Raw genomic sequence first — 143452 nt, forward strand, 5'->3', positions numbered from 1 at the left:
TATCCTAGTCAATACAAGGCAAACATGACTGCCAAGTAGACTCAGCAAAGGACAGACCAGCGAATTCATCTGACTCAAGAAATACCTATAGTTACTCTGTCATTGCTTTGCTCAACCCTCTTAACTTACCCCAAAACTTCTTAATTACCAATTCTGGGGTGGCAGGAAAAGTGCACAGTTGATATGGGCAGATATGGTGTGGTTTCTCTACAATGAGGGAGGAGAGAGAACGGTGCTCCCGTCAAGATCACATAAGGAAGGCGATACGTCTTCTAGAAGGATTGCGCTGCTTCAGCTTTCCTGAAGATGCTCGTGCTCTGTGCTATATCCTATTAGCACTTGATGGATTCAGTCACAGTAGCAAAGCATCTTGAACCAAATGGTGTTGGACTCATGACCAACGCAGGAGTTTTCAGGTCTGATTGGATTGTCTAAATTGACCCAGAACGGCTGCATACTTCCCATTTTTTCACCTGGCAATACAGGGGCAACTTTCTATGCCAAAATGACCTTGACAAAAAATGAAATAAAATTAAATAACATGCTCAGAGATACAGCTTGTTCTGCGCAAACTATTGCCAAACATGAGGCGGATGGGCCTCTCCCTGTAATATTAAACCTCTCAGCACTCACGTTATCCCACCTTAGAAAAGTTATGATACCATATGAAAAACATCATTCATATGAAGAAAAATTTTCAGTCTTTTACTTCAGTATTTTTAAGACTGTCGACATGAAATGCAACTTTAACACAACGGGATGAGAACAGGTCATAAATAGCCTATAAATCATAAGCCACACATTATTAAAGTCGCACTTCCTCATCTCCCTAGCTGTAGCTTCAAGCGAGGCCTGCCTAGGCTAAGCAAGGCCCAAGCGACCAGCCGGACATCACCACAGAGCCGCAGGCCGGGCGCTGCCCCCCCTCTCCTCAGGAGAGCAGCTGACTCGGGAGGCGCCCTGTCGGCTGCCAACGGCCGCCGCGCCGGCCCGCGCCCACCACCCCGCCCCGCCCCGCCCCGCCCCGCCCCGCCCCGGCCCCGGGCCCGGCCGCGGCCTCGCTGCCCACCGGGCTCCGCTCGCGTCGCCGCTCCCTTCCGACTGTAACGGCCGGCGCCGCCCGCGCGCCGCCTCGCGGCGGCAGCGCTCCCGGCCCCCGCGCGGCAGCGCGCCCCGCGGCGCCCGCAGGAAGCGCGGCCCGAGCGGAGGGCAACCGGCCGTATCTCTGAGCGCATGCGCACGCGGGGCCGGCACCGGCGTCGCCCCGCCCCGCGGCGCATGCGCGGCGGGAGCAGCCCGAGGAAGCGCGCGGGTGGCCGCGGCAGGGGCGGTCGGTGGTCGCGGCGCGGTCCGCTCCCTCCCTAACGGCCGCCGCCATGGTGCTGGAGAGCCTGGCCCGCATCGTCAAGGTCCAGCTGCCCGCGTACCTCAAGCGCCTGCCGCTGCCCGAGAGCCTCGGCGGCTTCATCCGCCTCACAGGTGGGTGGGGGGAGCGGGGGGGCCCGGCGGCCGTGACTCCCTTGCCCCCTTGCCGCCCCGCCGCTCCTCCGGCGCCCGCGGGTGGCGTGAGGGGCGCGGCGGGTCCGGGTCGGGCGGCGCGCTTCTGCCTGGATACTGGCGCCCGCCTGGGCTCCGGCACATCCCCCGGGCCTGTCCCATGTCGGGCTGCGACTTCCACTTCTCGCTCCAGGCATCGCTCGCTTTCTCCCGCCCGTGCTAAACAAGTTATCTGTTACAGAAAGGGGGGACCCCAAACCTTAAATCGACGTTAAACTGTTTCAGCAGGAAAATTATCCGACAGTTAAAGAAGTTTAAGATGCCCTGTGAGGTAGATGATAACAGGCAGGTAAAATGTAGCGGTAGAGTAAAACGTATCAGGCTCCTCGGCCCCAGCTTGCTTGCACTTACTTAAAATTCCTCTCTGTGCAAGTACCAGCAAGTCAGAGGCCGTGCATGTACAGAAAATGGGATTTTAGCTGAAAGCCTAAAACACTGCTTCTTCATTTGCTTAAAAGGTTAAAGAGAGTGTCTGTGCTAATTAAAAAAAGAATAGGTCTGTTTCTGGGAGCCTGCTACATACACAAAGTTAGGGGGTTTTATTTAATCATTTTTCTAAGTATTTTCTGGGTGAGGGAGTGAAAATACCTATACATCAATCATAGCCCTATCACAGAGCAAACAAGAAGGAAAACTAAATACTAGCAAATTCTTTAGGTGTTCAGTGCATTTCAGTGCTTTGCAAACTGGAACTATCTGAGCCCAGGCTCAGCTGTGATAATACAGGCAGAATCTCAAGAAGTGTCAAATGACAAGACTAGTTCGGCGATAATAAATAAGAGGAATGCTCTAACAGAAACTCTCTGGAAATAGAAAAAGTCTTCAAAGTGTAGAATCAACCTTCTATGTTTATCTTGCAGCACTAAGCTATATGCCTTTAATAGTGCTGGAAAATGATTTAATTTAGAACAGGCGCAATTTATTTAAAACCAGGTTTGAGTACTTTTTTTCCAGCATGTTTATGCTGCTTGTAAACTTAAAGTCCCATTATCTGTCCCACGACAAGAAAACCTGTTTTAAATGAACTGTTCTTCTTGCCCCGCAATTACTGTCTCATCTGAAAATTCTGTTAATTATATTTACCAAATAGAGAAATTCAGCTGCTACAAAGTTGGGAGGAAGGGGATACAATAAGCTACAGAACAGTGCAGCTTTTCATATTCCTAGCATTTGGCAGTTTCCTACTTAAGTAATTTCCCTTTTAACCACAAGTTGTACTTAAAATTTGTTAAGCTTACTAATGCTTGAGTTTAATCTCTTCTTGCTTTGCTTGTCCAAACATACATTTCTGTAACAGGATTATTTGTGCAGTCTCTGTATTTATTCACACTACATAGTAATAATATAATTTATTCTGAAAACCTCTGGTCAGAACTTCTTTTTTTAATAGAATGATCAATGGGGGAGAACTGGTTTTCTGTCATGTTATTTACCCCATTGACAGGTACTTCCTTGAATTTGGAGGGAGGGCAAGAAGCAAACAACTAAAACCTTAAGAGGACACCAAACATGTGAAATGTCAGTCCCAAAAATATTAAACAAAGGTAAAAGAAGGAACCAAGTCAGAAATTGCTTTGAGACCTGGTAGGGTTTAATGAGCGTACCTGAAAAAATCCACTGCCTCTAGTCTTAGTGATTTCTTTGACTGGTCTTGTACTAAACACTCTAAAAAGGGGAAACAGAAGTACAATTAAAAATACATAGCTAGAGAGACAACTACACTTTTTTCATTTTTTTCAACAGTCAGCTAGACTAGACTAATATCTGCTGTCATACTTATATATCTTCCTCTTAAGGTGGATATGAACGAAAATGGAGGAGAAACCAGCAAAACTGTACAAGGTGCTTAACGTTATGGCATAGGGTAAATGCAACATCGTGAGGCTCTTCAAAAGGAAATCATAGGATGTCACATCCCAGACCCTAAATTAAAAAATGATCCTCTCTTAGTGCTTAAAAGTTACTGAAAGTCATTGAAACCTCATTGCTCATTAAAGACTTTTTTACCTACCTGTGCTTAGAGCTGCTGTCAGTCTAAAGTTTCATCTGAGAAAACCGTATTGCTTCAGCAAGTACCGCCTCTTCTATATTGTTGTTGTGGTCTTAGTCTGTCCTGTCCTAAAGTCATAAGCCCCTAAGAGCAGGGGATTCCCAATTCTGGGAGTTATTTTGCAGCAGCAATTTACAAGATCATATCTCTTGAATTACCGTTAGTGAAAGACTATTAGACAATAGAGAAGATTAGATTAATATTCTCTTTTGTGTTTACTACTACTACAAATTAGAGAGGAGCATATTCTTTAGCAAATGACATATCAAACATGTCAAGCATTTTTCTTTGCTTCTTTTTGGAAGATGAGAAATAATATTGATCTTAAAACATTTCAAGTGCATTAGTATTTGTCCTTTGGTGGCATCTACTGAACTTAGTCAGGGACCAGCACTATAAACACTCGCTAGCATAGACCTTGTTCGCAAAGGCAGGCCAGAATGCAGATCTGGAACAGTGCAGTACTTTGCTTGTTAGCTCTTTTATTGCTTCTGTAACCTTCATTAGCTTCTAGGCAGATGCAACTTCAGTTCCAGTAGTGCATCAGTTGTAGAAACAACAGTCCAAAAGCATAGGGAGGATCCTTTTGTATAGAATATTGTATAGTGCGCTGATTAAAACTCTTGAGACGTCTGTTATCTGTCATGACCTCACCAAATCCCAACGGAAAACTGCTTGCTTGGAGAGAGGAAGACTGTTAACATCCAGTGCAAAACTCCTGAAGGTAAAAGCAATGAGGCAGGAAGGAAAGAATGTTTGACCTTGGGTTTGAAAGTGGATATCTAAATTGTCGTCCTGCTGCTGCTGCTCAGAAGCCTCTTTCAGTTTCTTGTCATAGCTGCTTTACCCTTCCCTTCTCAAGTTCGCTGAAATGAACAGTGTTGTCTCATGCTGACGTTGCTTTTTAGCCTGGTACGTGTCATTAAAACAGCATAGGTGTTCACCTCAAAATAGCATGTGGCCAGAATTTCAAGGTTTATGTAAGAATCTAGGTGCTATTCTTCTTTCCATAAACATGACACAGTGCTGTGTGGGCTGTCTTACACTTGGCCTACATGTTAAGAGGGACTTCAATGTAACAAGCTGCCAGGCAGGAAGAGGACAGTTTTGTGGATCATCTTTTACGGTACTGAGGGAAAGAAGGGTGATACCATGATAACAGAGTCTTCAGACCCCATTTGAACAATGAATTTGTCATTTGTAGAGTGGCTTGCTAACCTAACCCATAGCTTTGGTTTTTAATTTATTTAAAGTGTGCTATGTCACTAAAAGGACTGTCACCTCTCTACTTTCGTATCTGCTGAATAAGCTAATAGGCATATTAAAGTGGTGCATGGAGTCTTTTGTGTTTAGTTTGTGTAGCAATTGGAACACCCTTAAGAGACCCAAGCAAACAACAGAAAACAGTTAGGATAGACCTGCTTATTAGTTCTGAAGAGAATGTAATACTTACTTACTGAGTAAGTAATTTGAATTTGCATGAAGAATTTCATCAGTTTAGAGAATATACAATCACAGTTCCAATCTTCATTTTGACTGGTAGCTAATACTTGTAAAATTTTGGCTTGCAGTTGAGCTGTTACTGTAAGAAGCTGCTTTTGGGTCTGCATAGGGTCATTTCCACAGAAATTAGCTAAAACATAAATCAAAGTGAAAGATACTTTCAAGGAGTAGTTGGTGAAAGACAAGCAGGGACCACTTGCTTTGATTGGACTGTCAGTGGCTGGCCAGTCCCTTTCTGTTCGCAGTGTATGTGTTTCTTATTTTTTTGGACTTGTTACTGTTGGACTAAAAATTAAGACAGCCTCTCCTCGAAAATGTGACTGTGGCCTATGGTCTGTGGCCTCAGCTTCTTGGAATTCTCTGGGCATTCGTGTTTCAGTGATGTTCCTGATACTTTCTAGGGCTTATCTTTGGGATTGGTCTCTGTCTAACACAAGTCAAGTTTGAAGACTAACATCCTCGATACTCTACTCTCCATTCTGGCTCCAAAGACTGCCTCTTCCCATGCTGCAGAATTGATAAAGAATCTCCAGAATCAATGTAATTACTGAATTCTGAGTTATCAGCTGTGAAAATAGAGAGTCTTGTGAATTGCCTTACGTCTGCTTCAGAAAGGTATGAATGGCTTCAAAAACACAGAGCAGCTTACAGTTGAAGGAAGATATCATTGTATTAGTTTGGGTGAAGCTTTCTCCCATCCCCGCCCACCCAGTCCAAAGATCTGTGACTTTTTTTACTTTGTGACAGTGTCTTGTCTCTCATGCCCTAGAAGCATGGTCATGTTGATTTTTCAATCTAAAAGTATGACCTTCTGGCAGTCTTTTGGCAATAAGAAGTCACTTTATGATTAGTGTACACATTGGTGTAATTGGGGGCTTCCCAGAGACTCCCGTATTAGAAATATGTAAAGAAATTATTGGCTAGTGAGGACAAAGCTCTTTATCAGCAGTTAGCATGATACAAATATTAAATAACCATGATAAATAATATCCTTGTACTTCCTATTCCTGTTTGTTTCTAATTTCCTTTCTCAGAGATTATAACTATCATGTTCCTGTTTCATTTGGATGAACCCAACTGATCATGAGTCTCCCACAGACATGAATACTGTTCTGAATTTTTTTTTTTTTTGGTCACATCAGGGAGTTTCAAGCTGTATTGAGATGCCACTTGCTGTTTAGTTGCTGGTCTCTTTTAACAATGTTTAATTCTGATGCAAGACATTTCCTTTTTGTGTGTCAATCTTAGCCCAGTTGTATTCATCATACACTTGATAGGTGACTTGCTTCTGGTTATGGTGCACTTTTTGGAATGTCTGTTCTGTCTTGGAGTTCAGAGTAGCTTTGTAGAGATCCACCTCTTTGCCAACAGTCAGGTTAGATACTCAATTGGAAATTTTTTTTCAGTGACCAAATATTTCTCCTCTCTTCTAAAGTAGGTTCCAAGTCAGTCCTTCATGTAAGGTCAGAAAAGTGCATTTGGGTTCCTATTGATGGGGTGTTCTGGAACAGTAATGATGGAAGAGACAAACAGGCACTGCTGTCCAGAAAACTCAGTATTTTGTGTACCTGAAAACGTTTGAGTATCTCAGTGTTAATTGTTACTATTTAGGGCTTACAGCTTGTTGGGGGAACTGAGAAAAGAGCAACAAAGATTAGTCTATTGCAGTGACTCTTAGCAAACTTTGTCAATTGTGTGTAGGGACTGCTGCAAGTGCAGTGTGGAAAGACTACTGAAAGTTCTTGTAGTGCCTTTAGCATTATACAGTTGTGGTGCATTCCCAGATAAATGCAGTAAGTGTGGTTTTCACTTCAAAGGCTATAGAAAGCTCAAAGAACATAAAACTAGTCCCACAAAGTATTTTCATTACGTGGTGTACTTCCAGAAAATTCAAATTATTAAGAAAAAGCCACTGGAAAAGTGGCTTTTCTAACTGGAAAAGTATTAGCATGAACATATGTGCTCTATTATTACAAATAAAATCAAGCTATACAGCATAATGTAATTTCTGAGAGCTACAACCTACGTAGCATCCTTAGCCTGCTCTGTTGCATTTTCTTTCTTGTACATCTTAATCTCAAGAAACAAACTGTAGAATAAAGTTTTGCTGTGTTCTGATCCTAAATCGTTTAAAAGAGGAACTTGATTACAGTGTCTTGTCTGACAAAGTGCTTGTGCAGCTATTTGTGCTCCAGCTCATTACACTTTCTCATTTTAAAATATTTTTAAACTGTCTTCCATTTCTATATGAGTGTTTAGACTTAATGTATTCTCCAGAAATTTAGAAAAATGCTCTCTCCTTTATTGCACCATGGTACTTAAATTACACTGGAGTATTGTCACAGCATGTTTTGCTGGAAAAGTGGATCCACCTTTAATATATATAGATCTTATGCGAAGTGCTGATGAATTTCTTAAAAAGTCCAGTAAGTCTTTCTCTCACCAGTATGTCTAGATGATTTATAATGATGTAGCAAGGCAGCTAAGTCTGCAGAGGATACTTGAATCTCTTACCTATACTTAAAAGAAGCTCCTCAGCTTGGTATAAAGCAGTTTTCTGTTGCTTGACTTACCTGATCTCAGGAGTGTTTCTTTATCTGTGTATTGTAGAAACTGGTTGCAGATCCCTGAGGAAACAGAGCTCTGAAAAATAAACCAAAAAGATTGGTGAAGGTTTTCCTAGTGCTTATCTAATAATCTGTATAATTTCTACCAAAAGTTTCTAGAAAAACTTGGAACAAATAGAATGAGGAAAACTGCAAGAAGCTAAAAATCTGAAATAAGCAATTAAAAATTGAATTATAAAACATACTGAATAGTTCTTCATATACAGAATGTTAAGATACCGACACTGAATATACTTACTGCATGTAATCATGCCCAGTTTGCTAGTACACAGTGCTGATTTACCTCAGGTGAGCAGAACCCCTGTAATTTTAGAGTTCCTCATTTCAGTATGTCTTTTATTTGTTTTGTATTTACTCTCTTCCATTGAGTCATCTTCTAGAGTGTTAAAATTAAACTTCAGATGAAATTCTAGGAGTCAAATTTTTACCTTGGCTACAGTAAAACCCAGGTTTTAATCTGGGTCTTCTTTCTTCGTAAGACTTACCCCCAGAGTCTTGTTTGCCCTCAGAGCCTTGCTGACTGAGCAACCCCATTCCCTACCCTAAGCCTAAGTCATTTGAGAGTAGCTGCTGGTGCACCACACTGAAGTGGTGTCAAGAGCCAATCTAAATTCCACCTGTCTTTAGTTTCAGAATGGCTGCGGTTATTGCCTTTCCTGGGTGTGCTGGCCTTGCTCGGTTACCTCGCTGTTCGTCCGTTCCTCCCCAAGAAGAAACAGCAAAAGGATAGCTTGATTAACCTCAAAATCCAGAAGGAAAATCCAAAAGTAGTGAATGAAATAAACATTGAAGATCTGTGCCTCACTAAAGCTTACTGCAGGTGTTGGCGTTCTAAGACGGTAAGACACTTTGTGCTACCGTTCTAAGACGGTAGGATTAGAGATTGAAACTTGCATATTTGTATCAGTGCTTCGGTGGTGAATTGCTACATACCTGTTGCTTTTCTCTGGAGGTAGAATGTGTTCCTGGTTTTTGAGAATGGCACAGTTCTTATTTTTCTCCACTGTAAACCTATCTACACGCAGAAAGAAACAGTAGAAACTTGTAAGAAACACAGTAGGGTTTTTCTAGAAACACTTACAGAGCGACCACCTGTGAGTAGATTAAAACCAAGTAAGCCTTGTTTAATATTTGGACATTGCAACTAATTAGAAGATAACTGCTCTATTTTGCAAAAACAATGCTTAGAAAGTTGTTCATATTAGAATGAAAGTAAGGCTGGACCTGTGTTGGTGAGGGAGAGCATATCCCCATCTGGTCCAGAGCAGCCAGTACATGACTGGTTTGGATAGTCCGTATCCCCCAAATCAACTAGATGTACGCGGGTATTTTTCACCTACCCTCGATTTCTTTTGAGTCCTGACTGCACTCTGGTTTTGTCCTCTCTGGACTGAATGCTTTTCTGTTCCAACAAAAAAATCTGCCCTGGACCTAAGAAACCCTCTCAACTATTCTCCCTTCAGAATAATCACTTCAGCAAAATACTTCGGTTTTCCTTAAAACAGTACTTTCTGGTTGCAAATGATTAAATCTATTAAGAGCACTTCTACTAGTTCTACAATAAACCTTAAACCATTTGTGGCTGCGATGGCTGCTTTGCTTGCTGCTCTTTCATGGAAAAGGCTTTGTCCCTAACTTTGTATCTAAGAACAGCAATGTTAGAACCTCACAAACCTAGTTACCCATTAGCAGTGGTTTTTTTCCTTAATAAAATGTGTCCTGTGTCTGATAGGAGACAGGGAGTTTGATGTTGAAACGGGACATAGTAGGAGGAACTAGCAACATCATCAAAGTGCTCTTTGCATAGGAAGAAGTATAAAAATCACCATGGAGTTGCTGTATAGAATTATACTAATCCTTCATGTGTTTTCTTCCAGTTCCCTGTCTGTGATGGCTCCCACAACAAGCACAATGAATTAACAGGAGATAACGTAGGTCCATTAATACTCAAGAAGAAAGAAGTATAGCAGATGCTTATCCACTAGATCATGACTGATAAAAAGTCTTTTTATACTGTTGTAGTTGCAAGGGACAGGACAGCATTTTATTATGTGATTGGTATGATTTAGTCTAATGATTGCTGTAGATTTCTTTTTGGAATAAACTGCATTTAGACAGTGCTAAATCTGTCACTGTTTTGATACTTTATTCTGAGAAGAGTTATGTCTGCTTTGTAAAACTGTAAAGTAACTATCTCTGTAAATAAGTCTTTTATTTCAACAATAAAATGACTTCCTACAATTAAGCCTTTTTTGTATGAACATGCAATTATAAAACTGTCACTGTTTCCAAGTGACAGAAGTACATCTTTCTGTTGATTTTGTTCTGCTGAGGAGCCATGTTTTGTTCTGCTTTTCAGGAACAAATTTAAGGGCAGTTAAGTGGGGGAAAAAAGATAATAAATTCGTCCTTTGTGAATATATCTAAGCATACCACTGAGGGCAGGCAGCATAACGATGTTCAGTTACGCTAGGTGAAGGTCTGGCCTGTGCGGTGCCTAAGTGGGCAGTTTGTTAGTCTCATGCAAAGCAGCCTGGCTCAGACAAACCCCACACAGCTGGACAGTCTCATGCTGCGTCCTAGGTGGAGTGCTGCAATTCCAGACCATATAAACTAAACTATTGAGCAGGTCAGCCACTAATGTTACCCCTTTATTTTGGGCCCCTGTGTTGATCGTGCATGAGCTCTCGTAAGGAAACACAAATTTGCTCCTTGCAAGTTCACTTGCACTGTAGCTGCTACTTCTTGTAGCAGGGACTTTCATGGACGGAATTGGTTAAATGACAGAACCAAGAAGGAAGAGCTGAGCTGTATTCTTAGCTTGTTACCCATTCAGAATTATTATTTGGTCAAGTCAGAACTTTGCTGTGGTACAGCTTAATTTCAGATGCAGGTAAATAATTGCTACTTACCTAACTAACTGTAAGACTTCTAATTAATTCTGCTAAGTACTTTATTCTTCAATGAAAAACTGTATCCATCAGTTTAAAAATAAAAATTTCATCCATGCTGCAATTTTGGACAATTGTACTAAGGCAGATTCCAACTGTTCATTAACGGCATTTCATTTGACCCATTGTTAGGCAGGTGGGAAGCCCCAGAGAGGTGTGCCATTGCCAAAGCTGATCACCACAGTGCTGAAACAGAAAGCAAGTCAGGAAGCAGCTCTCACAGCAGCAGTAGAACTAAGGTAGATCATTCCTCCTGCATTTGTAACAGTTGTAGTTCTAGGTACCTAAACCTCTTGCCTTTCAGCAAAAGATGGCAGATTAGGATGTGATTGTATGTTAAATGCCTGCTTTTACAAAGCATGCAATAGAACCACGGTACAGTCTTTAACTGTTTCATGGTGGTCTGACCTTGATGAATGAGCAAACCATAAACGTTACATTAGGGTGTAATATTCATAATAGAGGAAAATCCATAATGCTATTAAGTGTCTTATACTCAGTCTTCACTTATAGATGCGGTATATTGAACACCAAGCCCCAATTCTTGGATTTGCTGAAGAAATCACTATGTGAAATGTAAAAGCCTGTCTTTAGTTGTTTGGGTTTTTTTTTTCCCCAAGCTTCAAAATCCACAGCCTATTGTAGCAGGCTGTTATTATATACAAGTCTGCATGCGCTTCCAGCTTTTTCAGGATACTTTTGCATTCAAATAGTTTGATTTCCTCCTAAGTCTGAGAAGTAAACTACATACATCAAAACCTGTTAGAGTAAGTAATGCAGCAAAATTGGTTTTGTTTCTCTCCCAAAGCTCCTCTAGAAGTAGAACAACAGTGTAAGTCAACGTCTTGACTCCATCTCTAGCACAGCTTGATTATGTAATTAATTTTTTCTCCCTGCTTGCTGTTAGATGAGATTTGCTGCTAAACTATCAACAAATGTGGCTATGGAACAAATGGGAGTTTTTTGTTTATTTTTGCTTATGTCTTTAGGGGAATGGAACACATTTGTAGTATGGGCCTACAATAGCAGCACTCAGTCACAGTTCCTTTGTAGAAAGGACAGTGTAGTAATTTCCACAAGATAATAAAATGAAAATCAAGCAAGATAAATGACCATTTCCTTGCATTTCAAAATCTGTCAAGGTAATACTGTCTCTTACAGCCACAGAATTTTCTACAGAAAATATCAAAGAATTTACTAATTGGTTCAAATTATCTACCTGAAGTCTATGGGGATAGATAGCTGTAATGGTTTAATCCCAGCTGGCAACTGAGCACCACACAGCCGCTTGCTCACTGCCCTCACAGTGGGATGGGGGAGAGAATTGGAAGGGTAGAAGTGAGAGAAGTCGTGGGTTGAGATAGATAAAGTTTAATAGGTAAAGCAAAAGCCGCGCGCATAAGCGAAGCAAAACAAGGAATTCATTCTCTACTTCCCATCGGCAGGCAGGTGTTCAGCCATCTCCAGGAAAGCAGGGCTCCATCACGCGTAACCGTTACTTGGGAAGACAAACATCATCACTCCCAATGTCCCCCCTTCCTTCTCCCCCCAGCTTTATATGCTGAGCATGATGCCATATGGTATGGAATATCCCTTTGGTCAGTTGGGGTCCTGGCTGTGTCCCCTCCCAATTTCTTGTGCACCCCCAGCCTGCTCGCTGGTGGGGTGGGGTGAGAAGCAGAAAAGGCCTCGACTCTGTGTAAGCACTGCCCAGCAGTAACGAAAACGTCCCTGTGTTATCAACACCGTTTCCAGCACAAATCCAAAACACAGCCCCCTACTAGCTACTGTGAAAAAAATTAACTCTACCCCAGCCAAAACCAGCACAATAGCTGAGAACTGAAGTGTCTGCAGAACGCTGTATTTCACCAGCGATTGAGAGAGTTGAACCAATTACCTGCTAGGATGTGCTTGGTCATGTCTTGCCACTGGGTGATGTTTCTGACCTAATTTGGAAGCTCCACACAAAGGGATAAATTTGCCCCTAATGCTAATAAAGACCAGGACTGAGACAGTAGACCAGGTTTTCACAGTCTTGATGCAAAATCAGGGGAAACTGAACTTGGCATGTCATGACATGCCTTTTCACTCTACGAGAACAGTAATGTTTACCTTTCTTTTGATTATGAATTTGAACAATTGTTATAATAGACTACAAATAAACTTGTAAAACAAATACATTTAGAGAAAGGTGTCTGACTTGCAGCAACTACTAGACAAAATAAATGTAAGTGCAGCTGGCACAAAATTTGATCCCTTGCGCTCTGTTTATTTAAAAAGCAAAATGCAAAAACTCTATCATTCATTGTTTTGCAGCTGTATTACACGATGAGTGTTTCAGTTAATTTTAGACTTCAGTCTGAATTCCCTAAAATGCTCAGTTTGGCTGAAAAAGAGAGAGAAAGCAGTGATTATAATTACATTATCACTGCACACCCTGGCCTGTGCGACTCCCTGCTTCCAGATGGCCAATTTCTGTCTTTCCCCATGTGCTGCCTGCTGTAACTCTGCCCGCTGCTTGCCGCCAGGAACGCGCTGTGCCGTTAGACCCTTTGCTGCAGAGGTTCTTGTGAACCTTCTGGAACTGCACGCACATACTGTGCCCAGTATTCTCCCACATTATGTCTGTGATTATGTCTGCGTGACAGCAGGGCTCCTCTGGTTATAGTTTACTGCACATTGTGCTCTAATTTTATTTCCTGCAAATAAGAGACTGGCATGGCATAAAGATTTTATTGGCTTGAATTTATGCATTATTCATGAATGATTTCATGGCATTTTGTTAAAAGGGAGGTGGTCTTAAATGTCATGACTTCACCCACACAAACTCTGATAAAAAGTGAAATCGCTTCTCTCAAAGTTAACTGCTATTTAAAATCAGCTGAAATTGTCACGATACTTATTAAAAAAAAAAAAGCCTCATAGGTTCTTAGCCCCAATATAACATTTCTTTTCATGACAAGATGCAAGTGTTTTGTTCCTTTCTGGAAGGCAAGGAGAGGAGCATTATAAAGCATTAATGCTTTTCATTTTACATCTGCAGGTCTATGTAATAGCTTCAACCTGATTCTTTTTGAAGATTTAATAAAAGCTGGGAGAAAGGAGTCTTGTGAGAAACATCCATATATGGTGGCGAGGAAAGGAAAATTGATTCAATTTCATTTAGATTAGAGAACACGATGACACTTTTCATTGGTATAGCTATTCAAGCACTCAGAATGGTGGGAGTGATCTAATGAATAAATTGAGAGTGCACTGAGGTTAAGGGAACACGATAAATCCAATTTATGAGATGCTGTTATGATGGTGAGCAAGTATTAGAGGCTATCATGAATAAGGACTGTTTGTCAGAGGTTTACTTGTATACTTAAGGTTGTGTTAAAATTTACAGGGCTATAATCCTTACACATCACACTTCTGTTATTGAACAGACTCCAAATTTGGCATAGTGATCCCTCCCTGCAGGAAGAGTCTACTTTTTATAAAACTTTATGAAAAAGAATGAACCATATAAAGCTTCTACTCCTGTAAGTTTTACTCAAGTAGGATTATTTTATAGACCATCACTGATGAACTGAACACCATATTCCCTCATCTTAACAATTAGGTTTACAGACATTACAATTTCCAAACACAGTAAGCTCCTATTAAAACTGCCCCTATTTAAGTAACAGAGTGCTTCTGTTAGCCATGCAAAGAAGGCAGAACAGGCACAGAAGTCAATGGCCGACACAACAACCACCAAGCACAGCACCCGAACCATTCATCAGTGTGCAGTTTGAAAGCATCTTCCTTTCTGGTCAGGGGACATGCATGAACTGAACTAAAGATTGTGCATTCCCCAAGGAAGCAGAGAGAACAGCAGTATGTATAGTAAGAAAAATGGCAATGTACTTGACAACTGTAAGGGGAAAACTTACTAAAGAATTCCCTGGTATTTTTATCACTCTGCTGGAATTGCAGGCTATGAACCTTAAATATTTATCAGGAAGCTTTCTTTGTGGCTTGGAGAGGAAGGTGTATACAAAGGCACACATACAGAGCTGTAATTAATCTGTATACAGAGACGTGTGGACACTCTGCAAATAATACAGTTTCAGATAGTTTTCTTTTAAAAGTATTTTTGTACATTTTTGTGTTGCATTTTAAAAATGTAAAAGCTAAAATAGAATTGATTCAGTCTTACTTACTAATGCCAAAAACATCTAGGCACATCAACTATAGAGTATCCTGTAAAACGAGTGAACTGTAGTGTAGAAATCTGCAAGGAGGCATTGTCCACCTTGATTATAGGCACGATCTAACATCCTTACTAAAAAAGTAACAAAATAAAAAACTTCCAGTTTCTGAGGGATGCTGTACCGACTCCATGTCTCAGAATGGAGCTGGGAATGACCTACTTGGAGCTAGTTACTTGTATAAAACGTAGCAGAGTAAGAAAGATTTGCTGGTATCTGTAACAGGTCAATACTAAACTCTAACTCATACCAAAGCTAAAGGCAAGAGCAGGATTTTGACCAACAGAGGAGGTTTACTCCTGGCTTTAGAACAGTCAAGGAGAAGAGAAAGGGAAGTCTTCTGGGAATGGGAAAATCAAATGTGAACTATATTGCAACTAACTGTGCAGGAGGCATCTATATTAAATAAAATGAAGAAAACCACATATGAGCTTTTTGCTCCACCTGGTGAAATGTTTTGGCAAGATACTCGACACGAGCATTGCCAGTCATTACCATGATCCACAGCCACACACAACCTGTGTTTTTGGAAAGACCCACAGGACCTGTGAGTACATGCTGAGGGTGCTAGCGCTGTGTCCTGACACTATTTCCTTGTGACACCTGCCTTCACACAGCAGCCCTTCTGAAGGTAGGTGAGGTGAGGCTCCTTTCGCTTTGTACCATCCCTCTCAGCACTGCATTTTCAAGGCTGTTCATTTAAAGTCATCAGTTTTCTGTATCAATCAGAGGTAAAAAAATGCCCTGGCAAATCTGAGACGGCTCCATTCTCCACAGTCAATCCAGCCAGCTGCCTCTTGGAAAAATGAGCACTAACTGGCTGTATTTTTAGCAAATACCTGGTTTTCTTTGCTGCATTTATCCAAATGCAGATGTGAGAGGTCCTGATCATGGCATTTTCTCAGCCAGATGAGTATTAACTTAGGACAAAGCAAAGGAGATCCTGGCTGACCCATGAATCTTGATTTGAGAAGAGATCTGCTGCTATTGCTGAGTTCCCCAAAAGGAGTTGAGGAAGAAAGGGACAACTCATTGCCACCTTGGCCTTGCCCTGTCAACAAACCCCACCCAAGAGGAGCTCTCCCCTCTGCCCTACCGTGGCCAGCACCAGAACATAGCCATTCTCAGTGGCTGAAGAGCTGGCTTTCCCTCCCTTGACATCATGTTGTGCGAAGGCAGAGGTATACAGGTGAAGAAAAAGCCGTCCCAACCCCATACAACCCTTCCCCAGTCTCCTCATAGCCTCCCCACAACCCTTGTCCCATTTTCAAGCTCAGTCCTTTTTTCTACCAGCACCAGCAACACCTGTATTGCCACAGTCCCTGGGGGACCCAACTGTCTCTTTCAGCACCTGAGTACCACTTGCTGTTTCTTGCTACGACCAAAGCTGACAGTCCCTTGAAGGCACAAAGGAGTGCATGAGCTGTGACAAAGAACAGCAATAGGAAAAGGCAAATTTTGGAACCCAAATGAGGAAGGAGGGGGAATCACCAACCCGTGGTAGGACTTGTTCATTGTGTGTCAGCAGTCTCTAATTCAGAAGTTGCATTCTTTGAACTGTTGAACTTAGAATCATAGAATCATAGAATCATAGAATCATACAGGTTGGAAAAGACCTCTAAGATCATCGTGTCCAACCGTCAACCCAACACCACCATGCCCACTACACCATGTCCCTAAGGGCCTCATCTACACGTCTTTTAAATACCTCCAGGGATGGTGACTCCACCACTTCCCTGGGCAGCCTGTTCCAAGGCCTGACCACTCTTTCAGTAAAGAAATTTTTCCTAATGTTCAATCTAAACCTCCCTTGGCACAACTTGAGGCCATTTCCTCTTGTCCTATCGCTAGTTACTTGGGAGAAGAGACCAACACCCACCTCGCTACAACCTCCTTTCAGGTAGTTGTAGAGCGCGATGAGGTCTCCCCTCAGCCTCCTCTTCTCCAGGCTAAACAACCCCAGTTCCCTCAGCCGCTCCTCATAAGACTTGTGCTCCAGGCCCTTCACCAGCTTCGTTGCCCTCCTCTGGACGCGCTCCAGCACCTCCATGTCCTTCTTGTAGTGAGGGGCCCAAAACTGAACACAGTATTCGAGGTGCGGCCTCACCAGTGCCGAGTACAGGGGCACGATCACCTCCCTATTCCTGCTGGCCACACTATTTCTGATACAGGCCAGGATGCCGTTGGCCTTCTTGGCCACCTGAGCACACTGCCGGCTCATGTTCAGCCGGCTGTCAACCAGTACCCCCAGGTCCTTTTCCTCTGGGCAGCTTTCCAGCCACTCTTCCCCAAGCCTGTAGCGTTGCCTGGGGTTGTTGTGGCCGAAGTGCAGGACCCGGCACTTGGCTTTGTTGAATCTCATACAGTTGGCCTCGGCCCATCGATCCAGCCTGTCCAGGTCCCTCTGCAGAGCCTTCCTACCCTCCAGCAGATCAACACTCCCGCCCAACTTGGTGTCGTCTGCAAACTTACTGAGGGAGCACTCGATCCCCTCGTCCAGATCATTGATGAAGATATTGAACAGGACCGGCCCCAAAACTGAGCCCTGGGGAACACCGCTCGTGACCGGCCGCCAACTGGATTTAACTCCGTTCACCACAACTCTCTGGGCTCGGCCGTCCAGCCAGTTTTTTACCCAGCGAAGAGTGTACCTGTCTAGGCCGTGAGCCGCCAGCTTCTCTAGGAGAATGCTGTGGGAGACAGTGTCAAAGGCCTTACTGAAGTCCAAGTAGACCACATCCACTGCCTTTCCCTCATCCACTAGGCGGGTCACCTGGTCATAGAAGGAGATCAGGTTGGTCAAGCAGGACCTGCCTTCCATGAACCCGTGCTGGCTGGGCCTGATCCCCTGGTTGTCCCGGACATGGCTCGTGAGCACCCTCAAAACCAACCGCTCCATGATCTTCCCCGGCACCGAGGTCAGGCTGACCGGCCTGTAGTTCCCCGGATCCTCCTTCCGGCCCTTCTTGTAGATGGGAGTCACATTGGCGAGCCTCCAGTCGTCCGGGACTTCCCCAGTTAACCAGGACTGCTGGTAAATGATGGAGAGCGGCTCGGCAAGCTCCTCCGCCAGCTCCCTCAGAACCCTCGGGTGGATCCCATCCGGCCCCATAGACTTGTGAACATCCAGGTGGCATAGCAGGTCATGAACTTCATCCTCTTGAATTATGGGGGGTTTATTCTGCTTGTCGTCCCTGTCTTCCAGCTCAGGGGGCTGAGTACCCTGAGGATAACCATTCTGACTACTAAAGACTGAGGCAAAGAAGGCGTTGAGTACCTCAGCCTTTTCCTCATCCTTGGTGGCAACGTTCCCCCCCGCATCCAATAGAGGATGGAGATTCTCCTTGGCTCTCCTTTTGTCATTAACATACTTATAAAAGCATTTTTTGTTGTCTCTCACGACAGTGGCCAGGTGGAGTTCTAGCTGGGCTTTTGCCTTTCTAATTTCCTCTCTGCACGACCTAACGCGATCCCTGTACTCTTCCTGAGTTGCCTGACCCTTCCTCCACAAGTGATAAACTCTCCTTTTTTCCCTGAGTCCCAGCCAGAGCTCCCCGTTCAGCCAGGCCGGTCGCCTTCCCCGCCCGCACTTCTTGCGGCACATGGGGACAGCCCGCTCCTGCGCCTTTAAGACTTCCTTCTTGAAGAACGTCCAGCCTTCCTGGACCCCTTTGCCCTTCAGGACCGTCTCCCAAGGGATCCTCTCGACCAGTGTCCTGAGCAGGCCAAAGTCCGCCCGCCGGAAGTCCATGGTAGCGGTTTTGCTGGCCCCCCTCTTTACTTCACCAAGTATCGAGAATTCTACCATTTCATGGTCGCTAAGCCCAAGCCGACCTCCGACCACCACATCTCCCACCAGCCCTTCTCTGTTCGTGAACAGCAGGTCAAGCGAGGCATCTCCCCTGGTGGGCTCGCTTACCAGCTGCGTCAGGAAGTTATCCTCCACACACTCCAGGAACCTCCTCGACTGTTTCCTCTCTGCCGTGTGGTATTTCCAGCAGACATCCGGAAAGTTGAAGTCCCCCACAAGAACAAGGGCTAGCGACTGGGAGACTTCTGCCAGCCTCTGGTAGAATATTTCGTCTGCCTCCTCTTCCTGGCCAGGTGGTCTATAACAGACCCCCAGCAGGATATCTGCCTTGTTGGCCTTCCCCCTCATCCTTACCCACAAGCACTCGACCTCGTCATCACTATCATCGAGCTCTAGACAGTCGAAGCATTCCCTAACATACAGGGCTACTCCACCGCCTCTCCTTCCTCGCCTGTCCCTTCTGAAAAGCTTATAGCCGTCCATTGCAGCACTCCAATCGTGCGACTCATCCCACCACGTTTCCGTGATGGCGACTAAGTCATAGCTACCCCGCTGCACAATGGCTTCCAGCTCCTCCTGTTTGCCGCCCATGCTGCGTGCATTGGTATAGATGCACTTGAGCTGGGCTGCCGATTTCTCCCCCGACAATGGCGTGCGGACCCTAGGCTCTTCTCTAGAGAGCCTGGTTTTATCCCCGTCCCCCTTCAAATCTAGTTTAAAGCCCTCTCGATGAGCCCGGCCAACTCACACGCGAGAATCCTTTTCCCCCTGCGAGACAGCTGAACTCCGTCCGTCGCCAGCAGGCCCGGTGCCATGTAAACCTCCCCGTGGTCAAAGAAGCCAAAATTCTGTTGATGGCACCAGCCCCTGAGCCACGTGTTGATCCGATGAGTTTTCCTGTTCCTTTTGGTGTTCCGCCCCGCCACTAAAGGGATCGAGGAAAAAACTACCTGTGCTCCCGATCCTCCTACCAGTCGCCCCAGCGCCCTGAAGTCCCTTTTGATCCCTTCGGGACTTCTCCCTGCAACCTCCTCACTGCCAGCCTGTATAACCAGTAGCGGGTAGTAATCGGAGGCCTGCACGAGACTAGGGAGTTTCCTAGTAATGTCCTTCACCCGGGCCCCAGGGAGGCAGCAGACTTCCCTGTGGGATGGGTCCGGCCGACAAATTGGGCCCTCGGTCCCCCTCAGAAGGGAATCACCAATGACAATTACCCTCCTTTTTTTCTTAGCGGAGGCAGTCGTAATTTGTGGGGCTGGCTGCCTCTCCTCGGGCAACCCCCTGGATGGGCCTTCATCTTCGTCCTCGTTCGTCTGGCCCTCAAGTTCCAGAGCCCCGTATCTGTTGTGTAGGGGCAGCTGGGAAGGTTGAGGCGAGGAAGGCCGGCCGGGGGTTCGCCTGGCGCCCCGAGCAGGGACCTGTGTCCATTCCCCTCCGTCGCCTGGGTCTCCTCCTTCTGCCTGGTGGCAAGAGGGCAGGGGTTCCTCCGCTTCTTGCGGAGCCTCCGTGTGCTGCCCTCGCCTCAGGGATGGCAGGGTGCGGCTCCACCAATCTATCTCCCTCTCGCACTCCCTGATGCTCCTTAGCCTCTCCACTTCCTCCTTCAGCTCTGCCACCAGGCTGAGCAGATCATCCACCTGGTCGCAACGCACGCAGGCGTCGTCTCTGCTGCCCTCCTGTACCAGGGACAGCCTCAGGCACTCCCTGCAGCCGGAGGCCTGGACAGATGTGTGTTTGCGTAGGGGCTCCGTCTGGGTCGCCACGTTTCTCCTGGCGATGGCTTTCGGCCGAGTGGATACCATGGCCAGGTCCTCTTCTGGGAGGGCAACGACCACGAGCTGAGCTGGCCTCTGGAGCCTGGAGGGGGGCTGCGCCCTGCTCGCACGCCCTGCCGGCGCGAACTGCCGCGCAAACTGCCGCGCCACGCCCTTCTGACGCGCCACGCCCTGTTTGCCCGCCCTGTTCGCCGCGCTCCGGGTCGCTCGCGCTCCCTGGGGGCTGCTCTTGTACCTGAGGGGGTTCGGCTGCCGTCCCTCCTGGCCCCGCCCACGCTGAGTCAGAGCTGCCGCTCGTCAGGAGCTCGCTCCGCCGGCTCGGGGGAGGGGGGCTGGGGCACCCTCTCGCTCCCCTGCGCTGTTGCCTTCGCGGTTTTCGCCGCGGCTTCGCCGCTTCAGGAAGGGTCCCCCGGCGCGATCCTCCGCTCCGGAGCCCTTCGCCTCGGTGGCTTCGAATGAAACGAAATGGCGGGTGCCCTGGGTTTTAAACTGCCGCCGTCCCTCCTGGCCCCGCCCACGCTGAGTCAGAGCTGCCGCTCGTCAGGAGCTCGCTCCGCCGGCTCGGGGGAGGGGGGCTGGGGCACCCTCTCGCTCCCCTGCGCTGTTGCCTTCGCGGTTTTCGCCGCGGCTTCGCCGCTTCAGGAAGGGTCCCCCGGCGCGATCCTCCGCTCCGGAGCCCTTCGCCTCGGTGGCTTCGAATGAAACGAAATGGCGGGTGCCCTGGGTTTTAAACTGCCGCCGTCCCTCCTGGCCCCGCCCACGCTGAGTCAGAGCTGCCGCTCGTCAGGAGCTCGCTCCGCCGGCTCGGGGGAGGGGGGCTGGGGCACCCTCTCGCTCCCCTGCGCTGTTGCCTTCGCGGTTTTCGCCGCGGCTTCGCCGCTTCAGGAAGGGTCCCCCGGCGCGATCCTCCGCTCCGGAGCCCTTCGCCTCGGTGGCTTCGAAAACTTGTCACCTCACAGCCCAGTTTCAATTATCAGTAAGTTATTCACATTAGTCTCCATTTTCTTCTGTTTATATTCCACCTCATGACTCCAATCCATGCCTGAACAATTCTGATCCTCTCCCTGGCCTCACACCCACACATTTCAAGTAACCATTGACTGCTGACTTCTCAGTGACTCACTGCCTGGCCAGCCTATTCACCGTATGCTTAGCTATTTCATCTCTTAAGGCACCATCAACACGTAGAAATATTTTACAAAACTCCACCAGGGCTGCTTTTAAAATGGCAGACATAACTGATACTTGTTTTGGTTTCCTTCAGAAAGATTACAGACACACTGTGTTTACTCAACAGAAGCGTAAAAGCTGAAGGACCATATTCCTGTAGTTGTCTGTCTTATGAAGGTTCACGGGCCTCTGCCTCTTCTCCAACCTCAGCACCTTCCTCATCCTCCTTGCTATTTGTCTGAGCCTTCTGCAAAAGTCTGGGCCCTGCCAAGCCAATAACCAGGGCTCCAATTGGAGCTGTGATCAAGATAGCCAAGAAAGCTACTGTCAGTACATCCATTCCATACTTTTCCAGTTGCTCATCCTGATGACTTCTCGCTGTATCCAGGGCAAGGGAACCTATTGCAGCCTGCAGGAAAGAATACATTGCTGAGATGGATCAAGTAACCTTTAGCACTGAAAGAGGGGGAAAAAGGGACGAATCATCAGTCATCATTTAACATAAATTTGACATTTTTAGTACATTCAACCCATTCGTTTCTAGGCAGTACATAGAAAAGCAAATGTTATATTACACCTATGAGAACAATTTTCACTTGGCTAGAGTGAAATTTCCTAAGCTCATGAGTTTATCTGGGTGGTTCCCTCCTGTGAAGAACATTGCTTAGCTGCCATTTTATCCGCATTTTTGGAGAATGTGTGATTAATGAAATGGGCCAGTATATTGCAGCTGTTAAATTGCCACACCTTGAGAACGCATCCTGAAAGCAGTCAACTAGTAGCAGCTTCTGAAAATTTAGTTCACAAATCTTGCAATAATCCTTGCCTGTTGTGATTATTAACTTTTGTTTGCAAGTAATCATGCTATTGAGGCAAAGTCTAAATGACTTAACGATCACTGAAATAAAGGAGCAGGAATGCAGCCAGCCTGAGGCTTCTCCAGCAATATGGCTGTCAGAGTACCCCTTACTAAAATGACCACAAACTGAAAACCCATTCTGAGCCTCTGGTGTGACTGTCCCTGCAGACACTTCATGTAGTGTAAGAGGGAAACACTTTTACCTTTGTTTTGAGAGTTCTCAGAATCTGTATGTAAAGGCACAATAACCTGCAATAGCTGAGAAAGTGTTAAACTTCCTAGGATATATGTACAATTCTCTGTTATTATTAAGAGTACCACCCAGGATGCAAGCAATACATCTTCACATAGAAAGCTCTCCATGTACTTTTCAAGCAGACTTAGGGCAGTTTAGAACATGAACTGTCCATATACTACCCTCTGCTGTTATTGAGCCTGATCCTCCCCCTTTACTGCTGTGCTAGTTACGAGGAGCTTTGCTAAGGACAATAGATTTAGCCTGGAATGAGAGTGATGTTGGACTGTTTACCTGGACAGTGGCTTTCGGAATCCATGCCAATGAGACAAATACTTTCTCCTTGAAATTCAACCCAGCAAAACACACCACCAGGAACGTTGCTATGATTCGCACAACTAGGGCAATGCCTAATGTAGCAACACAGAGCCCTGCAACAAAGACAAACACTTCTCAGTACTTTTGTGCACAGGTGCCTGAGGGGAATAAGCCTCCTAAAACCGTAGCTTTACAGTGGGGTTGGTTTTTGTTGTTGTTTTCTTTTTGTTTGTTTGTTTGGGTGGGGGTTTTTTGGGTGTGTGTGTGTTTGTTTTGGGGGGAGGGGGTCAGCCATAGTCTGCTTTGCTTTAGATTTCTTCATAGAGATTCTTTGGAAGCTAGTAATGAAAGCTGGATAATTAGTGAATGATCTTACCAACAGTTTCAGGCCTAAGAGATGTAACAGATACTTCTGCTCCAATTAAACCAAAAAGAAAAGGTTCAAAGATAGTCCATGCAACTGCAACAATTTTTTCTACTTCCCTCTGCAATCAAAACAAAAGTAATCTGTAAATTCACAAAAATATGGCCAAGTAGATACAATATTTAATTAATCAAAGGACAAAATGAAAATGTCATAAAGATTGTTCAGAATTGCTCTTCCTTCTTTGACCTAATACTAAAAGATTCAAAATCAGTTGGCACCTTTTGAAGGTCAGAGTGTGTCTAGCTCTTCTAGTAAATAAATGCTTGCTATCTCAATAAAAGGAATAAAAATCACTGATGTTTGAACAGTAACAGAGCAGTTTTCAGACAAGAGGAGGAAAATAAAGCATAGTTGATTTTCAGTATTTAGGAAGACGTAATTTGAACAGTTTTGCCATGAAGTTTCTGAGCCTCTGGGAACTGCATGATTAAACGCGTTCTTCCATTTGTATCTGAGCAGAGTCAGACCCTCAAAAGTTTCAGTTGTGACCCAACTCCACTCACACTGCACTCAGAGGCCCATCTCCACGTGAGCAGAAGCAAAGTCAGACTGAACAAGTCTGAAATCCCATACCAGCAAAGAATGTTGAACTTTCCAGTCTGAGGTACTGTATAAGGGCAAAACCATCCTTTCTCCTTGTGTTTACACCTAACAATTTTCCTAAAAAACTGCTGCCAGGATAAACAGGAATCTTCCACTGACATGAAGAGGTACACGTAGCATATCTAATAGCTACTTCTTTCTTAATTAAGTGAGTTCTACGATAGCAAATGAACCTTCAGGCTGGTGTGTGTGGAAAATAAGTGCAGTGCTCTGTCACTTAATAATCAATCCAGGGCCTAGACATGTCCTGTCCTTGATGTTCTCTCTAGGACTGATCCTGCAACATCTCTTGCTCTTTAGTCAATGGAATGGTAGATGACTGCAATATAAAAACTTCCATAATCTTAAAGAGAATGAGCTGAAAATATACAGACCTCTAACCATTTTTCTTTATTTGCCTCATTTCTCCCGTTATCTCACTCTTTTCTTTTTTGGCAAAAAAAAAAAATCCTCTTTACAGATGTTAGCATTATTTCAATCTGTTTACTGTCCATTTAACTGTTCCAGCAATAGGTGCAATGTTCCTTGTTCTCTGTGGACAGTATTTGCCAAGTGACTTCCACCAGGGACAGTAGGAGGCAGTGGCCTTTGAGAAGCTCAGCAGGAGAACCTTGGTAATATACTGAGTATAAAGTATGCAGACATCTCTGACTGTATCTGATAAAAGAGAACTAAGGCATTTGAAATCAACATCCTTAAGGCCAAGAAGCTCCATTTACTGATCAAAAGAATTTAAACTAAGCATTTATAGACTGCATATACTCTTTTAAGGTCCTTCCCTTCTGAAATGGTCTAAAAGCTTTTCAACAGAGAGCGTTATCAGTTGTAATGTTCTTAAGTAGTTAAGTCCCAAGATGAGTTTTTCTTCTTTTAAAATTGGACAACAATGTAATACTTTAAATAGAAACCATGGTTTCTTTTTCATTGTTTTAACAAACCTTGAGATCTTACTGAAGTCAGGGTCTAGATGGGGATAATACTGTGGACTCTGCTATATCTGATCCCCTTCCCTTTCTCTTCTTCTCCCGTTCTCCTATTGCCTGTCACAAGGCTACAGCTGTGGAGAGAAAGATGCCCTCAAAACATTAAGTGTAGATGATATCAAGCAAAAGAGGCAGTAAGACATGCCAAGGTACAGAAATGCAGTGGGGCAGCAACAGTAAGAGGAAGCAGGCTTAGCAGTTAAGAGAAAGTAACTAAAAAGCAGTCTTTTGTATGGTTTTTGTATGGCCTTATATCACTATTTATTGTGGGCACCCTGCTTTCTAATTTATCCAAAATACACTGGCCGGGATTTGGGAAAGATGAGAGAGAATGGTTAATTACTCTTTTCCATTTCACCCCCAAAAACCACAGGGAACAAAACCTCAGGGTATTCAGGCCATGTGCACAACTGTATTTTGGACATCTCTCTGTAAATCTTACCATAAAGTGACTGCGTAAGGTTACAGACACCCACAGAGCTGGGACATAAAGCTTTGGATTCTTAGTCAAGTGCCTTGAGAACTAAATCTTCTTTTCATGGCTTAAGATGTTTAAGAGAAGCTTGTGAGCATTTCTCTGTCAGTATGTCAGGCTCTTTATCGATATATATTCACATACATGGTAACTTTCTGTCATGCTAAATGTTAAAGACTCCCAGAATAAATGTAGAATTTTTTTTTAATCTGTACACCCCCTAAAACTTCATAAATGCACCATTACCACTCCTGACAGAAATTCAAACTTCTGTCAAGCTGTACATTCAGAGGAGTTTTGGTATTGAAACATTCACCTTTTCATCAGACCATCCCACACCTGCAACAAAAGCTAAGACTAATGTGCAGAGCCCTCCTGATCCAGGGAAGCCAAAGTAGATGCTGCCAAAAACAGCAAATATGGACAGCCCAAGTACAAAATATGTCCTCTTCCATGCCAGAGATGCCTGCAGCCAAGGAAACAAACAAACAAAAAAGTAAATTTCTTTTAGAAATGGAAGAAAAAGGTTACTTCTGTTAATTTTGAGAAAAGCAATTTGAAAACAACAGTTATCATTAAACATTGTGAAAGAATCAAAGCTTTCAAGTGAGACTTGAACTATTCAGTTGAGTTGAAGGGTTTTTTTGACATTAATTCCAAAGAAATGAAAATTTTGGAAATTTAGTATTTTCTTTCCTCTGCCCATCCAAAATCTTATTGTCAAAAGGCTTTTTGTATCCCAAGGAACATGATGCTCTATTCTAACAGCCCTGCTTCAACTCTGTGATAACAGGATTTTCTACCTGTACAGTCAAGTACTGGAACAGTTTATCCAAGGAGAGGTGAAATCCTTGTCACTAGATGTTTTTAAGGACAAGTCATACAAACGTTTGACAGGGACAGTCTAGTTTTATTTGATCTCACAGCAGACCGTTATATCTCTGCCATTGTTCCCCATTTCTATTTCTCTCTTTGGCTCTTGTACCACACTTATGATGTTATTTAATAAGAGGAAAATTTCATCCCACTGAGGGCAATAAGTGCTTTGCAAATTGACTTCAGTGGTCCAGAACATACCTACTTTCCTCCACAATTTTCTGTTCACTTAATTGCCCCTTGATAGTGAATTCATCTACCACTTTATGTAAGTTTAATTTTTATTGAAAGTAACACATTCTAATTAGCTTTAATGCCCTATCACTTAAAGCCCACGATCTGTCCGCTTTACTCGTTCTTAATCTTGGGCCTACTAGAGACATAGAAGTAAATGTGTCACACGTTAATCTAATTGATGATTATTTTACTGCCTGAAATAGGTATCAGACCCTTTCTCCTTTACATGTGGACATTTCCACCACCTTCAATGAGGTCAGGATGGGGAGCTGGATTCCAAATTCTGCATCAGGAAGGGCTATGAGATCATACATTGTTTTTGTTGCAGTAAACAAGTAATCATCTATAAAACACATCCTCACTTGATAGGCTTTGCAACCTGGAAGCTGTTAGCACTGTACACAGCTTTCCCCAATAGCAGCTTCACAATGAAAAACTTCAGAATATCATCCCTTAGCAAAGAATCTCTATGTTATAAAAAGGGTTTTTTTACTGGTTTTTACCTGATCATGGCTTGGGAAATATCGAACAAACATTCCCAGAATCCCTCCAGCTGCTATGCCAACAGCAACCTCCAGCACTCCACGGAGCACATTGTACAGAGTAGAACCTATTTGGCAAAAGAAAAAAAGGTTCAGTAAGCCATACACAGACCCCTCATGCATAAACCATACTGTAGACCTATAAGGGTAATTCCAGGACAGTGTCTGCTTTAAATTACTTGGGGGTAAAGGGGTTCAGGAGGGAACCTATGACCCTGAAACAACTGGATAGTGCAAGCTCATGCCAAGAAAGTGTGCCTGAGAAGCCAGAGAAACAGCCACTGCGAGAACATTGCCAAACCTATGGAAATTTGAAAGCATTTATGTTGGGCATGCAGGGACCAGACTTGGCAGCTGAGGGAGCAGACAGGGAAAAACGTTCTCCGAAAGCTGATGTGACCCACAACTCGGAGCAGACAATGTTACACCAAGACTTTTGGTCATGGGTAATTTCCCTCCCAATATTCAAGTTCATACATGAACTTTATAAGGAGATGTCATTAAGTTACAAACCAGTCAGTCATAACAGAGCACGCATTCCTCAAAATATCACTGTTTGTTCTGGATTTCACCACGTACAGATTAACCAGCATACCGGAAGAGAAAGCCATCCCAAGGCAAGTGTTGAAGCCTGTAATAGCCAGAATGTCATCAATGCTGCCAGCTGCCATTAGCAAAGTTGGGACACCTTTCTCCACGCCATATCCCCCGGCTTGTAAAATCAGCATTGAGGGAACCACCACAGCAGGGGAAACTGCACCTAGAACAAAACTGAAAACAGACAGGTTCAGCCTCTCTTAAAAAGAAAACACTGAACTAAAAAACTTCAAAACGTTCTGACCCCAATTCTTTTAAAGTATAAATAAACAGACCTTTACATAAGGTATTTTCCTTACCTTTCCCTGGTAAGTACAAGCAGGGATATTTCTATGCAGATCTGCAATCAGCTTTTCTTCCTGCCCAACTCAATAGTATTAAAAGTAAAGGGCTCTACAGACTAAGGCTTGAGTCTACACTGCAGGCCAGTTATGCTCCCTGATATATGCCTTAATTGTCCAATTTAGGAACCTGGTCTAGACATGCTTGTGACTCAGTAGCGCAGTTCCTTCTCATAAAAATCAGTGTGTGGCAGAGGAGGAGTTCATCCATCTTGCTCCAGTATGTGGGTCCAGACCAAGTCCCCCAGTTTAGATAGAACTAGATGGAAAAGGTTTCCTCTTCAAGGATACTACTCCAGAATATAACATGCCATATCCTTATTCTTGACTTGTGACAGGAAGACTGTCATATGTGCCTCTCTCTACAGGGAAATTCTGAATTCCAGCATGGAGATTCTCCAAATTGTGGTATCATTTTCGTTCCTAAAAGCCCCCTGTGTTGTGGTTAAAGACTCGGGGATTGCACCATCCTTGTTTCTTCTTCAAGTGCCCAGATCACAAACACAGAAGAGCAATGATGCAAGTACAGCCTGGAAATGTGACCTTTAAATTAGCCACAGAGCCAGACATGAATGGTAAGCAAACAACCACAGGGGCTAAGCACAGCTTCTTAACTGGCATTAAACTGAGGTCTCGCTTGGCGCAGAGAACTAACTGCACTTGGATCATTTAACTGTAGCATGAAAACAGGCACCTTTGTCATACAGAAGAAAAGAGAGTATGTTACCCTAATATAAATCCCCATTGCCATGGCAAATGCATTAACAAGTAGGCAAAAACAGCAGCTGTGCATGTTTCCGAGATGCACGGTCCGAAAGAAAGCCGTAAACAGACTGCTTTGAGTTTCTTAAGAGCCTGCAATATAAAAGCACATTCAGACATTAGTATCGGTACCCTTGGCTTCATAGAGAGGAAATACATTTACAATCTGATATGGTTTATTAAAAGAATCCCCTCTGAGCTGCAGCACAGGATATGACAGCTTTACATTGCTTAAGCCAGAGAGAGACTCAAGCACAACTGGATTTGGATATAAAATTCCAAGTGTGGCAGTGAAACCCACTGAATCTAGGTTCAACAAGGTTCCTGCATGTCACAGGAAGGAGTGGCAGATTTGGCTTCTTGTGCAGAGCCAACTAAACGTGAGAGGCTGGACTAGCTGGGATCCATTTGAAAAGTGCACCCTCAACACAGTTGACTTACCCACAGTTACTTAGGGTCATTTGCTCCATCCACAAAAGATTTTGCTATAATCCCACAAGTTGCATGAGCACCCCCAAAAAATTATCCCAAAATCCATGAAAAAAATCATGAACAGTTGTAGAACTACATAAACTTGGTGCAAGGAGCCAAGCATCTCCTTCAGCTGTCTCTCACTTGATATCCAGAGCAGATTAAATTGCATTTGGCTCAGCAACTTCTATTAAAAAATTTCTCTAAAACAGAGTATTTACTTGTAACAGCTGCCTTTAATAGTTAAGTCATAAACATGACTCTGCTAGGACAGGTCCCTAATTTTGACATAGGAAGAAAAAAAAAAAAAAAAAAATCAATGATTTGCACTTTGTACCAGCGCAGTTTATCTCAGCATAATTAGGGCTGAGAATCACCAGAGCAACTGACATCTTTGTCTTCACAGCTTCAATTACATGAGGAATAATTCTAACTGCATCAAAGCATTGCTACATACAGAGTCCAAATGACAGTTTTGATTGCCACAGGGGAGAAAAAGGAGTGAAAAATGAAGTTCCTTTGGCAAAAAAAGTTGTCACGGAATAGAAAGAAAAGCAATCTCACAGAACTGGGCATTCAAGCTGTGTGTAACAACACACAGTCTGTATTCATACAAGGTTCAATGTCTTGGAAAAATGGATGATAGTAATCTAGGAAACCAGGCACTTTTCAAGAATGACAAAACCCTATCCTCCTAAATATCTGAAGCATTGGCAACTCCCTAGTTTTCATTTTGGTTAAGAAAAATCAGTTGAGTTGTTCTGAACTAGCTATACTTGACCTAAGCTTTATATCAACTTTAAGCAGCCCCTTAAACTTAAATAGATAAGGGCAAATGTGGTACAGCTTTATTTCAGCCAGCTGCTTTTGATCAAGCAAAACGTTGCCTTCATTAATTTATGGAACATCACATTTCATTGTGTGCGGAGGAAGACTATTTCTTTGTTCACAGGAGCATTATGGGCTTTATTGTAATACGAGGCATTGTTTCTGTAGTGCAGCAGGACTCATCTTTGCAATTAATATATTTGCATTAAAATGGCAATGAGTCAAAAAAAAAGAAAAGAAAGTAAAAAAGACACACAGGTTTGGATTTTTTTGGTTGGTTGGGTTTTTTCTGATTGGTGTCAATACAAGCAACATTCTCTCTCAAGGATTGGGGACCTCTTCCATTACTTGTTTTAGTTTGTCAGTGTAAACTGACAGGGAGTTTGTCAGGAAGCGTAAACTCTTCCTGACAGACCACAATGGAGCACGTGTCCTCAAGATGTTCTGCTCACAAAATTCAGGAAATTTCTTTAAGGCGAGGAGAAAAATAGTCATAAAAACAGTTTTCTTCAGGTATTTTTTGGATTGCTTGCCTACTTTACAAATCCAACTGCCAACATTAACATATGACCATACAATAGAAACTATATTTTCTGTAATGCTCTAATTTGCAGATCCTCTAAGACTGAGCAGTTCAATATTTTTAACAGAACCAATTATTCAATGTTTTTTGAGGGTTGTTGTATAATTTGCCTCATACAAATGGCTGGTGCCATACCTTTGGATCCAGGCCGAGTCCTGCTCGAGTCAAGATAATTGAAAGAGCAATATTCCTCAGTGACGCAGACCAGTGTAGGTTTATCTGGACGATGTCACTAATGAATGGGGTATTTCGGATTAGGAAACCAGCAAGTAGCATCCCTTAAATGAAAGCAAATAAGCTCCTGTCAAATGATTTGCTTTTATTGCACTAAAAGCTTGCATAGATTTCTTAAAAATAGACCCCATATTATGTACTTATGAGCGACAAAGAAACAATTCACGTTCTGAATTATTAGCCATGTTTTAACGATGGGGACTGAGGCATGGAAAGAGAGAGACATGTTTAAAGCAATGGAAATGGCCTAAGAACACACCAGGTCACCAATGAATAAATCTGCAGGATGCTGAGACACAACTTTAGTACAAGTCAACAGAATTCAGCTTTGTTCCCCAGGTGCAAGTCAGATTTACCATAAGCATCCTTAAAGATATTTTGCTTGTGTATTTACCTCAGAAGTTGGAAATTGTTAAAAATCCTCTTAGGTGTAAGAAATGCAGGTATCACAGGAACCATAATGCTGAGTTCACTGGGAAATATAATCTAAAACAGCTAATCATGGACTAATTTAGACATTTTAAAATGCTCTGGCAATACGACTCTTATGCAAAGAGGGGAAAAAACAGGGGGAATCAGGAACTTGCTCTTATCTTCTATTTGAGCTACTTGCAAGAACCAACCTTTTGCAAATATTAGCAAAACTGTCTAATCAGATACTTCCTGCAAAGCTATTGGAACAGTAGTTCTGGAAAGATACAGAAAAGTACAGGAAAGGGTGACTTTAAATATAGATCTGCAGACATTCATTGTAGGTCCTGATGATTCAAAGATACATTTTTGTGGCATAATTTTATATTAGCCACGTTAAGAAACAGGAAACCAAAAAAGACAAAAAGTAAACAAACACTGTGCTTAGGTTGGTCCCTTGGTGTAAGCCTTGCCCGTGGACTCGATTTGTCCTGGAACATGCTAAACTTTTGGTCATTGTTCTTCCCACCACCTCCCGGAAAAAAAACAGTGGCATAATTAATCTGCGGTACCTCATGACAATTATATCAGGCTAGCATAATGATCACATGCTCTTTGCAATGTTTCCTTGAGGTCCAAGTCACTAGAGCTACCCCGATCTAGAAATCTACTTAGAGCAAAAAAGTCCACCTCAAAAGGTATCTTCACTTTCTGCTCCATGTTGTCTGCTGCAGAAACCTCTCTGCAATGTATACCTAAAATAATACTATGTGACTGTTTCAGTAGCAATTTCACTCCTTTTTTCCTCAGACAGAGGCTCACTATAAGATGCTTATGTGCTCAGCCAGCCACATTGCACTCAACTGCACCTAGCACAAGTGGATTAAAGGCATGTAAGAGTACAAGATTTGTATTTTTAGTATAAAAAAGAATATTCAAAGACATTATCTCTCTCTTCTGACTCACAGATTTCTCCAATTTTCCTCAAAGACTGGGGATCTGAACAATGAACTCTGTCCTAAGCAACTCTACAGACATGTGCTGTCATGCTTAAGTTTCTGTTGTTCAGTATTACCTGTCTCACAACTAGTTTCATGCTCAACTCATAACTTTTTAAAAAAAAAAAAGCAGAATCCAAATAGTCAGAAACTTTTTCTTTTAAGGGGGGTGTTTACTTATAAAGGGCAGACTTCCTGTGTGTTACATTCTGTGTTCGTATTATTGCAGGCATGCATGCTATATGCAAAACTTCCCTTCCTCTCATTTGAATTTTTTCTCGCTCATGAAACTAAGCGGTGCAAGAACGCGCATGCTGCCTGGACAGAGCTGTACGTGAAGCCCTTCTGCAAGCAGTGCTACTGTGTGAGGCACAACACCAGCTATGCAGGTTACAAAATCACATCCGTGCACTACGGGCAGATATTTGTAGCCCACTCTGCCATGAAGTTTTACTGTCTGTCAACCGCTTTACTCAGTTACGCACTAAGCATAGTAAGGGGGCAGTACACGGCTGGTGAGAAGAACCTGGAGCTTCCTCTTTCAGCTTTGTTGACATCACAATATTGTACTGATCTAACCAAAACCAAAAGAAGTCTGAAAAGGTTCTGATGATGTCAAAATTAACGTCATTTTCATCTCCCAATTTCTATTTTGCATTTTTATGTAAAATAAAATAAGATGTTGATGTGAAAAACAATGTTATGATTGATTCAAAATAAGTCTATTCAGAAGAATTATTCCTTGTGGTGAATTTATTTTCTCAGGTTTCAGTTATCTTGAGATAAACGAAGGAGAAGAAAGAAATTGCTTTGGATTACCAGTAGTAGGGAATTCCTGTAGTGTTTTCTTTGGAAAACATTTTCATTGTGCGAGATACATGTGAAACAGCTCAGCAATAATTTCCTTGTGAATTAATTATTCTGCTGTAACAGGAGGTCCAGATTAAGACTCCTGTTTAGTGATATTAAACCCAAATTTTAAGTAACTGTGACAGAGGGGACTGAAGGACAGTAACCTTTGAATCTGTAGGTATACAGTTCTCTGGCCCCCAAAGAATTAAGAGGAGAGCCTCAGTAACATACAGGCTATTTCACTTAAGCCTTCTTGGAGGGGACCAGATAAAAGTCACTTGGAAAAGCTACAGATTTTGAGCGTGACACAGTTTCTTTGTTCCCAGTCCGAACATATCTAGCATGCAGATATTACTTGACAGTTTAAACACCACAAATATGCAGGAAGAAAAGAAGGAAGGATATCTTACCCAGAAGAGCAGGGAGAGGTGGTAATGATCGTATTTTAATTAATCCAAAGATTTTACCTCCAATGACAGCAAAAAAATAAAGAAACAGAACTCCAAACAGGTTTCCACCTGGGAGACACTCAGTCCCAGTGATGGACCAAACCACAGCCCAAACCAGGACCACGATTGCAACTGGAACAAAACAAGAAATATTCACATTTAATCATCTCTCGGGGACAACTTTGTTTGCTATTAGATCACATTTGGTTTTCTACTAAGGAAAAAGGTACCATGACTTTCAGAAATAAAATCACTTACCTTAAAAATTAGCTTAATCATAACAATGTGTTTAATCTTTGATGCTCCTTAAACTGATGTTCTGATTTTATAGATGCTGAGATACTTTAAAAAAAAATGGTAACAGAAAACTCATTAGGGACCAAAAAGTACTGAGTGAGCCTTGGGCCACTGTGGAAAGCACTTAACAGGCCCCAAACTTAAAGCAAAGACTTTCACTACCTTATCTTGCATTTGCTTATCTTCCCTCAGCTACTTCAGAACTGCAGTAAGAACCTGCTGCTGTACAGCATGGCATATCTTTGAGCTAATGACTGCAGCTCCAGTCTAATTTTTTGAAAAAACTTAAGCATCATTTTTTGGCTGGATGTGCTTGTGCAAAACATTGCTATCCCTGGGGGAAAAAAAAAAAAAAGTCTGAAGGTCACGTCTCTGGACAGCCTGAAGTAGTACAGATACTTCCCTTTATACAGCAATCAAAGAGGGATAACACAGAGGAAAAAAAATTCCTGAAAAATATTATGAGAACATTAAGTGAAAATATTATAAAATATGTGAAAATATTGTGTTCCTTCCAGGTTCCCAAATCTGTCCCTACAGTTATCTAACAAGAACAGGCGTGCATAGATATAAAAGCAGAAGACTGAAGTAGAGGAAAAAACGTGTTGAATAAATCCCGCTTCTCATAATCATAAGAAAGTGTATTGCATTTTCAGATTGGATTTTTCTTTTCACCTATTTGAGGGTGACGGGTGGCAAAGGGAAGACCAATAGCTTTCCAAACACAAAAGCCTAAGAATCCCAAGTGAGAGAGAGTGGAGGAAGCAGTCAAAGCCACAAGAAGTGTCTTTTGTTAGGAAAAGTCTGAAATAACTGGTTAGCCAGGCATTCTCTTCTGTGAGCCTTCAGTGCAGGGCAAATCTTAAACAGAACGGGTCAGTTTGCCTTGTAGTTAGGATTCTTAGCTTTGCAAGCCTGGGGTATTAAGAAACAAAAGAAGGTATCACTGCAAAGTCTCATATTTGTTGCCTTAATTCAACAAAAGACCATCCAGTCTGTCAAAAATGCCAATTAATAATCTTAATGTTCTCACAGCAAAATGAACTATCAAGACGAGAATTAGGAGGTCTTCCTTCTGATAAAAACAATTTGCAATTCAAAAACATACCTACCATGTTAAACACAGAGAGAGGATGGAGGAACAAAAACTATACATTCAAATCTTTGTTTCACCTTTTTTTTTTCCCTGCTAAAACATTGAAACAAAAGTGTGATGTGTAAAACATAGCTATTTCCCTTCATTATTTTCAAGGACAATGGACAAATATCATCACATCCAGTGAAACAAGTACTTCATTTGCCATTTCTCAGTTTAATTAAACTCTGTCTTTCTTACATACCATTTGTCACTGTTCGGGCCAGTAAACCCTGAGGAGGGCAAGTAAATGTTTGCCTCCATGTTCTTGCAGGTGTTGAAGAACCTGCTGTCGGCTCCGGAGGTTGCTGAGCACAATGATTCAAGAGAGCAGTTTCTTCTGTTTGTATATTCCCATCGGTACCTTTGGCATCTGCTGTTGGTCCCTCCTGAATGAAAACAATGAGACTCTCTCAGAAGTGGCACTGTAAACATTTGAAGTAGTGTACAAGACTTGAAATCAGCTGTGATGCACTAGGTCCACACTGTCTACAAATGACTACATTAGCTACACAACCACTGTAGGAATGGTCCAGCTTCGTAGTATATTTGGCATTTTTGGTCATGTGTGTGTTTTTGCATGGCACAAAGAACTGCATATGAGAGACTGCAGGACATTTGCCTTTTTATCTGCAACTGACAGGACTCCTGTCCCAATACAAACAGCACCTGTTCAGCAACAATATCAGCGTATTTGACGAAGAAACAATATTAACAGGCCAGGTTCAGCTTGCCTTGTATACGAGCTAAATATTTATCAATATTTTCTACAGTTTGATAGGGTTCTGCTTCCAGACTTCTGATTCCATAGTACAGTTAACAATTAGCATCATTCCAGTGAGACGGTGTCTTTAATATAACTCCTAAATAACTTCTGCTGCAAACCCTTGAACCAAAATAACAAAACCTACTTGTGATTAGACAAAGACGAAAGAAACAAAAAAGCTGGCCAGTGCAAGCATTACTCACATGATCCATTGCTGGAAGGCTCAAGCTGGTAAGTCAAGGTAGGGATGGAGATATACTACCCTGGGAGTTCTCTCCTTGAAGAATGGTTCCTTGAAGCTGTTCTCTTATACTGATCCATCTACTTATACATATTCATAGCCAAAGCACTTTTTGACCATTTTTGGATACGTGTCTCATTTCATTCATAGGGTCCTTATTTTTGACAAGTTAATCATCTACCTTCCCTTATGATTATTCACCTTCATGTCAGCTCATTATCATAGCATGGAGATGGAATTCTTGCCTATACTGTGGTTTGGCCCTCCTCCAGTAATAGTTCCACATTTCCCATTATTTTTCTGTCTCATCTCTCTCTCTAGATATATATATCTCCTTTACTCAGAGTCACAGTTGGAACACAAATCTTGTGAGCTTTCAGCATGGAGTTACTTGGTTATCTACCCTGTGATTCTGTGATCACCAGTTACCCATGTGTATAAAGATATGCCATACAGTACTTAGCTTTACAGTCAATATTATATGTTTACTCTAAAGTGCCTTTTATATTAAGAATTTTATTCTTACTTGCATTTACTGCAAGTCTTTTTTAAAGCCATAGAAATCAACACTAGAAATACGCACATGGAAGTTTAAAGCTATGGGGTTTTTTTTTTTGTTAAATAAAAAAAAAGGAAGAGATGCATGAACAACTTTCAGCAAGTGGACGGACAGGCGCAATTTGAAAGCAAAGAAGCAATCTTAAGTCCATTTAATTCTCTTCCACAGCTGATTGTAAAACTTAAGCTGATGCATTTTCCACCTCAAGCTGAAATTGCAGCCACTGACTTCCAGCAATCCAACATACCACAGACTTAAAAATTCTTAATTGTAAGAAATTCCCACAGAGGAGATTTCTCTTTGTATTCAGATGCAGGGATTTTAACAGATGTAGGAAGAAAAAAGAAGAGGAGAAGGAGGGTTCCTCTGACTAAAAGTGTACTTTGAGATCCTAATTAAGTACCTCGCTTCTCTCAAGCATGGGAATGACATTTCTCTCACATACTGATGGCTCAGAATCTTCATTGTCATTTACAATATCCTCCTTTACCATTGCTGCAAACCTAAAGAAAGCAATAAGGGTAGAAAAGTTAGAGAGAAACAAATAATATTATTTTCCTGATGCAAGACTTCTCAGTGACATTGTTTCCTTCCCAATAGGTCAGGTGAAAAAACTCTCACAGCCCAATTTGGAAGTAAATGGTTTTTGCATGCCTGTGTATGCTGTACAAAAGACAGAAACTAACAGAAGAACAGTATTAAGTGTAAAGTCAAGCACTAAAAAATTAAATTTAAAAAAAATCTAAGTTTTAGAATCACGATGATCTGTGCTAACCTGTTACTTCCTCCTTAAAAGTATGACTGTAATATATATATATTTGTACCTCGTATCAGCACAAGATAAAGGTTATTTGCTGTCAACACCACTTATCAGGACCACTAGTTCTGAAAGTGTCACAGGGCCTGTGTGCACAGCAGTGCAAGCAACCATTTCATAAAGCTAAGAACAACAACTATAGTTTCTAAAGCATACATATGAGGGGACACTTTTTCCCTAACTTAAACCTGACCGGATACAGCTTGATTTTCAGGGGAATTTTCAAGAACACAGTTCTGTTAGATGTTATCATTCACAAACACATTGACTGAATATCTAAAAAACAGAAGATACCTGTTTGAATAAAGATCAGGACTATGTACAACTTGCACTCTGTATTCAGGTGAGGCTGATAAAACATGGCTCTTTTTTACTGCTTATATCCCATGGAGATACTTCCCAGAGTGGGAAATAAGGTCCAAGTTGCTCGTGGGTAATTGTCATTGTATTTACTCAGTCTAATTGGTCCACTTCTTGTCCCATCGATGCTAGCAAGAGATATGGCAGTGTACTCTTCTGTATGTCAGAATTTTTTTGTGCGAGTATTTACTGTAGTTTCACTCATCTGAGCCAGCAAGAGTCTCATGCACATATCTGAAGACAAAGCTTGCTAGCATTCTTCTCTGTTACAGCAAAGGTGTGCATATATTCTCCACCAACTACGCTTCAGTGCTAACAGTATTTTCTTGAAGTCTTTTACATTGCTCCAGCCGTATAAAACACCACTCAAGCTGAGCCAGAACTTTTGAGCCAAGAAATTCCTTCCTTGCTAAATTGCTGGCAGCAAGTCGGAGAGCTGATTCTCACAATTATCAAGCCTTCAGTTTATAATGATATGTTTGATATTTGGGAACAATTGATGCCATGAACAAAGACAGGGGCTATTTTAACACCTGGGTGGTTTTGTTTGATCTGTTCTGATATGAAACTGGCTTGAAGCATGGCCAAGGCATAGAGGAAGAATACAGAACCATAGGCAAACATTTTCAATGTGTTCTAAGGTAATAGTTTTGCTTTCTTTCCTTTTTAAATGTAAAGTGTTAATTTACTGAAATTCCAGTACTCTTCTATATCTTTAATTACTACTTGTGGAACCAAATAGTTGTGGCCTCAAAGTTTTTTTTAATGAAATAAGTGATACTTTTGGGTTTTTTTCATAGGATTTTTCATCCTTTCATTGGGGCTGGGAATCCACAAATGCCAGTGTACTTCTACTAACCGGAATAGAAAGTATCAGCAACTTTCCAGTACCTCCCCCTCCTTTCCTTCACCGACCACTTCGCCAGCGTATATGTACTTAATTTTGTAATTCTGAAAGGGGTGCGTGTCGGTAAGGGACAGAAGGATATTGCTGTCCATCCAGCTTTGCATGGGCAACATCCCAGTTCTTGGGGTCATGTAGCTGTCGACACGAAATATGTTAATACTTCTGAGAAACCCAAATCCACCTCACAACAGCTTCAGCTCCTGAGTGCATTCACAGCAGCGTATAGGAAAGAAAAGATTGACTAAGCAAGGGTATTGGATGTTCTGCTTGGCAGGAATGGTTTCAAGATGTGAACGAGGAGTCTGTTAGTGGATGCGCTGTCCTTATCTGTTTTGTGACAGGTCTTCACGCTGTCAGGTTCTTGATACTGCTACTTTGAAGCAACGGCTGGTTGATTACTGAGACCACAGTGAGTACTTAGTTTACTGGCACCAGGGTGGCATTTTTTTGGGTTCGTGGTTTTTGTTTGGTGTAGGGGGGGTTTTTTGGCTTTTTTTTTTGTGGGTTTGTTTTGTTTTTTAAACTTCACCCCCTATACAAACAAAATCAGCGATTGAGAAATCATGGAGCAGAATTCATACCACAGGGTTAAGGCCTGTACCATGGAAACCAGCCAGTTACAGACTTATTTCAGTCCCTCCCTACAAAATATACTTCCTTTATTTTGAAACAAGAAAGGTTTTTATTAGATCCTCTCATTTTACTTGATTTTAATTGGTAGGGAGGAGGAAAGAGAGGGAGAGCCGAACTGAAGAGATGACTGACAGGGCCAGCATGTGCCGGCCTGTATTATTAGCTCTATTGCCCTGGTGACTGCCAACATTCTGCTCTACGCACACACGGTACCGAAAGGAACACAAATAAAATACCACAACCACCGCCACAGCGACTAACATTGGAAATAAATAAATAAAAAAACCAAAAAACCAACCCAAACCACGCATCATCATCCAGAAAACGACGGAAGGAAAACCTGATGCAACCTCCTTCCCCGCAGCTTCCCGCCAGCAGCCCCCGTGCCACCTCTCCCGCCGCCGGGGATGGAGATGCAACGAGACAGAGGGGCAGAAAACTCACCTGGGGAATGGCAGGGATCCGAGAGAAGGAACGGCACCCCGTGCAGCCTCTCCCGCAGGGCCGGTCCCGCAGGGCAGAGATGCGGAGGCGGCAACCCGCTCCCTGCGAGCGGCCGCAGCCCCGAGCCAGCCCCGGCTCCTCCCCCCTGCTGTGGCGGCTGCTGCCGTAGCCCCTCCTCCAAAGCCACAGCTTCCCTAGGCCGCCGCGAAGACCTCAGTCTGGAGCTTGGGAAGACCGAAAGGGCGCTAAGGAAAGGCAAGAAATCATTGAAAATTAAAGACAGTGAACGGGATAGAAGTAGGCGTGGAAAGACAACAAAACGCGACGAGCCCTGCTGCCTCTTGGCACTGTGGGCGGGTCGCTGCCGGGCAGGCGGCAGGACGATGGCGGGGTGAGGGGTGGCTGTATCTGAGCTGTCAAATAGGTGTCAGGTTGGTTTGAGCGATGGACCAGCCCTGAGCCCACGGCAGCGGGGAGGACGCGAGGTGAGAAGGAAGTGGGTTTGTGTGTCTCAGCCAGCCCGCCCGCCACTTCCCATCTCGTTTCGTTGCAACCTGCGCACGTTAAAAAGGTTGCTTGCTACGCTGCCTTTCCCGTGGCCGCGGGAAGGGACATGGGGAAGCTACACACAATCCTCTTACTCAGGCTGCAGCACTGCAGGTGCAAAGAAAGGGTAAGGATCTCTAGGTAATTCTGCTCCGGATGCATGCAGAAGAATTGCATTGGGGCAGGCAGGAGAATAAAAAAAAAAAAAATTTGCATATTTATGGTGTTCTCACCAAGACCTTTCTACTTAAAGAATAAAGCGTGTCCACCTCATCTGTAAGTGCACATAAAGGAATGAGACAGACCTCCTCTCTCAACCTCATTTTGCAAGCTACACTGGGTGCATGTGAAAGCAGATTCAAATGCAACATCTTGCTTCTAGTAGCAGAATTAAGCTGACCACTGGAAAAGTGCACTGTTTTTTGATCAGATAAAACTTTCCAGAAGGACTCTGAATCAGGGAAGTCTCTTTCCCCCTCCCCCACGAAAGAAAAGTTTGACCTAGAATCTGACAAGTCAGAAAGCTCCTCTTTATAGAGGAAGGAAAAGAAACAGAATTACCCAGTTCCATAAAAACAGACCAGGGAATTAAGAGGTCACAAGAGCATTAAGAAGCATTCTCCTTCAATAATTCCAGCAAGTCTGCTGGAAAACCCCTAGACATTATAATACATTCCAGAGTTGTAACTGTTAACACATCCATGAAAAGCATTGCTAATAAGGCAAGAGACAGGAATCTCTGCTGGCTTTGTTTTTTTTTAGTTTGGGTATTTTTGGTCCACCAGCTTCTTGGACTACCACTGAAAAATCTGTATCCCGGCACTTTTAGTGCAATGTAAAAAGCAGATGGTATCTCCTTTTCTTGCAGGAGTGCTTTGACAAAAAACCATTTGAGTACTATCCGTATATTACAATCAGTGAGCTTAGAAATGTTAACTAATAAAGTTCAATATGCCATATCTATAATAAATTTTCTCTCAGATTCTTAATTATATTTTCAGAATACACAGTGCAACCTTCTTGCGTTACTGCAGTGGGGGGATTCTCTTTTCAAGGTAAGCCTTCTACACCTACTACAGAGGAAGGACTTTGGCCTTCTTATTAAACTCTGAAAGCATTGAAACAGTATCCTGCCAGCCTGAACTTTTAACATTTGAATTTACGTCAGTGAACATTGGTGGAGCCGTTTTGGATAACTTTGGATTTCTGCCTCAACTTGATCCTGCTTGGCTGCCAGGGTTACTTTATTGAAATACTAGATACGCAAAACCCCATAAACAAACTACACAAGATCAGAATGCTCCAACCATGATTAAAGGTAAAAATTAAACCCATAGTGAGCCTGAGGAAGCCAACATCCACGATACTTTCTCATTTTAAAATTGTAAATAAATGTAACTTTTACAAATAAGCAGCCTGATTTTAACTAGACATGTTCCATTATCTTTGAAATCCAATAATTTCTATTAATGCTTTAGCTAACATTGAAAAGCATAAGCAATAATTTTAAAATATGGCAGTTGTTACAGAAACACAAACAAAATATTGTACATTTTTCCCTGTGCTTTCTGGTTACTTGATCAACCATACTTAGTAGCACTTATTCTATAATTCCTCCCCCACATATATATGTATTTAATACATGTGAATATATATTAAATTGCATACAGCTTAATTCACAAACTATATAAATGGAGCTGTGTGCAATTTTTTAAGGTAACCATATTTATAGGTAGTCAGCCCATGTCATTCATGTCAAATTTAACAGTATGTTAGCAAAACAAATAGTTTTGGAATTCAGGTTATTCATTGCCTTAGATCTCTGGTCAGGATCTATGTTTTTTCCCCAGAGTATGAGACTTTACGATAATAGGTTTCTGATTCATAAATCAAAGCTACCATGTGCTATCACAAGAAAAACATCAACACAAACTCTTGCAGAAACAGTCCTTTTCAGAAAAACTTAGCCTTGTGTTTTAGCATGAACTGTACTTGGTATTTGAGAATCAAGCAACAGAATACCAAAGCCTAGCACCTAGCATACAGATTTGACAATATTGTTCAGTATTAGTACATCCTTTTGAAGAAGAATATATTGGCTCTATCTAGAGTGGCAAAATCCACTCCTTTTGCTTGTGTGCCAGAAGTCAAGCGTATTCATGAAGATCCACCTGTATATTTAAGAATACTTCTTCCACATATACCCTCATCCATGCCTACCAGAGTGATGTCCTTGCATGATACGTTCTATATGCAGAAGGGGAAAAAAAACCCAACAAAACCCACAAAACAACAAACAACGATATAGTAATGATACTTCCAAGACCATTTTAGGAGTGATCTATACCATTAATGGAACAGTTCTGGCCTCTATTTCTTACACTAGGATGTCTTTTGTACTAGTTAATGTACTCATTTTCTAACTGATTGTAAAAGTACACGTGATTCTCTATGCTTTCTAACATGCTATAAGCTTTAGTCTTAATGACCATTAGAACAGACTCCTCTCCATCATTTCTGCTTCATGAAGACAGTGTCTATAATTGTTAAAAAAACCTCTCAAACTCCACAAAGTGGCCAATTTTATTGCTTCCAATGGTAATTTGTTGCCCTGCCTGTTGTGCTATGATCTACTGTTTATCCAGATTCTAACAGCCTAACTCGCCCAGGATCTGGAAAATGGACATTGCAGTTGCACAAACCAACTGTGCGTGTACACTGACTACTATATGCGCAGGAAATTTCATGTGCCCATACACCATGTATCTACAGTGTGTTTGACTGTCTTGCACTGCCCACTTTGGATCTGTAAGTGTTGTTAGGCTTGGGACATATTTTTTTCAACAATTCAGACTGTTTTTCTACAGCTATTACAGTTCTAAAACATCTTGCTAATGATAGTACAGAGCAGAAAAAAACTTACTTTGTAATTTGCAAAGCAGAATGTGCTTTCAAGTACAGTTTGCAACTAGTATGTTCTCTAATATAGAAACATCCACTACCAGTAACAAAATGATTCAAACGTTCAAATCTTAAAATTTGCTATTATTTCTGCTTTCTTCTGTTTAAACCACACTTAGTTCAGGATCAGTTTGGCTGATTTAATAGTAGTTGTTTCATTTTCTCTAGATAGTCTGTCAATGCTAGCAGGAAGTCTAATGGTGCATGTTTAACTTCCAAATACTTTGCAGGATGAGAATAAAGGTAGTATTTAATTCCGTTCACTAGAATTGCTTAGAACACAACTCAGATTTTGTACCTTAAATAACACTTTGCCCTCTGAAATCTTAAATGTTAAATTGCTATTCTTTCATGTTTTTGGAGTTACCACAAAATGAAGCCACATGAAGTATGTTTTACTCCAGTGTTTCACTATTTAGGGAAAAGTGAATCAGTAAGATCAATCTATAAAGAGATCATATAGCAGTTGAAATGCACCAAATTTGTTTTGAAAGACATCATGTGAGCGATCTAAATCTTTGCAAGCTATCTTAACTGAGAAACATGATCCTCACTTTTTGCCTTTCATAGTATGAATTTCCATTTGCAGGTAGGGTCAATCACAAGCTCCATCCTCCATCGATGATTAGTTCATTACCAGTCACATAGGCAGACTGAAATTACATAAAAATTAACAATAATTTAACTAATTTTTCATGGCTATTAAGTACAGGGAAACACTTTTTCTTTAAATTCAAAAAACTGCTTTCTTTTTATACAAACACTTTTTTTGTTTTACAAAAATACCTGAATAAATAGAATATAGCCTTTTAGCTAACTCAGGGGAGTGTAGCAAAAGTATTATTAGAGGCATTAAGATCAGAATGCATCCTGAGTGTACAAGTTCACATAAGCTAGACTTCAGATATCTCACCTGCAGGAATAATACCTCACACTATGATATTATTAGCTCTGTTCAGCTGAGCAGAATCTGACCAGGTCAGCTAATAATTATAAGGGGACCTAACTGAAAATTTAGATGGTGCAGAAAAGTGAGGTAAGCAACTGAGCTGTTAATGTTCTTCTCTGTATGCCAGTACTGAAGCATACTGGAATATGTTGGAAAACTGGAATTCTGTCTATACAAAAAATCAGTAGCTTTACAGAAACACTAAAACTAAGATGAAAATGAGAAACAGATTACTGATAGATAGCGACATTAAGACTGAATTAATTCCATTGAAGTATTCTGTTATGGTCAGTAGGACTGCTGGACAAGTCCAGAGGAATCCAGTTCAATTTTAGATTCGGGCATCTGAAATATTGATTGTACGCTTATTAGTGTTGGTGGTATTTGCAGCGGTCATTAAGAGTTTGGTCTATAACAACCTCAGGGGGTCTATTGTTTTGCTTATGCCGAAAGGGTAGATTTACTCTGAGCATTAGCCCTTTTAGCTAAAATCTCCAGCAGTTCTACATAAATATTTGCTCTTGAATAGTGAAGGTAGGTAATTCTCCTTAAAACATAATCTAGCCATGGTGCAAACCTGGAAGATCAGACAAGCCCATTTCTCCTATCACTCAGGATAAACTAGGGTCAGTCAATTTGCTCAGATGACACGAAACCACCAGGCTATGTTACCAAATACATAATGACTTAACAATCACTGTCAACATTGAGTACTTGTTGGTACGTTCGTAGGTTGAACTCAGTAAAAGATCGTCAGTTTTTTAATTTTGTAATAATCCATCTCAAAGACAACATAAATCCTCCTAAAACAAATGCCCTCTATTGTGATGGAGCAAAGTAGCATGGGATTCTGTGACAGGAAATTTTATCGTTCTGTACTTACTTCATCAGAGGCCAAGTACACAAAGAGATGGGCCACTTCAGCAGCAGCAGCCATCCTACCAGTCTTCTGTCTGGCTAGAAAGTCTTTCAATGCCTAGATATATAAGAGCATTTGGTATATTAAAAAAACCAAAACAATTATTTTAATCCAATTAGTCTGACATGTACAAAGCAATACTGGAAACAGGCCATAAGTCATAACTTCCTTTAGTACACTGGGTAGGGAATTTATGCTAGAAAAAGAAATTGGAAGATTAACAGTGGTATGAATTTCAGGTTGAAAAGTAGTAGGAGACTGGACCTTAATCTCTGGTTGCAGAACAAAGCCAACATAAGTCCTCCTTCCTTTGGTGGTAGATATTCCCAGGCCCTTCAAACAAGGGCTCACAGTTATCTAGTCAGTACAGTTAAGGATCCCAAATAATTTTGAAATGCATAGGCCAGAATGCCCTTTCTATCATGGTTTTGCACTACTTTGTGGCTACCACATGCCACAGTAGAAAATGTCTTCTGTAACCAATGGTTGCAAATACTTCCATAGATGACAGACCCTCCGTGTTCACTAAGCAATAGTATCCTCCTGAGGCATTTTAAGACTTCTGTCTTGAGTACAAACTGATGAAATCAAATCAGACACTATCAAATAAGACACTACTGTTATGTTATCATTGGCACTCTGAAATATCATCGGTACTCTCAAATACTCATTCTTGAATCGAGGCAGAAATGCCTTTATTTTTTTTTTTTTTTAAGTGAGTTAAGTATATGTATGCACATGATCAAACTAATAAATTGCTTTCTCACCTGTTCTGGGTTAGGCTGGGCTTGGATTCTTTCCTGTAAAGATGGTGTATCAACAGTTCCTAAGAAAAATTTTAAATTCAATGTTAAAAATCAACTGCATCAACAATGACGACAAAAAATGCAGTTCATAAGTGTTAAGACATACAAACAGAACTAATGTGTAACTTCATCATATGATTCAGCAGCATGCTGGTTTTGGCTGGGATAGAGTTAATTTTCTTCACAGTAGCTAGTATGGGGCTATGTTTTGGATTTGTGCTGGATAATGTTGGTAATTCAGGGATGTTTTAGCTATTGCTGAGCAGTGCTTACACAGAGTCAAGGCCTTTTCTGCTTCTCACCCCACCCCACCAGCGAGCAGGCTGGGGGTGCACAAGAAATTGGGAGGGGACACAGCTGGGACAGCTGACCCCAACTGACCAAAGGGGTATTCCATGCCATATGACGTCATGCTCAGTATATAAAGCTGGGGGAAGAAGAAGGAAGGGGGGGACGTTCGGAGTTATGGCATTTTGTCTTCCCAAGTCACCGTTACGCGTGATGGAGCCCTGCTTTCCTGGAGATGGCTGAACACCTGCCTGCCGATGGGAAGTAGTGAATGAATTCCTTGTTCTGCTTTGCTTGTGTGCGCGGCTTTTGCTTTACCTATTAAACTGTCTTGATCTCAACCCACGAGTTTTCTCACTTTCACTCTCCTGATTCTCTCCCCCATCCCACTGTAAGGGGAGTGAGTGAGCCGCTGTGTGGGGCTTAGTTGCCAGCTGGGGTTAAACCATAACAAGGAGAAAGACTGCAAAACTATCAACAGAGCTAGGACTCTAAATTTCAATAAAAGGCAAAACTTTTGAGAATCATAAACAATAAGCCCTGTCTGCTTCTAACTTCCAGACTATGTCTTTGAAAATAAACATCCAAACAGTGTGTAATGCATATATAATGTGCATGTGCTGGGTTAACAGACTAAACATGCAGCTTTACTATAAAAGTAACAACTTTTCTATTTTAAATCTCAGAAGTGTTTCAAGCACGTCCTGTTCTTTTTGATTGCCAGTAGCTTTAGTTGCCACTTGCAATTCTATTCTTTGTTAATAATATCAAACTAATCAGGCCTACTAGCACCTGCTCCCAGTTTACAAAATGATGTAAGAATACTTACCAGGACATACGCAGTTGCATCTGATGCCTTGTTCAATGAAATCAGCAGCCACAGACTTTGTTAGACCAATAACTGCTGCCTTTGAAGTACTATATACACACCTGTTCACAACTCCTAACAGGAGGTCAGTGTGAAGGCAGCGTAGAAACATATTTAAAAAAGAAAAGAAAAAAAAGAGACCCAAGTTTGTTCAATATACACCTGCTTCTGGACCCCAGCATTTCCTGTACCGCCTGTAGTCTCTCCATAAGGGCAGGCTAACTAGAATGCTGACTGCCAGAATTCTACTCAGGCATACGCCAGAGCAAAGCACACGATCTTTCAATAGTATAAGTTTGGGGAGTAGGCTAGAAAAGTTAACAAAGCAAACAAAGATTTAGGAAGAGCAGAGACCCATCTGTTAGTCACCATCAGGTTTCCTTACAACGCTTATGTAATTGTCATTTCTTCATTGTTTCTCTGAAGAACATAGGTAGTAAGATATCACTTGAAGTAATTCCTTTTTAGTTAATACAAACTGGGTAAAAAGGATGCTACAAAACATTCAGGACACAGATTGAAAAGCTCAAAGGCAAAGATCTTAGTGTTTCTGCAATTTCCCATCTGTGTCCCTGCATGTATGTACAAGTTGATGAGTTTTTTTTAATTACATCTCTCCACAGGATTGGTAGTGTCCTCTAAATTCAAAGTTGTGCAATATTTATTTTGCCTTCCCATCATTTTAAAGATCCATAAGGAATTCTCTAGCAAGCTACTGACCTTTAATGCTGGATGCCACAGAAGACATATTTATAATATTTCCAGATTTCTGTTTAAGCATCTGCAAAAGAATACTTACATCATTCAAATTCAAACTATTTTGTCATCTGCAGGTCCAGCAAAATGGCCCATAACAACCCGCAGAACAGCCCTACATGCAATTGACACACAGGGTAACAAAGCTTAATTGGCATGAATAGGTGCTTACCTCTTTTTGATCTAAGCAGAATCTAAAATTTTCACTAGGTTCTCCTATGTCAACAAATTTTAGGTTCTCCTAAGTCATCTCAGGGGTAAAGACTATGACAGGAAAGGATTTTTTTTCTTAGATAGCCAACCTCTGAATCATTGTCCTCTTGTCACCACAGTAAGTTACCCTACATAGACATCTGCTCATGCCATCTACCAATGCACTAATTCACTTCTCCATTGCTTTGGACAAGACTAAAATAGAACTCTCTAGCATCTTTGAATTGTAGCTGAATTTCTTTAAGTTATAACCTTTTTAGGCATCTGCCCTTGTTTCGACTGGGATAGAATTAATTTTCTTCCTAGCAACTGGTATAGTGCTGTGTTTTGGATTTAGTATGAGAATAATATTGATAGTACACTGATGTTTTAATTGTTGCTAAGTGGTTGTAGTGCTTACACTACGTCAAGGACTTTTCAGCTTCCCAAGCTCTGCCGGGTGCACAAGAAGCTGGGAGGAGACACAGCCACGACAGTTGATCCAAACTGGCCAAAGGGATATTCCATACCATATGATGTCATGCTCAGTATATAAACTGGCGGGGAGTTGGCCAGGAAGCAGTGACCGCTGCTCGGGGACTGGCTGGGCATCGGTCAGTGGGTGGTGAGCAATTGTATAGTGTATCACTTATTTTGTATATTCTATTATCATTATTATTATTATTATTTTTCCTTCCTTTTTGTTCTATTAAACTGTCTTTATCTCAATCCATGAATTTTACTTTTTTTTTTTTTCCAATTCTCTCCCCCATCCCCCTTGGGGGCAGGCAGTGAGCAAGCAGCTGTGTGGTCTTTAGCTACCAGCTGGGGCTAAACCACGACAGCATCTCAAAACCTAAGATGCCTGAAGTTGTTATAAAGAACCTTTGAAAATGAAGATCAGCTAAGAAAAAACAAACAAGCAAAAACCAACCAAACAACACTGAAGAGAGTAGTCATCATCCACTCATGGTCACAGCTTCCACTTCTAGCCTTTGCATTTACAGGAATACAAACACCTTATTCAGTCCACAAATTTTTGTAGTCACGAACCTACTTACTACGTCAAACATAAGAAGTGTCCTCAAGCTGCTAGACTGTCTAATTGGATTGTTGTTCTGATATAACCAGTGTGTTGGCATCAGTGGCACTGAATTGCTTCACAAGATAGTTTCCAGATTTGGATAAAATTCATATGAATAGAAATATTTTATGAATATTTTGTAGCAGTGGTATTGTGCAGCTGTGTGCTATAGTATAATATGGTAGCACTGTATTGCAATGGCTCCCTCACTGCTCCGCGTTTGAAGGATTTTTGGTTACAAATTGCACAGGGCAAAACCCCTGAATTAATCTTCTCTACCATATCCTTTAGACAGATTGTCTACTTGAAGGATTACACAATGCAGAGATGGTTTTAGAGTAGGATTGCTATAATCTAAGGGCCTCCCCTATATAAAGCGGCATACTTGCCTTTTTATCTCAAACCCCATGCTGTCACAGTGGCAACAACTTAGACCTCTCACACTTTAAACACAATGCAGCAGAGACTAAAATCATGGGCAACAAAGCCTTACCTTAGGAAGGAATGTCTTGATCATTAGATACATGCTGCGAACATTGAGGTTCATAGTGAAGTTCCAGTCTGGCTCCTCACATTCCAGAATGGTCCCATGATGAACAAATCTAGAATAAGTGCATGAAGTGGATTACTGTCTGTGGTTTACATTTCTATGACTTTTTACGCATATTTTTCCATTGCTATTTTGTAATAGCTAACCTTCCAACCTTGAAAAGGAGGGACAAAACCTCTTTTGAAGAAAGCAAGCAACAGTGTATTTCCTCTGATGAGTATCAGGGACACAAGATGGATCTGACATGTGCAACGAAACGTTTGGTAATAGGGAAATTAAAAAAGATAGTGCACTGGCAGACCATCAACATTGCTCACTGTTGTGCCAGGAATGCCAGCGTCATCAATACAGGGCACCCATAGAGCGGGGAAAACATAACAAATTCCAGAGCCATTCTACCTTGGCCTGGGTAATACAGCTACGCACAAAAAGTTCAGTGTTGATGAAAACACACGAAAATTGATATTAAAGATATAAAATGCATTGAAACAAAAGAAAGAAAATGCATTTAAGTAAAAGAAGCTACTTCTGGAGGACAGGGAAAACTGGAAAAAGAAGTAGGATCAAATAGAAGCTGGTTACCCTGCAATGTTACAGAGGACATCAATCCTTTCAATCTCCTTGGCCAGATTTTCTATCTGCTCCTTTTTGGTGACATCCAGAACCCGTATTTGAATGCCTAGAAAAACATGGTTTCAGTGTATTTGGCTAAGGATCAGCAGTTTATTTTTCTGAAGTGCTGAGGACTGCATCTACAATTCAAGTCAGTGGCTTGCCAGGAACAGTCCCCTCTCAGTGGTTCACCACCATATGGGGACTCACTGAGCGAGAGCTACTCTTAATGATTAAATTAGTGCAATAGTTCTGTCAGGACAGCAATGGACAGCATGGCATGCTATTTAGAATTTCAGAAGGGAATTAAAAAAAAGATCAACTGATTTGATTATCATACAGCATCACACAAGCAGATGAGCTAATGTCATTTACCATAAAAACATTTCCAATAAATTTAAATTCTACTGTGCTCTCAAACTGAAAAATTACAGAGCCTGTATAATCATAACAAGCTTTCATGCCCACTATTATAGAATCATAATTACTTGAAACTAGTTACATGTGTTACATATACTCACAATCACATTACATGCCATCTATCCATGTGTAGTTGAGGATATGATGAATCAGCTTTATATCATTTAATTAATGAGAAAAAGTGGTTTTGCATAAGCCAATAACTTGCATAACCTGGAATGATGTCATAGCCATGATAATAGAAATGAAGGGGAAGTGTAACAAATTGATGGCTTCTATCACAAAGGCTAGTTTAAAAATATGATGCTTATGTTTTTGCAACTATTTGTTTATAATAAAAAAAAGAGGGCTGGAAATGTGTTGCTTTTCACTATAAGCTTCTGTGTATTTCAGCCGCTGACAGCTATCACTGTCAGCGCTTATAGCACTGGCTATGCCTGTGCCATACCTTCAAGAAAACCACTGATAACAACAACAACCCCCTCCCCCCAACCCCCAAAAAACCCAAACCACACCTTCTATTTTGTTCAGAGAAGTTATCTCTGAAAGGTTGAGAAAAATAATTACGGCAAAGCAGGGTCAGGCTCAATTCTTCCCAACACTTTTCAATAAAATCAGCCCCTGTAACAGAACTGCTTAGGGCTAACCACAGCCGTGCCATCCCCTGGCCAGCAGTGAAAAGAGCAAAGTAAAAGAACTACTCTTCCAGATGAGCTGTGATAGGATACCATATAATCTACATGTTATTTTATCTCATTTTACTTAGGTAGCTTCCAGTAATCTAACATAACTAGCTTCTCTCACTCATGTCAAGGCTGAATCCTAACTATGGAATAGGCATACTTTATGATACACTCTGCCTGCACCTCACTCCATGCTGCGTGTAAAGATTGAGCTGTGATCCCTTCTCAAATACATGAACTCTTCATCCAAAGGAAACCTGGATGAGTGGAAAAGAAGGAGTCCCGGTGTACTCCAGTAGTTCCCTTAGTGGGTACAATTGGGGCATTAAGACTTGCTGCTGATCACTCTTTTGCCACAGCCTGGTCACGGCATATCCTGCATCTAGGACGAAGGAACATCTAGGGCAGAATGCACCTGTGCCCCAAAACCTAGTTTTTTTACAATTGAGTCATGTGCAACTAATGATACACAGTCTCATAAGTGTCTACAACTACCTATTGAGAGACCGTAGAGAAGATGGAGCCAGACTTCTCAGAGGCCCACAGTGGAAGGATGAAAGGCAACAGAAAAGTTGGAACATGGGAAAGTCTGACTGAATATAAGGGGTGTTTGTTTTTTGGTGGGGGTTTTTGTTGTTTGTTTGGGTTTGTTTGTTTGTTTTTTAAATATCATTATTATTTTAAAACCATGAGGGCAGAATATCATTATTATTTTAAAACCATGAGGGCAGACACACTGCAACAAGGGCCTACAGAGGATGTTGAGGAAATTCCAGCCTTGGAGATGTTCAGAACTTGACTCAACACAGCCCTGAGCAACGTGCTTTAACCAGAGCCACTCTGAGCAGTAGGCAGGACTAAATGGCCTCCAGAGGCCTCATCCACGTACATGATTCTATGAAATACCGTAAAGCTGTCTGTAAAGCATCTGAGTGATGTCTAAATTGTGGGAGAACTTTATCTGAAATGGATAAAAATCTGTTTCTTTCGAAGCCAAACTGACAAGTCCATGAATAGGATTTATATGCCTTAGATTATATAGACACTTTTGAAGAGATTTGTGTATAATGATGCAATTAGACTACAGGCTGGTGATTAACATCAGCACTGGAATTACCTCTCCTGGATAAAATTCAAAGACCACAATGTGCCAAGCCTTGATGAATTATAGCTTAACTAATCATATGTCAAAAGGATGGAAATGGCTCTAAGTATATGGAAAATTACCTCTTTCCTTGTGAGCACACTAGCAGAGGGGGAAAAAAATGCACAGTTCAAAATGTAACACTTTCCTAAACACCCTCAGAATGAACCTGGAAAATCCTAAAGTTCCTAAAGAATTATGAAGGGATTGCTTGCGGTGAACTCCAGTCAGTAGAGAACGATGTTCACTCTAAAAGCTGTGCCACAGAAAAGTGTTTTTGCGTATTTGACTGTCACCCTGTAATAGGAACTCATTAAATCCACTTCCTTCCGTCAAATTAAGTTGGAAGCATTTTCAGTTGTGAAATATATCCAAGTCTTATTTTTTATTTCAAGATTGAAAAAATAATTTTTTAATATAGTGTCCCACACTTGTGTCACTTATGATTAAGAAACACAGATATGCAAAACCTGCTCCTTGAAGTATGTCCCTCAAGAAACTCAAAGTTATTCCACATGCCTGGAATCATAGTCTGTCTGATATGCTGATGTTGCAGTATTTTACGTGCTAAATCTTTGCCATTCCACAGCACAGAATAAAGCAATGCTAACACCTAAAGAATTAGTCTGGATATTTTCCATTTTTTCTGGCCTTTTGAAGTTTGCCCTATCCTCAAATTATATTTCAGTCAGTCTACAACAAAACTTGCGAGAGCTGAACTAATACCTACTGTAGGTCATTTACCTGGATATGTCTCCAGTTCTTGCAGCTTAGACTCATTGATGTCTGTAGCAATGACTTGGGCTCCTTCTTTAGCAAAAGCCTGAAGAATACAAGTAAGAGAAGCAGTTTATATTTAGGTATTCGAGATCTTACCAGAAATAAAACCTGTTTTCTTCTCATTTCCTTTTTGGCTTGAAATAAGAGTTGGCTGAAGGCAGCTGATCTCTCACTTTTCATTCTGGGTATTAGGAGGTAATGGACATCAATTGCCACACGTCCTGGGGACAACTAAGTAACTATACACAATATAAGACAGATTTAAGATCTTTTCCTTAAAGTAAAGATTACATAAATAAAGTATGAGAACAGTAACCACGCTAAGACAACTGGTATTATTATTGCCCTTATTAGCTGCATGTGCACTAGCAAGCACGTTACAAACACGTAGGGTTAGAATTGTCTGTATTGTTGGATTTAAATGAAGTTAGGGGATTTGACAGGTAAAGGCACAAGTCAAAAAAGGAATGGTGGTACATAAACTTTATAAAAATCCTTTGCATCCAAATCATTGGAATAGAGCAATATTAAGAGAAGCACAACTTCTCTTTGATACTTAACCAGAGATATTCCTTCATTCTTGATGCTCCCCTCAAAACCTGCTTTCTCTGCATTGATTACTGAGAAATCAACAGTTATGCTAACAAAGTAACCTCTGTGTCGAAAGTATTCTGACATCTCAGACTAATCTTCAAAGTGCAGCTTGAGACACAGAATGGTGGCACAGGATAGCGGCATTAAACATGCCAGCCTTCTGTGGCTTGTTGGGTATTTACAAAATGAAATCATCAGGAAAATTACTTACTCCTTTGACTGAGTGTTTTAATGTAAGTGCCAAGATCAGCAATTTTCTGCATTCTTAACTGCATGCATGAGAAACTAACTAGTCTGGCAAAAAAACTACTTACAGGAGCTTTTCCTGGCTTGTTGATTACATTACGGACATACTAAGATAAGTCTACTAGTTTCTCTATCTGCTATGAAAGAAGGAAGTAGTGGGGGAAGAACAGGTCAAAAGGAATTAAAAGTTAACCAGAAGTTAATACATATGTTGAATTCTGTTTAACAGTAATTAAATAAAATTTGTAAAGGATTTCGCACAGTTGCACATTGTGAACAATGTTGTAGCTGTGCTGTTAGTATCACATAGACTTGGTTACATCAATTATTAGTGTAGATAAAGCATCTTGGCTTTATTGTACAGGTACTTTACTTTGCAGTATCCGGCCTTAAAACAGGAAATATTAGAAAAGCAGTTGCAGCTGTTCTCAAATCTTGCCCTTATCCTTGCCTAACATCACCCCTCAGAGCTGAAGACTGTCAGAAATTCAAACAGCACAAAGCACACATGATACAGAATAGTAACTGTATTATTCCCTGAATTTTTCAATGGGTAGTTCTGGCTTCATCTATGGTTTATTAATTCAAGAACTTGTTTGGTGCAGGTGTCATTGGGCAAGCTAGGATTAGAGACCTAGCTTAGGTACAGGAGAACAAACATTTTCCAACTTACTATAGCAGCTGCTCGTCCAATCCCCTGTGCTGCTGCAGACAGCAGTATGATCTTCCCATCAAGCCGACCCATACTGCTGACCTGTGCAGGCAGAAGATGTCACAGAATCTGTAACAAAAAGATGAGCCAACAACACTCCCTGGGAATCAGATGCAAACGCATTTCAAAAACTAGACACGATTCAGAGTCTCTGCCATCAAATTCTATCACACATTGTCCTGTTTGGCTGCAGTGTGATCCTGAGTCATCCAGGGGTCTGGGGGGAGGACTGCCTCAACCTTTTTTTTTTTCTCCCCATAAGTAAGGACCTCAAAAAGATCAAAAGGCATTTGAGCTCAAAAGTCAAGCTTTATTATAACAGAAACTGGACTTTCTTTTTCCTTAAACAGAAAAAAAAAGTCAAGATGAAACAGGATAGAAGTACAGTAGTTTGTAATCTAGTGTTTCCACTGTCCATTGTGTTCTTAGAAAGTAGGTCTGTCTTCCATTCCTCTCAAACTACAAACTCATCAACTTCCTAGACTGCAATAAATTCACACAATACGCTGGCCTTGCTGTCTGCTCTGAACTGTCTTAAGAATCTTCCAGCACAGCAGATTCCCAGCTCCAACAAGGCAGGAGGGAGGGGGGGAATGAAGCTCTGTCCTGTCTCACTTCTCTCACATTGCTTGCTCTCAGGGAACGACTGAGCATGCTTGGGCCAAGTGGTAGGGAACTTCTAGGAGGTTCCACCTTATTCAATATGTAGCTACCAAAAGGCAAAATGCAGCCCTCTTCTCTTCTGCCCAAGCACACGCTTTCAAATGCTGCATTGTGTTTAAAGAAATACAGCATGTAAAGTTGCATACAAACAAGTAAAAGCAAATGCCATCCTCTCACTCCTATGGATTGAAAAGTTTCCAGTAGAATTTTTGGTTATTTGAGGAGTAAACTACTTAACAGGATGTTTCAAAGAACTGCCTAAAAAAGCAAGGTCACTGTGTTCCAGACAGACTGCACTGTCTGCTGTTTGTTAACTGGGTTCCCAAAAAGCAAAGCTTTCTGCACTTTTATAATCCACAGAGCAAAATTTGTTTATGTAGCTATGAGTGTAGAAAGGCGTCCCAAGAACCCAAAGTCTTTACATATATACATGAATCCAACATACTGCATACTTCACTGAGAAGTTAGGATAAAGATGCCATAATCTCCCCTAGGTTAGCAGCCAATGCTATCATCTAGAAATGCTCAAATCCATGCTGGGACTCAGATTACAAAATTGAATTTAGTGTCCTACATCTTAAACCAGATTATTCATTTCTCTGATTTTGACCAGAAGTTCCATCTGTTTTCTCAGCAGGTTTTCCCAACAAAGGTTGCAGCAAAACTAATGTTTCCTGAAGGTTACAGATTCAACAAATCAGACTTCTTCTGAAGCACTTTAACTGAAAAATTCTTTCCATTCTAATATCAAAAAACATTATCTTTTAATTTAAAGTCAGACTGAGTTACAGGCCATGTTTCAAGACACTGAAATGTTTCACTGTAGGTTTTCCCCCCGTAACTGGGACACACACACACAGAGAAACAAACAAAGCACAAAACAAAAGAACAGTCTCTTAAACAAACAGTAACCGAGATGCACCTTTCTAACTAGGGGAAAGCACAATACCTTAAAATCACTTTTTAGGTTGGCTAATAAAAAGACGTCTCTTCAGATGCCTCTGATGGTAGGCTATATAAGGTTATATGAGATTGGGCCTGTCTTAGCATAACCTTTTTGCATTGACAGGTGAAAAATACCAAGTTAACTGAGCAGAATGAGATTATACACATAACTAGATTGCAGTGTCTCTCTAATGTACCACGCTTTCCAAAATGCAACTCCTCAAACACAAAATCCTGGGAAAGGATCTATTAATTGTAGCAAGTCCTGAGTATCTCAATAGAGCTCAAAATGCTCATTCAAGGTAGAGGAAGCTCTTTCTTATTCTTTGTTGTCACATACATCTTTTCAGTGGGAAAAAACCTGATCAGCCCAAGTACTTCCCCAAATCACCTTAATACTTTGGAAGCAAAATGCACTATAAATACATTTTTCAATCTAACAATCAGTTTTTATGAACATTTGCCACATTGATTTTATGAAGCATTTAAAAATAAGTATTAATACAGTCACTCACCAAGAGATCTCAAACAGCTTGTTATGCTTATTGACCTTTGTACAAAAGGAAGTTTTATACTTTTTTTTTCAGCGTGCTTGTTGGGATTTGTAGTCTAACTGGTAAGTTTCTCTATATGAACGTAATTTCCTGTTGAAACATTGAGATGCTGCCATCTAGTGAAACTCAAGATTTTAAAAGCGTGATTTTCTCCTGCACAGGAAAGGACAAAAAAGGATCACCAGCATTAGCTGTCCATTCTCCCTAAGGAATTGAAGAAATCAACAGGATTCCCACTAAAAAGGCCATAAACATGTTTTTCCCAAGCAGTCTCTCTTTAGCAATATAAGCTATCAAATTCCAAACTATGACAATACTTGCATGATAAATTTTGGTGTTTTTTTTTTTCCTTTTTTTTTTTGTTGTTGTTGTTAAACTGATGATTTACCAACTTTTCTTTTTGTATCTAGTGGTTTAACTTACATTTGTTAAGGGAGAGTTAATATCATCAGACTGGAAAATTCTAGGACAAACTAATTTAGTTATAAGCTCATACCAGACCTAAAGCTACCCTGATAGCATTCTTAAAGAATTTGGAATCCTGCCTGAACTGGGCACACTTTCCTCAGAAAAGCCATTCCTGTGGGTAAACTGGGACATACAAAGTTCAGTAATATTAAGTTTATCTTGTCTTTCTGCTAAACTATTGATAGCTTTCTAAGGCTTTGTAAATCAGCTCCCCAGTAAACAAAATCTTTAATGACTAAGATGTCTAAAAGCATTTATCCTTCTGTCCCTAACCTTTTGCCTACTGAATTCAGACACAGACCTGTTGCAATAGGTTCCTGTTTTTCAGCTCAGTCACCAGAAAAATCCTCAAATCTAGAAATGTTCCAAGCAAGCAATAATTAACAAAAAAACCCTTGAAATTGTATATCAAAGAGGTAGATCTATCTATCTATCTATATATATACACACCTAGTTTCCCTCCTCTTCTGGAAGGAAAAAGTCAGTTGAATTCATTTATTAGAACGCCAAAATGGAGGGAATGAAAAAAAAAAGCTGGTAGCTAAAGGAAATATCTTTCAACCATAGTGGAAAATTGAAAAAACCACCCCCCCCACCAAAACAAAAAACCCCACCACACAAACACCAGCATTTCGCATTTATCACTGTCAGGAAATAAATTGCTCCTACATACCTATGGCTGTGGTAGGAAAAATGACATTGCAGTGCTGAACTCAGTAATAGTATTTAGAACCTGTGTATTTTTGACTAGCAATATCTCTAAAAGCTTCCCAAAATACATTCCAGGTCAGAGATTTAGAGATAAATGCTTGCAATTTCTTAGTAGTTACAGTAGTTGGCAGAGTTTTCAGCTATTCAAGGTAAATACATAGTTGGTTCTTTATTAAAGATCTCCCAAGTAATCCTCCATCAGGTAAATAATCCTTGTGCAACTCTTCCAATTGCAGTAACTGCTGAATGCCCAGAAACACATCAATGTAACCATTTGCTTATTGGTTTGGGTAATCCAAAATTGAGTCCTTAAGAGACCTAGCATTATTAAGAGCTTTATTCCTACAAAATAAGGATGATGCTTTTGATGCAGGTATCTTTCTCATCTCATGACGATTTCATTCTTAACAGAGTTGATCTCAGGTTTTGAGTGCCAAATTCCTGTTTAGTTGGCAGTGGAGGGCGTGCAGGGAGGGAAGGGAAGAGGATCTACAATTTAGACTTCAAACATTTCCTGACAGAGGAAGATTCAGTTAGAAAGAAGAATTAAACAAAGTACTGGTGACATAGACTTGTGCAACAGTAAACTTCCGCACAAAGTAATTATTGCAGAAAGTTATAGAGGACACAGACAAGAAGCATAATAATGAAGTGGTGAGATTACTATAAAAGATAGTCTTTAGACACTGAATATTGTAATCAACATCCCTAGATCATAGCACAAGTGAAGTGACCAGCAAAATTATTTTTAAATACTTAACACATTAAAGTTTATTGTCAAAACAAACCTTCTTACACAAAACATACAAAAAAGTAGGTCTCACAATGCAGATAAGTAGGCTAGTAAAATAGTCTGTCTTGCAGCCCTGGTTGTTCAGTTTATTTTCTATTCACTAGAGTTGCAGAAGAGTGTCAGGTCCATTGCTTACTATTAAAAAAATTCCAATACCCAACTTCAGACAGGAACTAGAAGTATATTGAAAGATGATGCAAAATACAAAGTTACTTTTGGTACCGTAATTGGCTGAACTGCAGAAATATTGTAAGGAGTTTAAGAGGAACCCTTGATTGTGTGCCCTATAAACAGAAAATTAGTAACTTCAGTTGCAATGTCCACATAGAGAGGTTAAAATTATGGTGAAAATGCAGTTTCTGTGGACTTAGAGAAAGCACGGTATAAAAATCATATGCTGGGAAACAAAACGTATAGTTCTTTCCAACTCAAGAGCACTCTGAAGATACAAATATCAACCACCCAGAAGAGCGCTGTTTTAGGAATGACAGAATGAAAAGTTTAAGACTGAGAAGTTTCACAGTAGATTAGTTTGTGATCCTTTCCTGTTTCTATTTTTTTCTTCAATATATTGGCTTTTCTTTCTTCGCCATCCAAAAAAACCCACCAAAGTAGATCACCATCAGATCAGCAAGTTGTGGGCAACATGACTGCTTTTCCATTTTTGTTCCTGTATTCCAGATTTTCCAATTGTGGGAAGTAGCAACTCCAAGACAGCAAAGGATTTGCATGCCACCAGAGCTCTTCTCACAATTTGTGGAAGAGGCTGATGGCTTTTGACCTGAAGCAATTTTCTTTTGTATATGCAGATTCTGGCTGTAGTCACTGCAAAGGCAGCTTACAACAGAGCACCTTTATTGGGTGGTACAATCAGGGGCTTTATCCTTCTCTGAAGTTCCAAACCAGTGCTTAAGATGTTCTTCTGTGGGCTCTATTCCCGCAGGTCGCATATCTATGCAGAAGACAAGAACATTTAAGTAACACTTAAGCTTTCTCAGTTAGACAAGCAGTAGGAATACAGCAATTTAATCTTGACTAGTGTTTTAAATGTCAATTATCAAAGCTTGCCTGTGAGGAGCTTTGTGTTGTGGAGAAGTCTACTATTACTAAGTCAGCCATCACAAGAAATAGCAATGAGTCATACTCTTTCTGGAAATCTGCCACTAATACCTTGAAAACTGGTTAATTCTTCAACATGTCTGCTGGGGCCTTCCGAAAGTTTTTAGAAGCAAGTGTAATGATGAGGGCAGTAGCATTACTATGCTAGCGTAGATCACTAGGAGACTTCCCCAGAAGTCACCAGGCCAGATACAAGAAATCCTGAGTAGGGCGGAGGAACAGAAGTTATCAAAACAGCTATTACTGCAGCTGGAGCCATGCAGGCTGGCAGATTCAACATCAAGGACTAAAGTCTACAATCTTGAAGAAGTTTAGAAAAAAGTTAACCAGCAGTTAACTTTGAATAGTTTTGCCAGAAGTCTGTGCTTAACCAATACAAAGTTAAAAAGCAAAACATTTTAGAGCATCAGCTATCTAGTAATTCAGCTATCTAGTAATGATATTCTGCTAATTCACTTTTTAAAGTCAGTTATCAACATTTCCACTGCAGCAAAATTAAAAAAGTTTGTATAATATCCAGGGGGTGAAGGATTCATTTAAGCACTTAGGTTCTGTAGAGCATATATAAGCTTCACAGCTCCAGCTGGTCAGCCCTTCAACAGTCAGCTGACTAACCATTCAGGAAAATTGTGTTATCATGCAAGTTTCAGGTCTGAATATAGAAAGTATAGAGCATGTACCCTCAACTCACAGACCACCCCTTATATTTTGCCTCTCCAAATCTTTATAGGACAACACCACCGTGTTATGTACCTGTTAGTGTACCCAAGCTGGAATTATCAAAGAAATTTGTTGGACAAGTCAGTGGCAGAGGCTTTGGTATGTCCTGAGTCACAATTTCCTGAGAAATAGGTTCCTTGGAGGGTGAAGGCATTTGCTCTTTAAGGCAATATGACACTGTCTTCCTCGGAGACCTTGGTACTGTCTCTCGAGCGGCTTCTCTTGAGGATCGTTCTTTCCATTTTAGTGCTCGCTCTTTCCATTTTCTAAGTTCCTCTTTCAGTTGAAGCTCATTACTGAAAAGAAAAAACCCCCAGCATTTAATCAAGAAAAATTTAAAAGTAGTTCCTTTAAGCAAGGAAAAATTCCTGACAACAGACAGTTCCTATATTTTCAGACGACATACCACAGACATGGCAATGCAAGACCATATCTGTGTATCTTGCTTTCAGAGGCAATTTTTTTTTAATTTTTAAGCTATAATTCCTTCCAACATACAATTTAAGTATATCCTCTAGCATTTAAGAGATTCTTATGAAAGCAAGCAATTTAAAGTTCAAAAGCCATCAAGATATATATAAGCAAAAAGTCACTAGCTTTAAATAAAAGTTTATGATGTGAAAGAATCTAGAAAAATCTAAAATTAATAATAATTACTCACTTCTATAGGTCTCCCAAGAAGGAAACACTAATGACATGCATAGTTAAATAGCAACAAATGATTTGACATATTGCTGATCAGCTTTATACTTACCTTAGTAGAAGGTCATTTTGTTTCTTCAGGTGCAAGTTCTCTTTTTGTAGCTTAGCTTGTTCAGATTTTAAAACAAGTATTTGTGTGCTCTGCACAATACCACTGCCACCACCACAAGTAAGGGGTATTTGGGATTGCTGAGGAGCTTCTTTTTCCAGCATCACTAGAAAACAGTTTTATACAGATGTGTGTGTTATTTGGACAGTGCTTAAAACCAAGTCAACATATTTAAGTCTATTCCTTCCTATGGTCTTATATGTAAAACCTCACTAGGTTACAGTTGCCATTACAACAGCTATTCTTTTTTATACACAAACACACCTCCCAGTATTCACACTGCCAGGGAGATATTAAGAAACTGAAAAGACTCTTCATTGGGCCATTTAGAGTTAAAATAGCTATAGTTTCGGATATGTCATAATTATGACTAGAACTAGCTATTCATATATGAAGTTGGTCAAGGAAAAAATGGCAACATAAGCTACTACAACTGCAGCTTATCCCACCACAAGTGCAAACCTGGCTGGAGAAATAAACACAAGAACTGCTGTGATTCTAATGCAGTGTATGTGCAGCTAACAGTTTACTTTCCATCTCATCTGCCAGTGCACCCAATCCTCCTCATACCCTTTGAGGTAAAAGACCTGCATCTCAATCTGGACTTTAACTTTATAACCTTAAACCTGGATGTTTAACATGAAAGAGTCCCTTATATTTATCTTGAATTTACCAGTAACATCTTGGTCTTGCTGTGCTCTTCTAAGTTCTTCTTTCAGCTTTCTTAACTGTTGTTCTTGGTGTTCTGCAAGAGCTTTATAATTAGCAAGTCTATATGGGGCAGGAAGGGAGGAAGAAAAAATAGAAATGCTCAGTTTAATAATTATTACAGTTGCAGGAGAGCTAGTTTGATTTCCAAACGAGCTATCAAATACAAAACATACCCAAGTTATACAGGTAAAACTACATAAACCTGGTTGTCAGCTAGATTTTAGGTAAAGTGCAGAAAACCAAAAGTTGGATTAGAATTCTTCTCTGTGTATCCCTTCTCTCCAGTGAACTAGAGAGTGCTTTCAATTACTGCTTTCCCCTCACCTTCTTTTGTCAGAGCAGTTATTTCATTTATGGCTGAACATGGGTTGGTTGAGAAATTTTGGTGGGTGTATAGGAAGGAGTTTAGTAATCAACCCAAGATGCATATGGTTTTTCCTTTTTCTGGAATCTAGCTACAATAAAAACCTAGGACACCTAAAGCTGAAGGCTCACTTCTTATTCTGTGGAAAAAATAAACAGAAAAGTACAAGCTAAGAACTAAGTAGTTGCGAATTGTAACAAGGTAAAATTTGAACTTACTTCATATCAAAAGAGTTGGATTGTTTCATTCTTTCCATATCATATTTTACTAATTGTGTTTTGAGATGATCAATTTCTTCTTTGTACAACTCAGCACCTTTATCTAATTTTGCCTGAAAATAAAATAAAAGATTTAGTATGAAGAAAGGCTTGTTACTTAGCAATGAATTCAAGGGTTGCTTAATTTGTATCTTTACTATAATATGCTAGATTTTGCAGGACAAGACTGGGAGCAGGAAGTTATTTTGGGGTAAGAACACCTACATTACCAACTAGCACTATAGTATTAGTTGGTATCCTAACTCTGATGTATTACATAATCATATTTTAGCAAGTTTTGCTGACTTGTTTGCAGATGTAAGTCTGGGAATTTTGAACTAGTATGCAAATTATCACATAGAAAAAACAGCTCATGCTTCAGTTTCAAAATTTAAATTTTTTTTTTTAGGATGTTTCAGAAATGCATCACATACAAGTGATAAATATCATAACATGGGTTCCAAATCTTGTCTCTGAAGGCTGCATTGGTAGAATGTGTAACTGCATGCTAAACAGGCAAGTACAGTGTTTTACTCTGAGAATGCCATACAGAACAATAAAATGACTTTAGAGCGCTACGTTTCATCTACAGCTGTTCTCAAGCATGCTCGCTCTCTCTCTGAAATCAGAGGAGAATAGTAAAGTAATTTGCTCATACCTGAAGACTCTGATTCTCTGTTAAGGCAGTTTTGAGGCATTTCTCTGTCTCACTCAGTTTGGCTTGCAGTTGAGTGAGCTCACTTGTCGCTGTTTTTATTCTTATCTGTGCTTGTAACTTGTTTATCCTGTCATCTTTCTCTTTGACATTTTTTCCTACTTCATTTATTACATTTTCCAACTTCTGAATTTTTACTTCCATAGCCTATTGAGATATATCAATCAGTTATGAGTAGTTATGCCAAAAGATATAACAGTAACAGCACATGATCATAGTCTTAATAAAAACAAACAAAAAAGCCAAACTACACAAAAAATCCAACACTACAGGCTCTATGGCAACTTGGTGTCTACCTCACTGTTTTGTGTCATCTTTTAATATTCTGGAACACTCAATTCTAAGGAAAAAAGTGCTCTGAACAAGGGTAACTGCGACATAAAAAAATAGGACAGAGAGAAAATGAGTCCTCAATTGCTAGGATTAAATTCTTCTCCAGCTTCCAGTTTGACACAGTGAATACCATACACTTAAAGGAAGAATCAAGAGTATCACACTATTAAAATCAATACCTCAAAAAGAAATGGGAACATTTCTTATGGATTTCTAAACTGACATCTATTTGTGTACAGAAAGCAGGCAATTAAAATAATCACATTACAGGCAAGAGCTCAAACTGTCATTTTGGGAATAAAAAAAAGCTACAAAAGTAAAGTGCACTCTGGACCAGTGTATTGTATGGCACAGATTTACAGTTGCCATCAAGCTTTATCTTCTTTTCAGTTTGAATTACTCTCGCTTAGAAAACAAGAAGTCAAAGAAATCAAAGAAAACAAAGAAATCAAAGAAGTTTTCCTTAGAAACAAATATTGGTACCTTTATATCTTGTTCTGCAGACTTTAATTTGTTATGAAGCCTGTAGTTTTCTTCTTCTAATGCGAGACTGGCAGAGCCACCAGGGGCTAGTTGTTCTTTAAGAGTGTTTAGTTCCTGAAGCAACTCTTCACTTTTCTCTTTTCTCTGTTTCAATTCAACAGCAGCATTTTTACAATAATTGGCAGTTCTGGCATCCAGCTCTGAAGAAAGTTGGAGTATCTGAAAATAAGTAGTGTCATACAGATAAATTTTAAATAATTTTTGAATCAGCTAGAAATAAGGTAAGTGAAGAAACAAGAAGTATCTTGGCCGGTATTAATTTCACATTTTTGTTTCAGTGTCCCATTTGAAGATGCTTGCTATCAGAAATGGAATCACTAACACTCAAAAGACTGGTTTCATTTCCAAAAGAGGGGGAGGCAGGAAGGGGCACAAGAAAAGATAATGCATTGCAAATTTACCAGTATTTCTGCATTAACTCAAACACCAACATCACAGAAACAAAGGAACTATATTGGAAAGACTTCTTAAATGTCAGTAACAGAAAGAAACATAATTATTTGCAGAAGTTTTTATTAGAATGTATTCATTGACTAAAGTAAGTGAAACCATTTGAGAGAAAACATACACATTGGACTATTCTAGAAACCCATATGCTTAACATGCCAGAAAAAGAAAAACTTCACACTTGTCAGGAAATGACAACATTATGCTAGGGTTTTTTTTTGTTTGGTAAAACCTTTGATCCACATAATATCTCTTCATACTTCAGCTCAATACTAGTAGTATGAACAGACCAGGAACTTCCAGGATACACTTGTAACGAAGACTGCTCCTAACAACTAATTAGAACATAGCGGATTTCCTCCCATAACCGTTCAATACATTTAATCAGAAAGATGAAATCTCATGAAGTCCTGTTCATGATGCACTTTACCCTGTAAAACACTTGGTCTTTTTTTCCAAAGGGGGCAAGAGGTAAGAAGGAGGAAAGAAAAGAGAAAGGAAGGCTGAGCCACCTCTAGAATAACTTGACTTTCTGAAATTAGAAAAGGTGTGAGAATATAAATTACAATTGAGTTTTAAAAATGGCTAAAGTAGTTTTGATAAAGTTGGCTTGAAGAGAGCAGACAATCTTGTGGGCATAAAGCCTGGAGAAAGTGATTGTATCAGGCTGCCAAGTTCTGCAAGCAAAACTATTTAACAATTTTGAAACTACAGTTTCCAGAATTCAGTCTAATAAAAACGCAAACAAACAACCCCCCACCCCCCGCCACACACACACACACTTATCGCCTAGAAAGTCTTTTACAAAGCAAAATTCCGAGTTTGGATGCATGAGGAAAGAAGTCTTTAAAAATTTTCTTCTAAGTATTCCTACATCTTACAGTTAAGTATGAATATAGAAAGTGCTGATAATAATGAATGATCTTTAAATAGCCTTTTTTGTGTTTTATTTTCAATCAGATTAGAGGCATTTACAGAGTGCTTACCAAAATACATTTCTGATTAAAGAAGATTTAACTTTACCTTTACTTTAGGAGTCCAGAAGTTAATGACTTGCAAAAGCCTTTCATTGTCTTTCTTTAACTCTTCTTTAAGTTCCTCTGCATCACAGTGAGCTCCTGAACAAGCTTCCCAGAACTGTGTTGTTTCTTTGCTAGCACTTTCTTCCTGCTGTAACTCTGCCTCTATGCAGAGAAGTTCGCTTTCCATTTCTGATACATCTTTGAGAATGCTCTTTAAAAAGAGGGAATTCAAGTTTAAATATTGCTTTGATAACTACATGTCTAAACATACATTTTGCCCTCTTAGCTATCAATATTTGGAGGAAGTCTGTTTTAGCATCTAATTACCATAAAAGGAATTTTGCTATACTTAAATTACACCCTAGTGGGAAAATGATAAGACAATCTACATTCCTGGGGCAGGTGGGAAGGGGAAAGGGGAAGAAAAATAATGCATGTTAGTAAAAGTTTCTCTCGTTGTTTTAAAAGTCATCTTGGTATTGGGTAGTACGTATTTTACAGGGCAAATGAGTAGATACAGCCTAATAATTTCACTTTGAGCCACTTTATAAAACAGAATCTTCATATTATAGAATTAGTAGCATTAAAAAAAAAACCCAACAAATTCTATCCCCACCCCCCTTAAGTGAAGTCTTAACAGATAAAAGCAATGCCATTAGATTAGCACCCATTAGACCACATTGCCCCATGCCTTGAAATATGCAAGTCTCTGTCTGAAATTGTTTCAGATACTACCTCTGCATCCCAGTGCAAACTCTGCAGCACTTCACTGATGTTTAACTCTTGAGGAGATATTTCATTCTGGTTCAAATAAATCTTCCTGAGACACTGAATCTGAGCTCGTAGCTGATCTTGTTTTCTCTTTTCCTCAAGCAATTCCATTTCATATTTGTTAACAGTAGTATGATATTCTCTTTTCTTCAAGCAAACACAATCGAACAGAAACTGTTGAAGAAGCACAGGATAGATCAGTGAGTATGCTTTAAAACGGTACCCTGCATCCAGCTAAAGTTTCATATTTTGTAATTCAATCTATTTACTCTCCCAGTCTATAGGTGTCCAGGACAACTAGAACATGACAAAGAAAACCAAGTTCACACATGCTATACAACAATGGCATATAAGACTTTTAGCTGGGTCAGCATTTCTAAAGTACGCTATTTTTTGTAGAATCCTAAAAAGGCCAAAAAGTCTAAAATGCTTTAGACAGCCTTCCATGAATCTAGACTTTGAAAAGTAAAGTATTTCTTTGTTGTATTTATCTTCTCTTAGAGTTGTGAAAGGTGCAGATGATCTACAAAAATACTATCACTGTGTTGATTTAAAGCTTTATTCTCGTCGAGATCACTACTTAAATCTTAAACATCTTTAACCATAAAAGTTAAGACATCTATGGAGAAAAAGAAAAAGATCAAAACCTAAAAACCTTACAAGAAGTTATGAAATAAGGCTCTTTGGAATAGTTGTTAAACTTCTTAGCTAATAGATATTTATAGAGACAACTGACTCTCAAGATCATGTCCAGTATTTCTGTATACCGGACATGAACCTCATCCTCTCCCCAGCCCACTCCCCCCACCCCCTTAACAAAAAAACCCCCGTAACATTTCATGGTAAATAAAGAAACAGAAAAGACCTTTATCGTTTACTGTACTTCTGCTATAACAGGAATTCTTTCCCAATTGCCCTTAACTTTTTTCTGATAATTGGAATCAGTTTCTCCACTGAACTACAAATTGGGGAAGGTCTGCAATGCTATAGATGTTATCAAACTACTTGGATAGTTTTGCAGAGTAAACATGCATCTCCAAGGCATCTTGCATGTCTCTCTTCCGCACAATAAAATACATACTTAGAGGTCTGTAATTTGATTTGTGGAGTACAGAGAGAAAACTTCTTTTCCCAATTAAAATGGATTAATGTTAATGAAATAATACTGCGCAAAGCAGCTGAACTACAGTCAAAAACTAAGGTTGATTAACTTAACTAAATAGTTCCAGTTTTCCAGGATTGTAAAGCATTTACTATCAATTTATTTTTCACAAGATATGGATTCACAAAAATCAAAGCTAGAGTATATAGAATCGTAGCTGTTAATATTGAGAGCTTATTAAAAAAACCCCAAACCAAAGCAATATGAAGCATCCACATATTCAGCATTTTAAGTTGGTACCTTCAGTTTGTTCAATAAACTCTGGAGATGACTGTTTATTTTCTCATTTTCAGTTTGAAGTATTTTAACTTGTTCACTCTGTTCCGATGAAAGCTGAGTCAGTATCACAGCTATCAGTGCTTTCTGACTATTCAGTTCATTCTTTAGATTAAGAGACACCGTAGAGAGACACTCATACCTCTTCCCCACATTTGAAAATTTCTCAAGAAGCTCCTAAATGCAAATGAAAAATTCATTCAGTCACAATAAGGAAAAGGGTGATTAGCTATAAACAAAAGCTTAAAATAAACCAGACTCCAGGACTGTATGGGTTTTACAACAGAAAAGTTAATAAAACTAAGACTTCAGTTTTGACTTGCCACAGGAATGTGACAAAAACACTAAGCCAGGCATAAAAGCAGAGAACTAGTTAGTCTTCCAGAAAATGATTTCACAAGCTTAAATTATTTTTATGTTTTAGATTGCCTGGCCACATCAAGATCGGGCCTGAAATGAAATTGTTGCCTGTTCAGAAGTTTGCCAGCTGCCCTCAGGATGGGCTCCCAAGTTGATATACCTGGTCCTTTGTTGAAAGAAAGGGAACATGAAATTGTTCCTAGCACTCTGCCATAAAAAGGGAGATATGATCAAGCGGTGAGCAGGCTGAGAAATGCAATAGGCTTCAAGGGACTCCCAGTAAACTGCAACTCAAGTATTGCAAATGAAGCTAGGTTATACATTTTAAAGTAAGTATAAGACTTCCTAGGCATGCTGCCTCCATCTTTGGTTCTTAATTGAAAGAAGCAGGATTCACCAGTTTAACTCTTCACCCCACAGTAAAAACATTGGAACTAACATATGCCCTGCATCCAACAGCAGCAAGTACAAGGCATTTGAAAAAACTGCACAAGACAGAGGCAGACAAGATCTTACCTATCACAAAAGTCAGAAGGGGAGAGTGCCATTAAAAGGGTAAAAGGGATTAACTGATCTTTACTTCCCTCATTATTAGCTCCCTACTACTGATGTAGGCTAGACAGACAGCGTGAATGGAGTAAGCCACACATAACCGATTTTCGCAATTCAGTCCTTTACCACTTAACTGTGTCCTTTACCACTTGTGTTAACTGAAGAAGCACTCAGGGCTTTTCAAGCATGTATAGAATGATACCCAAATCTGCTGCACAGACTGCAGTACAATGGTACTCTTTGAAGTGTTTCATACATATTCATAAATCCTGGTTTATTTTGGCTTTCAGTAAGTTAGTAGTACTTCTCACATCTGTGAGAAAGTACAGTCAGGATAGTTAATTAAAAAAAGCTCTAAGGAATTACAGGAACTTCCTATTTTGAGGAGAGAAGCTATTGAATGAAGTGAATTTATTTGAAACCAATTTATTTTTGATGGGAAGTGATGAAAGGAAGGATTTGGGGGGATTTTGCAAAAACAAAGTGGTGAAGCACTTCTACATGACTAGTTATTTTCATTGGGGTGGCTGGACAGTAATGAAATTCAGTGAGATGTCTCAACTGAGAAGTTTTTAACGTTCTTGGAACAAGATGCACAGTCACTGAACAGCAACAGCAAATCAACTGATCCCATGGTTTGCAGCATCTTAGCAAGATATGTAAACAATTTTATACATTATACACAGAAGCAAGGTTTATGCTCCAGAACAAATAGTGTTAAGGTTTTACATGCATCCTTAAAAAAGCAGAGAAGTAAATTTACCTTAATTTTCAACGTTCTTTCCTTCAGGCTGTCATCAACCATCTGCTCTGCATTATCCAGTGAGTTCACCTGAATGGACACATCATTCAGGTTTTTCTGCTTCAGTTGGTCTAGAGCACATTCCAGTTTTGCACTTGTTTCAACACACTAAAATGAAAGCATACATGTTTAAGTACCATTCCAGAAGAAGTTATGAATAACTTAGGTATGCAACTTGCAACACCAACCATCTCAGAATTTTTTTGCAGTTCTGTCTTGAGCTCGTCCCGCTCAGACCTGACGTCCTGGAGAAGTTTTTGTAGTTCATCTTTTTCTTGATTAATTGATGAGATTTGTTCTTTAAGTTGGAAAGAGTGACTAGTTTTTTCAGCCAATAACTGGTCTTTTTCACATGATACACTATTTAGCGTCTCAGTTAACTGTTGAATCTATAATAAATAGTGGAGAAAAAGCAAGAATTACAATTTGGTCCTGGTCTGTATACTCCCCTATGAAGTACTCAAATCAGTTGTGTCAAATACAAAGAACGCAATTTCCAATAACTCAAAAACTCACACTAACAGCAAGAGAAGTTTAAAAATAATTTTGGTGTTCTAATCACTCAGAAAAAGAACTTAAAAAGAAGAGGAATAGCATGACACCCAGAGAACTCTACTTTAGTCAACTTTGGTCTTCAGTAAAGCAAGAGGAAACAGAGGCATGTGGACATATGTCCACATCTCAAGAAAATGAAAAGAAATAGAAAATTAGCATAAGAGATGGGCAATGGAATTGTCTTTGTATCTGCTCTAATGAATAGAACAGTAACACATTTGCTAATCTGAAGCAATCCTTAATTATACTCTTTGATCTACAGACAAAGGAAGAGTTTGACAGGTGAAAAGTGAAGAAGTAAAAACTGCAAAAAGACTGAGTTGGCAAGAGCTAAGTGCAAGACTTTCTGAATAACAGATATAGTTTGAGAGTGTGCAAAACACTAAAGATTCCAAACCCGCTTAAGCTCATCCTGTCTACACCGTGCCTTTCAAAGTCTGAATAAATACATGTACAATTACTGACCATTACATTAAGCCTGCACACATTGGATAAGTTGGTCACTCCATTAGAATGGACACCAACCCAACTGGTTCTGAGGCTGAGAAGTTGAGGATGCTACTTCTAAACATCACTAGAGAAACTTGTACAAAATCCTTTGCCCATGTTCATGCTTGTTTAGCACCCATAAAAGTGATGTGCTGAGAATTAAAAACTAAATTATCTTGAGCAAAAGTTTAGCACATCAGTGATAAAACATCAGAAGACAGAATAGCTCCTAAAATCAAAACTCCTCACCTTGTTTGTTAGGCTGTCCTCCAAAATCTCTGACCGCCTCTGAACCTTTAACAAATGTTCTTCCCTTTCTTCAGCTTTGATCTTCTCATTGCTGAGGAGTTCTTGTTGCCACTTCAATTCCTTTTCGGTTTCAAGAATCTGGAGTAAAAAAAGAGCAACAAATACAAAATTAAGTTCTGAGAAAGCATGTGAATCTGCCTCTCACACGCCAGGCCGTTTAATATTTCATAGCAGTCAAAATACTTGGCACAAAAAAAAACCCCGAACAATGCTTTAGTTTGAATACAAGAAATTTCAAGTTTTGTCTTTGAAAGTTTCTCCTTTCAGTAAGCAAAGCCTGCCAACTAGCATACTGATAAATCCTTAGTAATGTAAAGAATTAGACAAAGTATGCTACAAACATGTTTGGAAATATTTTCTGCAATCTCTGTTTACACAGATGAGTAACACAAAGCAGAGATGTAATTTGAGCTGGGTTCACATCAAGAACCATCTAGAAATTATCACAACACAAATTTGAGTTGGACTGTTGTCAGGGTGCTGTTAAGTTATCTTCGATAATTTATTATAGAACTAGCACTCCTTTCACTACACCTCTGAATTCCCAGTGAAGTTGAAGTTTTACAGCAAGACAATTGATACTCAAAAACAGGTGAATTGGAAGATATTGGTAGCAAGAGTAAGAAGATTCTCCTCCCACCATAGATTTGAATTAACTACAGATATTTGAAGTGATTACTCAGTATCTGAACAAGGACCACTGCTCAGTGGACACCCCCAATTCACTTCTCTTCACTGTTGTGAAGATATGCCTCATCCAGAAGAGAAATAAAAGTGTCAGAATTTGTCAGCTTTAGTTTCAAAACTTTGGAGCTCAACTACAAAACATACCATTTCATCAAATTCATTAAAATACCTGTTAAGTGTTTTGGTAATGAAACCCATGTATTTCCTGGTTCCTCATTTATTCCTAAATAAAGCAACCTCAGGTAACATTGTTGAAAGAATTTACATACATCTTTAAATACCATTCCACAAGACAGAAGTTAAAGCATACCAATATTCTTCAGTCTGGGTATATATAATATTAATACTTGTAAGATATTTTTCAAGACAGTTTCAAGAATTAACCCTCTTCCTCTACCAAACATTTTAGTTATTATACTTTAATCAAAGATAAAGCACCTTATCAACACTCTCCTGTAGGTTAATCTCCAGTTCGTTCTTCTCTGCTCGAATACCTTCCAGCATTTCCTGGAGATGATCTCTCTCCTGTGCTAACAAATCACACTGTTTCTCCAACTGTTGAAGTTTACTGCTTTCACTCTCAGTCTTTTTTTCCAGTTCTTCCAACAGTTGGTGCCTTTCCTTAGTTACCAAATTTAAGTCCTCATTCAAGTTGACTACCTATTAAAAAATATTTTTACAAAGCATAAAATCAACACAAATCAACACTATTAGCAAAAACTCCTCTTCTGTTGCTAAATTATATTACCATGACATATTCTACTGGACCAATAAACCAGCACAAATTATCTTGGGTAAATACCTGTTATTCTAATGAGTCCTTGAGGGTACATCCTCTAAATTTTTTGTAAGAGTTTCTTATTACTGTACTTGCCTTTTCTTTCAGTTTGTTTATTTCTTCATTTAGTTTTTCTTCAGTGTTTTGCAATTTCTCTTCTCCATTTGCTAGCATGTTTTTCTGGATAGCAGCTTGCTCTTTCTGATATCTTAGTTCTTCCTGTAGATTTTCCATTTCTGTCAGAACTTTTAAGGACTGCAGAAAAAGGTATTACATGGATGTTCACTCAGTATGACTAAATTTTGCTTATCAGGAGTTAAGAACGATAAGTCAAAGCATTTGAATTTCTAGGAGAGAACTATCAGAATAATCAGTCTTTTACTTTAGGAAAAAACCCTCAGTTGTCATTCCCCCATGCCTAGTTTAAGAACTCCAAAAGGAAGACAGTATTTAGAAATGGAGGACAGTCTTTAGAAATAGCCTTTATCAGTTTACAAAAAAAAAAACCCCACCAGGCAGAAGTAAAGAGGAAAAGGAAAATGTTGTGGGGAGAGCAGATTATGTAGATGACTATTTAAAGAAAACACGGCCCTCTCCCCCCCCCCCCCCAAAACCCACCACACACCCCACCACGAAAGATACCCTTATTCTTGTGGCAACTGTCACCAGTTACATGAACAATTTGTCCAATTGTTTAGTAGCAAGATGTAAATCTAAAATTAAAGATTCGATAATCCTAGTTTGCTGATTTTAGTTTTTAAGTTAGTTGGTCTATACATACTTAAGAGATCAGTGGTTCTACCTGAGGTTTGCTAAAATTCATATGGAAGCTTTTACATTTCTTAAAATAGTTTGCAGAGTTTCTCTTAGGGAAAAAATATTTACCAGACTTCCTTTTAACTTTAGAAATTATCAGCTTGATTTTTATTGACTACAGATCGAGAACAAATTTGTCTGAAATAGCGTGTCAACATAAGCATACTTTTCATGCAAATACTTGGAATATTGAAGTCACTAATCTGCCAGGAAATAAGACGTCAGGAAGGAGAAATAGGATAGCTAATCAGTTTCTTTTCTGGGTTTAGCTTTCTCTTCATCAATCCAGAATGAGCTGAAGAGGTAGGAGAATTAAGCCCTTATATGTCAGTAAACCTGGACTACCTCTACTGTTCAGTGCTAAATGCAAAGGCACTGCAGATGAAAGCTGTAACAGGAACTTGCAGAGTATTTGTCCAGCAGCTGGCAGACAACTGTGCCTAAACCCAGAGCGGCACAGTGACCAAAAAGGCAGGAAGGGGATGGGGGAAGAAAAGAGACAGATTCCAAAATCTAGATTGGATTAGTAAACTAAGTTTTTCGTTTACTGCTGCTACGAACAAGTGAAGGGAGAGGAAGAGATACTGAATAGCAGAAGGCTTCATGACAGCAATAATTCAGAGTGGCACAACCTGCCTTTAAAACAATTAAAGATATTTTATACATACTCTCTCCTTGCTTTCCCGACAGTCAGCCTCTAACTGATCTCTTTCTGCTTTACAAGTCTCTACCATTTGCTGTAGCTCATCTTTCTCCTGATTAAGTAAAGCAATTTTCTCAAGCTGCTGACAGATATGGTCATTCATTCTTCTTTCAGTTTGTTCTTTTTCTGCCAGTAGCTTGTCATATTCAGAAGAGACATGAGTCAGGTTTTCAGTTACTTCAGTGAGCTAAAACAACAAATAAGAACCAGTATTAATACTTCTAATCATCTCTAGCATGGGTAGAAGTAATTTAATAGTTTGGAAAAAAACCCACAGTAAAATTCTGATTTGTTAAATTCTGTTATCCCAGTAATCAGGTTCTGATTTAAGAGTATATTTCACAAGTACTATCTGTGCATATGGGTTGTTATAATCGGATTATTTTACATAAGACACCTTCATCAGTTTACTGCTATAGTAAGCAAAGAAAGATGTAACAATTTTGCTTACAAGTCAATCAAATTTCAGTGCTTCTGTCTCATTGGTAGACAAAAGTGAATGTGTAAAAACCTACAGGCCATTATAATTCCATAAAAATGACTTTATTGCTATATCCACAGCAGATGGAAGACATTAATGCTTGTTAGAATCAAGCCTAAAAGCCACAATAGCTTCAGACACGAAAATATTAAGTGGATAAGAAATTTATAATAGTGTAGCAAGTTAAAAAATGAGTTAGATTGCCTTTTAGCTGCTCCAGTATCTTCAGAGTTACATAGCTAAAAGACATATTATTAGAATTTAAAAACTTAAGACTTGGAAAATGCATTGAGGTCAAAGAGCAGTATTGATTCCAAATAATATTCCATCATTCAGCACTAAGGCATGTTTAGTTATAAGTAAGGGTTGTAGCTTGCCGGTCAAATTGCATTTGATCATCTTTTCACTGCCTCTGCTTCTATGGAATTCTTTTGAGAAGCAGGTCAAAAAAAGAAGGGAAAAACTTTTAATTTAAAAGTTTCGTTATTACATTTACTGAACCCTTACAAACTGAAGTTTGGAGAGGACATAGGTTGCCAATCCTAATAGATTTTTCAGTTTATTTGATAAAACTGCATCTGACCTTCTGCTGCAGTTCATCAGTTGTTTCCTTCAATGCCTCTTGCACTTTCAAGAGTTGGTTTTCTTTCTCTGAAATACTTCCTTTCAGCTCCACAATAGTCTCCTGATGTTGTCCGAGAGAGTTATGAGCACATCTCAACTCTTCCTCCATCTTGGAATTCTTTGGACACAACACAGTTAGAGTACATTAAAGCCTGAACAACACTTCCAAAATTTAAGACAGAAGTTTACTAAAGCTATTATCTTAAAGGAATAGGACTATTTTTCTTACCATGCTAATTGTCTCCTGTATGGTTTCTCTTAGCTGGTCTCTCTCATTTTGGAGAGTCTCCAATTGCATTTTAAGATTATCATCTCTTCTTTCTGTTACAGTGCTCACTTCCTGACAGTCATGCAATTTTGGAATCAAATCTGTTCTCCCAATTTTTTCAGATTCTTTTTGACATTCATTGGCCTTCACTTCCTCCATTTCATGCAATTTCCTTCGTGCCTGAAGAAATAATTCTTGCTCAACAGATTTTTCTCGAATCTGTGGTATCTATTTTATACAGAGATAGAAGTCACCACATTTGGGGAAGTAGCTTTAAGAAAAACCTTATCTGACCTTTGACATGTTGATTATGTAAAACAAACAGAAGCAATATTTTAGAGAAATTTGTATTTTTTTCAGAATAATAAGATTTGACTGAACTCAATATGCAATTCAAGTTTCTTGAAGTAAGAGACATGTAAAACTAAAATTTGAAGTGAGGACTTCTGAAACAAGTTAACAGAAGTAGAATTTCATAGTTTAAGTCTGAGGGGGGAAAAAAAAAAACCCAAAAACCAAACCCACCCAACCCCAACAACAACAAAAAACCCCCACAAACCAAACTAGAGACCTTATCCATATTTCTAGTCTCAACAGTAGATAATAATGGTGTCAAGACAATTATTTCCTTGATATTTGTCCACTCCCTCCATAAATATTAAAATATACACATATACTTTACTTTTTTCAAAGTGTGTGTATATACACACACACACTCACTTTGTATATATACATATAACACACATGTGCAGTCAGCATGTCCAATTACAGAAAATGTTGGCTGCAGTGTCCCTTTCACTGCCAGGAAAAAAAGTCAGTTCTATCTATGCTTTGAAAAAGCAGAACCACCCTTTCCAGATGAGCAATTGTTAGCTTCAGCTACTTAGTTATAGACCCACATCTCTGTGCAGATCAACTCAGAACATCACCATCCTGTATCAATTTAAAATTCTATTTACAGAAAAATGTTTGTCATATTCTACTACTAGTTGTCCGTATACAACAATACAGGTGGAATATATTTCAAGTATGCAGTAATAATCCTGGTGTTTAATGGGCTGCATTCAAGTAGCAGGACCCTTTTCTCCAGTTTGTTTTGGAAATTATTTTCCCTCAAGTGAAAGTTTAAATAAGCATGCTTTCCATTACAGCCTTAGCATAATTACCAAAGTTCCTTCCCCATACTCTTCTTTTTTCAAATTTAAACTGTCCAGCTTATCCTGCAATGAATTGTTCTCTTGTGTAAGCAAAAAGATTTGTTCCTTTAGCACATGTAGCTGATCACTTTCTCTACAGTTATTATTTTCTGATTTTTCCTCAGCAAGCTGGTCTCTCTCTGAGGTGATGATTTTTATTTCTTCCGTCATTTGTGATATCTATAAAAAATGTGCAAAGACAGTATTTCCATCAATTCAAAATGAAAATTAAATGCAAAAGTTTTGTTTGATTCACTCTGCTATAGTATTTTTAGCATCAAACCACTGTAATTAAACTAGAAAAACACCAGAACCGGGTCTTCGGCCTTCGTCACCCATTTTGTTTTAAATGTTAACCTTTTAGCAGTCTCTTCTGCAATATTGGCCGGATTTTTATGTAGAAAAAGTCTGAGAGGAAGCAGCCAAATAAAAAACACCTGTTGGATTATTTTTAAGCATCTGTTCCACAACATGCAAGTGCTGAATTGGCAACCATTGATTTACTGGGTGTGGCAGCTGATATACTTCAAGTATCTCACATACTATGGAGTCTCCCTCCAGAGAAACTGTGCCACTGAAGCAACTATGTACCATACAATATTCTCAGCACCCTTCTTTGTCAGTTGTTGAACAGGCACAAAAAACAGTGGATCAGCCTTCTGCTGTATGGTGGGAACTGAGCTGCCATTTACAACCATGTGTTACACTTCTCATTGGGACTAAGTGTCATAAACCATTAGCCTCATGCCTACATCTAAGTAACCCTTATATCTCTTCTTCCATTTGCCATCTAATGCCACCACTGAACTTAACAACTATGGGGCACACTAGTTAAGCAAAGGTTTATTAGAGTGTACATTACAGCTTGAAGCTCTACAGAAATAGACTGACAACTGGTAAAGACTTAGATCAGGCAGTACTACTTCCTTGCCCACTTTCTCCCAAAGGCCTGGAAATTTTCTGAGGACAAGCAGAAGAGAATATAAGCAGACTAACTAGGCTTGTTTTCACAGTGTAAAAAGCATTTTTATTTTGAATTATTACATAATGTTTTACCCTTATTTCAAGTTCTTTAATGGTTTTTCCTAGTGCCTCTTCAACACTCAGAATCTGAGATTCTTTTTCAGAAATATTTTTTTCCAACTTCTTGACAATGTCCTGGGATTGCTTGAGAGAACTCTGTGTATTTCTCAGTTCTTCATGTGCCAAAATGTTCTTTAGAATAAAAGAAAGAAAATCCACAAAAGGAAATTCAAGTATTTTGCAACATTAGTACGCACTCCTTGATTAAAAAAACAAACAAACCCGCCCCCCCCCCAAACCCCACTCCCCTATTTCAATATAGTTTATAAGTGGTTTTTACACTCTTCCCCTTAACAAGTATGGTCCATGTCTATAAAGGCAGAATTCCTACCATTGAAACAGTGTCCTTTATATCCTCTTTGAGTTGGTCTGTCTTAGCTTGGAGAGACTCCTCTTTTTGCTTCAGGTAATCTCTTTCCTGGATTAGAGTTTTTATTTCTTCCCGACATTCAGTAAGCTGCTGAAGAACTGCCTGGATCTCCGAATCCTTGGCCTCCAGTCTCAACTCTGTAATCTTTTCTTGCTCTTTTAATTGTTCCATTTCATTTAACTTCTGCTGAGTCCGAATAAAATCTTCTTTTACCTCAAGAAGCTGTTTGTGCTCTGCTGTCTTTTCTTCCAGTTCTTTCATTTTGCTAGAGAGCTTTAGTTTGTAAAGGAAAAGGCCAGACACTTTCATTGTAATGCATAAAACTGCATAATGTGTACACGTTCTCACAGAATCTTATATTAGCTTAGAAAGGGTCAGAGATGCTAGCTTTCAATGAGAGAATAGGAAGTTCATCATTTCACTTTAAGTCACTGCTTATATTCTTGCCCACATTAAATAAGCATTTGTTTATGGAACCTTCCTGTGGTTTCTCCTTAGCAGCAAAATTCTTACTAAAACGTAACACCACACATGAAACTGTAGCGTAGCTCAGGAATTATCAAATCCATAGCTGGAATATGACAGCCATATCAGTGCCAAAAGCCTTGTCAAAAATATGCATCTTTAGTTCCCTTTTCTTCTTAAATGTTTTTTTCCTTTCTAATTGCCCATTTATGCAGTGATTCTCTTTGGTTTGAAAGACCTTCTGTTTAAAAGACTCCAGTTCCCGATGAGGAAACTTTGTTTCCATGACTTTAGATAGAGTAGGTCATGTTTAAAAGGAAACTTGCATAATAAAGATATAACTTAAGAATGGGAAAAGAAGAATTAAAAGGTTCAAGTACAGAAGGAGAACATATAACCTGAAACAACATTTCTTTGCCTATGAAGGAGACTGTTGAGCTGCATAATCCTGCAAATTTATATACCTGGCATAGAATAATATCCACTCATACTAGAGGAATTTCAATAAGTGTTATCTTTATACCTTTAAGATTACTTCTCCAAAAAAGTTTTTTTTTTTTTTCTTTTTTTAATACTATGAATGAATTCTTTGTGCTTTATCTGTAAAAAGGAGCAAGCTGACACTGACCTCTAATTTCACTTCATCCAAAGTTGTTTTAGACTCTCGTGCTTCTTTAGATAGAGTATCTATTTGGAGCTTCATTTGTTCACTGTTTTCTGATGCAGCTACATATTTTTGCTCTAGTTCTTCATGAAGCTGTTTAAGTGCTATATATTCCTGATCAGACTTTACATATTTAAGTTGTGCATCTGCTAGATTGTCTTTTGATTTTCGAATTTCTTCAGTCATATGTTTAAGTCTAATTTCATTATCAGCTACTTCAGAAAGCAGCTTTTCTCTTTCCGATTTTAATAAGCGTAGCTCCTCACATTTTTCAAGAATCTGCCAACAGAAAAGCAGTATTAATAGCATTTTCTAAATCAGTATTTGTCATAGCTACATAATAAAAAATGTGTTCATATGCAGATATAGGCAAACACACAGCACAGTACATTGGGTTTTGCTTTGTTGGGGGGGAGCTGTCTAGCATACAATCCTTCAAAGAGAAGCAAGACAGACAAGCCCCTTTCAAAACCTTGAAACCTCTCCTCTAACTCTTTAGATGTTCTTTAAATATTTTCTTTTTCCTCTGTTTGAGCTAGGACTGGACTGATACTCCTAGCTATAACTCCTAAGCTGAATGTTTAGATGTATCAATACTTTCTTCATGATACAGAGTTTATAAAGTTGTTAACATCTAATTAAGTTTTGTTTACTAGTAGAAGTAGACCACTGGAAGGGTTTGGAACTTTTTACAATGCATTCATAAATTTGTGAGATTACTTGCCCTGGATAATTTTCACTGCACATACTTCGTAGCAGATATTTAAGGATAAAGAAACCTAGAAAGTGTTTGCAAACAAACCCTTTAGGACACATTTACAGCAAACTTAGTTTACTAAGCCCTGACATGTCAGGAAACATAAGAGAGTTTCCTTACAAGTTTTCCAGAATTTGCAAGTTAAATCTCTCACTTAAAGCAGCATTTCTGCTAAGAGGTCTTGAACTTTTCTCTTTGCTCAATTAGACAAAAATTCAGTTTTAGAACAGTAAACCAGGATCAAACACCATTATATATACACATACAGTTATCAGTGGTGACCATGGCAAATAGGCAGGCAAATGTTGGACTAGAAATTCCTGATTAATTATAGTAGACTTTGTGACTAAACACGTGATCTTAAATTTATTCCTAGGTGCAAATATTAAATACTTGAGGAACAATAATCTAATGAATTTAGTTGCAAAATCGCAGGTTATTTGATTCAAGACAACTTTTGGCTTTAAAACATATCCAATAGGCTTCCATTAATACTAACTGGTAAGTCAAGTACAATATAAAAACAATGAAAAAGTTAAATTTTTTTTTGTTTACCTCTTTCTGCTGTATCTCAACAGTATTTGGTAGAGACTGAAATTTTGATAGCTCATTTACTTGGTTTTGTAGAAGTGCATTCTCTTTCATTGCTCTTTCTAGTTCTCCTTTTAAGTCAGCTGCCTTTTTTTCCATCTCCACAAGGGAAAGCAGATCTAGAGAATTAACAAGTTTAGATTAACAGGAGAGTGTGAGAGAAGGAAAGCATGTTTTAAATTAAGCAGAAGATTTATAATGCATTCTGGATGTCATATCAGTATAATTCTAGGAAAGTATATTTTACAATGGCCAACAACTAAAAAATGAAACTACTGGTCTGTATTCGGTCATCACTTGTTAGGTTGACATCCAGTTTATTTTAGATTCTCCCTGATAGCCTTCATTAACTTTGTGCAAAATACAAAATATTCCATACATTGTAGTTTTCCAAATAGTTCAAGAAAGAGCTAAAGCAGTTACTATGTGTCAGCAGTACCAGATACTCTAATATTCTATATTGACACAAGCTCCAAGTATTTGAGAAAACAAGAGCCAAAGTATTCCCTATCCCCCCACCATTATGGGGAAAAGGGAGGAGAGGGGGAGGGAAAAAAACACCGCCTGAAACAGTACCTTTTGGAACTTTACCCTCCAACAGTGAAGTTAGCCTTGTGTTTTCTTGAAATACAGACTGCAACTCTTTCTGCAAGTCAGCTTGCATTTTTTTGGAACTCGCTTTTCCTGCTTCTATTTGGCTTTGATAGAACTGAACATCCCTTTGCATTTGCTTGTAATTATTTAAGAGTTCATCCTTCAGGAAAACAAAACAACATGCAATTCACACACAAAATACAAGTCTACTTGCTTCACATTTAAATATTGCATCTGTCACATTTCCTGTTGTCACTCTGAACAAATTTGGCCTTGATAAATATGGCAGAATAAGTCACGATTTAACAACTGCATTCCTCTCAAAGTCCTATAACAAAACATACCTTTACCTTAGAGGTCAGGGCCATAACTGCTTCTACTATTTTGTCTCTACTACTGCAAAGCTCAAAGTAAGCTCCATACCACTTTTCTTATTCTCTTTCGTTCGCTGGTAAAATTAGTTTGGAGTCTTATGTCCTAGTAACTCTCTAAAGACTGTGCATTTGCTCTCTGTCTCTACTGGTAAACCTAAAACTAACCACCCACTCCTGTGGAAGAAGCCTCTATTTTCTTTTATCTTTCTCCTGAAGACCCATTTTCCATGAATTCCATAATAAAAACATTACCTGGAGCATAAGTCATTAGCTTTCTCCAAACACTTTACCACATCTTGTCTTTATCGATTGCCTTCTTCACTAGTCTGGGAGCAGATAGGCCCTTAACAGCATTTTGTACAGCTATAAATACAGTTTAACAAGTACTTGCCATCTTCTCCTTCAGCTCCAAATTTTCAGTTCTGAGAAAAGCAGATTCTTTTTTGGCATCCAAGGCTATGGTTTCACTGTCTAAGAGGGATTTATTCAGCTGCTGAATTTCCTCCATTAGCTTATCAGAATCTCCCTGAAAAAGACAGATAAATACTCAAAGAAATCAAAAAATATATAGCCATAATAAAGCAAATGTGTTCATTATAATGTGGTTAAAATGTAGATACAGGATCAGAAAACTTGGCAAGTTTACTCTAAAAAGAACAGTAGCAGGCTCATTTGAGAGATGGGATAAAGAGCAGCATTTCCCATAGCTTTACTTCACCAGAGTACTGCCATATGATAATGTAGTAATTAGCATTTTAAGCTTTGTAAAAAAAATTTCCTAACATCTGTAGGGAAGCAGATTTCAATTATACCGAGGTTATACCTAAATTTAACCCACCTCCAACAAAACCAAAACCATCTTTCAACCCAGCAGAAAACTCAAATTTACCACTGAAAAAGATGTATCCTTTTTTTCTGCTCCTGCTTTCTGTAATTCTTCTACACGATTCTGTAGTATCTTTATGTTGTTCTCTTTCTCTTTCAGCTGTTCCAATTTGGAGTTTATTTCTGCCTAAAAGTTGGAGAAAAAAGGGAGAAGGAAGATTCTAGTGCCCAGTCTGGTTTTTCGGATAAGAATTTAACAAAAACCTGCTTTGTACATAGTAAGCATTCATGGGTTTTAGACATATCCTCCTTATAGCTGGTAAGACTAACCGGAGCCCAATGACATCTAGGTTGTTCTCAGCAGATACAGTATTTCAAAGATAAACAAACCAAGCACATTTCATACAAGTCTTATTGCATGTACATTCATGGACAGGCTCACCTCAAGTTCCTCATTGTACACTTCAGCATTTGAAACTAGATTCTTTAAGTTGGTAATTTCATGCATTAGTTGTATCTGTGGAGCAAATTGAAGCAAAATTGCAGAGCATGTTAGAAAGCACCCACACCAGTAGTTTTAGTTGCCAACACCATGAAAATAAGCAAGGTCTATCTTGTGTTTTCTTTTCTATTAGTAGGCAAACCATATATACACAAGCATATCTATTTAAACAGTACAAAGCAAGTTGCTACATATTCTTTCAAATGGATAGATGAGATGTAAAGCTCTGTTTTAGCTTCCCAGTAATTAGAAAGGATTCAAGTACAATTTAATCGGCAACAGCTTGAGAAGCAAGAGCAACGTGATAAAGCAATTAATGCAGAAATTGTACAGATATGATACTTCAAATTCTAGTCATGTTAAGCAGCTTTTTATGACATAGTGCAGATATTTCTGATTTAATCTATTCACTAACAAGAATGAGAAGGTGCCAAAATTGAGGTAAAGCAAGCCATAAACACATTCAATGGCATCCTCTGAAAGGAAGCACAAGTAGAAGACTAGGTAGAAAAAGCACTTCTAAAATTGAGGAACTCTTCTTTTGGTCTTTGTTAGAAAAGCTTTACAATAAGCACCTATCTACAACTATTTCTGTATTGTCACAAGCGTAGGTAACGAGAAAATCTGTAATTTTAAGATCAGTGAAAAGCTTTAAAATGAGCACTCTCCTGTGAGTACTTCTATATAGTTAGGAACATAGCGAGAAGAAAAACCAATCTGTAATCTTAAAATCAGAGGATAGCTGTAGAAGATATGGTACAATACTACTGTCAGAAGTAATTTAATGTCATTATTAGAATAATAGAGTTTACCTGTGTATATCTGTGGTGATTTAAATTGATGGATTTCAACTAATGTATTTAATGAATTATGTGACCTTTCAGTATTATTATAATTCGCCTGCTACATGGGTATCAACAAATGCTTACATTTTATGGACTGTCTTCAGATACATGTCTGAAAACATGAATCATTCAAAAAGCAATTCTTGTAATAGAAGCTACTTTAGAACATTGCATCTGTTATTAGATACAAAAACACTTTGCAGGGAAAACTGTAACTGAGGATTTATTAAATGTTGGCTGATAAGGAAGATAGCACAATTAGTCTAGCATACGAAGGGTCTTCTAAAAAGAATCTTAAATACAAGCTAAACCATAATCTATTATGGATCCATTTTGTTTAAGATCCATAAATCTTTGTAGGGAACACAATGGAAATGAAAGGTGATCTTGTTAAATTGTAACCTGAAACAACAATGCAAAAGGATGTAACTTCAGCTTCAACCTTAGTTTCATGGTCAGAGGATATTAAAGAGACTAGCACATACAAGTAATTTGCAGAGAAGGTATCAGGAAAGAAATGGAATAATACTTCCATGTCTCAATACCTCAAGTTGTTGGTTTAGGGGTTTTGTTTGGGGTTTTTTTTTTGTTGGTTGGTTGGTTTTTTGCACTGTAACTTATTTCACAGTCTAGCCCTTGGGCAGCTAGAACCTAATATAAGTAATACATATTTTAGGTTACAGAATCAGAGCATAAAACATTTGGACAAACAAGGTACATCTCCACTAACAGCACAAGGAGGTGAAGAGAACTGGAAGTCAGTATTTCCTATACATAAGTTATCCAGTAGGTAGGTTTACCTTTTCTGACTTGCTGGCACAAAATACAATGTTTTAATTTTCCACAGACATCACTATTCACACTATTATTTTAAAATATTTTATTACTAAGTTAAATAAGTTAAAAGTTAATGCTAATGTAGTTCAATGGATTACCAAAAGCCAGAGCTATTTTGGATTGTAAACCAGGATGTTTTGCACAAGAAATATGTGAAATACGGTTTAGCAACCATACTTTAACTTCAAAACAGTTCTAAAATGTATTTATGCAGCAAAACAACTGTCTCTTGCAGAAATCTAGAGTGATATTCAGATCATGCATATATAAAAATAATATATGGATACATATATACACACACAAATATACGTTTAGCCAGAATTTAGTATGTGACTCTCCAAAAATTTAAGGCTGAATTTACACTGTGAGTAAATCCAGTTTAAATCCTGAGTTCATTCATTCATTCTGTTGCTGAACGTAGCCTATAACACCATCTGTTTGTGAATCAACATCCAAGTACACATACACTGAATAAACTCTAGAAAACAGTTGAGCATAGAGAATTCTTATCTCTCTGTATTTATTTCAATGCACCTTACCTCATGATCTTTTTGTGTTTGCTTTTCCAGTGCTTCAAATTCATCCACTTCTATTTTTTCCTTCAGTTTCTCCTTCATTTCATTTATTTCTAATTTCAACTGCTCATTTTCCAATACTAGGTTATTAAAGTTAGCTTGCAGAACGTTGACCTCATTTACAGCAATATCCTGAAGAAGCAGCACAAGAAACTTTAGAAGTTGTTATTGGAATATCAATCTTATTTCTAGAAAATACAGAACAGATTTACCTTTTCTAGTGCTAATGCTTCACAGAGTTGCACAGATTCTTCGAAGTCTCTCTGAGTCTAGAAAAAGAATCGCTCTTGGTTAACTGATGTACAAGATCAAGCAAGTTTAGTAATGTATTCCTTGTTGCTTGCCCTTTCACGGCTAGTCCTGTTTAAATACCAAAGCTTACTGGATCATTAGCCACAAAACCATAGAATCATAGAACCATTCCACAACTTCACAGAGATGATCAAAAGACTTACTTTCTAACCAGTTATAATAATTCTCCAGACATATAGAAGAATATTGTGTTCTACAGAAGAGTAAGGCTGATCTTACTGAGAAGCATGTAATGTATATGCACTGTATTAGACAACCGAAATAGATTATAATGTTACCCAATTCATGTTAGGTCCAGCAGTCCATTCTACATCTGAAATTTGATCAGGAACCATCAGACATTGATTGTCATATTCAGAATTCTCTAACATAGCTGAAAACAAAGATGCATTAAAAAACACAGTAGCAGTAGATTTTAAACTGTACATCAAGAATTATTTTATCAAAGAGTTTTATCACATTGGAAACAATAATTCAATGGCAAAGATGGAGCACACTGAGTAGGATTTCCAAATCTCATGATTTTCTCTTACGAAAGGGAACAACACCGAAGTCTAGACCCTACACTCAGGCTGACCACCTTATCACAAGTTAATGAATACTAAACCAAATCCAGAATATATACTTAATTACAGACTAGGAAAAGTGTTTAAGTATCAAGGAAAGAACCACTCAACAGTATCCTGCAAGATTTAAAGAAAAAAGTGCCATCCCCCCACATATAGAAAAAAAATCCCTGACAATACACATACAAGCAGAAGGATAGGTAATAAGGCTGTAAGAAGATGCAGTTCAGTAACAATACTGTCCAATTATTCTCTTACCTTCAGCTCAACTTTTTGTCCCTCACTTTTCTAATAAGTCCTTGAATTTCTCTGTATTGCAATCTGATCTTTGAGTAATGACTTCCCTATTCTTGTTGAGGATTTTGGAATTTCATACACCCATCCTTTTTTTTCCCCCCTCCTTTTTGGGGGGAGAACACTGTTTGGATGGATAGTCTGCGTTAAAGAATAACTTTGGCTACTTTTACAAAAAACTGGGGGGTTGGGGTAGGCTGCATGGCAGAAGTATTTGTAGACCCTGCTTTTTACCTCACAGCTCTTACCTTTGGTTTTAATAAATTAAAAGCTCAATATCCAGAAGAGGTGGGACAAAAAAAAAAACCAAAACCCCAAACAATTTCCTTGGAAAGTGTGTACAGAGACATTTGGTTTTGGGGTTGGTTTTTGTGGTTTTTTTTGGTTTCGTTTGTTTTTTAAATTTGTGCTATCAGAGAGTCAACTTATTCCCTTTGGGAAATTATGTAATGCTTGCAAAGTTATCCAACAGGGATTTGGTACACAGTATTTCACCTGGGATAGTAAGACTCATGCTCCTGCTTTTTAAATAAAATGAACCTTATTTCCAGCACAAGAACTACCAGTATTATTGTGCTAAACGACTTCCCTTCCAGACAGCATTTTCTGCTGGCAGACAAATGTAATTTCCTTATAGGCTACAGGTAACTCTTTCAAAACTGGGTTCATGGAACATAATTTGAGTAATATAGTGCCAACTAAATGTAGCTTTTGTATTGTTAGCAAATTCATTTGCTTTTTAACTTAGATTTGTTAAAAGACGGATTATTTCTCATTTCAAAGCTGGTTTGCAGAGTTTCTTTATTTTTTCCCGAAGATACTTACAATCCTCCGTGTCTGGTAGTGCCGACAGAGACATTTTCATTTTTTTTGTTTCAGTCAGCCTTGGTTTTTCAAAGTCTTCAAAATAGCTCACATTCGCCTGGTTTATTTTACCAGGAGCCCAAGTAACTCTTCTTCTTCTCTTGGCCTTTAAAAAAGTATTTACAGAAAAAGTAATACAACCAAAGCACTAAGGAAAGACTAGATGTTGCATTAGGCAAGTTCTGTGACAGTACCAGCAGCTAACTAGACAGTGTTTTGCAGTTCCTTCAAAATTAAACTACAGCATAACAGTTTGAAAGCAAAAGTCTCCAGCAAGGCAACATAGAATTGATATTCACTCAGAAGTTATTTTAAAAGTTACCCCTTTAAAAATAAGAAAAATTATGTAAAAATTGCCTATCAAACTTATTCTTCATTGTCACTATAACCCTGTGTACTTAATATTACCTTTTGCAAAGTATTTCAGAGTTAACAAATAAGATCTAGAACAGGTGCTTACTTTAGCATTCTGTTTTGAGGAAAAGGAGGCAGAAGTCACCAGCATCTCAGTTAAGTTTCGTATCCTATCTTCCTGTACTTTCTGAAGAGAATTTTTTTCTTCCAACAGCTGGGCCAGTTGGTCTTTTTCCATTGCGTGAATTTGAGTCTTCGAAGACACCTTCCATAAAAAGAATATTAATTCATTTTAAGAGCACAAACTACTCATACAGAAGACACACAATTACTAATATTTTAAAACAACTACACACATATATTCTTTTAAGTCTGGAAGAGCTGTCCATAATCTCTAACAATGAAACTGACAGTTTAGTCTACAATTTACCTGTAGAGTTAGTTTTTAAAGGAGTCAAAACTCCCCGAAAAAAAAGCATTCTTTCAAGTGTAACATAGTTTAAGATGACCCTCCCATGATGCCAGAAGCCTGAAGCTCTTTGAGAACTAAAATTGAATTGTCAAATAACAGCAAGCTACTCTAATGCATGTGGTCTCTTAAAATTTGAAGTACTGAAAATTTATTCTGTTGTAAAGCAACTGCATTACAGTAGCTAGTTTTTTTGACAGCTTTATCATAAGGTTACAATACTTTAGAGTAATTCTAAGTTCACATAGGATTTTCCAACACACTTCTATACTTAGTACTTTCCTCACTACCTACTATCTCAGAAGATAGCAAACACACTTCTAGGTGTACAAGTTTATACTGCAAATTAATTATCTTTAGAAATAAGAGGTCAGTTATTTTTCCTTAAACTTTTCCTATGACTATTTTTTAATCTAAAAAAAAAAAGCATCTTTTGATGATTTAATTCATCAAAGGAGTGTATTCAGAATTGTGATTTTCCTGTGCTTTATCTTTTAGGATCTATGCTCTAGCAAGACTTGCAAGATTGCTTCTCAACTCCATAGATTTTTGGAGAAAGATGAACACATGAGACACTACGCTGTTTGGTGGGAAGTTACTATTATTCATTTTCTAAATGTATCTTCTGCCTATACATGACACAAGTTTTGCCAGTGATCTTACGCAGTTGCAACTTCTTGCAACTTAAACTGAAGTTAAACATCAGTAAGGGGGAAAAATATGAATTAAGTTGGAATCTTTAATCGCAATATAAGAAGTTACTGAATGTCAGTTAATTGTTCTTTTTGATCTGTGGCAATATAAAAGTGTGCTATAAGGCATGACAAATTTCTATTTCTTAAATACATTATCCTACAGAAAGAAAGCAATTCAGTTAGCTGATGTCATTCAGTGTTAGCTTTCACACAGATATGTTGACTCTTATCAGTTGTTCTAAACTTCACATCACCTTTTCAATTTCTATTCTTTCAATAGAAATGACATATCACTTTAAACAGTTTACCTACCCCTCCAAATTTAACTGGTTTTGGTTTAAAACAGAATGTTTCTAAATAGCTATCAGTACTAAGGATAGATTAATTTTAATAAGTTTATTACATACTTCCTCCAGCTGCTTTTTCAAATCCAGAATTTCTTTGCGATACCTCTTCAGGAGGGCATCATCATCAAGTACTTCATTGACTTTCGGAGTATTCTTCATTCTTTTGGCTGTATTGGCAAACTGGAAGAATATTCTCTCGTGGGCAATAGTTAGAGAACAAATACATCAAAAGAGTTATTCTGTCTCATATTTCCCAACAGAATTAAAGGGACAGTTTATTAGCTAGAAAGCAACATATAATAAAGGACACAAATATTTACATTTGTTTATTTTTCATGTATTCTAAGCTTTCAAAAGGTAAGTTTTCTTTGCTCGATATTAATACCTAAAAAGTGAAGCCTAACATTTAAGAAAAAATATACCAAGTTATTTTTTATTTAATAAAAAGCTCAAGAGACCACCAAAAAGGAAGACAATCCTACCTAAAGAATACAGTTCATGAATAGTTCAATTACCCTCCTTTCCTGTAGGACCTTTCTAACATCTTGTGTTAGCAAAGACTTGTACTTCTAACTGTGTTTGGAAAAGGCAAATAAGAAAACAGAAGTTATCTACTACCTGCAAGGTGAGAGAAGGAGCTTTGTTCCAACTGCCAGAAAGCTGCCAGTTAGACAACCTAGTACAAGATGACGATTGGGAAAAGATGCTATGTACAAAACAAATACTTCAAGTTCCAAGTCCACAGAGGACCTTTAGAAGATTCAAGTGACTACAGATCCAGCAGATTACATTTTCCACTCCTCCAACCTGTCTACAAGGAAGTCTTGAGTTAGAATAATGTTTGAAAACAGGTGAGAAGTTTTACCTGAAGAGTGCTGAGCGTTTCATCAAAAGAAACAGGAGTAATTGTACAAATAATAACCGTCTTAGCATTTCCTCCAAGGGAGTTCTGCAGAATTCGAGTCAGCTTGCTGTCTCTATAATTTATGAAGCTGATCAAGAAGAGGGAAGGAAAAAAAAAATGAAGAAAGAATTCATATTTTTGTACAGAAAAAACACAGTAAATATCTTTTCTAGAGGTAATATGTTATTTGAAAGTTACCTACATAAAATAGGATTATATATAAAGAATTTTAATTTTAGTTTACTAGTGACTTCTCTTAAAACAGGTATACAATTAAAACAGGTATACAAACACAAGTGCTTACCCAGAAGGGTCGTCACAAAGTTTTTTGATAACTTGACCCAGAATGAACAAGCTCCGGTTTATATTGCAGCCTTCTTTCAGTCGGACACCTAGGTATCACATAGCAATTTTTTTTTTTTTTGTTAATTTAAAACAACATTAAGATACATTTTCAACAGCTTTTGTGCTGTTATGCTCAGAGGGATTATTCAAGAGTTAAATCTCAAGTGCCACAATTCACTATGACCCATCAGCAGCCAGTACCAAATTCTTTATAATAGCCAAAATACATCAAAATAAGATAGTAATCTATCAGAAATAAACATTAATAATCTTTACATAGTAAGTAGCTGGGGCCATAAGAATTTTAATTTTGTTTCCTGTTTAAATTTTGCAAATGTCCATATTTACATGTTTAAGTATACCAAACCAGCCTTAGATACAACCTTTGGGTTAGCTATTCCTTGTAAGAGAGAATACTAACTTGTGTTCCTCTCAGATCACTTCTTTTTAATGATAAAGGCATTTTTGTGCAGCTTCATGGTGCCATTGTTAACAATCAAGTTCCTCTTAGCTAAAGAGCGAGACACCTATTCACTCTTCACCTTTACATATGAGTCCCTACAAGCTTCTAATGATTTCTTTACTACTGGCGAATCTTTACTGATTCATCTCAATTCTATTAGTTCAGTGCATGACTGTTGCTGGACCTGCTATTCTAGAAAAGCCGTATTATTACCAAATTGTTTGCACTTTACAGCATTTTCAGTATTTTCCTGAGTAGATCCTGCCCTATCAATGGGAAAAGACATTATTTATAAACAATAAGTAATACAATAGCACATAGATCAAATGCTTTCCTTTTTATCATAGTCTCTCATAAGGGTTAATTAACAGAAGTGGTCATAGGAGAGCCTCATTTAACACTCACCTTCAGATCCTGTTTGACTAGCTCTTTCACTGCCTGCCAGATCTACCAAGTTCTGCAAATTCATTAAATATTTCACAGGTTAGTTCTGAGGCAATTTAGTTTTAGATCCTCTTAATTCTAAATCTCTGCTAAGAATTTCATAAACTAAAGTTACACTTAGAAAAAAGCAAGAGTCATTATTGGAAGTAATCCATAGCTACTACACACATACCAACCAATACTTTCAAGGTACATAAGGACATGGAATAAGTTTGTATGAACTGTATTAATACCACCCTGAACAGTATTTCAAACCTGCAGTGCAATTCCCCCTACCCTCAGCAACAAAAAGATAAACATAGTTTCTCAATACAGAAGCATTAACTACAGATTCAAGCCGTAGAAAGCTTCATAGAATCACAGATCATCTGGTCCAATCTTTCAAGGGAAAGAGAGCCTAGATGAGATTATCTAGCACCCTGCCCTGAATCAGCTGTATGTCTCTCCTTGCCTGTCATTGTGGGGATAAGGAAATGAAGAAATTAAGTACCAGAGGAAAAGCCTCACTCAATTTGGTTCAAAGTCAACTGGAACTTTATAGCATCCCATAATGATTTGCCTGAGCAAGTAGCCTTCACTTTAATTGGTTTCTGTTTCAAAAAGGTAAAATCCTGTACTAAATCCACCAAGCAGCAACAGACTAAAAAGTCAAAAAACCCTCTGTCTCCCCCCTGTTAGTAGAGGTTACTATAAAGTCAGTTGGAACAGAGAGACAGGGTGGAGGGTGTGAGAAGAGTAGATCCCGTAAGCTATGGTGAGAAAAAAAAAGCGGGCAGTAGTTTGCTCAGATACTGCATGAGTAGTGTTTACATTCAGATGCCAGAGCTTTTTCACATGAAGCCAGAACAGAAAGCTCTTTCCACAATGCGATTGACTTAATGCTATTCCCAATTCTGAATAAGAGTGCTCATGCAGATTTTAGCAAGCTCAAATGCTTTCATATTGATTTCATTCCTCCAGTTGATTTGGATTCTTTCCTGAGAATCAAGGAAAGGCTGTATAGAGAAGGCTTCAGAAACCAAAACACTCCCCTAGAGGTCAGCATTGTATTCCCCCCAGCTTAGGATATTTCATATACTAGTAAACCCCCAAAGAGATGCTAAGTGGGGTTACTTTTGAAAAAAATGAATCTTCTGGCGATTGCAGCTGTAGGCCACATGTTCTTTTAACAACAACTAAATTTGAGGATAAGAGAAGCCTTAAGGTTACCCACTTTAGAAGTTATTTCATTGGGCTTGTCAGTGGTCAGGAACTGTGTGTAGGGGTCAGGAACTTGTCGGTAGGGGAAGCTGTATTTAACAAGATGCAAGAGCACTCTGACAATAGTCCCTTACGCTCCTGGGAAGGGCATAACACTCCCCAATCCAGCATGAATCGTCTAGGAACTATTCCCATGTCAGAATTCTCTTGGTGGGAAAATATCTTCTAGATAACACCCCAGGAGTCTCCCTCTATACAGATGATGAGAAACATGATTTCTGCTTAAGAAATGTCTGATAGAAGTTAACAACAAAGCATGCTTGTAATGTCATTACAGAGTAACATTCTTCTCTCAAACAAGCGGTAACAGTAAATTCTCTACTTAAATGCCTATTTAATAACTTTTTGGAGTATAGCTTACCAAGTGGGATACCATCACTGCTCCATCACAGTTTGCATTTGCAGGGTCACTTCGTTCTCTGCTTTCAATGATCTAGAAGAGGGTGCAATAAAGTTTTTGTCACTTCGAAAACAGTAAACCCCCTCCTAATAGTGAAACAGTTTTTACCATTCTGAAGATAGTGTGAGAACGGCTGCTGTGTTCATTCATTTTTGTCTCTCCATAATGGCGATTTTCTGTCAAAAAGCAATATTAGAATACTTCTGCTTATATTCTGATGAACTGGAGATAACAGACAAAAAGTACAATTTTAAAACTATCTGGAAAACATTGATTTCTGAATATAATCTCAAAGAAATACCCCATGATTCTAGATATATCCGATTCATCAATGCTTTTCTAAGATAGCAGCTGACATTGGCTAAACAACTTACTTTCTCCTTTTCTGATCCATTCCATAACTTGTTCTGGGGCAACCACCACCTCTTCAATCAGATCTTCTACATACGTATTCCTCTTAAAAACAAAAACAATAATAAATTTTACTGAGCTTTAAAACTCATTTCAATACATTAAGTTAACATTACCAGCAATTATTATGGTATTTATTCCAGTTTGCTTCCTTCTTAAAAGGAAGCAACATCAGTTGAGTGTCTTTTTACTCTGAATACAAGGAATGGGGACCTTTATCAGAACTGTAGCCTAAAGGCACAGGAATCAAACAAAGATCTAGAAAGTTTCCTAAAAATAAAACTGGTAAGGGAAATACCCTTCTAGACATTTTCTGAGGGAATCCGGGAGTATATTTCTCAGTACATGTTATAAGGCCATAATCATACAACTGATAAGTCTCCCTTCTTCCAAAGTTCCAAAAGCATTGATCATTTAGGGCATTGAAAGAAAAAAAAAAAAAAAAAACCACAAAAAAACAACAAACCACAAATTTTTATTATTTGCTACAAAAGTTAACGTAAAGAAACTGAAGATGGCATTAATATAGATTTATTTTTCCCTACTGATCATCTTACTGAATAGTTATAGTCTGATGGTTATTCTATGATTACAGTAAAAGAAAACTGTATCTACTTTGTAGATGATATGAAGATGGTATTAAAGTAACTCTGTATATCTGTTTAAGATTCTAACACATTGAGCTAGAGGCTTAATATCATGTTTGTAGAAGTTGTATTAGCTAGACAACTCCCAAGTATTCACCGTTGAAGTTAAATAAAATATACTATCCTGGAAAACCTAAGGGATAAGTCTACATTTACAAACATTTATAGAGGTAAACCAGCAACAGCACAACTAGGTGCCTCTGAAGGCTGCTTTTTTTTTTTTTTTTAAAAAACTCCAAGCAGATACAATACTTGCACTTACATTAACATCCTCACGAATTCCCAGAGGCTTCTTTTTCCTGGTATCACAAAGCAAATCTGTAATGGTTTCATTGTAGATTTCCATGTAAGAAACCCTTAGCAAGAATTCTCTATCTGGAATCTAATGTTCAAAGGAAAAAACAAACAAACAAACAAACACAAAACAGACTAATCAATGAACACCTTTTAATGCAAGTATTCTGAACTCATATGTTTGGATATCGTTCCACATATTTCTTTCCCCCCATCCTCTTTGCACATTAGCATCTACCAACACAAAACCATTTTTCTTCTATCCCATCTCTTTTCAGCTGCATTAATGGTATATCACTTTTAGTAGGTTATAAAAGATAACTGCCCGACAGAAGCGTGACAATAGTCACCTCACTTAAATGCCCTTTCCATATCTAATTTCCTCCTGCTTAGGCTTTTTCCTCTCTGTGTACCTAGTCTTCTCTCTCTGCTGGTTGCTTAGATTTACTTTGCTGCTGCTGCTTGTTCTCAGGAGAGAATACTGGGGTGAGGAAAGGCTGCACAATGGACTCAAAGACTACAGCACCATGGAAAGTTTTCTTGGCTTTAGTTATTTTTATAGACCCCCTAACGTACTCTGCACCTCCTCAAAGGAGCAGTGAACATTTCACATGACTGATAATGATTACCTGAAATCCTCAAGGCAGAAGCAAGTGCTCTGCAGATGATGTTTTGGAAATCACTGTTTTAACTTACACCTTCTCCTTATTTCCTATTAGCATTGAGCAATTAGCCTATGATTCTTTTGAAAGCCTGAAATAAGTAAATTTAGTGTCATATTCTTCCCACTAAAAAAAGTCTTTAATACTGTTAACTTTTTTAAAGTTTTAAAATAGCAGAATAAAGAACACAAAGCTTCACATTACCTTATCTGCCACATTAATAAGTGAATATCTATTTATACTTGTAATCAAGGTTTAGTATATTTTCAAGTTTAACAACCCCTCCTCAGTTTTGTTCTAATTTGATTCCAACTAAGAGTGTCCCATTATCTTTTTTTTTTAAACCACTCATATTTGCAAGGCTAGCAAAGCAAGTGCAACATATGGTCCAATATAAACTCCTTTCCTTCATAAGCTCCTTGATAGTAAAATTAATTTTTCTGTAACAATCACAAATATTACTAGTCCTTTCAGTCACTTCAATTTAATGGAATTGCTCACCTCACAAATAATTTTGAAAACATGTTGAATTGCCTTAGGGATAATGCCCACAGAATCTTCATTTCCCATCATTGTGTAGGTCTTCCCTGAAGCGGTCTGTCCATAAGCAAAAATTGTGCCTAGAAAGATGGTTAAATTTTACTAATTACTTATGAAATACATTACAAACAGGATTTAAACACAGTTTTAAAACTTACCATTATAACCTTGCACAGCTGACTGTATAATTGGAACAGCTACACCTTCATATAACTGCTGAGTGTTGTCACTTGAGTGAAAAACACGATCTTAAAAAAAATTAAAATAAAGCATGTAAATCCATTGCATTGCAAGTCAAAACCAAGCTGTCATCTTACTCGGTATTGCTGACTTCAAACCCAATAAATGGGCATCAGATTGTTTGTAGGATAATTCAAACATAAAATGTAATTGTGACAATACTAATGCAGGCTTTCTTTTTTTTAAAAAAGAAATATTAAACCGACAACCAAGAAAGATACAATGAACAGATAAGTCAAAAAAATTAAGAATGATGGACACAGTTAAATAGTCATCCCATTTAATCCTAAAAACAGTTATGGTTAGTTTATCTATGAGGATTGTAAGCCTGACAAGACAGGCTACTTTTAAATTCCTAGCCTGGAGCATGCTTTTATTGAACGTATAATTTGGGAAAAATCTTTGTAGTGGCTACATTCATATTAACAAGCAGAGCGAATCAGTAGGAAGAGGCTCAAAGTGAGGCAGTTAGTTGTGAGGATCTAACATCCACACTAGGCACTTTTTGGGTTCGGGTTCCCCCACCTCCTTCTCCCTAAATGCTCCGGACTAGCCCTAGTCTAGTCCATTTGTAACTGGACAAGAATCATATGACAAGAATCCAGCTCGTGTTCCAAAATCACTCTACTAGAACAGAGAAAGCAACATCCATCAGGAAGCTGACTTCAAAAGCACATTCCTGGTACTGACTAAAACCAAAATCCTGTGTGCCCCAATGACACTCCTTCAAAATTATGAAGTTGGAAAAAAAGTTCAGGGACGTTGCAAAAAGCTAAGGTCACTGATGTTAGCATAAGCATCAAAGTAAAACAATTGCTTTCATATTCTTACCATAACTGAATACTTTTGTACCATTCACTTCGGAAATGGTATTATTTTCACTCTTCCAGTGGAGTGACACTTTATCTTCTAGAGCATTTTCTCTAAAAGAAGAGATATTCTGTTAACTTTATTAGGTTAGGACTCTGCTCCTATAACGCGGGTCTACCCCCTTACCGCGAGCACCTCCCTCCCCCAGGCTCTCGCCAGCTCCGTTTGTTCCGGCTCTCTCCTTCCTCTACGGGGACAGACGCCGCATTTATGCATTTATGCTCCCGCCTCCCCCGCTTCCCCCGAGGGCGGTAGCGGCGCTCCCGGGGGTCCTGCTGAAGATGAGGGGGGCACAGCAACACCCGGAGAAGCCGAGGGACCGCGAGGCCGCGGGCAGCACTGCAGCCTCCCCTCAGGCCGGGGACTCGGGTGCGGCCCTCCCACCTGGACGGAGCCTCACCTGGCGATGAGCGGCCGCACACGCACGCAGACCGTCACGGCTCCCTCGTCCGCCATCCCCCGGCCGCTGGGCGCGAGGCCGCGCTCCCGGGCACGCGCCGCCCGTGACAGGCAAGCCGCTCACTTCTTTCTCGTCCGCCCGCACCCAGGCGAGCAACGCAGCAACCCAACCGCCACCCGCGTTTGAACTGCTCCCGAGGCCGCTTCCTATTGGCTCGCGCAGGGCGGACGCCACGGCGGAGCGTACCACGCGCCAACAGCTGACGGGGGGGAAGGGGAAGCGTAGTGAGGGATAGATGGCTGAACAGCCCGCAAGCCGTCCCGCGACACACTCCTGTCTGTCGAGAGTCCTGCGATGGTGCCGCCCAGGGCTGTGGCGCCGTAAGGGTGGCGCCGGCCGGGGGGCAGTGGCCAGCCGCGGGAGCGCTCCCCTCGGCGGCATCGTCACGGAGCACTCGGCCAGTGACTTAATAGGCTAGCTACTGAATTTAAGTAGTATACTTCCACACGTAAATGTGACGTTGTTATGTAATTATGTTTATTTTTTTGGTTTAAGAAAAATTTATCTAGGTGTTGAAGTGCGGGTTAGAAAAACAATGTGAAGGTTCGGTGGACGGTAGTTAAGTTAGTTCAAAGCAGTATTATTTTAGGAAACAGAAGCAGACTCTGTTTGCTTACTCCTCTAAAAAAAGGCAACTTTATTGTGCTGTCTCCCAGTGAAGGCAATGCAGCCGTCATGCCAGCAGAGGGGAAGGTAGCTGCAAAGAAGAGCCTACAGAAATCAAAAAAGGCATGCTCCAGTTGCATTTCTTTTAACGTCAACTAATTAATGACAAATTTATGAAAATACTATTCATGTTTAAACTTTTAAAATAATAATGTCCCCCCCCTATTTTAATCATCATCCTCATCTTCCTCATCCTCATCAACATCTTCCTCATCTTCCTCTTCCTCAGCTGCAGCTAGGGCTTCTTCCCTCGCAGCCTTGAAAGCCAGTTCCTCTTCCAGAGTGGGGTCTCTTGTCTCAGCGATTTCTGGCCCGCTGGGGTATTCCGCTTGCACTGGCGGAGGCAGTGCGGGAATGTGGTTCTCTGGACTGTATTTGTGACCCCAGCCAAAGTAGATGTTATCAAATTTCCTGAGAAAAGAAAGAGAAAGATCCCACATTCTCCCCCAAACAAAACATCAGTGGAGATACTGCCAGGCTTCCCTACTCTGCTGTGCAAAAAGTCACTGTGGTGCAGATACCACAGAAGTATTTAAAAGACAGTACCGTGTGTAGTGGAAACGAATGGACATTAGAACCACAGAATGTAGCTATTTTTGTAAAAAGTACCACAGACTCAAGAATATAGGTTTTAAATTGACTATGTCCAAATACTAACTGGATGTTTACATCCATTAACTATACTAGCCTTTCCAATGATTATTCATTTGCTGTCTTAAATACATACTTCCTCTTGCTGTACACATTTAAGTGCCCTTCTGCATCAGTCTCCGGAACAGTTAGAATCAGTCAATGAGTTAATAATAAAGCAACTCTGACTTCATTAGACAGGTATCTGTGTTTAGCATCATATACAGTCTGTGTTGTAACCATGTCCACTAGCTACTCACCTGCCAGACGCAAAGGCATATGCTCCGGGCCATCGGTTAGACTGGAGGATTGCAACAGCGTATTGCGGGATCAGGTTTGTAGAAGCCTCAGCTGTCCAAGCAGGGATGTTCTGAATTCCTGGAGGCAGCCAAACACACACAGTCTGTGAATAAATTGACTTAACAAGCCTCTACAAAATATTTAAGACTGAGCTACAAGACTTTCACAGAATTCAAGCAATGGTTATAGTAAGTTGCGTGTTAGAAGAGCCGGAAGTCAGAAACAGTAAATGTAGGCGCTGTATTCAAACAGGTGGTTTAGAGGTATGGGTAGCTAGCACAGGAATGCTAATAGAGCCATGTACAGAAAAGATCATGCTCCTGAAACTCAGTAGTACTCACTGCTCTTTCTTTTGTCAAGGACTATTTATCACTTATGGATAAATTACAGTTATATTTCACCTTGATCAAAGAATGGAGAGTAGGAAAATAATTTACTATTGATGTAACCTAATACTCAGGTTCCCATATTCCCATGGTTTGCTGCAGTAATATGCTACAGGATCTAAATTCTTATTTGTATATCTATGCATGTTTATACGTATATCTATCTATTTATTTACACATGCACACACACTTTTTTTTATCTAAAAAGATGATGGAAAAATAGCTGAATGTATTTCATGTAGTGAGCTGTCTTGAACTTGCAGTAGCCTGACAAGTTTGAGGTATTTTTTCCCTTCGTTCTCAACAAGATTGTTAACTAGTAAACTCAATTATTTCAGTTTTAATGTCAATACTGTTAACCATTTTGCTTTTGATCAATTTTGTAAAAGAATGTGCTTACCCTACAGGGGCAAACTATATTGCTCCATGAAGTGTCAGAGACCTATAACTTCAAATATTTACTATCTAAATGCTAACATTCCTAAGTGGCTCTCTGTTAAAAATTTCATATTCCATGAAGAATACCTTCATCTTCAGAGAGTGGAGTGAGAAGAGGAGGTCCTATTTCTTGCTGTAGTTCATTTGGCTCCTCTGCTTTCTCCTCCTCTTCATCTTCTTCTTCTTCTTCCTCTGATTTTTGAAAAGGATTAAGCCAAACACAGCGACCCTATAATTGATATGGAAAAATAATAAATACATGTAACAATCACTGAAGGGATGCAAGCCAGTTAAAACAATTGGTTCAGGCACACACACACAGAGTTAAGGGACGGGGGGAAGAAAAGAAAAATATATATTCTGTAATTGGTATGTTGTTGGCAGAATATTGTATCCTCTTGGCAGAGTATTTCCTATATCCCTCTTTCCTCCCTCATCCCTGCTTACTATTTCAGAATAACTTCATACCTCTCTCATCAGCTTTTTGTTATTTTGTAGTCTTCAGTTCCTTGCCAGTTTGGTTTATATCCTTGCTAGATTACCAGTTACTGCAAACTAAGAGGCTTAACTTACGGACACTGCCCCTTCCTTTTAAAGTCTGCCTTGTTATTTAGCTACCAGTCAGAGGAACATAACAAAATGTTCTTAAGATTCTAATGCATACAGATTTTATTTTTACAACTATTGTTTTGCTGGTAATAATTTTAAATCTTATTTCCTACCATTTGCTGTTATTTTACACTAGCATTCTTGCATTGGTAGACTGGCCAGCAAGTCATCCAGCAATGATCATCAAATTAGTAACACCTCTTTCCAGACTAGCCTGATACCACAAGCTTTTAAGCTTTTTCATTTGCATGTTTCACAGCAGAAAGTAGGCAACAAAAAGAAAACCCCAAGAAAACATCGAATAAGTTCCATTTAGCATACCATCATAAGCTATCTGCATTTTAGCATCCTACCCAAGAAAAAAGAATTTAAAACATTTTTGTCAAGTAAGGACTTCAAAAGAGAAAACCTAATATAGAAGATTGCCAGAAATTATTGTTATCTATCAAGGCCTAACTCCACACTGTTATCTAAAGATAGGTTTCAATCTCAAGAACACACCATTGAAAAAAGTACTAAACCTAGAAGGTTCCTAAATATATATATAAAAATATATAAAAATATATGCTATATGTAAATATGTGCAACGTATTTATATACTATATAAAATATATTTTCTGTAGAAAAATATTTCAGTCCAGTACTATTTCTGGTGAATAGTTCAAATGCGCGGGTAAGGAGTTTCATTTACAGTCTGAAACCCTACAAGTACTACAGTGTGAATGGTATCCGAGGTCCACGGGAGCTATGCCAGAACATACCTGGTTTAGAATACTCTGTCCATGGTGTACCCATGCGGAGAGAGAACCCACCATTTCAGCCACAGAAAGGGGCTGAAAATCGGGGTTTTCTTCATATGTATCTCTTCCTCCTCCCTCCTCCTCCTCTTCATCTCCTTCTTCCTCTGCAAACTGGTAAAATCCAATGGGAGAGATCTGGGTTCCTGCCGAGATCCGAGCTATCTGTGCACGCAGGTAATTGGCCTCATTTCCAGGGAAAGGAGGAAAGCTCACAACAGGAGCATCCAGCCTACCAGTGAAGAACTTCTTGATTTTCCTGGCACAGACAATCTGGGCTGGCGTCACTGGGGGCAACTTCACCCAGGGTTTGCCTGGCTCATTACAGACAAAGTAGACGTATTTATTAGCCCCAGTTCCATTTTCTTCTTTTGGGATGACAGGTGGGGGCTTATAGGTGGACTTTGGTGGTTCATCTTCTTTTTTCTCATCTTCGTCTTCGACCTCACCCATCCCTTTCCCTCCTTCCTCAATAACTTCTTCCTCTTCTGTTTCCTCCTCCTCTTCCCCCTCATGGTACTGTACTTCAGCTATAATATAGTTCATCTCCAGGCCCAAAATTTTGCCCCAGAAGCGACAGGTCTGGATTGGCTGAACACTAATTAGTTTTTTAAGGGCAAGGAATATGTGATAGAATTCATCTTTGCTCAAGCCAATTCCAGCCTGTTCAAAATAAAAGGCTGTTTCCATCACATTAGGTAGAGGGGTCTCTCCCTAGGAAAGAAGACCCGGAGTTAGAGCTAAAGAATGGTATAATTATCTATTTGAAAAATTAAACACGTTATCCACTGAATGTTATACTTCACTCTCCTATAGTGCCACTCATTGTCTCAAAGTGCTTTGCAGACATTCATTCACTACATCTTCCACTATCATTTAGAAAAATTAAAAATGCCATTTTAAGGGAAAGAAGAGAACCCAGATGAACTGCAGCTTTTAGAATACGGGATTTCAAAAGTCAAACTCACTTTTAATTACTGCAAAATAAGGAAAGTCAGAATTCTTACACAGGATCTACAAAGGACTTTGGTGCCAGGGCATGTCAGCTACGTAAAAGGCCCTGATGCCCGCAAACAGTGTGCCTGTGTTTTCTTGTGTTTGTGACAGACGCATTTGGGGAAAATATAATACACATTTTATATATTTAGACACCAGACCAGCACTATTTCTCTGGAGTGAATGTTATTCTTTTGAAAACCTTGGCATAAAGCTCCCTGTATTTTTTTAAAATACTGGTCCCTGCTCTTACTGAAGTCCATAGTAAGACTCCAGCTGGCTTCAGTGGAAGCAGAAATAGGCCAATAATGAAGATTTTGTTAAGTATTTCCATTCGCTTTATCACCCCTCGGTCATTTCATGGGAGTAGGTGATTATATCACACAGACAGAGACATTAGGAGTTGTACACGGCAAGGTAGGGAATTTGGAAAAAGTAGTTCTAGTCTCGTATGGAACTTCTTTGGCCCTTCCAGGTTTCTTATATCAAAGCAAGATAGACAGGAGTATGAAAAATTCAGAATTCCTTTCTGAAATACCCTACTTTTTTCCATTTTTACCATCGTATACTGTTACTGTAAAATAAGTAATAGGCTATGGAAAAGATGAAAGACTCTCTCTTCTGTTGTTAGTATTTGTATTCTGCAATGGCAATTCATTTGAGTATATACTGGTAACTTCGTATGAAAATCAACATGTTGTTGATTAGTTTCCCTTGGTTATTATAAGAATTCTCTTAATTTTTCATTGGGTACAAATGCTTCTGCATATAAGCAACTGAATACTGAAAAATCCCCGGTTTTAAGAAATGGCTTTTCAATTCTAGTAGTTCTTCATTATAACCCTATTTTTTTTTAGTTGGAGAAGGACAGACTGGAACCACAGCTGGAGCTGGAAGGGTCACAAAATTCTCCATTTTCTATTTTACAGTAGCAGCTGTGCACAATATTCTCAAACTGGTGTTCAGAATTACGGTCACTTTAGGTAAAGAAATGTCACTTTTAGATAAAGAAAAGAAATTTGGATGCAATGTTCCATGTTGAACTGGCATGTGGGAGATGTAAACTTTACTTTCTGTTCATCATCTCTAGAACATCTATGATTTTAAAGGCTCAGGATATTAGATTTACTACAGGAAAAAAATCCCAACTAAGTAACCAGATGGGTTTTCTTCTTCACAACTAGACATGGGACCAACTCAACTATGAAGAGGGTACATAGTACTGTGGCTGCAATTATTTATTTGATCGTGAGAGGCAATACTACAGGGGAGATTACAAATTCCTCCTTTCCTCCTTTCCCTTCCCGCCATTCTCCCACCCATTCCCTGGTATATATGATATCTATTTTTCTCTGGTAATAACTCACTATCTCTTCTTCTAGTTCTTCATCTCCTTCTCCATTTGCCCTGAGGAACAAAGCTTTATGCTTTTCTGCAGCTTCAAATGTTGGAAGAATCTCATGTTCATCTCGAAGAGTGTCCATTTTTTTCTGAAACTGAGCCCACTTCACATCCTTGCTGATATTCTCAATTATGTCTACTGCATTTGCGGGCTGTTCATCTAGGATCTTTGTTAGCATATTAGCAAGATGATCATATCTGTCATATAAATGAAAATATTATTGGCCTACTATACAGAAGTCTTAGAATATTATGTTTTTAATACCAAAAGTAGAAGCTAATTACCTGGAGCTTTGGAGAAATCGTGGGAATAGTTAGATGAAAGGGGATCATAGAGCATTAGGGGAAACTAGACTTGAAACTAGCCTGATTATAATATACTTAGGAGCAGTCCCATCTTCCAGTTTTGGTATATACTGCACCTGCCTCAGGAGCTGAAGCTGAATTTAAACTTGCTCTTAATCAAATCAATTTCCCTTTGAACTCTATATAAATTCCCTCAGGAATTTTGGTTCTGAAAGATGTTGGACACACGCAAGTATCACATAGCGATGAACTATTGCATTTATAACATATTCTCTGATTCTATACATACCTCCCCGGTGTCCCTCCCTTTCTTAACATAACCCTTTGCCCTCTTACCAACACTGCTTTTCTCCTCACTCATACTTCCTACCCCTTTCAATTGTGTCCCTTTTTCAGACTTACAAGTTCAGGCCAGATGTTGTGCTGCTCTTCAGTAAATAGGCTTTTGCATTCTGAATTGCCAGCATTCGGGATTTGGGATCGGGTATCTGATCATCATATGGACTGTATCCTGGCTGATAGAGACCATAACCTGGTTCATGTGGCTGATAGGGACCATGCCCATGTTGATAGGCTTGATAGGGATCTTGTCCTGCTGCATATGTCTGATAGGCACTTTCTGGTTCTTGTGTTTGGTAAGGGTCTAATCCTAGTGCAGATGACTGATACATGCTTTGCCTTGCCTCCGGTGCCTGATGATGAGAGTCTTGTCCCAGCGTGTATCTCTGGCTGATGTTTATTTCTGGCACCTATAGCTTGTACGAGGCTTGTTCTGCTCCCCGTGGATGATAGAGGTGTTGAATTGGGGTCTGTGATTGATACGGTGCTTGTCCTGGTGCAAGAGTCTGGCCGACACTTCCTCTTTGGTCTTGTGCTTGGTAGGGATCTTTGTCGGATGCACGTGGCTGATAAATGCTCTTTCTCAGTCCTTGTGGCTGATCAGGCCCTTGCCTTACCCCCTGGTATTCATAGGAAGCTGGTCCCGGTTCTGACTGCTCAGGCTGATAAGGGTCTCGTTCAGGCTCAAAGCCCTTAAAAGGCGGCTGCCCGCGGCCCCGCTGAGGAGGGTGGGAAGCGTACGGCTCGGGCCGGTCGGGGCTGCGTCCAGGCCACAAGAGCTCCCTGAGGCCTCGCTCCTGCCCTTCCCACGGGACAGCCTGGGGTGGGGGCTCCCCGGGAGGCTCGGCCAGGGCCTGGGGCACCGAGACGCCTCTCAGCCGCCGTTGGCTCCGCTCGTCGCGCAGCAACGGCTGCCGCCCGCGGGGCGGAGCGTCGCCGAGGTAAACCTTGCCGCCGTTGCCTGGGGCGCCCGGCGGGGCGGTGCCAGAAGGGGTGGGCCCGCGGCGGGTTTTCTGTCGGGACTCGGCACTACCGCCCTGTATCTCCGCGCGGTCGGGCAAGGGGTGGGGGCTTGTCCCCGCGCGCTAACCGCGCCCGCTGCAGCCAGGGCCCTTGGGGGAGCGGCGGCGGCGGCAGAGCGGGGCTGAGGGAGGCCGTTGAAACCGTTGGTGGAGCCCCGCGCGCCGAGGCCAGCGATTGAAACCGCTGGAGGCGCCGCGCGGGGGAGCCGCTCGGTGGCGGGGTGGGCGTTGGAGCTGCCGCTCCCGCTGCGCCCGGGTGCCTCCCGTCGCCCGCTGTTACCCGGCGGGCAGGGCTGTGTGCCGTTTGCGTCGCCGCACGCTGAGGAACAGCAGCTGGCTGGGAGAACGACCTGATCTCTGAGGGGGCCGCCGTGCCTGCCAGCTTTCCTCAGCGCCGGGCGGGAGACGCAGCGTCTCTCTGAGGGGGCTGTCACTGTGGGCGGGCCTCAGCGGAACCGCCTTCAGCGGGCTGGGGCGCTCCTGCTGGGCTCGCTTCCCCCAGCCCAACGGCCTTGGTGCATTTGCTAGGTGGGAAATCCCAGCAAGCTGTTACCTCTTTTTCTAGAGGGGTTTTCAAGCCCTGCTTGTTTCCTTTCAGCATGACCCACAAGCCGTGAAGTGCTGTTAGTACTCTGTCTTGTGGTACAAGAATCTTTCAGGTGTCTGCTGAGAGCAGAAGAATGGGTCTTCAAAAGCTTAATTTTGATTTAAAAAGAAATGTGACATTCATTTGCCTTCATTGCTTTCTGTGCAGTAGAAAATGCAGTTTAATCTTCTGCCTTTTAGTAGTGATATATCATGCTATTGCTATAAGGTACAAAGTTTTTTCTTTTGGGGGGGAAAAAAATTGTTAAATCTGATGATTACTTTAAAAATTGTATTCACAAATCCAAGGAAAAAAAGCAGATGTAAATTAAGTTGGAATGAAGGTGTTCTGATAGAAAATAGTTTTGTCATGTGATGCTATCAGTGCTAAGGAGACAGCTGGCTGTAATATGAGTAACTTCTGTTTGCAGCAGTATTCAAACACTAAAATATGAAGGATGAATATCTCATTAAAGAGGAAGAACCTGCTAACTTCTATTAATTTAGTTACTTGAGATTTGTTTTACAGAAGTATGGTAGCACAGTGCTGCATGCTTTTGTAGTCCCGTCAGGTATTGTGTGCTACAGTGCTATCTACTTGAACAGATACTCGAATATTCGAAGTTACATTAATATCCAGAGCCCTCATCATGTGTGTAAAATTTGGTCACATTAATTGCCTCCTTAATTGCTCATAATTAAGTCAGTAAAGAAGTTTTAATGTTCTCCTCCACTAACAAGGAGGTTATGAAGCAAATATATAGAGCGGTGAAGTTTTTTTTTTTTTTTAAAAAAAGGGTCTTTTAAGGAGTTGCGTTTTAGCAAATATGTACAGCTGGCCCAAGGGTAACTGTCAAGTGTTCTCTAACAATTCAACAGGAAAAATAATACTGTCTTAGGGTATCCATGTGAAGAAGTTGATGCTGCACAAATCTCAGCAAACTTCCCCATTAAGGTTATAAGTTGTGTTAAATAAAGTAGTGCAATACCTGAACTGTAAAATATACTTCTCTGTCATTGATGGGTCAGTTAATGTGACTTTTAAAAAATGCAGTTTATTTTGGATATTTATTAGAAGTAACCAGAAAAAATTCTCAGATGGGGCATTGCAAATTCCTGTCAAGTGCCAAGGAAGTAAATGCCTGAAGTATTGTTGAGGAATCTGACCTATTCTGAAACAGCAGCAAAACATACATTTCCATACCCTTTAGTAGGCAGAGCATTTATATGAAGAATTAAAAAGTTTCTGTATTGTTTTCCTATGATTCCAACAAGTAAGACAATATCATAAAAATGTTACTTCTGCTGGGTTTCAACTTGTAGAGGTTTTATTATTGACCTACTGATCTTTGCAAGGAATGTGCACAAGTTCAATCTGCAGATGTATTTGCAGAACTTACACATTGACTGCAGAGGGCGGTACAATACTTGCAAATTACTTGTGAATGCCTTTTTATTTGATATCCATATTTCATATTTGGAGGAAAAACTTGGATTTGTTTAGTAATTCACTTTTATTAAAAATTGTATGGAATTAAGTTATCTTTCTACCTGCGATGTTCTGTGAAGCAGTTGCTCAAGAAAGGACAACTGCTTTATCTTTTCGATCTTGTTCAGCAAAGAAAGAGAAAACTAGGGGCACCTATATTTTGTAATAATGTTCCTCTCTGCCTTTGCAATTATATAAGTTAGGACACATGTAAAATGGCTCAGGGCAAAGAATACCTCAGCACAGAAGGATGTTCCAGCAAGGTGCTGTGGTGATCTCTTGTTGATACAGAAAACTAGGAAATGGATATATGCAATATTGCTGCAGAATCTTATTCTGATGAACACCGTCAGTAGCATGGGTTAACTAGCCGAACAGTAACTAAAATATTAATGTTTTCTCTTTCCAAAGGAAATATGTTAATGGCTTGTATTGTTCCTGCCGTGGCCAGGTAGCAATGGTCTCTTGTCCTATGGATTCAAGTCTGTTTTTCAGTAGCCCTTTTTTTGAAAAACTGAACTATTGCCTGTTGCTGATTTCCAAGTGGAGATCCAAAGATGGTATAAAATGTTGCAAGTAGAACTGGACACCTGTTGAATTTCTATGCAGTGTCACTGGTGAATTTTGAACATGCTTGCACTGGGAAGGGAATGACAGGCAATCTGACTTCAGCTTCCTATTTCAAGTGGTAATCCTTCTGTGCTCTGTTGATTTCTGTGCAAACAACTATTGAATTGGAAAGCCCAGATTCAGGTCCCATGTGTGTCTTCCTAGAAGAATGCTTTTGTCATCAGACCAATAAGTAGCACCTGTAACTACTGAGTGAAGCTGCTCTTTACTGTGCAGCAGGCAAGGCAACTTTAACCGAATTCCAGCCTGTACACTAGGAATCAAGTGCTATTGCTTTCTGTGTGAAGCTTGTTCTGGCAAGCTCACTTAAGAGGAAGGCATAATTAGTAGATTCTTATTGGATTTGGTATGGCATAGGTTTCAAACTGCATACCATGGTCAAGATTAAAGTGTCCAAGCATTTGAAGATGATCTTTAACTTTTCCTTTATACTATGTTTATGAATTAAATACTTATGCTTGCTCTGACTGTTTCTAAATGACTTCAAGAGCACAGATACTTGAAAAGCACAGGTTCTGTCTTGTTACTTTTGTTAATTTTCATGAAAAGACTATTAACTACATAACTACTTTTTAATCTCTTTTTTTTCTGTTCAGAAGCCAGTGAGGCTCGTTTCTCCTGGAGTCCCAAAAAAGGACATACAATTTTTATGCTTAGTTAAACATACAGCAAGTGGTTTTAATTCTGTACCAGAGTTTTCTCTTTTACTCTTTTTTTTTAACCCAGAGAGGATCAACATGTATTTCTGCATCACCTTCAGAATATAGTTTTCCATTTGATTGGAATTCTTTTTATGTCACTTCTAACAGCAATTTCCTGCTAAATATCTAAGTAAGTGCTTGTATATATAAAAGCAAATATTATTCTGTGAATCTTAGATGTTTATTGTGCAGAGAGGAATAGATGCTCATGCAAGATCTCCTTAAAATATGGCAGTGACATTTTTTTGTTAGTTACAAGGTTATGATTGAGTCATTACTTCTGGTATGCCTCTTTCTTCTTCCATAGGGTTTGATTTTTTTCTCTTCTTTGGGTTATATGCTGAAGTCAAACTGTATTCCCCAGGTGGTCATAGATGTTAGATTAGTGCTGGCAGTCTGAGGTGCAATATGAGACAATATTATTGGAAAGCTGAGAGACTGTCATCCTTCTGCAGGGGGCTGATAGGAAATGCATATGGTGCTCTGAAGAGCATAATAATAATTTTTGGAGATCTAGTGCTGGCTTTTGCTCATATTGCAGTCAGTGGGGAGTTTTGCTACTGACTTCAGTGAAAGTAAGATTAGGTCCTTTATCATTTCATTATCATTTTTCGACATGGACCAGGTTATATGCTGGGAGACAAACTTATTTTAGTCCTGACTTATAGTGGAGAGTTGCTGTGGTTAAGGCCAAGCGTGAGTTTGCATTCTGAGGTGTGAATTCTGTATTTTACATCCTCTGAGTACAGAAAATCACTGAGAGTTACAGGATAATGTTCAGTAGACGTTTAACTATAACTGTAGTGGTAGCAACGTTGGTGTGGCAAAATTTCAAGGGGGTAAAAAAATTTCATATCACCTTGTGATCTGAGTGCTAAACCTATGTCATAAACAAAGCTTTTGTTCAAACTATGTTATTACAGTGACATGGTGAGGATTTTTGTTAGGAGAAGTGCAGGAAACTGAAGTTGATAGTTTTTCAGGTACTGGAATGTAATGTCTTTGTGATTATGACTTCTATTACTGAAGGTGATGGAATTTCTCTGGTTTTGGGCACTGTGTGACTGACTGAAAATTACAGTGGACACCATGATTAGTGCTTTCTGGGTGCTGTATCTCTAATTTATTATAATTTTCATTGATGTTGGTATACCATTTCTTACCTGCCAGTACCATCAGAGCACAGTGTTTTTTGGTTGCTATTTATGAGGAGAAAGCTTAGTTTTCTGGCAAAAAGGGTGTGGCATTTGTGCATCTTTTAAATACATGCTGTCAGCCTAGGTACTTTGTGTTGGTGCTCAGAACTGTCCATTTCCTACAACTCTGTTAGACCACAACTGCAGATTTCAGAGGCTGTGTGGTGTGATACTTGCTAGGGTGAGATGAAAAGCAGTGATGATCCTTGCTAGCATGTTACAGCTGTGATACAGAGTTCAAGTGGACCTGTTTTGGATCTATGTAGGGCCAGCTCAGCTTCTGTTACGTGTTTTTGTTGACATGCAGAGAAATCTGAATGTCTGTGTGGGATAGTGCCTTCTCTTTAAAAGGTCTAGCTATGCATAATTGTGCATTTCTGTACTATTCTCATTGACTGAACCTGTTTCAGTGGTTCATATTGAAGATACCTAAATTTGTTCTTAAAGAGCTGTATAGATCCTGATGACTGTGGTGCTGCAAAAGTGGAAAAATGGGCTGTTGGAGTTTAGGATCTTTGATAGCTGCAACAGTGTTACCAGGTGGCAGTAGTGTTGTAGAATGAGCTTCAAATTCCTCTGCTCTGGCTTGTGGCAGGCTTGTGAAGTCTTAACAGGCTTGTTTCTTCTTGCTGTGCATCTAAAGGTCTCCTTTCTTGGGGAATAGGGGGGTGAAAGGGAGGGGAGGTTTTGTTCAATGTAGAAATTCTTGGGGATTTTGTTTCTGTTAATATTTGATTAAGTGACAGTTAAAATGGAGCAATGATTTATTGCATTAATAAAAGGGAGGTTCACTTTTCACTTTGCAGATCTGTAACCTTTACTCTATTTCTGAGAGTGGTAAAACAAACTTTTATATTTATTAGATACTGCATTCAATTTACAATGATTATAGGTAATGGTTTTATTCTTATGTGAAGCTGAGCAAGTGCAATCACTTCAAAAGGGTTATAATTTCAGTCAATTCCTATTTTGCTTTTCCCTAGCTGTGTGTGTTATATAGCACTTCTCATCGTAGAGCCAATGGATTCGATCATTTTTTCCCCTACTGTGGTAAAGCCTCTAGTCTGCAGTAGCGGAGTAAAACAGGGTATAATGATTCAGCAGTATTTTACAAAACTATACAAAACATGAGGAAATAGACAACCTCATCAACGGCCCTTTCAAGTGATTAGGAGAAGGACTATCTGAGCATATTCTTTGCTATTTATCAAATATTTAGAAAATAAATATTCTAAAATCAAAATCCTTCATGGATGGCATTGTTTTTCTTAGGGACTCTGGAAATAGCTAGGAGGTTTTGTGGAACTTAGGGATGTTCAGAAGAAGTTTCAGTATTTCACTAGGATTAGTCACACGTGTAAGTTCATACTTAAATTCTTTACAGGAGGAGCTTGCCATGTTAGACTCAATAAATATGAAATTCTGCTCAAAAATCCATCTTTATATTGCAGTCCTGTCAGAAAATCCATACTACTCAATATAACTTTTAAAAAATACAACTTTTCAGGCCATGTTTTTTCAACGATGTCCAAGCAAGTTGTCCTGTATTATGCTATTTTGACAAGTAATAATTGACTTGTTTGAGGATAGCAATATGCTTAGAAACATTATGTTTAATTTGTATCTACTGAGTTCATAGTGCAATTGCATTCTTCAGTTGAAATAATACCCAAAGCATAATAGGGAAGCAAGCCTATGAATTTAACTTTGTGATGATTTCCAGTAAAGAGAAATCCGTCTCTATCATTGTTACTTCATGAAATACCATTAGATCAACCATTTTTTTCTGGAAATAATTTCTCTAAGTTCAAATACTCTTCCATTGTAAATTGGATGTCTAGGTTCAGTCTCCATTGTTGCAGATAACTTTGTCCCATTTTCTTTTTCCAGAAATGTAGAACTTCCTGTAAACAACCTTATTCGAGGAATAAACATGTTCACTTGAAAACTAATTATTTTTCTTCTTTGTTTTCCTCTTTATTATTTTGGATCGGGCTTCTATTTTCACTTGGTCACTTAGTCTCCATGTCTTTTTTCTATCTATGAAAAGCATGACAAAAACAAGGCAAAAAATTGCATCAGCAATCAAAAGACTATATTTAGGTGAAGTAAACAGGAATACCTACAAAGTGTCTCTGGGATATGTTTCTCTGTATTTTATATTAGTAACTTTGCAATATCAGTAGGTTTTTGGTGCAATAATTTCCATCCTATTTTACATATAAATAACTTTTCCATAGAAAATATACTGTGAATTTAGATAGTAGAATAGATTCTTAGTCTGTGTTTTTCTTGCAAAATATTTATATAATTATTGTAAACAATGTCTTGCTCACCTGCATTTGAAACTTGCTTCCCTCTTCTATATTTTGTTGATGAAATCTGCTTCCTTAGCTGTCAATGTTAATAAGTGTTCAAAGCATCCATATTAAACCATAAATTTATTTGTATTCCTTTGTCAAGATATGAAAAAATATTGTGCCCATGTAAGAAACAGTAAGAGCATCTTAAAAGGTGCCCTTAAGTATGTAAAACTTAAGGACTATAACATTTTATTTTTCGCTGTCTGGAGTGAGATTGAGAACTCTTTGATGCTTAGAGTTAATATACATAGGGTAAAATGTTTGGGAGTAAAAAAGACATGACAATCCATGCATTGAGCAAGGATTGCTTAACTAATGATGTGGAAATTCTGTCATGATATGCTATAAATTTTGCATCTCTTCAGGCTTTAGTCACCCTTCTCAGAACTGAAACGGGTCATGATTATCTATTTCAGATTTTTATAGATCTTACACTGAAGGAGAAAGCAACTTCCCCCCTTTTCCTTCACTGTCCAAAGAAATAAGTAGGGCTTGTTTTCTAAAGAACAGCTGCTAGGAGCATACACCCTTTATACCAGCCTAGGTAGAGCTCAGGAGGGGGAGAGACCTGAATTCGACTCCCTTCAGATGAAGACTCAAATCATATTCCCTGCATCTTGAATAAGGGAACTGGGTCTGTCTGAGGGGACTTGGGTACACTACAAAATTCTACTATCCTTTTCCTAGCTTAATATTCAAAGTTTTTTTTTCATCTTTTATAAAGCAAAACCATGATCTTGGAGCACAGTCATGAGTGATTTCTTAAGAGATTCCAGTACAGTCAATGAAAAGATGAAAACAATTAGAGCTGATATTTCATAGCCAACAGTAGTTTTCCAGGATACAGTAATAGCTGTAAGAAGAAAACACGGGGAGCAAAAAGTCAAGGTATTAAAATAATTCACAATAGAGCTTGAGACTTCTCTTTAAAGAATCTAGGTCCAAACACCATCTGTAAATCAGATAGTGGTTTACTTCCTGAACTGGCCATGATTTTATTCAGAGGGCCAAATTCCATTGTGGAGTTAATCAGAGAAATTCCCTGTACCTCAGTGAGACAGTTATGGCTCAAGCTCCTGTCTGTTAGGAATCTGCATTATGGGTTTTTCATTAATGATATTCCACAGAAGGACATACTAAGTTTATGCATTAAAAAAAAAAAATTACTTTTTGCGCAGATATAAATAAGTGTGAAGCAATAAGAGTAATGCCTCAAGTTTTAAAGAAAAAAAAAAGCGCCCAAGCCTCTTACAAGGTGGTGTATTTACAGCTTGAAAATAAATGACAACAGGAAAGATTTTAGTGGGCTTAATATGCCTACCTGTGTTGCATTTCCCCTCTCCTTGACAACTCATGGTAATTGGTATTTTAGGTTGAGATTTAATAAATACTACTCAGTGTTGTGAGGTACTGCTTTAACTACTGCTTTGAAACAAACATAAAAAACTTGGGTGAATAGGCTTAGTTAGTTTGTTGGTATTCAAAAGAATATCGTGGCTGTGGAATTCTGAGCTAGCTAACAGGTTTAATTATGTACCATTTGACTTTGGATTTGCTTCCCCTGAGCTTGAAGACACATCTTGTTAGCATTCTTCTTTCTATGGAGATTAAAATAGCATCCAATTGGTTTCATTACCAGGTCTGTGAATTCTGTACCTGTTAGAAAAGAGACACTTCCTAGGCCTGAGATCTTAAAGTAGCTCTGCCTCAAAACTTCTTTTAATACATAATCCGGAGTTTGAACTTCATTTAAATGAGATATAGGTCTTGTATTGGTCTCTGTATGATGATTAATTCAACAATTCTTGCCATGTATTCTTAATCAACCTTTCACTCTGCGTATTTATTCAATAATTTTGTGATTAGAAAGCTAACTTTGAATAATTAAAGCTGGTAATAAAACTACTGGATTACTGTGAGATTGTTCTCAAAAAAATCAGGTCCAGTTTTAAATCATATGGTTTATGTTGCCTTTCTCTTCATTTGCTTAATACTAAAGTACAATAAAAATGGGAAAAAAAAAAAAGGTTTCTAAATAGAAGTATTATTTCTTTGAGTTTTAAGTATCTTAATCTTAAAATTCTTACAGGGGTTCAGTCTGTATTATGAAAACACAGAAATTCAAATATAATAGGAATCAAGAAACAGTAATGGTAAAACTTGCCAAGTACCTAAAAAATGTAGATGTTTGAGTTACTTTTGGGAAACAGCGTAGTTTCTGAAATTCTGGATCTCTTCCAGAAGTTGCATTTCTTCCCTAAGCCTTATCTATTCCCTTTTTTAGTTGTGGTGGTAGTTTTTTTTTTTTTTTTGAAAGCTGTCAGTGTAGACATAGGGGTATCTTGCATATGCAGCTGATACACTGTTCATTTCCTCTAAGCCTGTGCTATAAATTCATTTACCTACCATCTATGTACCATTCCAGCTCTTCCTCCTGAATGTGGAACTTGCCCTTCAGTGACTTTCAGAGTTCATAACTTAGGGTCTATGAGCTGGGGTGGGTGGGGAGAGGAATTCACCTGGGGTGGGTGGGGAGAGGAATGAAAGATTATTAATAAATTTCCTGCTAGGGAGAACTCAGATACTGAGTTATTGAGTCTCTCCTCTCTCTTCCCACCCTCCCTGAACAAGTGCAATAAGGTCACAAATTAGCTTTTGCCCTGATTTGAGATTTTTAATGTTTTGGTGCAGTGTTAATAGAAAAATAATTCTGATAGCTTGCCAGTTTTCATTCTAGTTCAATTATATAGAAGTTACTGCCTGAATTATGGGACAAAGAGAAAAGCACTTTTTAGCAAAAACCACTTCTAAATAAAACGCTTCTAAATGTGTCACTGTTTGAAGGTATTGTGTTTAAGTGAACCCCATTTGTAACTAAAGAATTTTTATTTTTTATTTTGGACAAAGATGGTGAGAGGAAGAGAAATAGTCATAATACTGACTTTGTAATTGGACACAATTGTAATTATAAGGCTATTATCAACTGGTTTTAATCAGAACAGTTCTATTGCAATCCATGAAACTGCATGCTTTTGCTAGCTGAAAATCTCTCTGTGGTGTCTGTCTCTTGATATTTCTTGATGCTGTTTTCTTTCATTCCAGCTTCCTTTACCTGCTTTAATTCCAAAGTGAAGGAACAAGAGTGTTTTGAGATGAGCAGATAGGATTAAAGTGTCAAGCTGATGGACCTTTTACTAATCAACAAATTAATTAACTCTCAGGAAAGGCAAACAGATTTGTCTAATAATATGCGAGGACAGGAAAACACCATGCCTAAAATTCAAGGTAACATTCATTTAACTTGTAGAGGTACCACTCTTGAAAGCAGTTGGAGTTGCACTAACAATAGCGTGTTTGTAAAATGGATTTCCTGAATCAGAGCTTTCTGGATAAACAATAACTACTAGAGAGGAAGCTGTGATTTTCCTGGGCTGAGATCTAGCCCAGGAAGATATATAGTCATTTAACAGGCAAAATCTTGGTAAGTTTAAAAAAATTGAAAGAAAAGACCTGATCTAACTCTATTATTTCAGGTTTACACTCTTTCAATTTCAGTTGACTAGATTCCTTCTGGCTCTGAGATTCAAAGGAAGGGCAATGTATACAGGAGGCAAAATTTGTAGAAAACATTTATCTAGTTAGATGCAATATACTTTCAGGAGTGTGAGTTTCATCTAGTAATGCATTCGTTTCTTAAACAATCAGTAAAGTGAAGTAATAGGATTTAGAAGCAGTCATTGCTCAATGATGGGAGAATATAATTTATCTGTTGTCAGAAATAATAAAGAGTCCACCATGCCTGGTTTATATTATCCAGGCACTGAAATCTGTTAAATCAGTAGGCACACAAGAGTAAAAAATGAAAGGGAAACATTAGTTTTCTTACAGTTATTTTATGTGTTTCATCTGAAATGTATAAACTTTGCTATTCAAACGGTACCTCAACCTCTCTTTAAATGCCACAACTGCTTTTTCTCCATTATTTTATATATCCTAATGTAAACAACAGTTAACAACCTCCCTCCTGCCTCATTCAATTATGTTTAACAAGTAATCAATCTGAATTAACAGCAGGAAACTTCATGCCATTCATATATTTTTAACAGATGTGTTCATATAATTCTGTGCATATATTTGGCAATGAAGGGAATCTGCTGTGATTCACCCATTTCCTGGGAGAAGACTCGGGGCACATATCATCTTAATTAAGCATTGTTGTTTTAGACCTCTGGCACTTGCGATGAAGTTAAATAAAAGTTCATTAGTTTCTGTTTATCAGATAGTTGTGCTGTTGGAGCTTTTTCATTTCATCTATAAGAAGAGCCTTTTAAATTCTTTCTTGAAAGATTTTTCTGCTAATACCTTTTGGGGGTAGAATGAAAAATACTTCAACAAATGCATAGCAAAAAAATCATGTGACTCCCAAAATTCAAACACCATGAATCAGCTTGGCTGAAGTATTCAATTTTCAGTTAATATACTCAGCAATAAATATAACAAGGATTAGTTACATGAAAGAATGTTTGGCTTGTTATGAATTGTATAGCAGCCTTTATTTTAGTTTTTATATACTGTTTTAATTAAGTCTGTATTGTTAGCCAATTTAGCCAATTAGAATGTTTGTCCATACTGTCTACCCATTACTTCATTGTATTCACTGTTTTGTGTTTCGCTAACATTGGGCACTGCCCATTTGCTTTATGTGAAAGAGTTCTATCCAGGGTAGTGAATCTCGTGCTTTATTTACATGGAAGATTTGAATCTCTAAACATGGTGGAGCGCTGTAGAAGATTAACTGTAGTTCTAGGTTTAAAAATGTGGTCTGATTCTACTATGGCTCATTGAGTTTTGTAACTTGAAAACAAATCTAAAACTAAATGAATGTTGTAAGCTCTATCCTTCACCAACTTGTAAATAATGTACACCAGTGGCAGCATTTGCTCGCTAGCTGATTGGATGTCACAAATGTTGATGCTATAGAAGCCTCACCAGTGGACAGTTCAATCAACCTCCTAGAAAGTGTAGATAAGATTTCCTCAAATGACTTGACAGTTACATATATATGGCATATAATTTATATGCCATCTGATAAGACACAGGTGAGAAACAAAACGAGGAGAGAAAGATCTGGGAGGGGGGTGTTTGTAATTAAAGAATTCACTATTTAAATGATTTTTTGTTTTCCAACAAGCTGAATTGCAGAAGCGAGTAACATTTCTTTAAAGATGTACTTCTGAAGTTCATATAGAGAGCAGTTAGAAAAACTTTAGCTCTTGGGGAGCTACAGGAACAAACGTTATTTCTCAGATGGCTCTGTGTGCAAAATCAAGGAGCTCTTTGCCTTCTGTCATTAGGTAATTGTGTCTTGTGATTACAGGTATATTTGCTTTATTTTTTGATGCTAATGTGCAAGCAAATGGAAACACTATCCCATGTCTTACTTGTAGAGGTCAGGGATTCATCCTTGCAACAGCTGCTGTGACTGGCATCTGTTTTAGTGTGTGGGATTTTCCTGCATCACACTTGTCTAATTACTGCAGGAACAGTTTTAGTATGGCTTAGAGGATAAATATTCTAATAAACTCAACTTCTGTTGTAGAAGAGATTTTATATTTGAAATATATAATTTCTGTCACTTGTCTGAGTGTTTCAAGTGAAATGACTTTAATCTTGGGAGTGGAACATGATCGCAACGGTAGCAAGAATTGTCTCATAGGTTAGATGGTAAATGTTTCAAGTCTAATTGTTGAGAGGTACTTTAGCCTAATGTGAAGAATAAATTGTTATCCATGCGCAAATTTCCATTCATGGACATGCTGAACTTCTGAAATTAGGGGCATTTAAATCTTTTTTTTATTTTATGAAAACAAGCTGCATTATAACTCCTATTGAACTGGATCAAAGATTACAAAAGCTAGTATTACACTGAATGCAGCTCCATTGGCTCCAGTGATTGGTCTTTTAGGAGGGGCTCAGGCCAGGAAGGAGGAGGAGTACAACTCCCACTCCTCACTTCTTATATGGTAAAAAACAGCGTAGATTTCATGCTGGGCTTCACAGGTGAAGGAAGTGTCTTTTGGTTGTCAATTCCCAGATATTTAGTCTTCCTGCTGAGGATGTAATAGCAACATTCCCTAACACTGTCCAAGCATCTCCCCTGACTCTTCTTCTTTTAACAGAAAGAATCAAGACTTTGCTTGCCAGCTTTAAAAACTTCTTGCCTTTTAAAACTCACAAAGTAGGCATGAAATCTTACTCATGGCAATCATCCAAGAGATCATAAAACTGAATCATTGACTTCCAACACTGGGAACTGTTTTGGATCAGTAGAACTATTTTGATAAGCAATTACCTGCACAGTTATACTAATGCAAAGCTGCTTATATGTATTAAAACAGTGATGTGGCAATGCTATTTAGGGTCATGATAGTATATGCAGTTTAACTCAAGGGGAACATTAAGGGGGAAAAACAAAGTGCTATGATATTTAGAGGCCTCTTAGATCTTTGTATTCATATGCTGATATCAGCATTGACCATCTGGAAGGGACGACTGGGCTGGACTCTACTCCCTGCTAACTGTTTTTTCCCATACCATATGAATTTGCTTAAATGAACAAATAAAAAGACAAACTATGATACTGCTTGAGGCAGATGGGCCAAGCAATAGTACAATTTTACTAGTAAAAACTATTTTTGAGAATTATTTCATATGTATAGAAAAGCTTGCATAAACATCAGGCAAGAGCTGTACTGATTTCCTGTAGCAGTGCATTCTTGCTCATGAAGAACAGCTGTTGCCTGAAGCTTGCCAGTTTCCCTGGTATGGTGAGATATTTTGTTTTTTGCTACAGGCCATGAATCATTGTGGCTGTTAGGTATGTAAATGGCTGGTCATCATTGTTACAATTTTGGCTTTGATTTTTAGACAAAACAATCCCAAACTTGATATGAGCCACTTGGCACAGGAAGTGGGTAGATTCCCAGTCATTACGTGTTCAAGGCATATGGGGTGGCAGTGATAGGTGGTAGCTTTCACCATTTACAACTTTTGAGACGAGCTGGTATGAATAGCACACTTGAGAGTACGGAGTATCCAAAAGGCCTTGCTAAAGCCAAAGTACCTATGTATCAGCTCCAAGGTTTCTAGGTGCTCAGAGCTAATGGTAAATTAATTGTGTATGCAATCAAATCATTCTTTAAAGCAGACATTAAGCCACACACATATTGTGGGTGGTAATTTATCAAACTGAGCTGCTTTTAAATAAAAACGATTCTGTGCAATTTGTGATGAACGGGGTTTTTTTTGTTGATATTGATATGCTTGGATCAGACATAGTTGTTATGAGTAATTCAGCTTAATTAGAAGATAATTTATTTTTATTTTCATAGAATCATAGAATAGTTTGGGTTGGAAGGGACCTTTAAAAGTCATCTAGTCCAACCCCCCTGCCGTGGACAGGGACATCTTCAACTAGATCAGGTTGCTCAGAGCCCTGTCCAACTTGACCTTGAATGTTTCCAGGGATGGGGCATCTACCACCTCTCTGGGCAACCTGTTCCACTGTTTCACCACCCTCATGGTAAAAAATTTCTCCCTTATATCTAGTCTAAATCTACTCTCTTTTAGTTTAAAACCATTCCCCCTTGTCCTGTCGCAACAGTCCCTGCTAAAAAGTTTGTCCCCATCTTTCTTTTAAGCCCCCTTTAAGTACTGAAAGGCTGCAATAAGGTCTCTCTGAAGCCTTTTCTTCTCCAGGCTGAACAATCCCACCTCTCTCAGCCTTTCTTCATGGGAGAGGGGTTCCACCCCACTGATCATTGTCATGGCTCTCCTCTGGACCCGCTCCAACAGGTCCATGTCTGTCTTGTGCTGAGGACTCCAGAGCTGGACGCAGTACTCCAGGTGGGGTCTCACCAGAGTGGGGTAGAGGGGCAGAATCACCTCCATTCACCTGCTGGCCACACTTCTTTTGATCCAGCCCAGCACACACGGTTGGCCTTCTGGGATGTGAGTGCACATTGCCGGCTCATGTCCAGCTTTTCATCCACCAGTGCCCCCAAGTCCTTCTTGGCAGGGCTGCTCTCAATCCCTTCATCCCCCAGCCTATACTGATACTGGGGGTTGCCCCAACTCAGCTGCAGGACCTTGCACTTGGCCTTGTTGAACCTCATAAGGTTCACACGGGCCCACTTCTCGAGCTTGTCCAGGTCCCTCTGGATGGCATCCTGTTCCTCAGGCGTGTCGACCACACCACTCAGCTTGGTGTCCTCTGCAAACTTTCTGAGGGTGCACTCGATCCCACTGCCTATGTCGTTGATGAAGATATTAAACAGTACTGGTCCCAATATGGACTGCTGCAGGACACCACTTGTCACCGATCTCCATCTGGACATTGAGCCATTCACCATCATCCTCTGGATGTGTCCATCCAACTAATTCCTCATCCACCAGACAGTCTACCCATCAAATCCATATCTCTCCAGTTCAGAGAGAAGGATGTTGTGGGGGACCATGTCAAAGGCCTTACAGAGGTCCAGCCAGACAACATCTGTAGCCCTTCCCATGTCCACTGATGTAGTCACTCCATCATAGAAGGCCAGGTTGGTCAGGCAGGACTTGCCCTTGGTGAAGCCATGCTGGCTGTCTCGAATCACCTCCCTGTCCTCCATGTGCCTTAGCATAGCTTCCAGGAGGATCTGTTCCATGATCTTCCCGGGCACAGAGGTGAGGCTGACTGGCCTATAGCTCCCTGGGTCTTCTTTTTTTCCCTTTTTAAAAATGGGCGTTATGTTTCCCCTTTTCCAGTCAGCAGGAGGTTCACCAGACTACCATGACTTCTCAAATACAATGGCTTAGCAACTTCATCCACCAGTTCCTTCAGGACCCACAGATGGATCTCATCAAGCCCCATGGACTTGTCATCTTCAGGTTCCTTAGATGGTCTCAAACTTGATTTTCTCCTACAGTGGGTGGCTCTTCATTCTCCCAGTCCCTGCCTTTGCCTTCTGTGACTTGGGTGGTGAAGCTCAAGCACGTGCCGGTGAAGACAATTTTTTTCCTAATTCAAAATGGAAGTGCTTTGAAAGTCACCATTTAATGAAAACGGGATTAGATAATTTTGGACCTGTTTTATTCCTTAGTTTTTACTCAAATTAGCAGACATCACTTCTAGAGGATCTGCTTGCTTTCTTAAAAAAAAAATCCAAAAAAGCCAAACAAAAACAAAACCCCCAAACACCTTTGTGTTTTCCTCCTTGAGGAAAAGCAGGATTTAAAAAAAATCCCTTCTTATCATATGTTTGCCTCAGTCTTGGAAAACACATTCTAATCCTTCGTTCTGAGAAGAGGGATGACACTATGCCTTTGAGATGACACCTTGAGATGACTGGCTCTTTCTAAATGGTAAAAATGTAGAAAATTCTGGAATGTGGTTGTGCTGTGTCAATACATTTGTTTCCCAGTCTTGAAAAGGCAGTGCTGTCAGTTAAACCTAATTATGTTACAGAAAAAAGAATTTGACTAACGTGTGACTCCACAACAAGGTGTTCAGTCTGCTGTATGAGTAGAAGTTGTCCTTTACATGCAATGGTTAATTTAAGTGTTCATTGATCTCCTTGAGTGAAGAGATGACTGCTGTTTCAGTTTGTGGGAAAGTTTCAGGTTATAGGAAAGGTTACTCCAGTTTGCCAGAAGCAAATGTTTGAATAGTTCTCCCTAACAGAGGCAGCCATTCAGTGTCTTATTGTCAGGACCAAGTAAATGCTGCAAAATTTGAATCAACTCCAAACTTCAGTGAAACTCAAATGTAGGATTTCATTTCAGTTCTGTTACAAGATGCATATTAGCCACGAAGTCCAAATCTCAAATTATGTTCCAAACTCTCTCAAAATTAAGGAATATTCTAATGAAGCTGAAATTGTACTATAAGAATACTCTTTGGTATTGAAATATACAATTGACTTTAATGCGCTTAAGTCCTGGGCTTATAGTGTTTTGGGTTTGCTTTTTTAGAAAAAGATTAAATTTCCTTCTTTTTCTTTTTCTATATGTAAGCTTTTTTGCAGGTGTTTTGGTAGCTCTGCTTCACTTGTGGTACTTATCCTTTCTCATAGGCTTGGCAGTCAAGTCTTGCTATGTTCATCACACTGAATTTCTTTGTCTCAGCATCAGCTAAATTTAATCACTCCCCTGAGTAGAGATGGAAATTGAACTTGCCTCCAGCACACTTCAACTCAGTAAATACTGGTGTGATAGGAGATAGGAGAAAATGAAAAAGGCTGCAAAACCCACTGCATGTAATCCCTTTATCCAATATTAAGGATCCTGGGTTTGTCTGTATAAATAGAGTACCGTCCAAGAACATAAAAGAAGCAGTTCAGCATTGAAAGAGATATGAGCACTGTTCTTTCTGGGGAAAGTATTGGGAAAGAAAATATTTTTCTTCCATAAAAATTAGAGGTGTGGGTGGCCAGATGGTATTTATTTGTGTCATTATGATATGAAAATTTATTTGATGATTCCATCCTAGTTTTTCTTTCTTTGGCCCACAGCGGTCCTCTGGTTAGATAACATCTGCCTTCTAGCGTTTACAATTGGTTTGAGTTTTGAGTTTGAATGATCTGATTATTTCCTGTTCTTACCCATGTTTATTACAGTCTCAGCATAATTTAGAGTGCTAATTCTGCACAGGAGCTGAGGCTGAGAGAGGAGACAAGAGGGACAAGGAGAGAAATTTTGTTGAGGTTGAAAGGCATATATTTCACAATTTTATCCTAATGCAAACTCAGCTTCTCTGCTCTGGTTATGTTAGAAGAAATAATGAGGAAACTTGAAGGTTCGTTAGGTAAAATTACGAAATGAGAACAAAGGCCCTAAATGGATTCAGTAAGCCAACCAAGTAATTCTGAAATTACTGAGACCCCCACCTAATTTCACAACTGAACATTCATGTACCTGAGGATGAGTTGGAAGTAGCTTTTGTCAGCCATACGATGATGCTAAAATATTGAAGTCCAATTCTACACTCATCTGCCCAGACATTAATCTGGAGTAATTCTGCTGAATAAAGTCTAGTCCCTGGAGAGGTGTGAGTATGAAAGTCGTGCAAGAAAGAAGAGAACTGGCTATATGTTAGAGATCCTACTATCTTTCCTCTTATATCAGTGTACTTATAGTGGAAGGCAGTTCTTTACCCTGAGAGTGCTCTAGGAATGCAAGATATGTTTTCATTGCAAAGTTAACCTGTGTATATAGCTGGGGATGTATCTTGTAATTCTTTCTCTGGGGATATAACCTGTAATTCTTTTTCCAGGTACTTCAAAGGAGCTTTTTTTCCCCCCTTCTGTCAAATACTGGAGAAGATTTGTCCATGTTTTTCCATTTTTTTTCTTGATGGGGCAGTTGAAGTTCACTTAGGGGTCTCTGAGCAATGGGCTCATTTCATTCAGGAATGAGGATTCTGGCCACACATGAAGTTAATTCATGACAAAGTTAAATCCATATTCTAACCTGCAGATCACATGAAGTTAGGATTAAAAGTATTTCTCCAGAGTTTTTCTGTATCTTTTATGTGTGTTTAGGATGTAGGCTGAAGTCTAAGCCAGTCCTGGAGCCTTTGTACTTGAAGAGACTTACCTTTTGTTTTGCTTTTAAGATGTCGGGCCTCATCTGTGCTTATAAATTTCGACAATGAGTTTAATATAACTCCATTATAGTCAACTCTCGCATAGCTAAGAACAGATTGTGATTCTATATTGCTGTAGCATACAAGAACACTGACAGAAGATCAATATAGAAGAAAGCGCCTTCTTCCTATAATTAAAAAAAAAAAATCCATTTTGTATATGTTCTTTTTTCTTTTACCCTTTTCCCAGTGAGACCTCATGGTGCAGTTATTGGTTGGTGCAGTTATTGTACCTTGGATATAAGGTACATTTTGAACTGCTTTCCTTAGTTCTCTGCATGTACAGAACAGTAACCTGAAAGTCACACTGAGAAATGGCACTAACAGCATTAGGTGTCTGCTGTGATTTTTTTTCCTATAGTTTAAATTCTTTCTATGCACACTTTAGTTCTGAGCCCTTTTTTTAGATCTGTTCTTTTGGTATTATGGATCCTGATGTCCTTCACAAACACAATGGATTTGTTAGAATGCTGACTGAAAGAAACAATTCTTAAATTTTCCTAAGATTCACTAATGCAATCTTTTAGGTTCCTAATTCTTTTGATTACTTGTTGTATGATTTCAAAGTTTTTGATAATTTAAACCTCTTGATTTTTTTAATGCTGAAATCTTTGTGTCCATTATGTTGTCTCCTCCTTAGTTTAGGGAAATTGTTGTAGTAATGGATTTTTCCACAGCTCAAATTTACCCTAAACTACACAAGCAGCTTTTTAGTGGTGGTAGATCATGGTGACTCTTTAGTCAAACAGCTCATAAGCTTCTCATCCTTCTGGCTGCTTTCCTTGAATAGGAGAAATATACTGTTTTAATGCTCCTCATAGGGCAGTGCAGCATGTAATTTCTAATAGCACAGAAGAGCATTGAACATTTCTTGATAGGTAGCAATTTTAAAAATGTAGTTTGCAGCCAAATGAATGATTAGTGCTTTTAGCAAGAAAGCTAAGAGCATTATGAACTCCATCTCAGGAGTGACAGATAGATAACTCTTCAAGACTTTTAAGGAAGGCTTTGCGTCTATAAGGTCTAGATGTATGTACAGTTTTGGCTGTGCAGCAAGATGTACGAAAGCTAGAGTTCAATCTGCAAGATGCTAAATGCTCTGGTCTTAATCTAATACAATACTCTGTCCATAGCATCATTTGCCTTGAGATATAATCTCACCCCACATGCACTTCAAGCTGTCCAAAACAATATATTTCAATGAGTGTGGCTCTGAGCCTGAGCCAATAACCCTTGTTCAGGAGTATACTGCCTGTGGTTAAAAGCTGCACCCACACAGCTACGTATATTACAATTGGCTATGTGTAAGCAGAACTGCCCAGAGAGCAGGTAGAATGTCAGCCTGTGAGAGATCAGTTAGACACCCCCTCACGCATTTAGATTTAAGCATAACAATAATTCCACTGAAGCAGCATACTGCAGTGAATGCATAATGTACCACCATGAATATAGGTTTTGGGTGTTTCACTAGAGTGGTCATAAAGGACACCGGACCCAACAAGGTCATTCTCCAGTGACTACCTCATTTTGTTTGTGTGGATTTTACTCTCCCCTTCCTTCCCTTTTGTAAATAAATCAGTCAGCCTTTTTGCAGAAAGTGGTTATTCATCAAAAGGACAGGCGAGGTAAAAATTTTTTCAATATATGGTTGCTAGTCTACCTATCCAAATAAAACCCTGTATTTCCTATGTTACCAGGAATCTTGCTCAATCCTTGATCATTATTTTTGTTGTTTCTTATGTTGAGATAGAAATGCTGTAGGGAAATTGTACTTGTTATCCATTATACACTATACATTATACTTCATCTTTTCCTACAGAGCAGGGAAGATAGGTCACCTTACTGCTCTTGAGTTGCATACAATGTGTGAGTGCAGTTTACTTAGCATAGAATAGCCACTTAGTTGGAGAATTGGAAGCATGAAGAAAATCAGCCACATAGCATCCTGGGGAGGAGGAAGGGAAGAAAAAGCTGTCCTCAATTTCCTAATCAGTAGCAAATTGGGGTCTGGTTTTGGCTGGACATTAGGCAGGAGTGTAAAAAAACTTGATAAGTACTGTGCGTATCATCCAGTCTCTCTCTCTCTCTCTGCCCCCTGCCCCGTCCCATCCCATCCCCAAATGCTCTGAAGAGGAATGTTTTGTTTTCCAGGATGAGTCTTCTGGAGAGACCTGATGGTTTTTGGTAGTTTGCAGGCACAGAATAAAATGGGATGTTACTGAGAGGCAAGGAAGATACAAAATGAGTTTTCTCAGTAGAGCAGAAAAATGCCAAATAATGCTAATTTGCTCTTATCTGCTGTCAGCTTTCAGGTTGTCTGTACCTGCCAAATCACCTTGTGTAAAGCTGGCAGGATGTTTGATCAAATCTGCAAATTTAGATATGCAATTTATCAAAAGAGCACATACAAACCCAACAGGTCTTTTTTGTCTGTAGACTAGTCTTTTTAATTTGTTAATACTTTGTATTACTCATATTTATACATATAGCTGAGTAAAATACTGCATTCTATTGCTTGCGACTTTTACATAGCCGTGTGGTTTTGGACTCCACACAAGGTAAAAAGTGTTACTAAGTTGTGTTAGTGGTGTCAGGTCACCTAGAAACATGGTAGTGTTGCAACATACAGTTAGTGCTGGCGATTGCATACTAGGTACTTTCTCATCCCTCCTATTAATGAATTCATGTCCAGTGGTGGTGTTAAGCTCTCAATGAGAGTTTCAAGTGGAGCTTGTAGCTATGATGAGTCTTGAAAATAACAGTGAGTGAGCTGGAAAGCATAATATAAAAGAGCCTGTGAGAAAGGGTCTCAAGAACCTTGGGCTAAGTCTGTAAGAAAAAAGCTATGAACACCTTGTGCCAAAATCAGATTGGTATGACAGCATTTTGCCATCATCTCTAGCTCTGGTTCTTAAAAGTGTTGTTGCATGCCACTGAGAGCAAAGAGTAGGGGATGTCAGTAGGTGTGTTAAATTGGCTCAGGTGTTTCTCCTCACCCACTGAGCCTGATTTACTGCTTTCTCTGTTCCTCCAGCACTGCTGTGCTTGACTATCAGGGACTTAGGAAAATGGTTTTATTGCTGTTTCCTGGCTTTCTAGAGATAGCTCTATGGAGTCTGTAGCAAGATATTGTGAAAGTTTTGTAAGCTTTGATCCAGACTCATGAAAAGTTAGTAATCTTTTACTGCATGTTGTCTTTTTGGAGTTCCTTGGGGTACAGAGAGATAGGAGACCAGAACACTGTTTTCCAGCACCTGAAATGCCACATGAAACTAAGTTATTAGGAGCAGGCAGGTATCTAACACAGTTTGAAACAGAAATATACTGATTTATCTTTCTGTGCTGCCCTCGACACATTAAAAGTATGTCAGATAAGCACTGTCAACTTCCGATTGTATTATGCTTTGAAGCATGAACATGAAGTTAATACACAAATTTGGCTTCTGATTTTTCCAATCCAGTTTTACTTTGTGTTAGACATGGAAATTGCATCATCTATTTATCAGGCTTTGAACTAAATAAAAGCAAAATATATTCCTCAGCAAGATGCCTCCTAAGCCATAGCCAGCTGCTTGACTCTTGGCATGTCAAAGCAGAGTGCACCTACTGTGCTACTTAGGTTTTTTGCATATTTCATTTCCATGTTTGAGTGACTACCTAACACATCTTGACTTTAATAAATATGCAGAGAAACTGAAGTGTTTGAAAACTAGCAGTTAGGCTTTTCCCTCATGTTTTCAAGCCCCAATTCAGCTTGATCAACATAGCAATCAGATTATGCCAGATACTTGGTTGGAAATTTGTGTTGATTGTTCCAGAGTATATGTTGAGTGTTGTGCATAGTGGTATATTAGTGACTATGGTGTACAAGCAGGCAGCTATATGGCTATATATTTGGTGTATTTATTTGTATCTGTCCATGGACAAAACAATGTGAATGTTTTATGTAGGTCTTTGTCAGTCATTAGTTAGCAATGTTAGTACCGAAGTATTTTTCAGTTACAGTTTTTGTGGCTTTGTATAATCTTTTTCGCACTAGATTAGTGAGAACTGATAGAATTCTAAATGTTTCTGTATGCTCACACTAGGAGAGGTCAGATAGCAGGCAAAAATTGGAGCTGAGTGTATGGTTTGATTTTACTGGCAGGTAAGGTATTTTAAGGTGAGTTGCAAGGAGTTAATTTTAAGTGCATAAAATATAACTAATTACTGCAGCTCTTGCTTTTCTGTCTGCCTGGAAGAGAGGGAGGTATCTTCAGAATTTAACATTTCCAGAAAATGTACATCTTACTGAGATTTTTGAATGGAGTAATTACTAGGAGTAGTAACAACCAGACCTGGTAGTGGTTTCTGTTTCCCTGCTAGAAAACTCAGAAATCTGATAAAAATTGTGAAATAAATTAATGAGGTTCCATTAGCTGTACTTGGTAAAACTTTACTCCATGGCATACATATTTAGCTTTACTTTGCTAGTCTTTTATAACCCTTCTGCTCTGTTTTGCTTTCTGACACTTCTTATCTGTAAACATATTTAATTCATAAAGCTTTCAAGAATATTCTTTGGAAAACCTACTGTGAATATTTTTGATGTAGTAAACTTTCACTGAATTATCAATAGACTATACTTTTGATGCTTTTGGGTGTAATTATTTTAACATAGTGCATGTTCTGATTTTTCTTTCCTTTCTCCTCAGTGTATTTTGGTGTGGTTTTATACCTTGAGATGAAGACGTTGCTGCTACTTAAATGCACAAACACTTTTTTAACTTGAGGTTGGAAAATGTGCGAGAATGGTTTCTCCATGACTTTCTAGTCTTCTATCAACAGACCCTTAGTCAGCTGCAGAGTTTTCCACACTCTAAATTTCTTTCAGATCTGTAAAGCCCACCCTTCTGCTTTCGGGATCCCTTTTTCCTCCGTCGGGCTACTCGCACCGCAAAATGGGTAGCGAGATTAGCACATTTTTGCACCAACGCCTCCTGCTGATTTGTTTTCACTAAGGAGAGCTTGTTGTTGTACAACTGTAGTTGCTTTAAGCTCCCGCAACGGATTCTTCAGCTGCATAACTTCTGCCTCCAGTCCCTGTGTTCACCCCCATTGTACTTTATAAGCAAATAAGAGGGCTCCCCTCATTCGCCCAGCATGCTTAAGGCGGTCCTTCCTTTTCGTATGTGAAGTTTCTATGAACCCTTCCCAATACTTTAAAACCTGGATTCATTGGTCCATGGTTCTGGGCATACCTTAGTACAGGTTTCCCACTTATCCCAAAGAGTGTTCCAAGGTTCCAGGGTCCAACCTGATTGCTTAACTGGGGGTGCCTGTGGGGACCCACCTGTCCCTGATCCAGATTTCCAAAAAGCAGCCATACCGGGTAGTCAAAAAATTGACTTTCAGTAGGAATTACAATAATAGTATGCTAATCGTGCCTGAAGCAATAGGAACCATCCCACAGCAAACAGACAAACAGTTAGGGCCTTGTGTAAACTCTATTTTGAAAGGGTGGAGAAGGTGAGAGATATGGAGTTGGTCATAAAAGGCTGGAGGAAGAACAGATGAATTAGCTTAAAAAATTCAGAACCTTGTGCCTGATGATATGAACCAACCTGTAGGACAGAAGTAAGCATGCACTTTCTGTGCATTGAGGTTACTGGATAATTGCGTACTATAGAATTTCTTGAGTTGTCTCTGAAGCATCAGGCACAGAACTAATCCACTAATACAATTCCCCATGACAAGTGCTAAAGCTTGTATTCATTTAAAAAGTCATGAAAATTGACTGACCATGGTTTATATGATGCGAACATATGTTAGTGTTAAAATGGTCTTACTGAAAAAGCATGCTCTGTAAATTAGTGATTCATTTTGTTTGACTATAAATACAGCAATAAATAGTCTTATTAAAGAAACTCCTTGTTGAAGTCACTGAAGTCCAACAGCTGCAGAAACTCTTTACATTATGACACAGACCTTATATGTCATTGCTGAGGCTGGAATTTCTTAATGGAAATCACTAGAGAAAAGGAGAATCTTTCTGTTTAGGTGGTTCATTTAACCAAGGGAAATCACACAGCGAATACTTCTATGCTTCCTGACAAGAACTTATGCTAGTGAGTTAATTATTGTGTTATCATACACACCTGGCCGAAGAAGTTGGCAGCTGAAAGAATATATAAAAAATGCAATACAAAAAGATTACTTCTGGAAAGCCTCTTTCTTCATTGTGAGATTTGATAGGCTTTGACATCAGAACATCAGTTGTGAAGCATAAAGGTTATAGTAATGGAAAGGCTTGACTGGTGTCAACAAAGTGTTGGCAGACAAATCCCTGTGAAGTATCATGTCCTGAAAAGCAGAGCTTGTCTTTGGATGAATAACTGAGGGTGCTCTGGTTCTCCTTTCATACTCATTAATGTAACAAATAATCTTTGTTCTTTCATTGCTTGTGTGCAGACAGGTTCCCATGAAATATGAATTAAGCAGAACTCCTTTTGACTAGCAGTAGCATAACTAAGAGTCATAATTAGCAATATTTCAGGTAATTTGCTTCTACTATGCTAGACAATTCTGTGATTGCATTTGGAAGAGTGCTAGCTAGTTGAATCCTTTTAAATCAAACGTTGGGTGTATAAATACTTTGTAGTTCCTTGGAAAATAATCCTGAAAATGTTTTAAAGGGGATTTTATTAACATGCTTCAGTTCAGAAATGGTTCAGAAATTATTCTTCCCTGTCTGGGTGGTACATCCACTTGTTGTCTGTTATCAGATAATTTAGGTTTGATTGCAGAAGCACTTTTTGGAATTATAATTCAGTCAGTGGATTACTTATGTTCTTAGGGTTATGGCTGTGCATAAATGATTGCAGGATCAGCACCTAGCATTGTGAATTCTTTAATACAGATCCATATTGTTATTTGTCTGTGTACAGTTTTTCACAGTAAGGCTCTAATGGCTATTTCCTGTGTTTGCACTGGAATGCATATAAGACTCAGAATTCTATATATTTATATTATGCATATTATTGTATATAAAAATAATAAAATTATGTCTTCTCCGCTTAGACATTAACAATGATAGGAATGCTTTTCACTCCCTGATATATTTATTCTCTCCCAGCACTGGTGATGTAGGAGAATGCTTATATGACAGATGAGGAGCTGAGGAAATGAGCACTGAAGCTCAGGTTCTCATTGTCTTTTAAATATATCTTCCATTAATTTCAATTCCCTAAATAATTTTATGTATCTGGATACTGGAAGCCTCTGGCTGAAGAGGGAGTTGTACCAAGATCTCCTGAGTCCAAAAGGCACACTTTAGTATTTGGGTGACTATTCCTCCAAATAGCTGCAACAATCTTATTTCTGTCACATTTATTTAAAGAGTTCATTTCCTAAATAAAATAACCTGTTCTGTTGAATGCTATCATTTCCAAACTTGCACATATATGAATGCAGAATTTTAGAAATATTAAAGGAAAACTACTTCATGATTTATATATAACATCTGTCACTTCTCTTCCTCCCTAAAATGTTCGCTTTATGGCCTTTTTCTGTGTTAAGGTCACCTGCCTAGTGGATGAAGGGAAGGCGGTGGATGTAGTTTTTCTGGATTTTAGTAAGGCTTTTGATACTGTCCCTCACAGCATTCTTCTGGACAAGTTGTCCAACTGTGGGATGAGTGGGTTTACAGTGTGCTGGGTGAAGAACTGGCTGAAGGGCAGAGCTCAAAGGGTTGTAGTGAATGGGGCTACATCTGGCTGGTGACCGGTCACCAGCGGTGTTCCTCAGGGTTCAATTCTAGGGCCAGTTCTGTTCAATATATTTGTCAATGATCTGGAACTGAATGCACCATTAGCAAGTTCGCTGATGATACCAAACTGGGAGGTGCTGTTGACTCCCTTGAGGGACAGGAGGCCTTGCAGAGGGATCTAGATAGATTGGAGCATGGGGCTATGATTAATGGATGAAATTTAACAAGTCCAAATGCTGGATTCTGCACCTAGGACAGAGTAACGTCAGGCAGAAGTATAAATTGGGAGAGGAGTGGCTGGAGAGCAGCCCTGCAGAAAGGGATCTGGGGGTGCTGGTTGACAACAGGCTCAATATGAGTCAGCCGCGTGCCCTGGCAGCCAAGAGGGCAAACCGCATCCTGGGGTGCATCAAACACAGCATAACCAGCCGGTCAAAAGAGGTGATTACCCCGCTGCATTCAGCGTTGGTGCGGCCTCACCTTGAGTACTGTGCGCAGTTCTGGGCCCTGCAATTTAAGAAGGATGTGAAGGTCCTTGAATGTGTCTAGAGGAAGCCACAAAGCTGGTGGAAGGGCTGGAAGGCATGTCCTGTGAGGAGCGGCTAAGGACTTTGGGCTTGTCTGGTTAAAAGACAAGGAGGCTGAGGGGCGACCTCATGGCTCTCTACAGCTTCCTGAGGAGGGGAAGTGGAGAGGGAGGTGCTGAGCTCTTCTCCCTGGTGTCCAGTGATAGGACGCGTGGGAATGGTTCAAAGCTGCACCAGGGGAGGTTTAGGCTGGACATTAGGAAGCATTTCTTTACCGAGAGGATGGTCAGACACAGGAACAGGCTTCCTAGAGAGGTGGTTGATGCCTCAAGCTGATCACATGAAGCTGTCTTTTGTAGGGTAAGCTCTTCTGCTTACCTTGCATGGATCTCTGTGTGCATGGAGTGAATGACTTTCAATGTGACAAAGATCAGGTTCCATATGGAATGATTTCTATTTGTCTCAGCTTCCTTTAGTCCTCTGAAGCATTTCACTTTTATGGTTGAATTTTAGCTTTTAAATATTGCAGTGAATCCTGAGTAAAATATGAAGTGACTTGCTCAAAGAGAGAAAGGAAGTGGCCTTGGAACAGGCTGCCCAGGGAAGTGGTGGAGTCACCATCCCTGGAGGTATTTAAAAGACGTGTAGATGAGGCCCTTAGGGACATGGTGTAGAGGGCATGGTGGTGTTGGGTTGACGGTTGGGCACGATGATCTTAGAGGTCTTTTCCAACCTGTATGATTCTATGATTCTAAGTCTGAAGTAGTAGAAGTTGTTTAAATCTGAGACTTGGGTCCCACCTAGCCAATGGATTTGCTTTTCTTTCTCAAGGTCTCGTTAGCTTCTGGGTACATCGCAGCCTGTCTTGATACAGAGTCCACTAAATTATTGAAAAGTGAAGCTAAGTGCTTATTAGATAATGATCAGAACCTTCTAAGGCTTTTGGTTTTTCTTTTGCTTCGGTTGGATCTGAATGAAATAATCTGATTTGTATTCACTTCATATGTCTTTAGTCTCTTAACCTTTAGTAGATGCAAGTTCTCTGTGAAGAGTATACAGAAGCTGGCCAGTAGGCTGCAGAATATTAAGTAAGCAAAAGAAGAATTAATCTTTTTCCCCCACCTCCCTTTCACCCCTTGATTATTTGTTGGGAAGATAAAGGGATAGTCTGGTTTCCACAAGCCCTGCTTCCCTTGAAAGAAACAATTTCTATCGCCTGCCTTTGTGCAGTAGACTGAGTGTCCTTTTTCAAATTCTGTTGCTAAAGATCATGCGTATCGTCTTACAGATAAAGCATGGTGTCTGGCTTTAGAGTGGAAGGCTTGCTGCTTCTTCAGCACTTAAAGTGTTGTCAGCTCTTTATATGTGCCTCACAAATTACTAGGATGAAAACATTCCATTGAAAACCAGGCATGGTATGAAGCAACGATTGAAGATGAATAGTCAGAGTCCAATTGAAAGTATAGGAGAAACTTTAAATCCAAGTTCAGGTAATTAGTTTTTTCTTCACTGGCCAGCACACTGGAAATAATAAACCTGAATTTATACAAAGGATTGTCAGTTTGTTGCCAGAATGAAAAAATACCTGACAGATGATAGCTCCATTGCAGTGGTCTCAGCCTGCATTTCGGGCAATGGATAGTTGGTGTCAATATGTGTAAAGCTGTGTATAGGGAGAAAGCTCAAATGAATTAATTTCCGGAGTGCCAACATGTTAACGTTCCTCAAAGACTTCCCAAATGGTTATGAGAAATGATTCTGAAGCATGGTGGACTGCTGCTGCACACTAACTATATAGCAGTGTTGTAAATGCTGACAGGTATGTTGTGTGACTTCATTTGAGTGAAGAAGGTATATTTTTTCTGTCTATAGTTTATGCTTCATGGACAGGCCAACAGAAAAAGCAGGTAACAATTGAACCCCATGAACTAGTAATTAAAGGTAAAGAACAATTGTCTTCTGCATTGCAGAATATTATTTTGTGGGAAATGTTGCAAGACAATTTACTAACTCCAGTCCCAATCTATGTTAATAAACTTACTTGCTACAAATTTTGTTGATGTAGTGTAAACTAATTTCCCCTGTGGAAGTGCAGCAATAAATATTGACTGAATTAAATTATAGACACAGTGATGTAGTGAAAAGGAACTTTTAGCCAGAAGCTATGAGGTCTGTGAACTAAACTGATGATTGAAGCAATCATTCTGTCAATGATACATTCTAGCAGCTTGGTCTATGTTTATTTCCACATGTTGAGTATAAGCAAGTATCTCAATGGAAGTAATATTCTAATGAAATGCAATGAAGCAATATCTGGTATATTTTGTTATAATCGTTTAGCAGAGACATTGATTGTGTTTGGGCTAATTCCAAATTACTTAGTGGAGAGGGTATTATCTTTCATGAATTTTGTTCTAACAGAAAAGTCAGAACACAGATTTTACATGTAAAATCAGCATGAACATAGCTCTGGAGAAAAAAGTGGACACAAGACTCAGTGCAACTTACGTTCTGTGTGAACTTTAGTTGGAAGACTCAAACAGCACGATATTGCAATGTTGACCAGGTGCATAAGGTCTGGAATCCTTCATTTTTTGTGGAATGGAGAAGCTACTTGAAAGTAGTAGTGTAATAGATAGCCTTGAAGTACTAATGTGATAGGATACCAATGCCCATTCAAAAGAAAGAAAGAGCAGAAATTCGTTAATACAGGAATAGGATAATAGTATGCAAAAAGAATCTTCACTTAGCTAGAAAAGTCAAAAGCATGATGTTATAATGTTAGGTTTCATGGTTTGTGGTGGCAGCTGAGATTTGCTGCTTTGGCTTTTCTTTCTCTTAAACTCTGCTGGCTGTGTTTCTGTGCGTGATGAGCTAGTTATCCATTTCAACTGGTTGTACTTGCATACAGTGCAAAATTCAGTTGTGATAAATTTCTAGACAACTCATTTTTATAGTAAGACCTAATCATGACTGTCATTCCCTAAAGATGTCTTTGAAATGCCATATTGGTAATTAACACTGGAAAATAAGCAGCGGTCTCAGTGGGAGACTGAGGAGTAATTTTTATTTCTGTAGTGTTTATAAATTAGAGTAGTAGTACCAGTACTGATAATAGGGTGAAAATTTACTGGACTGGGAGGGTAAAGTAAGATAACAGAGGGAATGGCAAAATGGAAATAATAATCCAGATAGAAAAGGTTATCAGAACATTAATGGAATGCAGTGGTGAAAACTGAGCCTGGCTTTGTGGAATGCCCAGGGATTCACTAATACAATTAGCAGTACCACAGTAATTAAAACTTTGGGCAAACTATAAATTTCTACCATCCAAAAGATCCAGCTGAGTAAGGAGGTAACTAAAATCCTGGCAAATACAGGGAGCTTTGCTGTCATATGTAAAGTTGGCAAAGTAATAGTTTTCACAAGTGAAGCCCTGCAGCCCTTTATGAGAGTAAGCGCAAGAGGAATTTCTTCGAGCTATGTAATGAGTATTTGGAAAATTTATCAGATGAATGCATGTATGAAAACTGAAACAAAAAAAAATTATTTTAGTCTATACCTGTTCCTACTATAACTTTAGGTTTTTAAACCATGTCAACCTGTGCCACCTAACTTTTTCGCAAATGCACTATATGTAACCTATAAAAAATTACATATCCAAAAGACAGACAAACCGTAACTAGCCACCTAGTGAAACACATGCAAACTGAAGTTTTGTGGTGTTTTGTTACATTGCTGTATAGAGGGAACTGCTCGATGAAAGTCAGCAAGTAGTTCTGCATAAGAAATTGTTGTGAGTTCACTTTTTATTTTCAGCCTTTTTCCTATTGGCTTTGCATCTGTAAATAGCAATTGATCAAGGGTCGGAACCAGTCACGACTATATCTTGACAAGTTCTGTTACAAAATGCAAATTAAAAATTCAAACCAAATATAGTAACTGACCTTATGAAATGAGTTACAAATGTTTTCTGCTTTTTTCCCTTTGGATCTGAAAGTAGAACTCAGTTCTAGTTCATATTAATTTGGGAGATCTAGAAGCTTATTCTGTCTTTTAGGACACAAAATCGATCCAGGAATGAAAGAGGATTTATCTTTTTCAAATATGTAGTAGTTTCTGTCCACTCAAGCCTAAAACATGGGTAAAATAACTTTAGCCAGACAATCTGGCTACTCCAGAAGCAAACAGGCATACATACAAAATTGTCCACAAGGTGCAAGCCTTAAAATTAATATGGATAATATAGTGACTTATTAGAGTGAACTCCCTCCCCACCAACACTCCCCACTCCCTCACACAAAACAAAAAAAAAATCCCCAAACCAATGAATTATTGTTGACTTGAAAACTTGAATTTGATTTACTATGCTCTATAAGCTAATATTTAGGTAATTGCTAGCACTCATGACATGTTTTTGTGAATTTGTCACGAAAAAATGAGTCAACATAGAATGTAATTTTCTGTTCATCACTCGATATTGACGACATGCCAGTCACGCAACAGAAAAAATTCTGAGAATGATTATTTAAAAACTTTATTGCCAGAGTGAACAGAAAGCATCTTTATCAGGTAGAATGAGCTAATTTTATTTGGAGATGGCTCAGGGCATAACACAAAGAGTAGTGCATAAGCTAGTAAAAGACAAATGTACTGCCAAATATTTCATTTCATGTAACAGATAGCTTAAGTCTCTTTTCTAATTAGGTCCCTGGTATTGTTTCTAGAAACAATCTAATGATTTTCTCCCTCAGAGTCAAATTTACTGAAAATTGACCAATGCTGCAGTGGTGACCAGGCCTCCTTCTTCAGGTGAGTTCCAGAGATTTTTGCATATGAGGGTGCTGAAGGGTAAGAAAAGAGATAATTTTTTTTGTTAACTGAATAAATTCCTTATCTACAGCCTGACTTTCAATATACATAGTTTTTTAAGACTAAAACTCCATTCTTCAAAATACCATAGAGTATAAATTTAAAAGATTGCTTACATTATTGGGAAGGATACTTCACTCACTGCAGGAAAAGCCACGTGAAATTCCATGGGGTTTGCTATTCAATAAACAGGTTTAGAAATCCATGGGAATCCTCTTTCCCAAGAAGATCTAGAAATGGGCACTGAGGAGAGTGCAATAAACAGGTAACAAATATTCCCAGAATCTTGCAAACAGATTAAAACCCATGGAAGCTCTCCCAATAGAGTCCACCTCAATATTTTGTCACCCTGCAGCCAGGAGCAGCTCTGCAGAAGTTACATTAAAATGGTGTAACAGATGAGAGGGAAAATTAAACTGCTGCTTTCCTTAGAGTTTCTTCAGGGAGCAAGAGCTGGAATATCAGGTTGAATTTCCATAACTGAAACATACTTTGTAAAGCTATGCCCTTTTATGTGATCTGTTTTGTTATATTGTTTTAACCTCTTTTCTGGATATGATTTTCTTATACAGCAAATTTTACTTTTTAAATTAAAACAGCAACAACATAACATGTCTGCCACAGATAGAAATATCACATAAAAAGGAATCTGTTAATGTAAAAATGCAGTAGAAATATTCTATATTCTTGCTTTGAGTGTGCTCCCATGGCTCTACGGTCTTAGCATTTTTAGAGTGACATCGAAAATCAAACATTATGTGAAAAGTGCTTTGCTTACCAGGTATATGTAGAGATTTTTCTTCAGAAAAGTCAGTTAATCAGTATTTGAATCTCTGCAGAAAGAAGGGTGGAGACCTTTGAAAATATGAACAAAATAAATGTCCAACTCATACCTGGTCCTTACATTCACATCATTTGTTCTCAGAATACTTTGGAAACTTTAAATTTGGACTTCTGGTATTTTTCTTCAGGAGAGAAATAGAGATGAGACCATCTTCCCTAACAGTGGAGGATGAAATGTGCTAGGCCTTTGATAGCTATTAAACATGTAGAGTAGCTTAGGTGCATTCTCTCCAGGATCCCTCCTGAGTTATTGCTTTGCTTACGCCTACCTTCCTTCCCTATTGCCAAGGTGGCTTTATTTTACAGAGTTGAATTCAATGTGAATATAAGAACTCCCAATCTGGGAATTTAACATGTGTGACTTTTCAAATATGGTGTTTATGAAAAAGATTGAGCAAATAAGAAAGTGGGCGTATAGAAGAACTTCATAAAGCTAAGAGGCAGGCTACAGATTTTGGATAGTGTAATAGCAACAGTTTTATAGTTGTTGGATAAGGAATTTTTTCTGAACAGCCTTTGAACACACATGTATCAATTTAGCTTTTAGACACTAATTCATCAAAGCTAGAAATTATATTTTTGAATAATAAAACTCAACTTGGAAATAGATGAATCATAAGGATTAGAGCTAAGATTTTTAAATGACAAAATTTAAAATGATAGGCCAGAGGTTACAACTAAGTTGCTCATAGACAACTGTGCTGAATGTTTTTCAAAGGCAGGAAAAATTATGGATGTTCAAACAAAGTAATTCAAATCTTATCAGAATTAATCAGAAAGAATACAGCATGATAGTATCTTAATTAAAACAGCTGATCTAATTTAGTGTGAATCTAAAAAAAATCCCCTTAGAAGGACAGGAGCTTATATTCCAGAAGACAGAGTAGTTTTCCATCTTTGTTTAACAATGACACGTTTAAGTCAAGTTTTCCTTGCCCTTTTTTGTGCTAACACAAAACTGTGTCTGCACAGAACGGGCTTCCAGGGAGAAGAGAGTGAGGTGATAGTCTCTTTTGAAAGCATCTATTGATTGTAGACTATATTATATAATTTTGTGGGGAATAGTGAAATAAAATCCTTTTCATCTCTTTAATTAGAATCAAGAGAATAGAAATAACACTAGTCTGATTTCACTTTAATCTTGTCATGGTCCAAATGATGACTGGTACAAGGACAAGTCTTGTACAATCAAATTGGGGTACACCAGAAAGCAAAAGGAGTTTGTCTTTGCACCTTGAGTGTAAGATAATGTTAAGACAAGACAGAATTCCCACAGGAGTTCACTGAGTAGATACTGACCAGCAAAAGGTAGCATGTCACTGTACAACCAGTGTCATTTAGTGACTGCCTCAAGCTTTTAATGGTTAAAAGAGAAAAACAACTCTAGCTTTGAAACCCAAAACTTTTTATCTCTCTGCCATTTAGAGACTGGCAGTCTGTGCTGGTTTTGGCTGGGATAGAGTTAATTTTCTTCACAGTAGCTAGTATGAGGCTATGTTTTGGATTTGTGCTGGAAACAGTGTTGGTAATACAGGGATGTTTTAGTTACTGCTGGGCAGTGCTTACACAGAGTCAAGGCCTTTTCTGCTTCTCACCCCACCCCGCCAGCGAGCAGGCTGGGGGTGCACAAGAAGCTGGGAGGGGACACAGCCGGGACAGCTGACCCCAACTGACCAAAGGGGTATTCCATACCATATGGCATCATGCTCAGCAATAAAAGCTGGGGGAAGAAGAAGGAAGGGAGCAGACATTTGGAGTTATGGTGTTTGTCTTCCCAAGTAACTGTTACACGTGATGGAGTCCTGCTTGCCTGGAGGGGGCTGAACACCTGCCTGCCGATGGGAAGTAGTGAGTTCGTTCCTTATTTTGCTTTGCTTGTGTGCGTGGCTTTTGCTTTACCTATTAAACTGCCTTTATCTCAACCCACGTTTTTTCGCACATTTTTCCTTCCAATTCTCTCCCCCATCCCACGGTGGGGGAGAGAGCAAGCAGCTGTGTGGTTCTTAGTTGCCTAGCAGGGTTAAACCACAACACACTCCCAGCATCAAACTTCATTGTTGAGGGAAATTTATTTAATTTGAAACAGATACTGCATTTTCAATGACAAGTTGTAACACCCTGCATAATCTAGTAATATGAATGGATGTAAATTGGATGTAAATAATGGGAATAATGTAGTGTGATGTACTAATACAAACAAAAATACAAACTCATGTTGTTAGAGTCTAACTGACTAGAGAGAATAGCTTGTTTGGGGCTTTTCCAAGTCCTCTATGTTTCATTAACTCAAACATGGTGCATACTAAGATATCAATAGATTAGATGAGTTTACATTCTTCCAAGATTAAATGTTTGGTTAATTAATCAAATTGCAACTATTTGAAGAATTTTCTTTCTGAACCCAGTATCAGCAATAAGATGACTCTCTCTCTTCCATCTGCATGTACAATTAAATATTTGAAGATATTTGATCATCTTTTATTCTTAAAGACAGCCCTTGCCACTCTTCTTTACTCCACTTTTGTACATGTGGATTCAGTCTTCTGTTACCTTGAGATGGGCAAAACTAAAAGTCACTGAGAAAATTGTGTAGAGATGCTGATGAGAAAGGTTGGGATAACTTGCATCGTATGCTCAATGAAATCTCAAAACTGAGTGCTTTTAAATTTCAAAGAATATACAGTCTTAGTGAGATATTTAAAGTATAAGCATAATTACTGAGTTTATCATACATAAGAGAAAAAGAAGAGAAAATGCTAGATGTAATCTTCAGAAAATATTATTCTAATCTGAAGGTTGCCTCATTATGAAACTGTCTTTCCATATTTCCAAAAGGCTAAGTTGCATGAAAAGAAAACAATTTAAAGCGATTACTTCCGGGAAGCTAACTACTGTGTGGTTGTTTGCCAATAGCAATGGTTTACTTCTGGTGGATAGGCTGATAGTAATGTTCTCACAAATATTCGTGAGATGGATCTTGTTAAGCATAGCCATAATGTTTGGGAATGCAGGGGAAGCTGTTGGAGAGATGCAGTCTTAACGTGGACAGAGGCACTTAATAGGACATAAGTACTCCTACTTTGTGGCCATAAGATAATTACTGATAATGCAGTGTAACAACAGATTTTTTGATTAAAAATTGATATTGTATGTGGAAGAGAATTATCATTATATTGGTTTAGTTATATGTAAGTGTAAACTTGATGGGGATTTAGTGCACTACAAATAAGAGGTTGCACTATGCTTATGTTATTGTACCAAACATCTTGCAAACTTTAGACAGATACATTTGCTTTGTGACCAGATTGCACACTCGCAGAATCCTAAAAAAGGTGTGTCTACAGAGCTGCTTCTTTCTTATTTCTGAGGGTGATGCAACAATATTTTTATAGTAACAAGATGTGATTGTGTTAATTGAAGATGGTCTCTATTTTAATGAGGTTGAAGTACGGTTTTGTAACAACGGGCACTTAGTTGGAAGGTTTTGGAGGTCACCTGGCTGTGGAGATGGATGTATTACCAACTGAAGAGAGACAAAGATGAACCTTCTGCCGGGGACTGCTTTTGAGGGAAGCAAGTAGTTCTTGCAACAGAGTATTTTTAGGCAGTATGCTGCTTTTCAGGTATTATACACTCATGAATAGGATAACATCTCTCAAATATTTTCACGGTTTGGAAGTATAAATGGGGTAAGGACCTAATGGAGATCAGATGTTCGCCTTGGCATCTCTGTTCTATCACATAGCTATTAAAAAGTTTTGAGGGCACAAGAGCAGAAGCTGAATCCCAATCTTAATAATTTCCTGTGATTTGTTAATACCTGTGTAAGAATACCACTATGATGCTACACATTTCCCAGATGTAGGATATGTCTATCCTAAACCTGCCTTATTTACTTTATGTTAAGCTTGTGGTTCTCTTGATCTTCAGTATCCTGTAAGTGCTATCTCAGAGTCTGAGATCTGTCTGTCGCCAGTTCAGTCTTTCACTGTAGATGAATGAACACTGAGGCAATTTCAAAGCTCATACAAGTCTATAGCTGTGACAGCTATGAAATTCCAAATAAACACTTTTTTTTGATACTTCTGTTCTATCTTCAGTTTCCACTAAAATCAATCAGTGTTGAGGATGCTCTGCTCCTTATGGAGTTACTGTGAGAGCAGCAAGCACATTATCAGGAAACTTCCTGCATGGATTACATGCATGACTATTTTAATATCTGCTATTTTCAGATAGGCAGGAATGAATTTTGTGAAATCCCGAAAGCTAGAATGAAGACCTGAGGTATTGGTTAATGAAAAAGAATAATAATGTTGCCCTTATGGTTCCATTTTTTACATTTTGTTCTAATAAATGCTTCCTTGGAGCAAGGGAGACAGAGGAGCCTGTAAGGGAGAAGGTAGGGGGTACCATGCTTCTTCCAGGTCTATTTTACTCTGCAAGGTGATATCTCTGGAAAAAGAGAAGGGCCAGCAGAAGGTATTTAATGACAGACTCAAACTTTAGAGCTGAACATCACCCGCTGTTTAACAGTAGGATAAATGTATTTATAATTTTGCAGATTTGAAGACAGTGCCTTTACTAATAGTTGTTTGTCCCAATGGAATAGTTTCAGGTGGGGGAATAACTATTTAGAACCATGCGAGTTTGTTGTTTTTTTTGGCTCACAGGAATAAATCAAACTTTACATGAAATTTTGGATGCATTAGTACATTTAATCTCTTCCAGTTAGAGGCAGATTTAATTCTTTTGTATGGTTTCAAAGAGAAGATAACCTCAGAAAAGGATCTGTTGAAATTCTTTACACCTGATTGCTCATCTTCTGTGATTCTGAAGGTAACTCTTTCTTCAGAGGTGGTTATTGTTATTTTCTTGTACTCTGAATGAGATGGGAGGCTGACCAAATCTAGAGAACCTAGTTTTTGCTTCAGTCAGTTGGATGATCTCATTTTAGGTGTGACAAAATGAGTAAGGATAACAAGTATGGATGTGTGAAAGGCAAAGCTTGTTTCTTTTAGTACTTTTAATCATCATAAAATAAATGGAGAAAGGGATATGAGTTTATTTCTCATTTCCCAATTCAAAGTGCCTTGCATTGCACATTCCTTCACCAAACATCTGTGAATGGGAGGCAGTATTTAGATGCTCTATTACAGAATTTTCCTGTCATGTGAATTACGGCTCAGGCAGACAGCATAACCTCCCTGTTCATCCCTTTGGTCTAGCCTTTACCTATTTTTATCACTACACACAGTTGCAAAACAGGTGTCAGAAGGTGGTCTCTTAGATTGCAAATCGTGAATTTTCATTAGCTAAGCCAAGGGAAAAACCTTGACTTCCTCTTTTAACGTTGAGTTCCTCTAAACATGAGATGGGATAGGTGTCCTGGTTCCAGCTGGGACAGAGTTAACCTTCTTCCCAGAAGTTTGGGGGGTGTGCTGTGTTTTGGGTTTGGTATGAGAGGAGCATTGATGGCCCATTGATGCTTTGGTTGTTGCTGGGTGGTGCTTGCACCGGGGACTTTTTTTCAGCCTCCCATGCTCTGCCAAGTGCAGGGGAAGCT

General features: G+C 39.2%; 5 protein-coding genes and 1 long non-coding RNA gene across 7 annotated transcripts; 1 reads left to right on the forward strand and 5 right to left on the reverse strand.

Annotated features, from left to right (window-relative positions):
• Window positions 1-1267: 1267 nt before the first annotated feature.
• On the forward strand, window positions 1268-9978 carry CISD2 (CDGSH iron sulfur domain 2). Its single transcript, XM_075149669.1, has 3 exons — window positions 1268-1479; window positions 8365-8576; window positions 9615-9978. The coding sequence occupies exons 1-3, from the start codon at window positions 1377-1379 to the stop codon at window positions 9702-9704; spliced, it is 405 nt and encodes a 134-aa protein (XP_075005770.1). The 5' UTR covers window positions 1268-1376; the 3' UTR covers window positions 9705-9978.
• On the reverse strand, window positions 6032-8834 carry LOC142082067 (uncharacterized). The gene is made up of 2 exons (XR_012673569.1): window positions 8671-8834; window positions 6032-7753 (listed from the first exon to the last, which is right to left on the reverse strand). It is a non-coding gene; the product is annotated as an uncharacterized LOC142082067 (long non-coding RNA).
• A 1648-nt stretch (window positions 9979-11626) lies between the features above and the next one.
• SLC9B2 (solute carrier family 9 member B2) lies at window positions 11627-44062 on the reverse strand. Its single transcript, XM_075149665.1, has 13 exons — window positions 43984-44062; window positions 37165-37264; window positions 35401-35584; window positions 33725-33895; window positions 30955-31097; window positions 28903-29030; window positions 27833-28008; window positions 27199-27305; window positions 25899-26048; window positions 23471-23579; window positions 23071-23207; window positions 21458-22091; window positions 11627-16491 (listed from the first exon to the last, which is right to left on the reverse strand). Exons 1-12 carry the CDS (start codon window positions 44010-44012, stop codon window positions 21852-21854), a joined length of 1674 nt encoding a protein of 557 aa, XP_075005766.1. The 5' UTR covers window positions 44013-44062; the 3' UTR covers window positions 11627-16491; window positions 21458-21851.
• Window positions 43984-57208, reverse strand: BDH2 (3-hydroxybutyrate dehydrogenase 2). 2 transcript variants are annotated; one of them, XM_075149668.1, is made up of 10 exons: window positions 57156-57208; window positions 54994-55074; window positions 53445-53523; window positions 50424-50520; window positions 49785-49893; window positions 47980-48040; window positions 47221-47334; window positions 46065-46123; window positions 45262-45354; window positions 43984-44082 (listed from the first exon to the last, which is right to left on the reverse strand). In XM_075149668.1, exons 2-10 carry the CDS (start codon window positions 55063-55065, stop codon window positions 44029-44031), a joined length of 738 nt encoding a protein of 245 aa, XP_075005769.1. In that variant the 5' UTR covers window positions 55066-55074; window positions 57156-57208; the 3' UTR covers window positions 43984-44028. The 2 variants fall into 2 exon arrangements, with proteins under 2 accessions (XP_075005769.1, XP_075005767.1); XM_075149666.1 differs by having other exon boundaries at window positions 54994-55101; window positions 57156-57195.
• Window positions 57209-59123: 1915 nt separating this feature from the next.
• Window positions 59124-97469, reverse strand: CENPE (centromere protein E). The gene is made up of 44 exons (XM_075149670.1): window positions 97301-97469; window positions 96862-96953; window positions 95949-96038; window positions 95752-95870; window positions 94557-94676; window positions 93611-93692; window positions 93345-93412; window positions 93198-93269; window positions 91538-91589; window positions 90629-90716; window positions 90286-90412; window positions 89481-89600; window positions 88016-88174; window positions 87517-87661; window positions 86110-86204; window positions 85732-85788; window positions 85484-85651; window positions 83203-83277; window positions 82825-82947; window positions 82327-82461; window positions 81544-81721; window positions 80932-81086; window positions 79584-79898; window positions 78452-78763; window positions 78094-78252; window positions 77008-77217; window positions 75803-76069; window positions 75533-75691; window positions 74434-74655; window positions 73046-73204; window positions 72610-72831; window positions 71425-71562; window positions 70320-70520; window positions 70093-70239; window positions 68382-68594; window positions 66944-67153; window positions 66210-66419; window positions 64680-64898; window positions 63807-64010; window positions 63110-63222; window positions 62490-62587; window positions 61760-61922; window positions 61039-61301; window positions 59124-60118 (listed from the first exon to the last, which is right to left on the reverse strand). Exons 1-44 carry the CDS (start codon window positions 97354-97356, stop codon window positions 60021-60023), a joined length of 6678 nt encoding a protein of 2225 aa, XP_075005771.1. The 5' UTR covers window positions 97357-97469; the 3' UTR covers window positions 59124-60020.
• A 347-nt stretch (window positions 97470-97816) lies between these two features.
• Window positions 97817-105659, reverse strand: LOC142082481 (radial spoke head protein 4 homolog A-like). Its single transcript, XM_075150602.1, has 6 exons — window positions 104292-105659; window positions 103550-103781; window positions 101151-101900; window positions 99868-100009; window positions 98917-99034; window positions 97817-98437 (listed from the first exon to the last, which is right to left on the reverse strand). The coding sequence occupies exons 1-6, from the start codon at window positions 104558-104560 to the stop codon at window positions 98194-98196; spliced, it is 1755 nt and encodes a 584-aa protein (XP_075006703.1). The 5' UTR covers window positions 104561-105659; the 3' UTR covers window positions 97817-98193.
• Window positions 105660-143452: the final 37793 nt, after the last annotated feature.

This window comes from Calonectris borealis, chromosome 4 (assembly GCF_964195595.1).
Source record: "Calonectris borealis chromosome 4, bCalBor7.hap1.2, whole genome shotgun sequence".
NCBI lineage: Eukaryota > Metazoa > Chordata > Aves > Procellariiformes > Procellariidae > Calonectris > Calonectris borealis.

Bases quoted from the DNA above. Each gene is read 5' to 3' on its own strand.
- LOC142082481 (XM_075150602.1), bottom strand. From the start codon at position 104,560: ATGTATCAGTCATCTGCACTAGGATTAGACCCTTACCAAACACAAGAA. The intron at 101,901-103,549 runs GTGAGTTATTAC...CTTCTTTCCTAG, and splicing joins AAGAACTAGAAGAAGAGATA to GGAGAGACCCCTCTACCTAA. The intron at 98,438-98,916 runs GTGAGTAGCTAG...TTCTTTTCTCAG, and splicing joins TATGCCTTTGCGTCTGGCAG to GAAATTTGATAACATCTACT.
- CISD2 (XM_075149669.1), top strand. From the start codon at position 1,377: ATGGTGCTGGAGAGCCTGGCCCGCATCGTCAAGGTCCAGCTGCCCGCG. The intron at 1,480-8,364 runs GTGGGTGGGGGG...ACCTGTCTTTAG, and splicing joins CGGCTTCATCCGCCTCACAG to TTTCAGAATGGCTGCGGTTA. The intron at 8,577-9,614 runs GTAAGACACTTT...GTTTTCTTCCAG, and splicing joins GGTGTTGGCGTTCTAAGACG to TTCCCTGTCTGTGATGGCTC.
- CENPE (XM_075149670.1), bottom strand. From the start codon at position 97,356: ATGGCGGACGAGGGAGCCGTGACGGTCTGCGTGCGTGTGCGGCCGCTC. The intron at 85,789-86,109 runs GTAACATTATAA...TTCTTTTTCTAG, and splicing joins CTGGACCTAACATGAATTGG to ACTCAGAGAGACTTCGAAGA. The intron at 74,656-75,532 runs GTCAGATGCAGT...TTGTTGTTTTAG, and splicing joins CTGATGAACTGCAGCAGAAG to CTCACTGAAGTAACTGAAAA.
- BDH2 (XM_075149668.1), bottom strand. From the start codon at position 55,065: ATGGGTCGGCTTGATGGGAAGATCATACTGCTGTCTGCAGCAGCACAG. The intron at 50,521-53,444 runs GTAAATGACCTA...ATGTTTTTCTAG, and splicing joins AGAACTGGAGACATATCCAG to GCATTCAAATACGGGTTCTG. The intron at 47,335-47,979 runs GTCAGTAGCTTG...ACCTCCTGTTAG, and splicing joins TGTGGCATCCAGCATTAAAG to GAGTTGTGAACAGGTGTGTA.
- SLC9B2 (XM_075149665.1), bottom strand. From the start codon at position 44,012: ATGGAAATTCATACTATGAAAGGCAAAAA. The intron at 37,265-43,983 runs GTGAGGATCATG...TGCTTTCTTTAG, and splicing joins CATACTATGAAAGGCAAAAA to GTTTGCAGCAATGGTAAAGG. The intron at 23,580-25,898 runs GTGAATGTTTCA...TTTTGATTGCAG, and splicing joins TGGGATGGTCTGATGAAAAG to AGGGAAGTAGAAAAAATTGT.